The sequence below is a fragment of the Geotrypetes seraphini genome, chromosome 8 (genome assembly GCF_902459505.1).
Source record: "Geotrypetes seraphini chromosome 8, aGeoSer1.1, whole genome shotgun sequence".
In the NCBI taxonomy this organism is placed as follows: domain Eukaryota; kingdom Metazoa; phylum Chordata; class Amphibia; order Gymnophiona; family Dermophiidae; genus Geotrypetes; species Geotrypetes seraphini.
The window spans coordinates 32265585-32409763 of NC_047091.1; positions in this window are offsets into that span (position 1 = coordinate 32265585).

Sequence of the window (144179 nt, forward strand, 5' to 3'; positions counted from 1 at the left end):
ATTTGTGGTTACAGGCATTAACTGCCCTTAATTAGTATTCCACACGTTGGGCACTCATTATGCAAAGGGGGCGTCGACCTGTGAGGGGCCTGGTTGGGTTAGGGGCATGTCAGTCACTTAAAGACTATGGTTACATACATGCCTGCAATTAGGCATGAGCATTACATCAGCCGTTGAGGTGACTCGTTCGAGTTTACGTAGGGTTGCCAGATTTTCCAATCAGAAAATCCGGAATCCCTAGACCCGCCCCCAGGCCCTCCCAGTTCCACCCATCCCCGTCCTTTAGCACCCTAATTCCACCCTCCCCCCAGTCCCGCCTTCGCCCCGCCCCCGGCTGCCTGCTTTTGTCAGGCAAGGAGGAAAACCGCACATGCGTGGATTTCCTCCCTGCCCGATGCAATTTGAGGAGGCCGGGTTTTGAAAAGCCGTCTGGAGAAATCTGGACGTCTAGGCTTACACTAGTGGAGGTGTGGCCTAATGGTTAGAGCTGTTGCCTCAGCACCATGAGGTTGTGAGTTCAATCCCAGCCTGCTCCTTGTGACCTTGGGCAAGTCACTTGACTCTCCATTGTCCATTGTCTCCATTGTCCATTGACATTGTTCCTTAGGTTGAGAGCCTGCTGGGGCAGATAGGGAAAATACTTGTACCCGATTACTATTTAATGTATTGTAAACTGCTTTGGGTGAATCTCCCAATAAATAGGGTTACCAAACGTCTGGATTTACCCATACATGTCCTCTTTTTAAAGGGCATGTCTGGGCATCCGGACGGCTTTTCAAAACCCGGCACTTTGTCCATGTTTTGAAAAGCTTCTTTGGGACTGCACAGGGAGGGCATCTGTGCAAGCGTGGATGCACCGCGGTGATGTCACATGCATGTGTGCATGCATGCATGATGTCATCGTGTTGCATATGCGCATGCGTGGATGCTCTCCCGACCGATGAGAACAGGTTGAGGGGTGGAGCTGGGGGGGCGTGACGTGAGCATAATGGAGCATAACTGGGCGGGCCAGTGGGCGGGGCTATAGGTCCGGATTTTATTTAACTAGAATCTGGTAATGCTACCAATAAATCGATAATTTCCAGTATGGAATTTGCAGTTAGACTGCACCCAACTTTAGTCGAACTGTAGAGAATTGCCACCGTACGTGTACATGACGGCAGTCTCGTGGCTTACGCAGCGTGGATGTTAATGCTTTTTTATAGAATTAGCCTCCAAATACCCTCCAAATCAGCAGGGGTCTGATTCCACTTGCTATAGGGTCTCCGGAGGAGAAACCACCTTTTCCCACTACCCTCAGCCTGGTTCTGCCTATGGGCATCAACATGTGAACTCCGGTCCTGGGAGCCACCGCTACAGAGTCACTGAAACTGGTTCCAGGAGGCTGGGAAGTTCCAGGAAAGTGGCTTCTTATTCTCCATCTGTTGCTGGCTGTAGTGGTGGTGATGGTGGTGATGGGGGGGGTGTCAGGTTGGTACACAACACATCTCACTAGTTGCTTCATTATGGATTCTAACCCCCACTCCCCTCCCCAACCTAATCAAGCAAGCTCATTTTCAACAGCTAAGTTAAAGTCAATGAAGGGATCCTGGGAGAAGGCACAGAGAGCCTGCACGTTATTTTGAAATTCAATAATCCTGTTTGCCATTTTGGGGCTAAGAGGAGAGTTTGCAAATATTAAACGCAGAGGCCTGAGCAGAAGTGTGCAAAAACTGCATTCTCTCTTTTGACTGATGGTGGGTTTGTTTTAACACCTTCCCCCCATCCCTTTCCACAAAATTGCTCCGGTACAGCCCGCTAGACCTCTCCCTTCCCCCCTCTTACTATCCCGGCCTGCATTCAAGCATTCCTTGGCTCACATAGAGCAGCTGGGAGCTGGGAGATTTTCCCATGAGGGCTGCATTTGAAGGCCGCCCTTGCTCGGGCCTCAGGGGGGAGTGTTGGGGGGGAGCCATCTGTCCCCCCTCTCCCCTCCCCATCTACCCCCTGCTCTTCCTGGAAGGCTTCACAGCACCACCCTCCCCGGTGCAAACCAAGCGTGGCGAATCGTTAAGGAAAGGCGCCGATTGCTGGGAGCCCGGAACCAATTCAGATGTCAGTTCAAGAGCAGCCCGCCGAGCCTTGGGGCACCTATCAGTGCCGGATCCAGCCTCCCACCTCCCCGGCTCATATCATAGCAACCACAGGCGATTTGGGGATTTTTTTTTCTTTTTCTTTTAACTACACAAGATAAAACCATAAACATATGGCAAACATATAAGATCTCCATCGCAGTCATTATTCTCTCCAAACCGGCCTTGTCCCATCCGAAGTCTGCTCCCTCGCTCTGGCCCAGCACCCTTGTCCTCTGCACATTGAAATGCGGGCTAGCTGCGAGGACTGAACGCGAGATTTCTCAAGCAGAAAAAGCACAAGCACACCGATGAAAGAGCTCACGAGGCGGCTCATTTGCTTAAATAATGCTATTCTTCTGAATTATTTGCATCTTTGATGTATGAATAAATATATGCAACACCTCTCAGGCGTCTCTCTCAGCCTTTTCTCACTTCCTTTTGTAGACTGGGTGCACAGGTAAAAATAATAATAATAATGAAAAGCAGAATAATTGTATTTTTTCCTATGCCAGCAATCAGGGTTTGAATAGCTCTAGCTTTGCAGGTGATGGGTTCCCAAACTTTTTCTTATGGCAGAACTCCTGAAATATTTTTTCATACCCTCAGTTTATGGAGGAACCCAGTTTGGGAGTCACTGGGTGAAAGTGACCAGTCCTTTTGGGGAGGGGGGGGGGAGGTCCTGCCATTGCATGCACAGGATTGCTGTGCTTCTGGAAGGCAAAGCCCCCAGCATCGAGGAGGGGTGGGAAGAAGGAGTTTAAACCAAGGTATGCAAAAACCTGTCCTTTCCTACGTTGTGCCTTCGGGTGAGTAGTGGTTGAGCCAGAAATCAAGAGGCATTGCTTTCATTACTGCTTTGCGGCAAATGCACCAATCCAGCTGAGGTCTCTTTGGAGACTGCTCATTTGCAGAGCTGGACATCCTGGGAAGGACGCTGGGGGAAAAAAATGCCCTCTCCTTAAAACTGGCAGATCCATCTGAAAGTTCTTTGTTCTACAATTTCCAACCTCTCTCTCTATATACATAAAATAGTAGAAGCCCTGTGTCTGAATGTCTATCCACACAGGTGGGGTGCACCTGGCAGCATGCATATGTGTCTGCTCTGCTAACCCTCCCACACCTGTCAGTCACCCCAGTGCAGCCAAAGAAAAGAATCTGATTGGAGCTCTGAGGCGGACCACCCACCGCCTGCTCCTAGGGTAAACAAAAGGCAAAAGGTGTTACTGCTTTGCAGCAAATGCACCAATTCAGCTGATGTCGCTTTGCATTAATGTGCAATACCTTCTCATGATTTTAACTTGCTTTTTGGTTTGTTTGTAATGAATCATTTAATGTAATTCACCTGGATATTGTGAATCATACATGAAACTATGGTTTCCAGATTTGGTAAGTCAAAAAAGAGGATACTGACCCCACCCCCTGGCCCCACCCATACTTCACCTATTCACCACCCCGGTGCCTATGTCTCCAGCCACTATTTCAAAACTTTGGTCAGCTGGAAGCGTTAGTGAGTGATCCTACTACCGTTGGCCTGCCCCGGAAGCTTTTGCTCTGCAGCACTTCCTGGTCCCGCATAGATAGGCACTGTAGAGCGAAGGCTTCCAGGGCAGGCTGACGGCAGCAAGATTACTCGCTAAAGCTGCTGGCTGCCCAAAGTTTTGAAATAGTGGCACCGGAGGAGGTACTTGGGGACAGGGGAGATTCAAAGAGCCATCCCCAATTCCGGGGTGGCCCAGCTGGGGGGCTGGAGAGACAGAGGCTATGTCGAGGGGTGGGGTGGGGCGGTTTAGAGGTGAAATTAGAGGGAGACAGGGGTGGGGCAGGGCACTGTGGGCAGGCCGGGGGTGAGGTATGGGTGGGGCCAGGGGTGGGGTCAGGTATCCTCTTTTTTGACTTAACAAATCTGGAAACCGTAGTTTCATGTATGATTCACAATTTCCAGGTGAATTACATTAAATGATTCATGAAAAACAAACCTAAAAAGCAAGTTAAACATAGTAACATAGTAACATAGTAGATGACGGCAGATAAAGACCCGAATGGTCCATCCAGTCTGCCCAACCTGATTCAATTTAAATTTTTTTTTTTTTCTTCTTAGCTATTTCTGGGCGAGAATCCAAAGCTTTACCCGGTACTGTGCTTGGGTTCCAACTGCCGAAATCTCTGTTAAGACTTACTCCAGCCCATCTACACCCTCCCAGCCATTGAAGCCCTCCACTGCCCATCCTCCTCCAAACGGCCATACATAGACGCAGACCGTACAAGTCTGCCCAGTAACTGGCCTAGTTCAATCTTTAATATTATTTTCTGATTCTAAATCTTCTGTGTTCATCCCACGCTTCTTTGAACTCAGTCACAGTTTTACTCTCCACCACCTCTCTCGGGAGCGCATTCCAGGCATCCACCACCCTCTCCGTAAAGTAGAATTTCCTAACATTGCCCCTGAATCTACCACCCCTCAACCTCAAATTATGTCCTCTGGTTTTACCATTTTCCTTTCTCTGGAAAAGATTTTGTTCTACGTTAATACCCTTTAAGTATTTGAATGTCTGAATCATATCTCCCCTGTCTCTCCTTTCCTCTAGGGCAGGGGTGTCAAAGTCCCTCCTCGAGGGCCGGAATCCAGTCGGGTTTTCTGGATTTCCCCAATGAATATGCATTGAAAGCAGTGCATGCAAATAGATCTCATGCAGATTCATTGGGGAAATCCTGAAAACCCGACTGGATTCTGGCCCTCGAGGACCGACTTTGACACCTGTGCTCTAGGGTATAGATATTCAGGGCTTCCAGTCTCTCCTTATACGTCTTCTGGCGCAAGCCTCCTATCATTTTCGTCGCCCTCCTCTGGACCACCTCAAGTCTTCTTACGTCTTTCGCCAGATACGGTCTCCAAAACTGAACACAATACTCCAAGTGGGGCCTCACCAATGACCTGTACAGGGGCATCAACACCTTCTTCCTTCTACTGACTACGCCTCTTTTTATACAGCCCAGAATCCTTCTGGCAGCAGCCACTGCCTTGTCACACTGTTTTTTCGCCTTTAGATCTTCGGACACTATCACCCCAAGGTCCCTCTCCCCGTCCGTGCATATCAGCTTCTCTCCTCCCAGCATATACGGTTCCTTCCTATTATTAATCCCCAAATGCATTACTCTGCATTTCTTTGCATTGAATTTTAGTTGCCAGGCATTAGACCAATCCTCTAACTTTTGCAGATCCTTTTTCATATTTTCCACTCCCTCTTCGGTGTCTACTCTGTTACAAATCTTGGTATCATCTGCAAAAAGGCACACTTTTCCTTCTAACCCTTCAGCAATGTCACTTACATACATATTGAACAGGATTGGCCCCAGCACCGAACCCTGAGGGACTCCACTAGTTAAAATCATGACAAGGTGTTGTACATTAATGCAAAGCGACATCAGCTGAATCGGTGCATTTGCTGCAAAGCAGTAACACCTTTTGCCTTTTTTTTACCTTAGGAGCCTTTTTTTTACCTTAGGTGGGTGGTCCGCCTCAGAGCTCCAATCAGATTATTTTCTTTGGCTGCACTGGGGTGACTGACAGGTGTGGGAGAGTTAGCAGAGCTGACACCTATGCATGCTGCCAGGTGCACCCCACCTGTATGGACAGACATTCAGACACAGGGCTTCTACTGTTTTATGTATATAGAGAGAGAGGTTAGAAATTGTAGAACAAAGAACTTTCAGATAGATCTGCCAGTTTTAAGGAGGGGGCTTTTTTTTCCCCCAGCGTCCTTCCCAGGATGTCCAGCTCTGCAAATGAGCAGTCACCAAAGAGACCTCTCAGTCCCAGTATAGCTGCAGCTGCCAACATATTTTGGAAGTGCACTGGGAAAAAAAAAAAAGAGGGTCACATATTTCACTTTATAGCTTCGCCCCGAGTTTCTTGATTTCCTCTGCCGACAACCTTCCTCCATCAAGTCTTCTACTGTTAGGAGGCAGTCAATAGCTTCATTTTTAGCTACAGCCTTCCAAAGAGGGCAGTCAGAGGAAATGAACTAGACCAGAGCTCCACATGTTCTCGTGCACTTGACCCCTAGCCCTTTCCATGCCACAATAAATCAAAGGAGTAACATCCAAACTAAAAAAAAGAAGGTTTTGCACAGCAGAAGTTTTGGCGTTTGCCTGTATTTAGGTGGCATGCCCTTGGTACCAACCTGTGAATTCCAGGTAATGCCCACTTCTGATGCCATGTACCTTCATCCTAAATAATTCTTCTCAGAAAACTGGGATTATTCACCCTCGAGAAGAGAAGACTGAGAGGGGATCTGCTAGAGACTTTTAAAATACTAAAAGGAATTGACAAAATGGAGCAAGCTCACTCACCAGCGGGGGGAAAGGATGGTGAGCAAGTAACAACGTTATTCACATTGTCAAATGTGACTCGGACAAGAGGTCATGGACTGAAACTGAGAGGTGACACGGCCAGGACAAATTTCTGAAAGTTCTGCTTCGCACAGCGAGTGGTGAACGGAAGAGGTGGTGGAGTTAACCACCATTCTAGGATTTAAGGAAAAATTGGACGCACATCTTCTTGCAGGACACATTGAGGGATACGAGTGACTAAGATATTTGCTGGGGTACACCTGGCTGAGCCTCCGCATGTGCGGATCACCGGACTAGATGGACCCCAGGTCTGATCCGGTGCAGGCATTTCTTATGTTCTGTCCCCACCTCCACCACTGGCATATGGGTCAAAAAAAGTCTTTAATAATGGACGAGATCTGACAATTAAGTTTGCAAACTCATCCTAGAAAAAGTGCTGCATAACTCATTGCTGAATATCCCTATGATCACCTTCGAAGTATTCCTCTTGGGAAGCTATTCAATGTCACCAGCACTTAGTCCACTCTTCAAAGCAATTTTGGAACTCTTTTTCTGGAATGCCCATCAAGGCTGTCGTCGTATTACCCTCGATGTCCTGAATGTCATCAAAATGTCTTCTTTTCAACATTCCCTTTATCTTCGAGTAGAGAAAAAAGTCATTGGGGGCCAGATCAGGTGAGTAGGGAGGGTGTTCCAAGACAGTTATTTGTTTTCTGGCTATAAACTCCCTCACAGACAGAGCCGTGTGAGCTGGTGCATTTTCGTGATGCAAGAGCCATGAGTTGTTGGCAAAAAAGTTCAGGTTGTGTCATCTAACTTTTTCACGCAGCCTTTTCAGCACTTCCAAATAGTAAACTTGGTTAACTGTTTGTCCATTTGATACAAATTCATAATGAACAATCCCTCTGATATCAAAAAAGGTGAGCAACATTGTTTTGACTCTTGATTTGGACTGGCGGAATTGTTTTGGTCATGGAGAATTAGCTGACTTCCATTGTGCACTTTGACACTTTGTTTCAGGGTCGTGTTGGGTAAACCCGTGTTTCATCCCCAGTGAAAACACGGCCCAAAACATTGTCTTGCTTCTCCAAAAGGTCTTAGCAAACTTCGACTCTCTAATGCTTTTGTTCATCGGTGAGCGCCTTCGGGACCATTTTTGCATTCACTTTTCTCATGCCAAGGTTTTCAGTTAAGATTTTCTTGTTTATCGATGGTCTGCTATGCTTATCACAGTCAGCCAACGATTTTGACGCACAATTCAATGAATTTTTGTAATGTTTTCATCAGTTCTGCTCATTACTGGCAGGGCTGTGGAGTCGGTAGATAAATGTTCCGACTCCGACTCCTCAGTTTTTTGTACTTCAGACTCCGACTCTGACTCCAGGTACCCAAAATTTCCTCCGACTCCGACTCCTCGACTCCGACTCCGACTCCACAGCACTGGTTAATTTTCAGATCATTAAAATGGAATGTCAAGTTGAGAGAAATGAGCATTTTTGACACCACCTTCTTTTTGCTTTTAATCAAGGTTCTAAGGCCGCAGAAGCTGCTCGCAACATTTGTGCTGTGTATATAGTGGGTGCTATAGCTGAAAGAATCGTTCGTGATTGGAATGCCAAGTTCAAAAATGGAGTCGGTAGATAAATGTTCCGACTCCGACTCCAACTCCTCAGTTTTTTGTACTTCTGACTCCGACTCCGACTCCAGGTACCTGAAATTTCCTCCGATTCCACAGCCCTGATTACTGGCCACCTTGACCTTTCTTCGTCAGTAACACTTTCTCTCCCCTCAGAAAAACATTTAACCTTTTCCTATCGTGTGTCCCGGCTAACGGGACATTCCAAAAATGACAGACAGTGGATAAACAGTCTGTATGGACTAATAAAGAGCCAGGAACACAAAAAATTTGAATTTACAGACTTATGACTTATTTACATTATGTTTACAATAGCCATAAATGATAACGGTGAATAATACAAAACTTTGCTAAAATAATTACGATTGGAACCAGCGTAACGTAAAATTTATTACGATAGGAAAAGGTTAATCCATTTGTATACTGCTGTTTTCATCATGGCGTTATCCCCATAATCTTGGAATAACATGTCCCTGATTTCATGTCCACTCTTGCCAAATTTAACAAGAAATTGAATGTTTGTTCATTGCTCTAATTCAAGCTTCGACATTCTTGCGACATTACATTAAAAAAACAAAACGCTACACCAATAATGAATGCCACTCAGCAAGAGACCACCACACATCGACATGAACACGGCTCTGAGACACTGATACGCCAAGGTTATGAAGTCTTACCGAGTTGTTTGTATAGTACTGCCAACGTAAGCGCATGGAGGCAAGTTCGCAAACGTAATTGTCAAACCAGTTCATTTGCTGGTACAAAGGTCACCTGCTGAACATGGTCATGTTTCAACTTGCACCTGTTTCAGGGGCGCATCTCAAATGTAATTGTCAAAATTTCAAATCTTCAGCGATGAGATTTGCAATTCCAAAACTTGGTTGAGCGAGTGGGCATTCCCCCTTTTTTTAGGCTGTTGACTGTCTGTTGGTTTTATCAACTGTCTTTGACGTGTTTTTCTCATCTCTACCACTTACTTTTGGGCCTCCTAAGGAAGGAGAAGCACAGTGGCTGCTCTGATTTGAATTTTGAAGGAATAAAACACATAATTAAAGCAGAATATTGCAACTTTTACCACGATACGTGCCTTATAAAATTTTCTGAAGCCATTGCCATGCACTGGAAAGGCAATTCCATAGCCAGATATGGCCAGGCATTTATGAGCTATTCTGTATGGAAGGGCTACAGAGCGTGAGCGCAAAGGCAGTGGCATAATAAGGGGTGGGGGGGGGTTGCCCCAGGCGATGTTTTGGTGAGGGCGCAGGCATCCAGCCTTCTCTCCGCCCCCGCCATCCCACTGCTATGCGTGACTCGCGCTCAGGAAGTGACATCAGAGGAAGAGCTGATGCTGGCACGACAGCAGCTTGGAGATAGCTGCTCGTGCAAGGAACGTCACAGAGGTATGGGGAAAGGGAAGAGGTGCGCGGGCGGCAGGAAGGGGTGGGGAAGGTGCATGTGGAGGTTGGGGGGGGCAGGGTAGAGGCACCACAGTCCCGGTTGCCTCTCACCCTCGCTATGCTACTGCGCAAAGTGGTGTACAGTGTTCCCCCGGTTGTTAGCGGTCGGCGGTTTGCGGTCCTGGTCATTCGTGGTATTTTCTGACCGCGAACCACCAACAAGGAGAGGGCAGCGGGAGAGGCAGGAGAGAGAAGCCAGAGTGCCGGCGAGTGCAGGAAATCTCTCGCGTTATGCTCCGACCGCCTCTTCCTGCACTAAGTCGGGCCTTATCCAATCAGGAGCTGCTTTGACATGCAGCTCCTGATTGGATAAGGCCCGACTTAGTGCAGGAAGAGGCGGTTGGAGCATACCGCGAGTGAGCCGCGAGCCCTCGTTGCCCTCTTCAGTCTCCCCCATTGAAAAACCGTATTTGCATTTTTTCACGATTCACAGGGGTTCCTGGAACGGAACCCCCGCAAATATCGGGGGAGTACTGTACCTGTGGACAGAGCAAGGGCTGGCCATGGACGTGACACCAATTTGCATGCATAACTTTACAGAATACTGTCAGTTACAGGCACTGAAATGGCATGCTTAAGAATGCCATGTGTATTCTGGCCATAGACCTGGCATAGGTGATGCCAACTTACACTGGTATTCTATGATGGAATCTTGGAAGTGGCCATTATGGATGAGGCACACATCACATTACATCGAGCTGTGTAACTTGAGGCATCGAGCTGAAGAATTGGTCCACAGAAGCTGACGTACTTCAGGTTGGAAGGTGTGGCTCGCTGGTAGAGCTGCTGCCTCTGCACCCAGAAGTTGTGAGATCAAATCCCGGTGCTGCTTCCTGTGACCTTGGGCAAGTCACTTAATCCTCCAATGCCCACCGCTTTGAATGTCAGCTTTGAAGTGCCAAAGCCACAAAAAGGCAGTATACAAGTCCCCATTTCCCTTCATTAATCCAGTATCCCAAAGAGTAGCAACATTCCGGAGCTCATATTATGATGTCATAATGCCTCATTCCACCAGTGCCTAAAAGCCAGCTTAATTAGTGATGTCACAATGGCTTGATTGTCCTAAACTCAGCTCACATAAGCACATAAGAATTACTATACTAGGACGGTCCGGCTCACTGGTAGAGCTGCTGCCTCTGCACCCAGAAGTTGTGAGATCAAATCCTGGTGCTGCTCTCTGTGACCCTGGGCAAGTCACTTAATCTTCCAGTGCCCCAGGTACATTTGACAGATTGTGAGCCCACCAGGACAGACAGGGAAAAATGCTTGAGTACCTGAATAAATTCATGTAAACTGCTCTGAGCTTCCCTGGGAGAATGGTATAGCAAAATGAATAAATAAATAGTGTGATAAGTAATCTGAGCTGATATTGTGACGTCATAATGCCTCATTCCACCAATAAGAGCCAACCTAACCAGTGATGTCACAATGGCTTGATTGTCCTATACTTGGCTCACTTTTACTGCATTATGGTTTCTAAAGTGGTGCAGTGATTAAAGCTACAGCCTCAGTACGTTGAGGTCATGGGTTCAAACCCACAATGCTCCTTGTGACCCTGGGCTAGTCACCTAATCCTCCCATTACCCCAGGTACATTAGATAGATCGTGAGCCCACCAGGACAGGGAGGGAAAAAATGCTCGAGTACTTAAATGTTAACCACATAGACAATATTCATAAATAAATAACCCCCCTCCCTTTTGTTTACAAAACTGCAATAGTGGTTTTTAGCGCAGGCCGGCACACTGAATGTTTTGCGCTGCTTCTGACACTCATAGTCTGTGTTAAAAACCGCTATCACGGTTTTCTAAAAGGGGGGAGGGGGGTTTAAGAAAATAAATATTTGACATGTCATGCTAGTATTTTAAAAAAGAAAAGTGGGCTTCTATTTATTTGTAGACTAGGCTTCAAGTAGACATGTCCTTGGCACCTATATATAGAGATGGATGTATAGATATGTAAATAGCTACTGCATCTGGATGTAACTGAACCTGCTGCTGCTAAGACATGAGCTCAGTCCAAAACATTTTCATAAAAATGTCCTGGGGGGGGGCATTGTTTTCTTAATAATTATCCTCTGGCAATTACAGGTTCAGATGAATGACAAAATAACAACACCATTTTAGCAAAAGCAGGCCTTTATGTGGGTATAAAAATGCCGTTTCCCGTCAATTAAAAGCTGCTTTTGCCCTTACGGATTTAGCAATTTTTTGTAATAAGCCGGGAACAATGATGCCCTGTTGTGTGGAAGTGGAAAGCCGAAGCCCCTTCAATGGTCTCGCAGCTTCCAAATACAAATGCCACAGTATCTATATGCTCTGACTACCAGTTGATTAAAGTGCTTTGGTGACCCGGTGATCTTCCTTTTAATTCTCTTTTTCTTAAGCATCTCCGACACTTGCACAGAGCTGACATTTATGGGAACTGCAAGCTGGTGCTGTCACGTCCTGGCATCAAAGGGGTTAAACGGAAACTGTCTTTTTTTATTATTAATCTGTAGATGCCCATAGAGGTACATTTTCAGTAGGGGCACCTAGCCAGCTCATTTTTCACCTTCTGACACCCAGCCAGTCATAATGTATCTCCATATTAACTTAATATATATAAGAATGGCCCCTTCTAGGGGGCTGAACTTGGACTTAAAGAGCATCGGGAAAGTCTCAGCGAGCCCAAAAACTATGGATTAGACACTTATCTTTCATATCCTGTAGCCGGGCCTCACGCTGTTGTACTGTCTCTGAAACTCTAGATGTAGCAGCTCTCTCTTTCATATCCTGTAGTTGGGCCTTATGCTGCTTGACTGTTTCTGAGGCTCTAGATGTAGCTTTGATGCACTTGGCCAATTACATTACGTTTCTTTGGAGGCATTGTTACAGCAATGACAGCACAGCACAGTGTGATATCATTCCTAAGCTTCACACAATTGGTCAAAGCAATATCTGTCTTTTTCGATGATTCTTTACATGTTACCCCCTTACCACCCCCACAGTATTTTTCCCCAGATAGTACTTGATATGTATACAAAGTTTGGTTGAAATCTGTCCATGCGTTTCAAAGTTATGCTGGAACATACATACAACCTTCAACAATAGAGGAACTGGGGTAGAGTTGTTTGGGACATACATCTGATTATATATATAGATTTATTCAATTTTCTATACTATTGTCCTAGGGAAGCTCAGAACTGTTTACATGAATATATTCAAGTACTCAAGCACTTTTCCCTGTCTGTCTTGAGAGGATCTCAGTCTATCTAATGTACCTGGGGCAATGGGGGGATTAAGTGACTTGCCCAGGGTCGCAAGGAGCAGCATGGGTTTGAACCCCCAACCTCAGGGTGTTGAGGCTGTAGCTCTAACCCTGTACCCTGTCACAGCATGAAACAATGGCCTAAATTGTGATTATTAATATACAGTATTTAAAATTTACCCTAGGAGAGCAATAATGAAACCCTGCCCTGTCTGTTAGAATGGGAGATTTGATTATTGCTGCAAATGAATTTATTTTGTTTATAGTTACCATATGGCTCCAGAAAAAAAAAAAAAAAAAAGAGGACAGATTTCGCTTCCACTGAAAGCTGTGGAAGTGAGGAGGACGTTTGTCTCAAGCCATCCTACTTTTTCCGGAGCCATATGGGAATCCTAATTGTGGGGTGGACTGAATGGACCGTAAAGGCCGTCTTCTGCCGTCATCTACTATGTTACTCTCATTATTACCCCTGCATAGGGTTAACAGGTGCATACTTTAGCAAGGGTATTTTGGTGGGTATGCTTGGGACAGAACGGGGTACGCAGGTGGAACAAAGAAATACGTTTCCCTTGCATACCGTATTTTCAAAGGGATTACCACGGGAATCCGGGGTGGAGCCAGGGACATAGTAAAAGAGGAGTGGGGGGCAAGACCACCCCGGGCACCGTCTTTGGGGGGGGGGGGTGCCAGTGCTGGTGCCTCTCCTCCATTCCGCAGCATCTTCCACTTGTTTGCATTCGCCTCGGCTCCCTTCTAATGTGAGAAGGGAGCCAAGTCTGGTGCAAACAGCAGGTGAAAGATGGTGCTCACGCTGGCAAATATTTCAAGAAGTATGCAGGGGGCGGGAGGCACTCAAGCGGCAGGGAAATGTATGGGGGGTGGCACGCAGTGCAGCACAGCCAGGTGCCACCTCTCTGGGTGCCAACTCACCTCACTTCACCACTGGGTGGAGCACCTCCTGGTTTGGCTGGAGCACCCCCCCCCCCCCTCCCAGCATGTGGCTGTTGGCTCCGCCGGTCCCCTGCCCCCGAAACAGAAAGTTGACATCAGAGGGGGGTGGAGCTGACGGCCGGGTGCAGGCGAATCCGTAGACCCGCGATTTCTCCAGCACCCCCCAGGCTCCCTGCGCCTGGGGTGGACTGCCACCCCCTGCCCTTGGTACGCCACTGTGCTAAATTTCCCTATCTGCACACGTGCACTGGGCCCTAACATAATTTTTCTGAATTTTCTCCAAGAAGGCATGTTTGGGTGTAGAGAGTAAAGACACAGCTGAGAGGAATGTACGAGTTGCAGGAACTTTATTAAGAAATCAGTCAATAAAATATTTTCCAAAGGATGGCTCTCGTTTGCATTGGGACCGGGCCTTGTTTCGGAGAAACACGCCTTCCTCAGGGGTCCTGTTGAAAAATAAACAAGGTGTAACTTGCAGCTATGGAGTGTGGGCCACCTGTGAACAGTGAGCACTAAACAGCGCACAAGACATTGCCATGCCTTAATTAATTCGTCAAAACAAAAAACAATGGGGAGAAATGAACTCCTTCAATTTAATGAGGGTGATCAAACTTCGCTATGCACCGAAATACCCCTGTATCATAAATGATAAATTTTAAACAACTACACATATTTCTCTCAATATAAAGTCGAAAGAAAGTATATGCTCAGAGACCTGGAGGCAAAAGTAGGGGGGGGGGCGAACCCCCAGAGCATAGCCTCGCCACCTAATCATAGCAAATGCTCCCACGGTTGATAACTTTGCACAGCTGTATTGAACTGTCAGCTTCCAGAGTCAACTTCCATGAACCAAATGAGTGTAGTACAGTGGTACCTTGGTTTCTGAGCATAATTCGTTCCGGAAGCATGCTCGTAATCCAAAGCGCTCGCATATCAAAGTGAATTTCCCCGTAGGAAACTCGGAAGATTTGTTCCACATCCCCAAAACTTTAACAGAAAATACACTACTGTACGCACTTGTATTGCGAGATCTCACTCGCTTCGAACAGTCACTGCCACTGTGGGTGAATTGGGCTTGATGCTTTTATTACGTTCAGCCGCGCTCAGCGCAAGGCGTGCGTACGTTGTGCGTGCTTGAACTGTGGGTGCATGTACTACGTTCAGACGTGATCAGCGATGTGACGCGTGTATGTGGTGCGTATTTGGCATGATGCCCGTATATGTGCTCACCCTGCTAGACGACGCTCGTTTATCGAGATAAAATGTAAGAAAATGTTTTGCTCGTCTTGCAAAACACTCGCAAACCACGTTACTCGCTATCCAAGGTTTGACTGTACTTATCTTTTGTGAACTTATATTGATGAAGTTGACTGTTCAATAGAGCTATGACCGTCGGAGCAGCGCAGAGCTTTTGACGCACTGGCCGCCGCTGAAAACCTTTTGCGCGGTTTTGTAAAAGGGGGGAGGGGTGGGTTAGCATTTTATGCGCTCCTCAAGACGCTCATTCGTCTCCCTTGGCATCTTATCTCTATTCTCCCAGATCTGCGTTGTCTTTGCAATTCAGGGAGATTTTATTCCTGGCAAAAAAAAAAGTATGTATCCATCACCCTCTGTTTAGAAAGATGTCTTCTTGCCCAGGGTCACTTCTCGGCTGTTTAAGTGGAGCATTGCCAGCACTAGCCACTGATGAGAAACAGTTTGGATAATATTTCCTCATTACTAACCCCCCCCCAAAAAAAAAAAAAAAAAACCCAAACAATACAACAGGTGGCAGTAATAAACCAGAGGGTTGCTGATTTGTGCACGATTTGTGCACGATTGTTCATTATTGTCAAATTCTCAGATATTCAAAAGCACCAATTCGGGTGTCATCATCTATCACCCGGCTAAGTGCCACTGATCAGGGCCATCCGATGATTTTACGATTATTTGGATAATGCTACTGAAAACAATTACAGTGGCACAATCTCGATCCTAAAGCAAGCAGACCAGAGGGGAAAACAGCAACATATGTCCACTGGAGATCAACAAAGTATAGTGGGCTGCAGATGGACCAATAAGACGGAATCAAGAATCAGAGGCAACATATTTTAGTGAAGGAGCCTGTGTTTCGGTGTGGTGTCTAAGCCAGGGGTCAGATGGTAGTCTCAATGGCACAAAGCTTCCTGGGGTAATTCCCTAGCATGAACAATATGGATCGCAAAAAAATAAAAATAAAAACACAACACAAAACAATGGAGAATTTAGCTTGAAAGCTGAAGCACGGGTTGTCCTGGGTCCTTAAAAAAAAAAAAATTGTTTCTCTGATCTTTGTCTCTGCCTTGTTCCATCTGTGACACACTGAACTCTGTTGATCTCTTCTTCACTCTCCAGATCATGCCAGGGCAGAGTGGGACATTATTCCTAGTGGTGATGCCACGTCTCCCCGAAAATAAGACAGTGTCTTATATTAATTTTGGGTAAAAAAAAAACACACTAGGGCTTATTTTTGGGGATGTCTTATTATTATTATTTTTAATGTATAACGATCATCTCTCCCTTCCTCTCCTCTACCCCCAATTGTTCCTCTTTCCTTTCTCCCCCTCCCCCTATGTGCAGCATCTATAATCCTATAACCCTCCATCGGAGTTCCTTTCCTTCCCAGCTCCTGTAAACCATGCCGAGCTCTACGATAGCGGAGATGGTGCCTAAGGTTTAGTTTAGTTTAGCATCTTTCCTCCCCTCTCACCCATCTCCTTGGGCAGCATCTTTCTATCTCTCCCTCCCATTTCCCTGTGCAGCAGAATCCCCCCCGACCCTCCCACCATGAGACTGACATACCTCCGCTCCAAGGCCTCCAAACATAGCGGCGGCAGTGCTCTGAATGGGCTGCTTCACGGCCTTCCCTGCCGGGGCCTTCCCTCTGCCGCATCACTGATGACTGGTGTAGCCCCGGCGAGGAAGGCCGCGAAGCAGCCTGTGTGTCAGGGATGGAGTCGGGGAGCGTTGGGGACATTCGGGAGGGGCTTCCGGGGTCAATCTTAACTAGAGCTTATTTTTGAGGTAGGGCTTATATTAGGAGCACCTTTAAAAATCACAGTAGGGCTTATTTTGGGGGAGACATGGTATTTAGCTCCATGTCTGGATAATAGATAAGATAAAAATATCGTGACCTAAATTATCCAGATACAGTACTCCCCCTATATTCGCAGGGGTTTCGTTCCAGGAACCCCCACAAATCTTGAAAAACCGCAAATACGGTTTTTCATGGGGGAGACTGGAGAGGGCAGCGGGAGAGGCAGGAGAGCTCCTGATTGTATAAGGCCCGACTTATTGCAGGAAGAGGCGGTCGGAGCATACAGCGAGTGATTTCCTGCACTTGCCGGCGCTCCAGCTGCTCTCTCCTGCCTCTCCCACTGCCTCTCCTTGTTGGCAGTTCGCGGTCGGAAAATACTGCGAATGACCGGGACCGTGAACCACCGACTGTGAACGACCGGGGGAACATTGTAGTTCACTGAATATCATTGTCATCCAGGGCCATAGCAAGCTATGTGCGAGTGGCAGGGCTACAGTGGATGCAAGAAAGGCAAGGTTCCAAAATTGTACCCTTTTCATTACTCCTCTCATCCCCCACCCCCCACCCCTGGCTGGGAGCATTAGGGAACTTGTTGCAATGAACACAGAGGATCTAAAATCAGAAAATAATAATAAATATTGAAGAACTAAGGCCAGTACTGGGCAAACTTGCACGGTCTGTGTCTATATATGGCCGTTTGGGGGAGGATGGGCTGGAGTGAGCTTTGATGGAGACTTCAGCAGTTGGAACCTAAGCACAGAGCTTTGGATTAGAGGTCTGCATGGGAACGGGGATTGCGGGAATCCCTTGGGTCCTGCAGGAATCCCCTCTAACCCACAGGACTCCCACAGGGACCCCCTCTAGCCAACGGGACTCCCACGGGAATGGAAGGCTTTTGAAGCAGGGTTCGTCCATACAATATAATGGACACATCAGCCTTAGTAAAAGAAGGGGTTTATAAGTTAATTACCTGAACAGAAAACAAAAAGGGTTCCACCAAAGAGATTCCACAAGGAAAACAGCAGCACAAACACAAAAGAAACTGTGGAATTGATGATCCTGTCAGAAGTGATTGCTGTTTTTTATGGGGATGGAGGTAATTCCTTGCAGAGATGGGTGGGGATGGAGAGGATCTTGGCGTGGACGGGCGGGGATGGATGGGATTTCTGTCCCCGCGCAACTCTCTACTTTGGATTTTTGCCCAGAAATAGCTAAGAAGAAAAAATTAAAAAAATTTAAAATGAATCAGGTTGGGCAGACTGGATGGACCATTCGGATCTTTATCTGCCGTCATCTACTATGTTACACGATGCATTTCCAGCTGACATTCCTTTTCTTCATCAGTTTTATATGAGAGTGTGCTTTTCAGCACACACTGAACATTTTTATAGATTTTTTAGTTGTTCATTCAGTTACTGCAGAAGAGAACTGGAACAGGACGATCCGGCTGTATCACCTTTGCAAGGTCCCACACAAAAGGAGATTCTCGGCAACTAATGATGCCAGTTGTCTGCTGAGATGAGCTAGAGAGAACACATCCCCCAGTTTGCATTCTGTTTTCATGCTGGAGGAAAAAAAAAAAAAAAAAGGTGTTATGAATCAGGAAATTGGGTGGATGTGAGCTGGAAACTATGATACAGCGGCAAGGTCTCACTTTTCTATATCAAAGTTTACTTCCAGAAAGACAGAGAATGATGTTAAAAAAAAAAACCCCAATCCTGGTAACGTCTTTAGGCAAGGTCTCACTTTTCTATATCAAAGTTTACTTCCAGAAAGACAGAGAATGATGTTAAAAAAAAACCCCAATCCTGGTAACGTCTTTAGGCAAGGTCTCACTTTTCTATATCAAAGTTTACTTCCAGAAAGACAGAGAATGATGTTAAAAAAAACCCCCAATCCTGGTAACGTCTTTAATTTTCATGGTTTTTGTTTTTTTTCTCTTGAAAATTTCACTCCAAACATGGGCACTTTTTCCTTCAAGAACTGCAACATTTCTATAATGCTACGGCTACATACTGTATATCCAAAAGCCCCTGTTCCGAGGTGCTTACAGCCTAGTCAAGATAGGGGCATCCCGAGGGTGTTCAATGTCCTGGGTCAGTGTTTCTCAACTCGGTCCTGGAGTACCCCCATTGCCAGTCAGGTTTGCAAGATATCCACAATGAATACTCATGAAAGACATTTGCATATAATGGAGGCAGGGTATGCAAATTCATTGTGGATATCCTGAAAACATGACCTGGCAAGGGCCGAGGTTGCATGCCCCTTCATTTGTGAGCCCTGCCCCACCGCATCACCCTAGAAGGTGGCTCAAGGCCTTACCCCTTGTGGTCCAGCATCCCCCTTGTCCTCCAACCTCACCATAGTCTAGCATCTCCATTTCTCTTCCTTACCTCTCTCCATATAGCCACTATTTCTCCTTCCCTACCCCCTTGTGACCACCATCAGCCTTTCCCTCTTTTTCCAGCCTCCTGCCGGGTCTGCACTGTTGCCTCCAAATGGATTTAGCATCACTGCAGGATCTTTAACCACATTCACTGGAGTGCTGCTTATGTCCCACTTCCCCTTCTGTTGGGAGGAAGCAGGATATGGCTCCAGCATGGGCCTCGGCTGAATCTATTTGTCCCTTTGGCTCCGAAAAAGGGAGAGTAGCTTCTCTGCCACCCATCCCCTGCCCCAAATGCTGCTGCCCTAAGCATGTGCCTATTCTGCCTCCTGGCAGAGTCAGCCCTGAGTCAATCCAGATAAGAGGTTTTAGCTTGGAGAAGAGATGGCTGAGGGGAGATATGCTAGAGGTCTATAAAATACTGAGCGGAATGGAACAGGTAGACGTGAATCATTTGTTCACTCATTCCAAAAACACAAGGATTAGAGGGCATGAAATGAAGCTACGAAGTAGTACATTTAAAACAAATCAGAGGAAACATGTATTTCTTCATTCAACTTGCAATTAAACTCTGGAATTCATTGCCAGAGAATTTGGTAAAAGTAGTCAACTTCTTGGGGTTTAAAAATGGTTTGGTCCAAAGAAACGTCCATGAGCCGTTATTAAGACGGTCTTGGAAAACTCCAGTGCTTATTCCAGGAATAAGCGGCACGACATCTGTTTTGCGAGATTGCCAGGCGTTTGTAACTTGGACTGGCCACTGTGAAGGGACAGGATTACTAGGCTTGATAGACTAATGGTCTGGCCTAGTCTGGCAAAGCTTATGCGCTATTTGTTATGATTGTACAGTGTTTGAAACCCATCTGCCGGCATTCGTGAATCTTTCAGCTTCTTTCCAAGATCAGCACGGAATTGGGGAGGAGGGGGCGGAGGGTTTCGTTTCTCTATTCGTATTGATTATTTTTCCTAATCAGGCCGAACTAATATAACATCCCTGCACTGGATTCTCCAGCTAAACCGATATAAAGCTAACCTTGTTAAATTTATTGACAGAACATTGAGATAAATATAATAGGTCTGCAGGGACAGTTTTGCTCCATCGATTTCTTTAAAGATATAATAAAATGGATGATAAGACACAGAGCTATCCCTTTGGCATATTATTATGGGAATAAGCCAAACCGTTCCCCCCTCCCTCCCCACCTGCTTATTTTGTTCAGTCCTCAGCACAAAAACTGTCTATTTAAATTCCCACAGGCCCGTTTCCTTTTGTATAGATTCTCCGAAGCACAAAACCTCTAATTCTAAAACCTTGGGTTGCCAGATTTTACGTCAGTAAAATCCGGACCCCCTAGACCTGCCCCCCCAGGCTTGCCCTTTTATGCCCCAGATCCTTTCTCAGCTCCGCCCCCACTGCCTGTTCATTGGGCAGGAAGGCATGTGCAGCTGTGACACGATGACAGCATGCATGTGTGCGCATGACATCACTGCACTGCATCCATGCATGCATGGGATTCCCTCCTCCCGACGCGATTTCAAAAGAAGGACATGGCCGGGAAAATCCGGATGTCTTGGAACCCTACTAAAACCTGATTCTATAAACTTTGCCTAATTTGGTAGGCATCTGGCAAAGTGGCACCTACCACGTCATTCAAACTTTGGTGCCATTTGTTGAATCATGCCTAGCAGCGTCTAAATTGAGTTAGGTGATAGTAAACCTCTACAGCTTAGGCGCCGGGATATTAGGCCAGTATTTTCCTTGGAGGCAGTGCACTGAGCTAGCGAGACTGGCGCTGCAGCCTGGCCCTGGCGCCACCACGTGCTCACGCTGTGAGAGAGACTGGGCGGGTCTGAGCCGAGATATCTCGCCCTTGTACTGAGCTTGGGCCTTCGCAAACCATATTCTGTAAATCTGTGCATAACATGGCGGAATGCCCCTGACACCCCCACCCCCCCAGCCAATTGCGTGTGCAAATCCTGATTTAGACTTAGCTTTGCTGGTGGCCAGAACTGTTTGCCTGGAAACACAGCACTGCTGCTAGCTAAGCTGTTTCTGCCAGTGTTAAAATCAAATTAGCAAAGCAAAGCCAGGCTTTCTAGTCATTAACAACCATCCCACTCATTATGCAAAACAACATCTATCCAGGCATCCTTCACAGCTCCCTGTTAACCTTTCCACCTACCTGTTCTTTCAGAGGGAGATGTTATATCTTTACAATGTCTGCCAAAGAACCATTAAAAAATTCCTAAATATATAACCTATTGCCCAAAAAACACTCGCGAGGACATCGTCCTTACCTTAGATTTGCCCTGGAACCTGGGAAGGTGTGGATGGGACAAGAATTTACAATCAGCAAAGAAGTAAAAATTTCCTGCATATTTTATAGGACAGAATTTTAACAGCTATATTGGTCCTAGAGAAAAGTGGAGGCCTCAGAATCAAAAGGGTTTAACTAGGCAGGAGGAAAGCCTGCCTGGTTAAACCCCGCTGAGCCGGCCATCTAGCAATATTCAGCAACACTAAGGCCGATATCAGCGGCCGCCTTAAAAGCGGATCGCATGCCAATCACGCCTCGACATCGGTTTCGGAATCACGCCAATGCAAAAGATAGGCACCTGTCTTCACGTGAATCGCACTTACATAGGTGCTTTGGGCTGCCCAATGCCACGTCTGATTTCCGTCTGGAAAATTCTGGACCCCTAAGGTTAATTGCTCTAAGCCGCTTCAAAACTGCTGACCACCAAGAATATTGCTGAGTACATGCCTAGCACGTTTGCACATCAATGTTACATTTACACGCATGTTCCTAGTCCATAATCTTAACATGCAAATGGTACTTACCTTTCCTGCGGACCCTAAGGCCCAGATTCTATAAAAAGCACTCGCCGTTAGGCACTATATTGGTACACCTAGACCAGGGGTCAGCAACCTTTTTAATGGAAAGAGCCATTTTATCCTAAATGTTTGGCTCAAGATTTACAAAGAGCCACAATGAGTAGAGAAGGAGGTTTGAGATATTCCAGGTCTTTCACTCACTCTCTTCCCTTCCAAGGTCAAGCTTATCCCGCTGGGATTTTGGGGGGGCCTATTTTATTGGCCCATCATGAGAACAGAGGCCGATCCTGGTATTCTGAATACAAAATCTCTTAAATCATTGAAATCACGCTTGAAAGCCTATTATTTCAAACTAGCGTTTGACCCTAGTTCTTAACACTTCAGTTCAGTTCTTCCTTTCCTTTCTTCTTCTCTCCCTTTCCTTTCTTTTTCTCTCATTTTTAACCTACCCTCTTGCTCTTACCCTATTTGTTTTTACCTCTTTGATAAACCTTTCCTGTCCTTGATTGCCATTTTGTGGCTAGTACTGTTAATTATAAAGCGTACATTTCTCTGTTGTGTTTATTTTATTGATTTCAATTATTTCCCATTGATTTTTTAAAATCTACACTTCTCCCTCCGTATTCGTTGTGATAGGAGATTAACAGAACTGCGAATAACTTTTTCATATGTTATTCGCTGTTTTCTATTAAAAACCATCGTGAATATGGTGAAACCACGAATAACATGGTGGGAGACCTGGCCTGTTCCTGAAGGAGAGGCAAAACACGGTGAAGAAAGTGCCGGGAATTGGCGATTTTCTCTGTAAACATTTGGATTTCTCTATGCAGGGCTGATGCAATTGGGGGGGGGGGGGGGGGAGGAGGAACCAGCAAGCTAAAAAATGCAAATAATTGAAACTGCGATTGCTGAAACTGCGAATACGGAGGGTGAAGTGTATTGTTAACCGCTTTGATTTTACTTTTTTTTTTTTTGTTAAAAATGGCAGTATCTCAAATAAAATCCCCAGGAATCAAATCTCTGGAGAAAGGAGTGATTCCTGTGGATTGGAGGAGAGCGGATGTGGTCCCTATTCATAAAGTGGTCACAGGGATGAAGCAGGAAACTACAGGCCGGTGAGCCTCACTTCAGTTGTTGGAAAAATAATGGAAGTGTTGCTGAAAGAAAGGATAGTGTACTTCCTTGAATCTAATGGGTTACAGGATCCGAGGCAAAAGGTAAATCGTGCCAAACGAACCTGATTGAATTTTTTGATTGGGTGACCAGAGAGCTGGATCGAGGACATATGCTAGATGTAATTTACTTGGATTTCAGCAAAGCCTTTGATACAATTCCTCATAGGAGGCTGTTGAACAAACTTGAAGGGCTGAAGTTAGGACCCAAAGTGGTGAACTGGGTCAGAAACTGGCTGTCGGACAGACGCCAGAGGGTGGTGGTTAATGGAAGTCGCTCGAAGGAAGGAAAGGTGACTAGTGGAGTCCCTCAGGGTTCGGTGCTGGGGCCAATCCTGTTCAATATGTTTGTGAGTGACATTGCTGAAGGGTTAGAAGGAAAAGTGTGCCTTTTTGCAGATGATACCAAGATTTGTAACAGAGTAGACACCGAAGAGGGAGTGGAAAATATGAAAAAGGATCTGCAAAAGTTAGAGGAATGGTCTAATGCCTGGCAACTAAAATTCAATGCAAAGAAACGCAGAGTAATACATTTGGGGATTAATAATAGGAAGGAACCGTATATGCTGGGAGGAGAGAAGCTGATATGCACGGACGGGGAGAGGGACCTTGGGGTGATAGTGTCCGAAGATCTAAAGGCGAAAAAACAGTGTGACAAGGCAGTGGCTGCTGCCAGAAGGATTCTGGGCTGTATAAAGAGAGGCGTAGTCAGTAGAAGGAAGAAGGTGTTGATGCCCCTGTACAGGTCATTGGTAAGGCCCCACTTGGAGTATTGTGTTCAATTTTGGAGACCGTATCTGGCGAAGGACGTAAGAAGACTTGAGGCAGTCCAGAGGAGGGTGACGAAAATGATAGGAGGCTTGCGCCAGAAGACATTTGAGGAGAAACTGGAAGCCCTGAATATGTATACCCTAGAGGAAAGGAGAGACTGGGGAGATTCAGACGTTCAAATACTTGAAGGGTATTAACGTAGAACAAAAATCTTTTTCAGAGAAAGGAAAATGGTAAAACCAGAGGACATAATTTGAGGTTGAGGGGTGGTAGATTCAAAGGCAATGTTAGGAAATTCTACTTTACGGAGAGGGTGGTGAATGCCTGGAATGCGCTCCCAAGAGAGGTGGTGGAGAGTAAAACTGTGACTGAGTTCAAGGAAGCGTGGGATGAACACAAAGGATCTAGAATCAGAAAATAAGATTAAATATTGAACTAAGGCAGTACTGGGCAGACTTGCATGGTCTGTGTCTGTATATGGCCGTTTGGTGGAGGATGGGCTGGGGAGGGCTTCAATGGCTGGGAGGGTGTAGATGGGCTGGAGTAAATCTTAACAGAGATTTCGGCAGTTGGAACCCAAGCACAGTACAGGGTAAAGCTTTGGATTCTTGCCCAGAAATAGCTAAGAAGAAAAAATTTAAAAATTTAAATTGAATCAGGTTGGGCAGACTGGATGGATCATTCGGGTCTTTATCTGCCGTCATCTACTATGTTACTATGTAAAATAACTGTATAACTGTAGAAGTAAAGTCCTTTTGTACATATCGTCTTAAGCCTCCTTTTACGAAACTGCGATATCAGTTTCAAGCGCAAAGAGCCGCTCCGAATGGCCTGTGCTGCTCCCGCTGCTCATTGAGTTCCTATGAGTGTCGGGAGCAGTGCGGGCCATTCAGCGCGGCTCTCTGTGCTAGAATCTGCTATCGCAGTTTCGTAAAAGAGGGGGTTAGTCTTCATGGCCCTTGTGCAAAATCAAACAAAAGAAAAAACAACTTTGAGACACGCAATCTTTATTTTCCCAAATTATAATACATATCAAACCACATAGATAAGAAAAAAGTCCCTATGGTGGAGGGATCATTTATGGGACCTTGTTATCTCTGTGGTTTGATATGTATTATAATCTGAGAAAATAAAGATTGTTTGACTCATGGTTGGCGTGTTCTATCCCACTCTTTCGTTTGATTTTACGTGGGGGTTTCTGTTCCCTCTCTTTTTACCATGTGCAAAATTGCCTCGGCCTGCAGGGAGCTCTGCCCTTGCTAGAGGATTCCTGTGTGAAATGAGGCAGAAAAGATAGTTCATTGATTCATTTTTGGCACTTTTTCTAGAATTCTGATAGCAGTGCTGGAAGGAGAGGGGGTGGGGGCTGCTTCAGTCCTACACACGATCGAGATTTGAAAGAGTCTTTCATCCTCGGCAAAGCAACAGGTGTAATCAGGGAGGAAATCCCAGATACTCTGCTCCAAGTGGCTGTTTACAAGTCGCTGGAAAAGCACTTAGCCATCTGCTTTCAATATGTGAAGAGTGCTTCCTAATCGCCACGCTTCCAAAAACTGTCGCTTATAATTGAGGGTGAGTTCACACAAGTTAGCAAAATGAATATGGCAGCAGTATCTGACTGGCTTATCATTCCATATTGCACCACCTGCTCCATATAGAAGATGATGATGGCCTTCGTCTCACAGGAAGTCTTCTCCATTACATACGTTCAGTGACTCTGAGAAGGTCAATTTGTCTCTCTCCAGCTCAAGTCTAGACTGTGTGACCTTGGGTTGAAGCACTCTACCCTTTTCATGTACCAGTGTACCCAATTAGAACAGGGTATTTGCTCCAGTAATATTATTCCCTCTTCTATCTTTTCAATGCTTTAATTTAATCCAAAAGTGATAAACTTGTGATCATTGGGCTCCGACTCTCTTACCATACATAGAAACATGATGGCAGATAAAGGCCAAATGGACCATCCAGTCTGCCCATCCACTGCACCCACTATTTCTTCCTCTCCCTAAGAGATCCCACGTTTTCTTGAATTCAGACACAGTCTCTGTCTTCACCACCTCTTCCGGGAGGCTGTTCCACGCATCTACCACCTATTCTGTAAAAAAAATATTTCCTTAGATTACTCCAGAGCCTGTCACCTGTTAACTTCATCCTACACCCTCTCATTCCAGAGCTTACTTTCAGATAAGAGACTCGACTCATGCGCATTTACATTACGTAGGTATTTAAAAGTCTCTATCATATCTCCCCTCTCCCACCTTTCCTCTAAAGCAGGGGTGTCAAAGTCCCTCCTCGAGGGCCGCAATCCAGTCGGGTTTTCAGGATTTCCCCAATGAATATGCATGAGATCGATTAGCATACAATGAAAGCAGTGCATGCAAATAGATCTCATGCATATTCTTTGGGGAAATCCTGAAAACTCGACTGGATTGCGGCCCTCGAGTAGATCTTTAAATCTGTCCCCATAAGCCTTATGACGAAGACTACGTATCATTTTAGTAGCCAACGTGCGGGCATGCTCCCCCATGCCTGCTCCCTCCCCTTTACCCACTGCTTCATCCCTTCCATTCACCTTTTTCCTTTTCCACACATCAGGGGTGTCAAAGTCCCTCCTCGAGGGCCACAATCCAATCGGGTTTTCAGGATTTCCCCAATAAATATGCATGAGATCTATTTGCATGCACTGCTTTCACTGTGTGCTGATAGATCTCATGCATATTCATTGGGGAAATCCTTAAACCCCGACTGGATTGTGGCCCTTGAGGAGGGACTTTGACACCCCTGCCATACACCCAGCTCCCTCCACACACCCACTTATACAGCTCCCGCTCCACTTCCTACTCTCCCACATAAATTGACCCAATACAAACCACTCACCGTGTCACATACGACCCCACTCATCACCACCTTACCCCACATACTCATATCCCCCCCGAAAACCCACATCCCTACCCTCACTCAGTGGTGTAGTAAGGGGAGGCGGACCGCCCCAGGTGCCATGTCAGTAGGGGCGCTGATACCTCTCTGCCCTAGCCCGCCATGCCACATTCCCACACTCCCACCATCCCTTTCCCCCACCCCGTACCTCTGTAGATCTTTGCTACCACGAGCAACTTCTCCTGTCCGTTGCTCGTGTCAGCCTGGCTCCCCTCTGAATCACTTCCAGTTCATGGGGCCAGGAAGTGACATCAAAGGAAAATCCAAAGCTGGCGCGAGGAGCGTGCTGGAGAAAAGCCACTGACGCTGGCAAAGATTTAGAGGTATGGGGGGAAGGGAGAGTGAGAGTGTGGAGTGGAGTGGGAGCTGGGAAGGAACAGGGGCACAGAGAGGAGGGCATGGATGCGCAGCACCCCCCCCCCCCACCCCGGCACCTCTTACTCTTAAGAACATATGAAGTTGCTGCTGCTGGGTCAGACCAGTGGTCCATTGTGCCCAGCAGTCCACTCACGCGGCAGCCCTTAGGTCAAAGAGCAGTGCCCTAAATGAGACTAGCCCTACCTGCGTACGTTCCAGTTTAGCAGAAACTTGTCCAACTGTCTTGAATCCCTGAAGGGTGTTTTCCCCTATAACAGCCTCTGGAAGAGCGTTCCAGTTTTCCACCACTCTCTGGGTGAAGAAGAACTTCCTTACGTTTGTATGGAATCTATCCCCTTTTAACTTTAGAGAGTGCCTTCTCGTTCTCTCAACCTGTCTTTATCTACTAAGTCTATTCCCTTCAGTACCTTAAATGTTTCAATCATGTCCCCTCTCAATCTCCTCTGTTCGAGGGATAAAAGGCCCAGTTTCTCTAATCTCTCACTGTACGGCAACTCCTCCAGCCCCTTAACCATTTTAGTCGCTCTTCTCTGGACCCTTTCGAGTAGTACCGTGTCTTTCTTCATGTACGGCGACCAGTGCTGGATGCAGTATTCCACTGCCCCCACTGCCTCTACTCCTATTCCACACCCCAATATCCCTGACTCCCCACACCCTCTGTTAATAGACATAATCACTCACCAAGGAGCTTCCATAGTCCATCTCCCGCTATCTCAACAAGAGACACTTTACCATGTGTCCTTAAACCTAGTTCCCCCCCGAGACATACATGAGTTTGCAAATGGAGGAAAGGGAAAATGCACCGTTTTGTCACACTCTAAATGTGCACTTTTCAACTTCTTTATTTTCCAAGAGACCAAGGTGACATTTTTTTCTCTTCTCCATGCACAGCAGAACAATTTTGCCTTTTTTTATTTTCCCGGAGATCTACCGCTCATGCAGAACGTTTCACTGTGTTGAGTGCAGATAAGTCAAAAATCGTTGACATGCCAAACAGCATCAGCAAAATTACTTCCCAATATGCTCCCAGCCTGGCTTCTCCGAGACATGAATTCTGATAACCAGTTATCAGACCGCTCCTGAATAACAATGGAATCTGAAGATTTACATAAATGTTTCCACATTCACACACAGAGAAACTCCACTGTGACTCCTCGTGTAACTTCAGCGGCCAACAACAGATGAAGAACTTTCTTTAGGGGGTGGGTGAGAGCCTGCAAAACATCGGTCATCCTTACAGCCCTGCGCGGGCTACTAACCCCTACAAAAACTGATTTCTACTTCTGGTCAATGCCTCATTTCTTTTTTTTTTTTAAATTATTTATTTATTTGTTTTTTTTCAGCTTATAAATTGTTGTTTAAAAAAATCTTTATTGATTTTCCAAACTACCATCGTGCAAACAAATGATTCCAAAATACATAATATTACAAGAAAAGCACATTAAACTTATAGACATTAATGAACAATTATTTTTCCCCACCAAATAACCAGAAAGTAGATACCTGCAAGAATCTATCCATATGTTCCGTGAATTAAACTCCAATGCAAAATCCTCCCCCTTCCCACCCACCCTGGATGTGTATACTTAAAGGTCAATAAAATATTTTTTTTTAAATTATCATTCCTTACAAAACTTAGTCAGTGGTTCCCAAACATCCATAAATTTCTTGCACCGCCCCTGTTGTATGGCCATCGAGCGTTCCATTTTGAAAGTATAACAAAGAGATTCCCACCAGAAAGTATAATTCAACCTATCCCAGTTCTTCCAATTCTTCATAATGAGTTGTATTATTTATTTATTTGAATATTTGCATAGAGCCTCTGAATATCCCTTATAGACCCCCTCTGTATTATCTGGATAGCTACTTGGTCAACATTTGTTGCCTGGGTAAATCCGAGCTCTGATCTGACTCTGAGTCTACACCCAGACAACATTGACACTAACCACAGAAATTGCTTATGAAAATGTTATGACAAGGGTAACTTCAGAAAACTACTTAAAACAGTGTTATTTGTTAATGCATTTTTTTTAGAAATTGGTTTTCATGATTGTTCTTTTGCTGGGCATCTTATATGATTTTCTGAGGATTATTTGTTCATGTTTGTTCGATTTTATTTGTTTTATTGAACTGTGTATGTAAAGATATGTAAACCGTTTAGGTTTAAACGGTATAGAAATTTTTAAAAGAAATAAGATTAAAGTGTTGGGTGAAAAGCACAAATTCTGTATCAGGAATTACATGTCTCCTCTCACTATAGACCAGGGGAAGGGAACTCCGGTCCTTGAGAGCCGTATTCCAGTCGGGTTGTCAGGATTTCCCCAATGAATATGCATTGAAAGCAGTGCATGCAAATAGATCTCATGCATATTCATTGGGGAAATCCTGTAAACCCGACTGGAATACGGCTCTCGAGGACCGGAGTTCCCTACCCCTGCTATGGACCGATTGCCAATATACCCCTTCTAACCAAACTTTTGGAATCAATTGTTGTTTCCCAACTCTCAAATTACTTGGAGAAATTTTCTATCCTCCAACCTTCCCAGCACGGTTTCCGCTCAAATTTTAGTACGGAAACACTCCTGGTCTCCCTGCTCTCAAAGATTCAACAATTGTAATTATGTAAGAAACACGCTATTCTGCTTCAATTTGATTTATCTGCCACTTTTGACATCGTCAATCACGACTTCGTGCGTTTCTTGATCTCAGAAATTGGTCTCGATCAGACTGTCCTGGAATGGTTTTCTAAATTTCTATCGTATCGTTCCTACTCAGTTAATACGGAGGGATCTACTTCAAAATCCTAAATCCTAGAGCAGTGGTTCCCAACCCTGTCCTGGAGGACCACCAGGCCAATCGGGTTTTCATGTTAGCCCTAATGAATATGCATGGAGCAGATTTGCATGCCTGTCATTTCCATTATATGTAAATCTCTCTCATGCATATTCATTAGGGCTAACATGAAAACCCGATTGGCCTGGTGGTTCTCCAGGACAGGGTTGGGAACCACTGTCCTAGAGGGCCCCTCAGTATTCTTATCTTTTCTCCCCATCTTCCCCTATTCCCCCACATCATATGTATCCTTTTTTTCTCATAACATTGTAAGTCGCCTGTACAGGTATGCTTGACGCACAAATACCAGATTAGATTAGATCAGTGATTCCCAACCCTGTCCTGGAGGAACACCAGGCCAATTGGGTTTTCAGGCTAGCCCTAATGAAATGCATGAGAGAGATTTGCATATGATGGAAGTGATAGGCATGCAAATTTGCTTCATGCATATTCATTAGGGCTAGCCTGAAAACCCAATTGGCCTGGTGTTCCTCCAGGACAGGGTTGGGAACCACTGGATTAGATTAGATTGTGGTATGCCCCAGGGCTCTTCACTGTCTCCGATCTTATTCAACATCTATATGACTACATTCAAATACTATGACCTGAATATTCGCGAAATCCTATTGTCATATGCTGATGACATTTTTATATTACTCAAGGTCGATCCAGACCATAGTTAATTTATCATCCAATATTAACCACTATATTGCATAACTGCAGTCCTGGGCACTGATGGTCCAGATGAAATTAAACACTGCTAAGAGAAAACTTCTTTGGCTGGGCCCTAAATTAGATTCTCTTCCTTCTGCTGTGAACTTAGATTCGGGAGAATCTTTGAAAATCGAGTTCTCATCGATTCTACACTCACATTTAAGGATCAAATTAACTCTTGCAAAAAAGTGGGGTTTTTTAGTCTTCATGTTTTGAGGAAAGTTAGACCGTTCTTCTACCAACAGCATTTTTCTGTCTTGGTCAATCATTCTGGCACGTTTCGACTATTGCAATTCACTGTACTTGGGCTTATCTAAAGCTAGCCTTCAGAGACTCCAGCTAATAGAGAATACTGCTGCCAGACTCATTTTCGATAAGCGCGAGCTTGACCATGTGTCCCCTCTCCTTAGAGAATTACATTGGCTTCCAGTCCATTTGAGAATTCAATTTAAATGCATTTGTATTGCATTCAAGATCTTATTTAGCCTCTGTATCACTCTTGTCCCTTTGGACTGGAATGTGGGCAGATCTTATGTGGCTCGGAGCTCTCTGAGATTAAAACTTTCCTTTAAATAAAAGAACAAGAGGCCATTCGGAAAAGTTGAAAGGGGACAGATTCAATACAAATGCCAGGAAGTTCTTCTTTACCCAACGTGTGGTGGACATTTGGAATGCGCTTCCAGAGGACGTTATAGGGCAGAATACAGTACTGGGATTTAAGAGAGGATTGGACATTTTTCTGCTGGAAAAGGGAATAGAAGGGTATAAATAGAGGATTACTGCTCAGGTCCTGGACCTGTTGGGCCGCCGCGTGAGCGGACTGCTGGGCAAGATGGACCTCAGGTCTGACCCAGCAGAGGCATTGCTTATGTTCTTATGTTTTTATGTTCCTTCCCTTAAGGCAGGGGTGTCAAAATCCCTCCTCGAGGGCCACAATCCAGTTGGGTTTTCAGGATTTCCCCAATGAATATGCATGAGATCTATTCGCATACCATGAAAGCAGTGCATGCAAATAGATTTCATCCATATTCATTGGGGAAATCCTGAAAACCCGACTGGATTGCAGCCCTCGAGGAGGGACTTTGACACCCCTGATGTGTGAAAAAGGAAAAAGGTGAATGGAAGGGATGAAGCAGTGTGTAAAGGGGAGGGAACAGGGATGTGTGAGTATGCCCGCACGTTGGCTACTAAAATGATACGTAGTGTTCGTCATAAGGCTTATGGGGACAGACTTAAAGATCTGCTCGAGGGCAGCAATCCAGTCGGATTTTCAGGATTTCCCCAAAGAATATGCATGAGATCTATTTGCATGCACTGCTTTTATTGTATGCTAATAGATCTCGAGCATATTCATTGGGGAAATCCTGAAAACCCGACTGGATTGCGGCCCTCGAGGAGGGACTTTGACACCCCTGCCTTACGGGCAAAATCAAATCTATCAGAAAACGTAGCCATTCTTTCTCCTACACACTAACCGAGCTTTGGAATAACTTGCCACTCTTGCTGAGAAGCTTAGGCCGTTTCTTATCTTTCAGGAAGGCTCTGAAGACCGTCTTGATTGCCAAACATTTTGGAACTTAATTATTCTACTTTTTCCAAATTAGATTGCTCTTGTCCTGTTCTTTTGTATTACTCTATTCTTAATGTTAACCGAGTCGAGCTCCAAATTGGTTGACGACCCGGTGTATAAAACTAAGGTTTCGTTTAGTTTAGGTAAGCCTCACTTTAGCGCCTAACGTTAGTCAAAGGCTGGTGTAAATGTGCACCCCTGACAGTTACGCCAAAACTGACAGTATTTTGTACACTTAGGCCCTGATGCTCTAATCGGTGTTGTGCCGCTGATCGCGTGTCAATCACATGATGGTGCTGGTTAGAGAATTACTAGGGTTACCAGATTTTCGGGAATGAAAATCTGGACTTATGGCTCTGCCCCCAGGCCCGCCCAGTTCTGCCCGCCCATGCCCCATTCTGCGCCCCAGCCCCGCCCCTGCCCCCTCAACATGTTCACTTATTGGTAGGGCATCCAGTGTGACGCGATGATGTCACATACATGCGTGCATGCGCATGACTGTCACAGCGCTGCTTCTGCACATGCGCAGGTGCCCTCCCTGCGTCGCTGCTAGCGGGAAGCTTTCAAAGGATCGGGTTTTGAAGAGCAATACAACCCCCCTGAACATGTCCTCAAAAAGGAGAACGTGTCCGGGGAAACCCGGACAACCGGTAACTCTAAGAATTGCACCTCTGGCAAAAATAGGGGGCCTCTGGCAGAAATGTAGGCCAGGGTTTTCCGTGCCTACCTTTGATGCGAATCACACTTCGGTAGGCACTTTGCGGTGCCCAATGTCACTTCCAGCATTAGCCACATCTACAGTGGCGTTAGCCTTGAAAATCAGTGAAAAATGAGCTCAATTACCTATTGGTGCCGTTTAGAGAATCTGTTCCAACTGAAACTGGCTTGAATATTAGCTTAGACCAATCAATGCTCAATATGTAAATAAATGATTTCTAAGGTACTCAGTAAACGTCTTATGTCACCTTAATAAATGTTTTCAATAATTTTATAGTCTGTTTAATAGACCTCAGAACCACCACTCCTCCGTCCCACCGAAGTGTAATCATGGGGAGATGCAAGTGGTGCACTCCTCACCGGTCTATTTAATTTAAATTTTATATCATTCGTCCAATTCTTACGCTTAAATTTACTTATCTTAGTAATGGCGAACTATCAGTTCTCACGGTAGACTGGCGGTAAGACCCGACATGTTTCACAATTGTTTCTTCAGGGGTCTTACAAACAAAGATTGATTAGAGTTGGATGGCGGCGGCATTTGACAGACCCCTGAAGAAACAGTTGTGAAACATGTCGGGTCTTACCGCCAGTCTACCGTGAGAACTGATAGTTCGCCATTCCTAAGATAAGTAAATTTAAGCATAAGAATTGGACGAATGATATAAAATTTAAATTAAATAGACCGGTGAGGAGTGCACCACTTGCATCTCCCCGTTATTACACTTCGGTGGGACGGAGGTTTAGAGAATCTGGGCCTTAGCTGTCTAGTGTGGCGCTAAACTCGATTCTTTAAAAGTTAGGCGCTCTTGATAGAATCATGCTTAGAGTCACCTAAGCGGCTTTAGGCGTTGCTAGGTGTCGTAACTTTAGGCGCACCCTAGCTGCCCCAGGGGCGTTTTTTGGGCCTAAACGCGTTCACCTAAGTTACATTACATTAGTGATTTCTATTCCGCCTTTACCTTGCGGTTCAAGGCAGATTACATAAGAATTGAATGAGTTATTAAGAAGTATTTAGGGAATAGTTTGAACATTTCTGGTTTGCTGATGAGTAGTTGGTAATTGCAGGAGGAGTTCGGAACATGTTTGGTTGTGTTATATTGGTTTTATGTATTTTTTGAAGAGTAGGGTTTTTATTTCTTTTTTGATGGTTTTGTAGTCTGTGGTGGAAGTCAGCAAATTGGTGAGTTTGTCGGTCTATTTTCGCTGCTCTGGTGGCCAGTAGGTTGTCATACATTTTTCTTCGTTTGACATTTTTGGTTGGCAGGTGTGTGAATAGCGTGTGGGTTCTCCTGTGTCTGGTTGAGGTGGATTGAGTTAGTCGATTGCTCCGGTAGGTCTTCGTTGAAAACTGTTTTCAGTTGATCTGTGACTTTGCATATGGATAGTGTTGGAGTGTGGTTTCACGAGGGCCGGTTAGGCAGGCTTGAGAAGGTTTTGTTTTGGTCACTTCTTGGTCGCTTCGCAAAGGCACTCGCTAAGGCGCCTTTGATGTGTGCCTCAGACGGTGCGCCGAACGGCTGTGCGCCGTTAGGCGCTGAGCCTTTTATTGGCTCAGCGGTGGAGCGTCGGGGGAAGGGGCGGCGCGCGCTCCCACGCCTGCAGAGTTCCTTCCTCTGCTCCCGGTGAGTCGGCTGGTCCCGCAAAAGAAAAGAAACTTAAAAGTTAGGTGCCTAAGCCAAAATAGGCACCTATGTATAAAACACACCCACGATCCTCCCCCTAACCATGCTTATTTTTTGACTGGCGCCTTGGACTAGACTTCAATGGTAGGCGCCTACCAACTTAGGCGCCTACCATGCAATTAAGTGCAATTTACATCAATTGTGAGGTGCCGACTGTCAATTATTGGCACCGATTAAGCCTATTAATCAATTGAGTTGGTCGCCTATATGGCTAGACACACCGATGTAGGCATCTACCTTTAGTCACTATCTATAGAATTTCCCCATTAGTGCACACAATTGTGCGCAAGTTATACTGCCAGTATCGCACGCTAGTTGGTATTAATTTGCATGTAGCTGCACCTAGGCAGTATTCTATAAGCTTAGCGCATAATTTCTTTACTGCACAACTGCTGGGTGGGGGAGGCGTGAGGACAGCTCAGTTAGATGTGATTATTTACACAGCCTTTGAGCTAGCGTTAAGTACTTGCACCTTTTTCTGAGCCATTAAAAATGGATGCAGTGGCCAAGAGTTTCTTGCCCTCTCCGATGTCGTCACACAGAGGCCGAAGCCTCACTATCTGTCCTCTTAAGTCACGGAAGCTGAGAGCTTTGAGTTGGAAACTTCCTTCTTGGAGAATTAAATTTTCGATGCCGATGGCGCACAGTGTAATATTAATATGCAGAGGCCTTTCTTCCCCAGACCTGCGGATAAAAGGACTTTGAATACTAACTTTAAGGTGCAGGGTTTTTAAAAATTCATTTTGTGAAAAGGCAGCCAACACAATTGTCAATAGCGCTCTCCTCCACTGACAGCAACTACAAAGAGCGTCTGTCACTCAGGGAGGCCTTTAAAGGGCAGCAAGGCCTGAGAGGGACAAGAGGACTAAAATCAAAAACAACAAGCCAAACAATGGCCTGAGAAGCCTGCAGGGGGGTGAGGCAAAGTTACACATTGCAAGGGCTTTGGAAGGGACTTTCTCAGAGCAAGGCTGGGTGCAGAAAGCCATAGAAGAGCCATGCTAGTTTTCAAGGCTTGATCCTTTTCTGGATGTCCCTCTCGAGTGGCCAGTCGATTCTGCATGACATGGAAATTTCTGTCTCAATGCTCTTTTCACACCAGACATTTTGGTATTTGCAATATGAGGGGGTGCTGAAAAGTTCTCAGCCCAGCCAAGGAGAGAGTGACGTGGATATGGTTCAATCAATGATCTGAAATAATGTCAAAACAGAGAATTTCCTTTCTGCAAATTGGCACTTAACGAACTAAGATGCCACTTTTTTCAGCTACAGTGGCAAAATAATGCGCAGAATTTAGGAAGTTGGTTGGTTGGGCTGAGAACTTTTCAGCACCTCCTGGTATGTAATAAAAGGGAGCCAAGAATAGGACAATCAAGCCATTGTGACATCACTGATGAGGTTGGCTCTTATTGGTGGAATGAGGCAATATGACATCACAAGCTCAGCTCTGGTTATCAGAGATTGAAACTGAAAGTTCTCAGCCCAACCTAGAAGAGAATGATGTGGATATGGTCCAATCAATGATCGGAAACAATGTCAAAAAACCAAAGAATTTTGTTTCTGCAAATTGGCATTTGACGAAATAAGATGCCACTCTTTTCAGCTACAGGGGCACAATATCGTTCAGAATATAGGAAGTTGGTTGGTTGGGCTGAGAACCTTTCAGCACCCCCTGGTATGTAATAAAAGCGAGCAGAGTCTAGGACAATTGAGTCATTGTGACATCACCGATGAGGTTGGCTCTTATTGGTGGAATGAGGCATTATGACATCACAAGCTCAGCTCTGGTTACCAGAGACTGAAACTGAAAGTTCTCAGCCCAACCAAGAAGAGAATGACCTGGATATGGTTCAATCAATGATCGGAAACTATGTCAAAACATAGAATTTCATTTCTGCAAATTGGTACTTCATAAAATAAGATGCCAGAATATAAGAAGTTGGTTGGTTGGGCTGAGAACTTTTCAGAACCCCCCCCCCCCCCTTACATTTTTTAATTCATTTTGCAATTGTTCACATAGCATTTAAATGTGAATCTACTGAAGGGGTTTATGTTTTCTCAGTTATAATAATTTTTCCCTATTGACTGAAACTAATTTTTGCTTGCAATGTTTTCTAACGCTCTTATGTTAAGACTTTTTTCTACTTTTTCTAGGTTAGCTTTGGATCAGGGCATTGCAGTTTTGCCCTACAGAAACATACAGGTGGGTAGCACACGAGAAGTTTAAATGCGCTAAACTCTGGAAAGATTCCGTTTGTTTGTTCTATGAGAAAAAAAAATTCTGTCAATATAGAAAAGAATTCTCTTGTGATCATATATGGAACTAAAAAAAAAAAAAAATCCAGCTGGTGTGTTTTAAATTCAGATTTTTATGGATTTGTCAGATAAAAGCACAGAAGGGAGATCTTGATGGATTTGATGAATGACCTCACTTCACCTCCTGGATTTATCCATAGAATTTTTGAAGCATCCATCATTATGTTAACTTACAATAATTATTGGGTTGCAATTTTTTTTTTACCCATTTCATTTTAAAATGTGTTTCTCATCATAGAGTATCCCTGACATGTAGACCGATGCCATTTTGGAATAGAAACATATCACAAACAAACCCCAGAGCAAAATAAGTCCATTTAATGCAACATGTACTGTATATTTGCAAGACTAGATCTAAGTGGCAATAATACCTGATCTTGCAACTCTGAAGGGGCAGTATATTATATAGGAGACAGTATATTATATAAGGCTCTTCAGCTTGGAAAAGAGATGGCTGATTGAAGTCTACAAAATCCTTAGTGGTGTAGAATGGGTACAAGTGGATCAATATTTTTTTTACTGCATCAAGATTTACAAAGACTAGGGGACACTTGATGAAGTTACAGAGTTAATACTTTTAAAACCAATAGGAGGAATTTTTTTTTCCACTCAGAGAATAGTTAAGCCCTGGATTGCGTTGCCAAAGGGTGTGGTGAGAGCGGTTAATGCATCTGGTTTTAAGGAAATTTTGGACAAGTTCCTGGAAGAAAAATCCATAAGCTGCTGTTGAGACAGACATGGGAGAAGCCACTGCTTGCCCTGGATCGGTGGCATGGAATGCTGCTACTGTTTGGGTTTTTGCCAGGTACATGTGACCTGGATTGGCCTCCGTGAAGATAGGATACTGGGCTTTATGGACCATTGGTCTGATCCAGTAAGGCTATTCTTATGTTCTTATACCACTGTCTTTGTAACAATGGTTTTCAACTCTGTCCTCAAAGACTACCCAACTAATCATTTTGGTTTATCCACAATGAATATGCATGAGAAATATTTACACACTGGGGTACACCTTTCATATTCATTTTTGATACAATTTCTTGAAAATATCATTGGATGGATAGTCGTCAATAATCAGTTTGCAAACAACTGGTCCAGATTTAGGCCAGGAGCTCTAAATTCCCGTGGGAACACCCCAGCCAGGGTGGTTTCTAAGGCATTTGAAACAAATATGTGTGAAAGAGATATATACAGTATGCATGTATCAAGTCAATGAACTAGTTGATTCATGCAAACATGATGTCTGACCTATATTCATTACAGATAAAATGATTATCATACTTATTATGGTATCACTGCTCTGTAACTAAGGACCTTTGACTGAAAGGAATGTAGTTAGATCAGGACTTCCCAAACCTGTCCTGGAGGCATCGTGGTTTGGATATTCACTCGTAAATATGCATGAAGAAATTTGCAGTGCACGCTGCGAGTTATATAAATCTACATTCATTTTGGCTGTCCTAGACACTTGAGTGGCTGTGAGGTCCTAGGACAGTTTAGAAAGCGTTGACTTAGGAGAAAAACGTCAAACCCTATGCAGGCACCTAATAAGACAATTTGTGGTTAACCGTGTCCTATGTCTCTTGGTAAATTATAAAAGGTCACTGAAACCTCTTGAAAAGCTGAATAACAGCCAACCAAACACAGAGTGCAAGTACAAACACTCGCTCTCTTTTTTTTTTTTTTTGGGCTGAATACCTTGTTTGTTTCTCGAATATTCATTTCGTCTGTAATTTTAATCATGCTTTCTTTTCATATTCTGACTTAATTATAAATCATTTTAATGACATATAATCAGATCTTTCATGACATCCTGATCAACGATGTAATTGCTTAAATCAGACTTACTGCAGTGCATGCTGGGAGTTATGTAAATCTAGCCATTCACCGCTGTCCTAGTGCTAAAGGTGGTTACAGACTGAGCATAGGCTGTGAAGGGTACACAGCAGTAATTAATTTATTATGTTGGAAAAATGAATCGGTACAATTGCAATTCCCATTTAACTTAACACTAAATATTGGATAGTTGAAGCAGAGACCCACATGAACCTATGAAGGAGGCTTTGCAGATACACTGGGGGCATATTATGCCTGTTCTCTGGCTAGTCTTTGATCTTTATTAAATTTAACAAGCATACAATAAATAATATTTTTAACAAAGAGACAAAAGTCATAATCTTTTCTGGGGCCATTTTGCCTGATGGGAAAAATGGCACATTTCCATAGATGATTCTGCTGGCACAGACTCTGAAAAAGTGATCAATTTAGGGATAATTTTGGATAATTCTTTTAACCTTCAATTGGACATGAAATAGCTTAGTAAGGAGAGCTTCTGTGAAATTCAGGATGCTTAGGAAGATTTGTCATGTTCTGGATGCTCTAGCATCAAGGAAAGTTAACTTCTCAGTGATTACACAATTAGACTACTGCAATGGGGCATCTAGGATGGTTAAAAACCAGCATGGTATTAAGGGCTCCTTTTACGAAGGTACGCTACACGTTATAACGTACGCACTGGATTAGCGTGTGCTAACCGAAAATCTATTCCGCACGTTAAGGCCCTAACGCGCCTTCGTAAAAGGAAACCTATGTGTGCGCAGCTATGCCGCTGCACTTTTGTATTTTGTGAACACTGCCTTTGCTTACATTTTCACATTCTCCCAGGTGGTGTTTCTTTCTGTTATCCTTCCTGGACTGTTTGTTCTGTTATTGCCCTTATCCTAGGAAAGTTGCAGAGGGGGAGATCTAGCCCACCGTCATGAAGTTTCACTGCAGCCAGAATTAATGTAAGCACGAACTTCTAATTTTGATTTTGAAAGGCGTTCAGAGGGTTTGGATTGCCTTATGGAAAACTTGGCCAACAGGAGATTTGCGTACATCTTTCATTCTGTGGCAGTCTTTAACATTCTAAAAATACTCAAATTAGATCTTAGACCTTTTGGTCCCTGGGCTCTCAATTATTCTAATCAGTTTCCTTAGGCCTTGAGATAGAAATATATTGGCTCTTTGTTGGTTTGTTACAATTTCTGGTTGGCATTTACATATACAGATTATTTCAATGTGCAGTGGGTTTTTTTTTGGTTTTTTTCCGTTTTCTAAATGTTTTATGTACCGTAGTTTTTGATATTGTAAGTATACACTGCTTTGAGACATTTGTTTGAAAAAAAAAAAAAGATCAACACATTATTAAATTACTATTTTAATGAATATGCATTTTTGAAAACTCCACAATTATTAGAGTTAAGGAATTCAAATTGATCTCTTTGATTTGCAAGTCTGTTTTGGCCAGAAGGTGATGGTGACGCTGAAGTTACCGGCAATTTCCCTGCCATTCTCTTTCTGAGTGGAATTTCTTTGCACAATCAGTTCAGTTTCTGGGACCCTCGGCCACATATGGCTTCTAGGATAACTCAGGTATATTTATTTATTTATTTTATTGCTTCTGTAGTAGGATTTATTTGCTGCTTTTTTGGAAAAAAAAAAAATTCACCCAAGGCAGTGTACAGCAAGAATAAGCCAGACACGGTCAATAGACAATTACTGCACTAAAAATATTATCGTTTATTAAACTTGATATACACAATTCAAGGCGGCGTACAATACAAATATTTTATAACATGGAAATAGAATGCCATTAATAAGACAGGACAGCATGTCTTATTCAAATAACAGTACATGTGATGGCATAATATGCTATGTAAAGGCCCCTTTTGCAAAGCTGTGGTAGCGATGCAAATGCAAAGGAAACCCATTTAATTTCTAGGAATCACTACCACATCTTTGCAAAAGGGGCCCTAAGAGCTGGATTCTATAAACAATGTTTGTCTCATAGATGCAGACGTTGTACATCTCTCATCCTCCAAGACCAAATTCGTGGCCATTGAGACGCAGAAATCTGCTGCTTCATTTCAATGCTCCAAATGTCACGAAGACCCAGTCTTTGGTTTCTTATCCAAAAATTCTGATATTAATTTGTACCACTGAGCGGCCTGATGCCCCAGGAAATCTGTCTGGAAGCAGAGGATCAGCAAACTATACTGATTTTTAAGATTTTGTCAATCGGGGAACCCCTTCACCTAAATCCGTTTCCTGGGCAGTGACTCTTAACACAGAACCCAGCATCACATAGCTATAGTTCGGGTCCCTCTTTCCCACATGCATCACTTTTGCACTTGCTCCAGTCAGTTGGGTTTTCAAGATATCCCTAATGAATATGCATGAGCGAGATTTGCCTATAAAGTAGGCAGCAGACATGCAAATTTCTAGAGAACCCGACTGGCCGGGGGTCCCCCGGGACAGGTTTAAGAGCCACTGGTCTAATTTGCAAAGTGTAAAGCTAATATAATATATCAGAGCATTACAGTATAAAAGGAGGCAGGTGGGGGGGGGGGGGGAAGAAGGGCACAGTTCCCAAAAGTGATTTAATAGGACAATCTGACTGTATACTCATCCTTGCTGTAATCATATGGCTACAGAGAGATGGACTGAGGAACTCTGGGTAATTGGAATGCCCGCTGCATTCTTTCACAGGGCAGACTGATAAGTATCAACCAGTTCGCAGGCTGCTAAGCTGGTTACGCACCAAACCAGATGCTGATGGGATACAAGAAAAATAAAAGAGAGAGCGAGAAATACATTTTTAAAGGTAACCTGGAGGCAAATGCAATATTTATCCTTCTTCTTATCCTCGGCTCTCACTCATCAGTTCCAAAAATGTGTCTAACGAGCTGAAATTGCCAAATGGCTGAGAGTCACAATCCAAATTTTTGAACTACGTGACTGCTGGAGGCAAGGAGCCAGCCTGCGTACGAAACGCTAGGAGTTGCGGAGTTCTGAACGTGTAAAGTCTCATCTCCCTGAGGTATTTCTCTTGTGCGGCCGATACCTCATGAAAGATGAAGGCCCAGCAAAAATGCTAGCGTCCACAGCACTGTGTATTTAGGGTTCTTGAAGGCCGGAGGTCCCGTCAACATCTGGCCAGTGTGAGCCTTGCTTTGGCTCTCGATGACCCAGTTGGAGCCATAACTCTTGCGGAGTCTTCTGGTACTTTTGAATCAGAGCTGCCCCAGGAATTAAACACCAACCAAATACTCGTTTTCTTAAATGTCACAGTAGATGGATTAATCCCAGCCAGGTCCACACTGCACGTTCTGAATTTAATTCCTTTCTATTTAAGGAGGTTTCAAGGGGAACAGAGGAGAATATACGAGATGCACACTGTTTCTTTATGTTCCTGAGATTTACAAGAACACCTTACATCAAGGAGCTCTTTTCTACCTCAATTTAAAAAATAAAAATAAAAATATTTTGTTTATTGGGGTTTGACATTCCTAGCAAACTCCCTTCTCTATGGAGTGATTGAATTAGATCTATCCTATAGAAAACTATGGAGTTCTCTTATTGTATTTTATTATATAATCCACCTAAATCCGCGCTGGTTTGGTGGTATATCAAGTTTTAATAAGCTATAAATTATTTTAATGAGACCGGGGTGTTATCAAAGCAATTGAACCAAAGATGGTACTGGTTCTTAGGGCAGCTACTCAAACCGACAGTGATGTCTGGATTCATGAAGCATATGGGGACGGACTTCAAGCTCTCAGTATGTATACAGTACTCGCCGAAATTCGCGAATTTAAAAAACCGTGAATGTAGGTTTTTTTGCCTTTCAAAAGGCAGGAGGGGGCAGCTGGAGTGCCGGCGAGTGAAGAAAATCACTCACGATATGCTACGACCGCCTCTTCCTGATTCTAAAGTAAGGCTACACCAATCAGGAGCTGCTTTGACACGCAGCTCTTGATTGGTGTAGCCCGGCTTTAGTACAGGAAGAGGCGGTTGGAGCATACTGCGAATTAGTGAGTCCGCGAACCGCGAATTTGCGGGGGAACACTGTACTTTGGAACAAAAAAAAAGGCAGGAGAGGGGGAGATATGATAAAGACATTTAAATACCTCTCTGGTATAAATACGCAGGAGGTGAGTCTCAATTGAAAGGAAACTCTGGAATGACGGGGCAGGGATCAGTGTGATAGTAGGGAAAGAGGGGTGGTCTGCCCGAGGGCCGTCATGGTGGGGGCACCAGCATACATCCTCCCCTCTGCCTCACGCTCCTTCCCCATCCCCCTACTACCACGTGCGTGACCCTTACCTCTCTAATGTTCCGGGCGCGAGCAGAAGCCCCAACCTTCTGCTCGTACCAGTGCCATCTCTTCCTCTGGACACACATTTAGGAAGTGACATCACAGGAAGAGCCAACACCTGCACGAGCAGCGGGTCGGGGCTGCTGCTCACGCCGAGAAAGTTAATGAGTTACAGGGAGAAGGGAAGGAGCGCGCTCGGGGGAAGGAGCGGATGGGGGGTTGGGGGCGGAGATGAGGGCAGGGGAGGGGTGCCAGCGCCCCGGGTGCCTCTCACCCTCACTGCGCCACTGCATGGGATGAAGGTGAAAGGGGATAGACGCTAATTATTCTCATTCATGGAGCAACCCATCCGGTGTGCCCCAAGGTTCTCCACTATCGTTTACCTTATTCAACATCAACATTTCCCCTTTAAGACATTTATTACAGAGTTTAAATGTAAAATTTTATATATACACTTCCCCCTCCCCATTTGCAGTTTCGACACTCGCGATATCACATATTCATGATTTTTTTGAGGGGAGGGGGAACCCCCCCCCCATAGTATAGCACGTTCCAGCATCTCTCCAGCCTTCCCCCCCAGAATCCTGGTCTTACCTGGTGGTCTAGAGGGCTTTCAGGGCAGAAGCGATCTTCCTACGCTCCTGTCCCCTGTAGATCGCTAATAGTAAATGGCTGCTGTGAGCTCCTGTCGTAGTCTCGAGAGACTACGGGAACTCACGGCAGTCATTTTCTATTGGCGATTTGCACGGGACAGGAGCGTAGGAAGATTGCTCCTGCCCCAAAAGCCCGCTAGACCACCAGGTAAGGCCGGGAAGGCGGGAGGGAGGCGGGGTTGGGTCAGAGCCAGATGAGAACATATTCGCGATTTTTCCCTATTTGCGGTTCGGCTCTGTCCCTATCCCCCGCGAATACCGAGGGAGAAGTGTATGCAAATGACATTTCTAATTTAATCCCTCTAAATAATTTTACCACTGAAATTTTAAACCAGGTATCTTCTATTATGACTCAGATAGAACAGTGGACAATTAATCTCAAACTGAAACTCAATAAGGAAAAGACCAAACTTTTCTTGACTCGTCCCAACGACAAAATAACAAAGTCACTGCTTCATCTTAATGGTCAAAACTACCCGATTATTAAATCTATCAAAATTCTGGGAGTCACACTAGACCGACATTTAAGACTAGCAGAACACATGAACTTAGTGGTACAAAAATGCTTTTTTACATTGTGGAAATTAAGAACCATAAAAAAATATTTTGATCCTTTATCGTTCAGACTATTGGTGCAGGCATTAGTTTTATCTATTTTAGACTATTGTAACATCATCTACTTAGGAGCACCCAAAATATTCTTTGGAAATTAAGGATAATTCAGAATACAGCTGTTTGACTGATTTTTGGTTTAAAAAAGAACAACCATATTAGTCCATATTATCGTTGACTTCATTGGCTGCCTTTGGAGGCAAGAGTATTATTCAAGTTTTCCTGTATCTGCTTTAAGCTGATATCGGGATTGTCTCCAGCTTACCGTTTTCCTCATTTTGTGTTGCATAGACCATCAAGAGAAACTAGAAACTTCTACTTATTTGCTTACCCCAAAATTAATGGGTGTAGATATAAGACCTTCTTAGATAGGACCCTAGCAACAATCTTGGTTAGGTATATGTATTCAGCAAGCTATGTTATCCTATTGCAGTTTTCGGAAATTGATTAAGACCACTTTGTTCGATAAGTGAGTTTTATTATTGAAATTCTATTTTTCTACTGTATTATTGTATTTCACTGATTGTCCAGCTCTTTTTAGTGTAAACTGCTTAGAACATTTGATTATGGTGGTATAAAAGAATAAAGTTATTATTATTATTTTAATGGAAAAGTGGTGAATGCATGGTACGACCTCCCAGTGGAGGTGGTGGAGGCGAAGGCAGTATCTGAATCCAAGAAAGCTTGGGACAAGTGCATAGAGAGAGGAAGCGTTAGCAGTGGCGTACCTGGCATATGTGACACCCGGAGCCCATCATTTTTTGACACTTCTTTTACAAAACTCCCCGCTTTGTACTTTTTTTAAAAAAACCCTGTTAGTCCAGTTAGCACTTCTTAATAGCACCCCCCCCCCACCCCTCCCGCTTTGTACTTTAAAAAAAAACAACAGTTAATCCAGGCCCAGCATGTTCTCATCCTTCTCTCCTGTCTGGGGTCCGATGCCGCCAGGCTGAAAAAACTGCCGGCCTCGGCAGTGATTCAGTGACATTGCCCACGGCTCCCCTTCCTGCTCTCCGTCTGCCACGGTTCACCCAGGCGGAAACAGGAAGTTGTGTCATTGAGAAAGACCAGGCAGACATGGAAAGCAGGAAGGGTAGCAGTGGGCAGCGTCGCTGAATCACTGCCGAGGCCGGCAGTTTTTTCAGCTTGGCAGCCTCGGACCGGACAGGAGAGAAGGGTAAGAACAGGAACGAGATTATCTTTAAACATGGAGGAGTTACACACTTTTTAGCATGACCAACCAGTGATTTAAACTACCATTATTTGGAAAAAAAATAAAGATACAGACTTTTCTAAACATTAATTTGAATTTGAATAATTTGTATTTGATAATATGAAAATTTACAGATAATATCTTTAAAAACATTTCAGATTGGAATGGCAATAATGGGTATGGTGTCCGTAGCGGACAAAATAAGAATCCGGATACTGCGTGAACAAGGTAGTCTTGAATTTGTAATATTTGAAAAGTCAATAAAAAAATAGGTGCTTGGTTTTATCAAACTGTGGAAGAGTTTCTTACTGCAGGCAAGGTAAATGTTCTGATGCTCATAGAAATAGAATGAGCTTCAGAATATTTACCTCATCAACCAGAGGTTGTGGTAGGAGTGGATAGCATAGCTGGTTTTAAGAAAGGGTTGGACAAGTTTCTGGAGGAAAAGTCCGTAGTCTGCTTGCCCTGGATCGGTAGCATGGAACGTTGCTACTCTTTGGGGTTCCGGAATCTTTTGTTACTTTTTTGGCATTCCGGAATCCTGCTATTCTTTGAGATTCTATATGGAATGTTGCTACTATTTGGGGTTCTGAAATTTTGCTTACTCCTTGAGATTCTGGAATGTTGCTACTCTTTGGGATTTGGCCAGGTACTAGTGACCTGGATTGGCCACCGTGAGAACGGGCTACTGGGCTTGATGGACCATTGGTCTGACCCAGTAAGGCTATTCTTATGTTCTTAATCTGTGGTAAGAGGTGTCAGGTCAAAAGCGCGCAGACAACTGAGCACAACGCAGAGGCGCGCGCCGAAGAAAATGACTGTTTTAAAGGGCTCCGATGGGGGGTGTGGGGGAGAACCCCCCACTTTACTTTATACAGATTGCGCTGCATTGTGGGGGCGTTGTGTGGGGTTTGGGGGTTGCAACCCCCCCATTTTACTGAAAACTTCACTTTTTCCCTAAAAAACAGGGAAACAGTTAAGTTTCCAGTATAATGAGGGCGGTTACAACCTTCCAAACCCATCACAACGCCGCTGCAACCTGTATTAAGTAAAGTGGGGGGGTTCCTCAACAAAAACCCCCGTTGGAGCCCCTAAAAACACTCTTTTTCTTTGGCGCGCTTCCATCTTGCGCTCAGTTGTCAGCGCACGCCTTTGTCTTCGGCAATTTTGTCTATGAATCGTGGTAAGATGCTCTTCTGCGGTTTAGTAAAAGGAGCCCAAAGTTTGGAGAAAACCCCCCCCCCCCGCAAAGGTTTCAGAGCAAAGGTGATAGTGGCTGCATATGATCCTGAGAACTGGAAGCTCAGCCCTACGGAGAAAATATGTCAGCACAACTGCAAAATTCTGAAACCTTTCCCCCCCCCCTTTTACAAAACCGCGATGGTGTTTTTTAGCGCAGACACTTTTAGGAACTCCATGAGTGTCAGGAGCAGCACAGAGTCTTCAGCGCGCTGGCCTGTGTTAAAAACCGCCATTGCGGTTTTGTAAAAGGGGGGGGGGGTGGAATGTTAATTGTATCATCTGAATGAGATTATTTTACTGTGTCTTAGCTCGACCAGTTTTAACATGCAAAAATCGCTAGGTAGTAACACCGAAATGTCAGTAACATCAACAAAGCTTAAGATAATTAAATGTTGTAATATGTGAGTTTGATGATTAAATAAGTGCGTAAAATTTCTCATCGAAATTCAAAGCGGTTGTTGACAAAGCTGCAAAAAAAAAGGATGGGCAGACCATATAGGCCTAACAAGTGGAAAACGCCATTTAAAAATGATTAATATCATTTTAAAAAAATGTAGGTGCCTACGTTATGGCTACAGAGATACCGTACGATGCCTAATGCCACTGCAGACCTGGCTAATGCCAGAAGTGATGCAAGGCATCGTAACGCGCCTGCGTAGCCGTGATTTACGTGAAAACCCTGGCCTACATTTCATCTTTTATGAAGTTGCGATTTTAAAAATGGCACCTTGGCATGATTGAGATACGATTGGTGGCCTTTTTTTAAGCGGCCGCTACTGACAACTCTGTTTATAGAATCCGGGCATTAGTCTTTATCTGCCTTCATTCTTCTCTATTCCTAGGTCTTAGGTTGTCCTTCTTTCTACTTAAATTGTAAAAAAAAAAAATTAAGCTATTCACTATGAATTCATGTGACATGAATGAAAAGCATATCAAATTTTACTTGTACAGAAATAACCTTTAAGATTGTGCTGAACACCACAGGTGTAACATACCATCTCACAAGTATGAGTTTCCTGTATTGGAGTCACAGAAGGATTAATATCACATGGGGGACTCCTTTACAGTCTGGACTCCCGTCCCTTTCCTTCTCCTTTTTTTGGTGTTTCCCTTGATAGGGGGGGGATTTTGTTGTTGCTAATTGGGAATGGGTAACCTGGCTGGTTCTTTGGGGGGGAGGGAGGGATGGGATAGGGAGGGGGAGGGAGTTGGGGGGGAACTGTCTTGGGGGGAGGGGTGTTTCATTCCATATACACTGTATTTCTGCTTTTCTGGTTATGCCATGTTATGTAAACTTGGGCACAGTGTTCAAATAAAGAATTACAAAAAAAAAAAAAGATTGTGCTGAACATATGAAAGAAGGGACATGTGGTTATTACAGTCATGTGAAACATTGCCTTTGGGTCATTCATATATCTGTCCAACAAGGTGCTGAAATGAGCAAGAAGCCAATTGGCTACAAGACTAATATGACTATTAGAACTAAAGAAAGACACGATGACAAATTTGTCCCCGTCCCCGCAGGAACTCAATTTCTCCATTCCATTCCCGTGAGTTTTGTCGCTGTCCCTGTCCCATTCCTGTAAGCTCTGCCTTAACCGCGCATGCCTCGAACACTTATGATTGTGCAAATGAGGGCGGAGCTTAGGCATTGGTGGAATGAGGCATTATGACATCACAATCTGAGCTCTAAAATGTTGCCACTTATGATGTTAAAGTGTTTGAGGCTTGTGTGGATGAGGACGGAGCTTAGGCATTGGTGGAATGAGGCATTATGACATCACAATCTGAGTGCTAGAATGTTGCTACTTAGGATTTTAAAGTGTTTGAGGCTTGTGTGGATGAGGACGGAGCTTGCGGGGATGGGACGGAAAAATGAGCTCTCGCAGGGATGAGGAAAAATTTGTCCCCATATCATTCTCTAATTAGAACCCTGCAAAAAAGAATCTATGAAGTCTGCAGTGAATCTCGAAGCAGCAACCCCCCTCCCCCCCAAATACGACGTCTACAGCTCTGCAACGTGACGACGTTCACGTATGGCGGCAGCCCAATTTATGTTTCTCACTAACAGAGGGCATCTGATTCGTCTACACACTTTTTATGTATCCACTTTGGCTCTCATTCAACCGATCGAGTTAACATGTATTACCTCTGTTAAATGCATTATCTTCCGTTATATGTATTATCTTCTGTAACAAGTATTATCTTCTGTGAAATTGTAGTATCATAACTCATTAATGTTCCTGTAACTTACTCTTATCCTGAAATGTAACTCTACTGGAATGTCCCAGATATTTTCTATATTGTAATCCGCCTAGAACCGCAAGGCACAGGCGGAATAGAAATCCCTAATGTAATGTAATGTAATTCTTTGAATAAAAAACTCGGGACCCCTGAGGAAGATGTTTCAATTGAAACGCGGACCGTGTCGGGTCCCCAATTCTCTAAAGGAAATGCGGAATTGAACTGTCCAAAACATATGCGGATTTGAACTGTCTAAAACCTATGTGAATGTGAACTGATTGCTACTATATGATATTTTATTTGATTGAATAAAGCACTCACATCAAGTACATCGGCTCTGCAGTTCCCTTCTGCTTTGTTTTTTTGCTGCTATTAGAAACCTGCCCCACTAATTTCAACAATAAAGATTTGAGCATGCATTAATAGAAATAAATTTCAATAAATAACTTACAACCTTTTATTGTACTCTCAATGAGTCCTCGATCTTATCCTCGAGGAGTATCTAAACACTGGTTTCTACTATAACTGCAATGAATATTCATGTGATTATAGTTGCATACAGTGGAAACCCTGCATGCAAATCTATTTCATGAATATTCATTGTAGATGTCCTGTAAAAGGTGTTTCTTTAGGCCATTCAATACTTATATGCATCAAACCCAATAATAAGATCTGGAGGGGCATTTTCAATACAATGTCTGAATCCAAATGTAGAAGCTTTTGGGAAAATGTCCAAATGTCCAGCAGAGAAAATGGGCATTTGCAAACCAGAAAAATATCTTTCCTTTTTTCTTTTTCTGACAATGGCCATTTTTTTTTTTTTTTAGATATGTTTTTGCTCAGTGTAACTAACCTTTAGAACCATTATTGAAAAAAAAAAAGAACCCCAAACCATCCAAATTGGAAAATGTGTGAGTAAAACAGCCATTGGGACATAGGAGGGACCAGCATTCTAGCAGACTGTCCGCAAAGACAGCGCTAGATGTGGTGTATTTATATTTTAGCAAAGCTTTTGACAGTGTTCCACACAGACATCGAATAAATAAACTGAGCGCCCTCAGGATGGGTCCCAAAGGGACGGGCTGGGTCAAGAACTGGTTGAGTGGAAGGCGACAGAGGGTACTGATCAATGGAGATCGCACTGAGGAAAGGGATGTTACCAGTGGTGTGCCTCAAGGTTCTGCTCAGGGCCTGTTCTTTTTAACATTTTTATAAGCGATATTGCTGAATGGCTGTCAGGTAAGATTTGCCTCTGCAGATGATACCAAAATAGAGTAGACACCCCTGATGGTGTGAACAACTTGAGGAAGGACTAACAAAGCTTGAAGAATGGTCTGAAATCTGGCAACTAAAATTTAATGCTAAGACATGCAAGGTCATGCATTTGGGCTGCAAAAACCCGAGGGAACGGTACAGTTTAGGGGGTGAAGAACTTAAGTGCATGACAGAAGAGTGGGACTTGGGCGGGATTGTATGTGATGATTTTAAGGTGGCAAAACAGGTTGAAAAGGTGATGACGAAAGCTAGAAGGATGTTAGGTTGCATAGGGAGAGGCTTGGACAGTAGGAAAAAGGAGGTATTAAAGCCCCTGTATAAGACTCTGGTGAGACCTCATTTAGAATATTGTGTACAATTCTGGAGGCCGCACCTTCAAAAAGATATAAACAGGATAGAGTTGGTCCAGAGGAAGGCTACTAAAATGGTGCTTGGACTTCATCATAAGGCATATGGGGACAGACTTAAAGATCAATATGTCTACTTTGGAGGAAAGGCAGGAGGGGGAGATATGATAGAGACATTTAAATACCTGCATGGGGCGGTGAAAAGCATTGTCCCCGTACCCGCAGCAACCAGTCAACTTTTCCCCCGTTCCTGCAGGTTATTCGCGGGAAACAACCACCATATAGGCTGGTATGTACTGTTTCATTCACATCGGTGGAGTGTGGAAGGGGGTCAGTGATCACGGGGGGAGTAAGAGGGGGCAATGCCTTCATGCCTCCAGTGCCCATTTGGTCAGTTTGGCCACCTTTCTGGCACTTATTCATTATTGAAACAGGTCTAATCTAATCTATTTGTGTGTCACTTATACCTATGCAGACTCAAGGCAACTTAAAGAAAGAAGAGAGGGGAGGGAAAAGGGGGGAGTGAGGAAGGAGAAGAGAAAGTGGAAATTAGGAGAGACGGAGAGGATACAGGAGATTTGCTCTGGACGTGTTCTGTAATGTTCCATTAGGGCAGAAAAACGTCCAGATCATAAATCCACCCTAATCTCACCCAAAACATGCCTCCAACACACCCCCTTGAGATGTAGATGCCCTGCAGAGAAACAACATAGAAATCTAAAAATTTTTGAAAATGGCAATTTGGATGTTTTAGCAAACAAAACATCCAAATGTCACTTTATGTCATTTTTATGGGTTTTTGCCTTTTGAAAATGAGCTCCCTGATCAACAACTTTTTTGTTGACCCTTATTTCTCAGATTAACAGAAATAACCGCAATCAAGGTTAGGCATTCAGGCCCTGATTCTGTAAGTGACGCCTGCCACGGAAGGCGTCTACAAAATGGGGACCTGCCGTAGGTCAATCACCCATAGGCATCACTTCCAGAATCGTGGTGCCCAAAGACCCTAGGCGCTGGAAATGTAGTCCAGGGATTTAAAGGCCTACATTTCTAGTGCCCCAGGTCCTTCCTGATTCATGATCAGCGATGTATAGTTACGCCCAAGTCTGGCGCCACCTCTAACCACTTCCACTTTCGAGCTTTGGCATCACTAGGGGCGCCGGTCCCGGAGCCTGTACAATGGTGGATTTTTTTTAAAATGAGGGTTTAATTGGATTTTAATGGTGTGACCAATTATTGCACCACTTAAACACAATTAAACCAATGAATTTAGTGGTTGGGTGTCTCCCACCGCCTTAATTTCAGCGACTTTTAAAGAGTCTGGTCCTCATTGTTTTATGTCATTGGAAAAGAAAATGATTATAAAAAAACATTTAAATTTGTGTGTGTGTGGGGGACATTGTTTACCATCAATAGCATGTTTTTTTTTTTTTAAAGAATACACATTCTTGATGACGTAGCTCCCATGATGAAAAAATGCCCCGAAAACGCTAAGCAAAATGAACATTCTCATAAACTACATTACCAGATTTTTGGGAACGAAAATCCAGACCCATGGCCCCGCCCCCAGGCCTGTCCCGTTCTGCCCCCCAGCCCCGCCCCTTCAACCTGTTTCCTCATGGGGACGGCATCTGCGCAGACGTCGCTCGTTGCTGGAAGCTTTTCAAAACCGGGACAAAGTGATGGGTTTTGAAAAGCCGTACGGTTGCCCAGCCATGTCCTCGAAAAGGAAGACATGTCCTGGTAACCCTATACATGGGAAGTGACACCCACTGAAAATGGTCTGGTTGTGCACCCCTAAGCACAATACCTTACCCAAACATGCAATAGGAGTTAATAGCTTATATTTCGCAGTGACAAGGGTGTCCGATCTCAAGCACTGAGAGAGAGAGAGATGAGTGTAGCCGGGCTGTGAAATGGCTGCCTATGTTACTCTGCTCGGTCTAGTGTACTTCAGAGGCAGCAGTCTCCCTGCTAAGTGCGTGCTGGCGCCTATGCTTGGAGAGCTGACCTTTTCAAGTCACAGCGGGCGGCAGCTCTGACACAGGTTGCATCCTTTCCAGGCAAGGGCTGTGAGAGGCATTTGACCCTACTTAGCCGTTAAGTGAATATACATCTGCTACGACACAGAGCAGGTGGGTAGATATGAAAAATGAGGTACTGCTGCTTTAGAAATCTTTCGCCCTATGCTTATCAAGCCATAAATCATCTGTGCTCGTATATATACTATACTGTATATATATCTAATCTAATCTAATCTAATCCTTAGGTTTGTATACCGCATCATCTCCACATTCGTAAAGCTCGACGCGGTTTACAGTAGGAGAAATAGGAAGGAACTACAACAGAGGGTTAGAGGTAGAAGTGTGAAGAAAATTTAAAGGACTTGGGATGCCAATTTATATATATCTACTATAATAAAACCCTAAGCACGCATGCGCACTCTTACCGGCGTGTTCCGTGATCCCTGATCTGTAGGTCCGTGGCCGGCAAGAGTGTGCATGCGCTCTAGAAGACACCAGGACTCCTCTTCCCGAGCACCAGTCACGCTGACCGGCTTCGGCCCTGCGGGCCTCTCATGGAGCCCACCTTCCCGCCCAGCATGGATGGATGCTGCGAGCGGGCTAGTACCAGGACGCACGCGGCAGCTGTCGGAACGTGCAGGCCGTGGCGTCTTGAGGTGGCTGTCGACGCGTGCAGGCAGTTGAGCTGTGGTGAAGTCGGATGCTGAACAGGGGGAGCAGGTAAGAGGTGCTGCTGGATGTGGGGTGGTAAAACGAAGGGAGAAGGGCTGCTGCTGGACAGGGGGAGCAAGCAAGGGGTGGTAATGGACAGCCGAGGAAAGAGAGACAGAAAGAAAGACAGACAGACATATATTCTAGCACCCGTTAATGTAACGGGCTATAAGACTAGTATATATATATATATATATATTTACACAAACACACACACATACAGGGTGTCCCCAAAATCACTACACACTTTTAATAAATTCTTAAGAATTACACAAGAAACTGAGTTTATTCATATTCTTAGCATCAACTAAAGAGTCATCGCAATTTTACTTGCTAGGCTTGCCATCACGTTCCAACGCCTCCACATGAGTACCTCCATTTTTGATAACTTTCAATCACCTTTGGAGTTTGGACGCAAGCCTCTCCAACCTTGCTGCAGGCTGGGCGTATTTTTTCCTCAAGCTGTGACAGGTTACGGAGCTTATTAAGAACATAAGAACATAAGAAGTTGCCTCCGCTGGGTCAGACCATAGGTCCATCGTGCCCAGTAGTCCACTCCCGCGGCGGCCCATCAGGTCCATGACCTGTAAGGTGATCCTTTGCCTAAAACCCTTCAATCCCCTTTATCCCTCTATCTATACCCTTACTTAATCCTATCTATACCTCTATCTGTATCCCTCAATCCCCGCATCCATCAGGAATTTATCCAATCCTTCTCTGAAACCCCGTAATGTACTCTGTCCTATCACAGCCTCAAGTCTCTCGAATGATACCTGGAACGAAATAGAAAAAAAAAGTGTGTAGTGACTTTTGGGACATCTAGATATATATCTAGGGAGATAGAGAGAGAGAGAAAGAGAAAGTAACATAGTAAATGACGGTAGATGAAGACCTGAATGGTCCATCCAATCTGCCCAATGGTTACATGCATTATAAATTCATGATTAAATTGTCTTATATTTCTGGGCCATAGATTGTAGAAGTCTGCCTGGTACAGTTCTTAGGTTCTAACTACTGGAGTTGCCATTGAAGAAGCTCACACCAGCTAAACCATCCCAAATTACTAGAGTTCCCAAAGCCCTTCCCAGCCCATCCTAAACCGATTAGCCACAAGACACAGACCATGTAGCTCTACCCATTTCTGGCCCTGGCTCTTCAAGTTTTCCCATCACTTTCTGATTAGAGATCCTCGGTGTTCGTCCCATGTTTTTTTGAATTCCGCCGCTGTTGTGCTCTTCACCTCCTCTCTAGGGCGGGCATTCCAGGCGTCCACCATCCTTTCTGTGAAAAAGAATTTCCTAACATTACTCTTGAGCCTACCACTCGCAACCTCAATTTATGTCCTCTAGTTTTATCTTTTTCCCTTCTCTTGAAAAGCTTTGGCTCTGTATTAATACCTTTTAAATTTTTAAACGTCTGTATCATGTGTCCCATGTTCCTCCTGTCCTCTAGAGTATACATATTCAGATCTTCCAGTCTCTTGTACGCCTTTTGGTGCAAACCCCTTACTATTTTTGTCGTATGCAGTCTCCAAAATTGAACACAGACAGTACTCCAAGTGGGGCCTTACCAATGACCTATACAGGGGCGTCAACACCTCCTGCCACTGGATGCCCTCCCACACCCTCTGAACTTCCCCCATACCTGTTGACACAGTAGATAACAGAAGGGATGCCCAGTCCCTCCTGCTCACAAGCCTGCCACTCCCAAAAGGCGGGCCTTCCTCTTCCTGGTGCGTCCTGTGAAGCACGGGAGGGGCCTAAGGCCCATAGAAAAAAAATGAAAAAACATGCAGACCTGTTGGCTTTTGCTGCCTCTGAAGTACACTAGGCCAAGCAGAATAACAAAGGCGGCCATTTCACAGCCCGGCTACACTCATCTCTCTCAGTGCTTGAGATCTGCCACCCTTGTCACTGCAAAATATAAGCTACTAACTCCTATTGCATGTTTGGGCGCTGGAAATGTCCTACCAACCTGATTCTGGCATGAAAGTTTAGGGCATCGATGGGATGCCTGGTGTTAGTATTAATGACCTCAAAGAAAAAGTGTAAGAAGGAGTTATGACGATATCCACATTGAATTTGCATAAACTTAATTTGCATACACTGTCTCCATTCTATGCAAATTTCTGTCATGCATATTCATTGTGGATATCTTGAAAACCTGACTGGCCAGGGGGTGCTCCATGACCGAATTGAGAAACACTGTTCTAAATATTCTTTTCTTTGCAATCCATCGGTCAAGGGAGTTAGGTGAAGAGGTCTGTTTTTATTGCTTTCCTAAAGTTGAGGAGTCCTTCAAGGGATCTGATTTGCGGGGGCAGTCGATTCTGGTGGCTCGGAAGGAAGTGGGAGCAGGAACGTTGTTTGGCGGTTTGCAGTTGAAGGACACGGCCAGGGGGCGTTTTGAGGCGTATTTCATCCTGGAAGCAGAGAGACCGTTTCGGGACATACTGAGGAAGCTTAGCCATCGCATAGCCCGGCGCCTTGTCGTGCAAGGATTTGAACGCCAGCATCAAGCCCTTGAAGACGCAGCGTTTGTCTACGGGAGACAGGGTCACGGGCACAGAGGTTTTCAAGGATTGCCGCGTTTTGAACGTGCCTATACAGAATTTGGCCCCAAATGCTATGATCATTAGTGATAAAATCAATCAACAGTGTCTAGCAAGTGAATGCAGGATGGGAGTTGCCAGTTCCCCTTAGGTTTATCCAGTCCTGGTTTTACTTCCATCCCCCACTGCATGTATGGAGTTGTAGTTCCTGCTTTTCTTAAGTATTACATTCGTGTTTTCTATCCCGCCAATACCTTACAGTTCTAGGCGGTTTACAAAAAGGAATTGCTCTGGGCATTCCCAGGGAGCTTACAGAGTTGATAGAATGAGCTTACAAGGATTGATGACTAGCATGAGCGATGGGATCTAGGGAAGGGTTTATAAGGTTTTAGTTAGATCATTTGACAAATTTTTTGAAAAGTATAGTTTTCAGTTCTTTCCTGAATGTTTCCTGAAACATCAGAATAGCAAGTTTATGGAGGCAACACGATAAAACCCCAACTAAATGAACCTGTCCTGAGCTAATGGAGCAGCTCACAGCCTTAATTTGCTAAAGGTCACATGACAGATAGTCAAGGTCTTCCTAGATAACTGTTTGGTTTTAATAGTGCTTAACATCAAGGATATGACAAAAATATGAACAGTTATTTCTATCTATCTATTAGGGTTTATTTGCTGTCTTTTGAAGGCGGTTTACAGCAAAGTCAGACACAGCAATGGCCCCCGTACAAGAGCACGCAGAAAGACTACCGCAATGGCCCCGCCCCTCCCATCATTAATTGCTAAAGTGGACTTGACAGCGTCTTCATAAAAATCTGTATGGAGGTAACCAAGACGTTTAAAAAAAAAAAAGAGGAGAGCCTCATTCCTATGCATGTCTAGTCTGGCTTGAAATCAATGGTAAAGCAAAAACTGCCTGACGTTGCATGTTGAATGGAGCGTTGAGGGGGAGGGGGTCGCATCAATGCTTTGCAGCCTGCACGAGCAACTTTCAAGGCACAAGGGTTTCTCTTTCCTGCTCGGACATGATATGCTCCGGGCAAATAATAATATACAATAAATAATTAACTGTACATTTAAATATTCATATGCAGGCTGGGGGGAGGGGGGGGGGAAGGCCTTCCATAAGGCATTGAGGACACCGTAGTGAAAAATGATGTATCTTATCGAGCTTGATTTTAGTCGAGAAATGCTACCCTGGTGGAAGGAATACAGTAACAAATGAGTAGCTAACAGACACATGGCTAATATATAACTCTAATATTCCTACTTGATAAATTACAATTTCATAAAAGGTTGATGCATATGAACCAGCCTAAGACAATATTGGAAACATTAATTTAATTTGACTAATAGTAATCTATATTTTATATCTCTTTTTAAAGGGTTTCTTTTTGTTTCTATTCATGGAGGGATAATATATATACATATTTTTTCTCATGGCATTAAAAATAAAATGAAGTGGGTTAAAATTTACAACCAGAAGGTTTGCACTCAGTAGAGGCATGCGATATTCCTACTGGACTGGGAAAGTTTGTCTCCTTCGGGGCACACGTGAGGCTGAGGTGTGCTCTTCCTTCAAGCTCCTTGAGGACAAAGATTTGCACCTGGTTCTGGGCAGAAAGCCAAAATCTAGAGCAGGGGTTGGGCAAGTCCGGTCCTCGAGAGCCACAGGCAGGTCAGGTTTTCAGGATATCCGCAATACATGCGCATGAGATAGACTCGCATCTCAAGGCGACAGTGCATGCAAATCAATCTCATGCATATTCATTGTGGATATCCTGAAAACCTGACCTGCCTGTAGCTCTCGAGGACCGGAATTGCCTACCCCTATTCCAGAGTGTTGAAGAATCAGCACCATGGACAGGTCAGGTTTTCAGGATATCTACAATGAATATGTACGAGAAGGATTTGCATGCACTGCCTCCTTGAGATGCAGATCTATCTCATGCATATTTATTGTGGATATCCTGAAAACCTGACCTGCCTGTGGCTCTCGAGGACCGGAATTGCCTACCCCTGTTCCAGAGTGTTGAAGAATCAGCACCATGGACAGGTCAGGTTTTCAGGATATCTACAATGAATCTGTATGTGATGGATTTGAATGCACTGCCTCCTTGACATGTTGCGTTATGTTTTTATGTCTTTATGTTTTTATGTTTAGTGACCCCTGATGCAGGCGTTCCTCAGATGCCGAAACACCGTGCTGTGTCGGGTCCACAGCTTCTGCTTGTGTCCTTTTAAGAAATAAACAAGTTGGTTTTACATCAGTGATCTTCAGTGGAGTGTTCATTGTCCGTTCCCACTTCCTTTTGTACCGGATACAATCATAAAACATTTATGATCAGACTGGAGCCGTTAGATCAGGGGTGTCAAAGTTCCTCCTCGAGGGCCGCAATCCAGTCGGATTTTCAGGATTTCCCCAATGAATATGCATGAGATCTATCAGCACACAATGAAAGCAGTGCATGCAAATAGATCTCATGCATATTCATTGGGGAAATCGTGAAAACCCGACTGGATTGCGGCCCTCGAGGAGGGACTTTGACACCCCTGCATTAGATTAATGAGACCGTGGTAGGTATTCGAGGCAATACAGTTTACTGAGGACATTCGCGGTGTACTGGAGTCCTTGGATTAGGTTACATTTGCAATATGCTCGAGACATTGGATTGAGGGTAACAGTGGTACATCCTTAGCTAAACTGGAGACTAAGACTAAATACAGATCTTTTAATCATAAAAAGTTATGCACTATTGTGGAAATTAAGGACTATTAAGAAATATTTTGACATGGAATCCTTTCGATTACTAGTTCAGAGTACAGTATTGTCCATTTTAGATTATTGCAATTTTGTTTATCTAGGACCACTGAAAAAAGCTTGTATCAAGACTTCGATTAGTTCAAAATACAGCCGTTCGTTTAATTTTTGCTCTTAAAAAATATGATCACGTAAGTCCTTTTTATGCCAAACTACACTGGCTGCCTTTTGGGGCCAGAGTATTTTTTTAAATTCGGGTGTGTTTGTTTTTGGCCTACTACCCTCATTTGGTATCATATTGGAAATTGTTTAATTCAGAAAAGCATACCAGGAATTCGGGCGTTTATTTTCCCCACCCCTAGGGGTTAACGCTATAAAACATTCTTTGATAGGACTTTAGAATATCAGGCGGGGAAAATGGATTCCTGGATAAGCCCGCCGTTTGCTCAGGCGTATTCTTATCCTATATTTAGGAAATTATTAAAAACTCATCTGTTTGATAATCAAGAATGTTGATCTTCAAGCTTTTGAATGATTTTATCATGCCGTGTTTGTAAATTTTTCTTTACAATTAGGTTGTATTTTAATCGAGATGTTTAAGTTGTATTTTAACCATGATGTATAATTCTGCCCATAGAAATGTGTATACGATTGTTGTGAACTGCCTAGAACTAATGGCAGGGTGGTATACAAGAAATAAAATTATTATTATTATTATTATTATTATTAATGGGACCATGGTAGGTGTTGGGAAGGTAACCGTAAATTATGTGCGGAGAGTTGAGTCAGTTCAGCGAATGGCCACCAGGATGGTCTCAGGACTCAAGGATCTCCCATATGAGGAACGACTGGGTAAGTTGCAGCTGTACTCACTCGAGGAACGCAAAGAGAGGGGAGACATGATCGAGACGTTCAAATATGTCACGGGCCGTATCAAGGTGGAAGAGGATCTCTTTTTTCTTAAAGGACCCACGGCAACAAGAGGGCATCTGTTGAAAATCAGGGGTGGGAAATTTCATGGCGACACCAGAAAATATTTCTTCACCGAAAGGGTGGTTGATCGCTGGAATAATCTTCCACAACAGGTAATTGAGGCCAGCAGCCTGCCAGATTTTAAGAAAAGATGGGATTGGCATGTGGGATCTCTTCATGGAGGTAGTTAGGGGTTGGGCCATTAGTGTGGGCAGACTAGATGGGCCGTGGCCCTTTTCTGCCGTTATGTTCTATGTTTCTATGTTTCTATGGACAGTACGCCGTATTAGGCAGTGAGTCTTTTGGTATCATTCTCAAGGCAGGTATGCGGTGGTCGGAGAACGGTATGGTTCTTACTGCTTTCCTGAAAGGCAGCAGGCTATCTCTCGCTCGAATGTCCGGGGCAAGCTGGTTCCGCAGTTTTGTCGCACTAGGGGAGAAGGATCGTTTCTGCGCGGTACATGTGTCGACAAGATTGATACCCATGGAGATATACGAAATGGAAGATGAGGCTGTATGCAACGTCTTATTGTTGTCAATTGTCTTAAGAATGTTTAGAACGCTGAATGTTTTTCTGAAATCCGTGGAAAGTCAATTTTAAAACGAATTAATAAATAAAGTAGACCTTTCAACTTGCACCAGTCATTGACCTTGCCCTAGTGCCCGGAAGCCATTATTCAAGATGCCCATTTGTATGCCCCACTGAGGCACCCACATCTTTGTGCCAAATTATAGAGTCGATCCAGTAGTTTGCTAATGAAAGGGTCCTTTCACTAAGGCGTGCTAACGATTAGCGCGCGCTAAATGCTAAGGCGTCCATTATATTCTGTGGGCATTTTAGCATTTAGCGCACGCTGGTAAAAGGACCCCAAAGTAAGCGTGGATAAACGTATCAGACCGCTTGCTCAGTCCTGGCATGAAAAAGAATAATGAGAATTGTAAAAATGCTGTGGAATAAGATACAGAGGTTTATTTATTTTTTAAAAATGTATAAACCGCTTAAAATCAAAGCGATGTCCAAAATAACATATACGGTATATTATAAAGACAAACCAAATGTCGATCGAACAAAATTAACATTCACATTATCACCACATTAACCCATAGGGAACATGCAACGCAAGATGTACTTAGGGCTCCTTTCACAAAGGCGCTAGTGGTTTTAGCGCATGCGCTGGCCGAAAAACTACCGCCTGCTCAAGAGGAGGCGGTAGCGGCTAGGTTAAGGCCCTAACACACCTGTGTAAAAGGAGCCCTTAGTGTTCAGTCTATACCAGGGATCTCAAAGTCCCTCATTGAGGGCCGTAATCCAGTCGGATTTTCAGGATTTCTCCAATGAATATGTATGAAATCTATTAGCATACAATGAAAGCAGTGCATGCAAATAGATCTCATGCATATTCATTGGGGAAATCCTGAAAACCCAACTGGATTGCGGTCCTCAAGGAGGGACTTTGAGACCCCTGGTCTATACATATTACATAAATGCATCGACGAGCAGTGGAGGTTCCAAATGTTTCCTGAAACATGCCCGATCTTTACACAGTCTCCTATCTTTGGGAAGTGAGTTCCAGAGCTGGACTTCAGAAGAGAATTCTAAAACACAATCTGTAGATCTCAAGTCTCGCTGATGACCTTCCGGAAAACGCTGAAGAACCATCTCTTCACTTGAACAGTGCTAACAATCAGCCTACCCCAGGGGCGTCAAAAGTCCCTCCTCGAGGGCCGCAATCCAGTCGGATTTTCAGGATTTCCCCCATGAATAGGCATGAGATCTATTTGCATGCGCTGCTTTCATTGTATGCAAATAGATCTCATGTATATTCATTGGGGAAATCCTGAAAACCCGACTGGATTGCGGCCCTCGAGGAGGGGCTTTGACACCCCTGGCCTACCCCCTGCTCTCCTCCTCTCTCCCTCCTCCTGCCTCTTCCCTCTCCTCCTCTTTCTCCTTTTCTCACTCTCCTGTCTCTTCTAGGAATGCCTTTGTCCTGTAATTATTTTTTTTTTGTGAATGTCAATTGTAACCCGTTCTGAGCAGGTAGGGCTAGTCTCAGTTAGGGTGCTGGTCTTTGACCAAAGGGCCGCCACTTGAGCGGACTGCTGGGCATGATGGACCACTGGTCTGACCCAGCAAAGGCAATTCTTATGTTCTTAAATAAATATAGTGTTTTGTATTGTTTGCATTGTTGATTTTGTATGTAATCTTGTTACCCGCCCTGGACAAGGGCGGGATATAAATAAAGAAACCAAACCAAACCTCATCCAATTAGACAATGATGATACGGACCCAACAAGTTCTGTGTTTCGGCTAGAGTCGCCTTCCTCAGGGGTCCTATAAAGTGTGAGATGTATATGTTTGTTAAAAAATATGAAATGTGCATTCCAAAATGTGACTCATGCGTGAGAAGTGAATGAAGCATAAAACAGTAATATGTATTTGTGTGATGAGTGTGTGTGTGGGGGGGGGGGGGGGGGGAAGGAAGAAGAAATATTAAGAAAATGTGAAATGTAAGGATGAGTCCAAAAACAAAAACTGTGGATACAGATGTTCTGGAGATAATTTATTAAACACTGACTTATAAAACCATGACAATTCAATGAAAAAAGTACAATGATAAAAAATCCAGTGATAAAAATCCAACCGGACCCTACACGGTCCGTGTTTCGGCGGACACGCCTTCCTCAGGGGTTCAATGGTTTGCATACTCACATATAAAGAATTTGATTGAAAACAGTCTATTGTCTTTAAACGTGTGAGCAAAGAACACCGCAGACAAGCTGAAGTGGCAAAAAAAATGCCCATCTTCAGTAACCATTATCTCTCTCCTTATTGGCTAAGGCTCTTAACATTTGCATCTCCTCTTCCTATAGGCCAAGGCTCTTTACACCTGCATTGTGAGGTCATAGGGCTTTATGGCTCATCTAGTCTGCCCAACAAAGAAAAATGGGGAGACCCGATGATCCACAGTGAAAACAATCCACCAATGAAAAAAAATCCTAAAAACTGTGGATACAGATGTTCTGGAGATAATTTATTAAACACTGGCATATAAAACCATGAAAATTCAATTAAAAAAGTACAATGATAAAAAATCCAGTGATAAAAATCCACCCGGACCCTACACGGTCCGTGTTTCGGCGAACACGCCTTCCTCAGGGGTCCAATGGTTTGCAAACTCCCATATAAAGAATTGGACTGAAAACAGTCTATTGTCTTTAAACCTGTGAGCAAAGAACACCGCAGACAAGCTGAAGTAGCAAAAAAATGCTAAGAAGGAGCAAACCAAGGATGAGTGCCAGTGCTCAAAGGATTTCATGTTAAATGATAAAAAGTAGATCTGATTGAACAAGAAATACAGTGGCTGCTGAAGGGATTTCATATTAAATGAAGGGGAGTGGATTTAATAATGGTGTTGGCAGCTTATGGAAATGTGCAAATGAGATCTAATTTGAAAAATCAAACGTGCGAGATGTACTAGGAATCAAATAGATAAGTGCTTGAAACAGGAAAATACATACCCAAACTGTGGGCGCACAATGATAAAACGCCAATGTGGATGAGAAAGGCGCAACGCTAAAAGGCAGTCTTCAAATAAAGTTGGGAAACACAAGAGAAAGTGTGTGAATAACAATGGAAACCAATTTAAAAGGCAATAGGTAAATATAAGTATATTAACAACAATTAAAATTGAGTTATAGATATAATACATTAACCATGCTAGAGTGAAACCACAATATATAATGAAAATGTCATTAAAATTAAAAAAAACTTAGGTGCCCTAACCGATTTAGTGCATGCTAACTGATTTTAGCGTGTGCTAAAGATTAGCGCAAGCTAAATGCTAAGGCGCCCATTATATTCTCTTTTACTAAGGGGCGCTAACCGATTAGCGTGTGCTAATCAAATTAGGGCACGATAAACACTAACATGTGCATGCTGGTCTATGGACGAATTAGCGTTTAGCGTGCTTGCTAATTCGATTAGCGCACGCTAATCGGTTAGCGCACCTTAGTAAACGAGGGGGGTTAGTGTTTAGCGCACGCTAAATCGGTTAGCGCCCTTTCGTAAAAGGACCCCAAAGTCAAAGAGTGGATCCAAAGCCAGTGTAAAAAAATAAATAAATAAAAATTCACCCCAAAACATGGGTGCTAATTAAGGGTCCTTTCATTAAGGGCTCCTTTTATCGAGGCGCGCTACGGGGGTTAGCGCGTCGGACATTTCATCACGCGCTAAGCCCCGCGGCAGCCTAAAATCCTAACGTCTCATCAATGGAGGCGTTAGGTACTAGCGCGGCAGGCGGTTTAACGTGCGGTATTCCGTGCGTTAAACCGCTACCGCGCCTTTGTAAAAGGACCCCTAAGGCATACTAACTGATTTAGCGCACGCTAATTGCTCATTATATTCTATGGGCGCCTTACCATTTGGCGTGCACTGAATCGGTTGGCGTGCCTTAACGAAAGGTCCCCCTACGAACACAAAAGCTTTAAGGTCTTACCCGTGTACGAAACCATAATGCACTGCTTAAAGATGATAAATTTAAGACAGAGAGAGAATAATAGAAGATTTTATTGGGGGGAGGGGGAAGGTAAAAGTATGTGGTAGAAATGGCTGAAGGTTTTGGGTGAAGCTCAGATGTAGCTGTTCTCTCCCTGACTCTTTCTGTCTTTATTAACTGTCCCAAAACAGGATAGATGTTTGTGATTAGTACAGAAGAGAACTATCAAACCCACAAGTCTGAAATGATGATTTTACACAACAACATCATTACAAAATTATCCCCTCACTGTCCGTGTTGTTCTTCCATCTGCCTCGTTGCATGCTCTGTTTTCTGCTCGAACCTGGAATGATTTGGTTTTATGAAAATAAAACCACCAGAACTACCATGCCCTGGTGGAAGATCAGTGTGTGTGTGTGTGCTTTGATCCACTTACGACTCCCCTTTTGCGAGGAAAACCGTTTCGGTTTATAAAGAACCGAAATTTCAAAGGAACGACATCTTTCTAATAAAGTTTAGAGCAGAGTCAAAGGTAATACACCAGCTAGCAACCCTGATTAATCAAACCTGCCATCTTTAATTGATATTGCAAAGCTGGCTTAACACAATTGTGCTCTGCTGCTGTGACCCCTGACATCTGATGACCGGGAGCCCACGACCAAGGTCTGCAGACCAGGGCTGATCAGACTTAATGAGTCTGTGGATCTTTTTTATGCCCAGCGGGGAATTTATCTCCTTAAGGGAAGACCTTCTTATTTTAATAAGGCAAACGGCTCAGTGGCCATCTCGAAGACTTCCACTTGACCTTGTCACCCTTCTCCAGAAGCTCATATATAACCCCACCCAAAACTCACTTTATTATTTTTATGGAAGCCAAAGCAAGGAATAAAGTCAATTGATTTGAGCAGCCAATATAAATGTCAGTAACAGATAGTGAGCAGATGTTCTAGGAATCTAGGTCTATGCAGCTGACAGAGCATATCTGGCCTCACCATCCCCCGCAGTAGAGGGCGCTGTTTTCCACTAACTGCATAAAAATTCTTCCTAAACACTTCATGCACCAGTGCTGGGAAAATTATTTAGAACTTTTCAGATTAATAGAGGGCAATTCTATGAAGATTTTGGCAGGGCTTTCTGGGGTCAAGGGCAATTCTGCAGAGACTCTATTTGTATCCATCAGAAAGGAGCCTATCCATGACAGAACTGGAGACAGGATGTGTCTCTCTACTGTGGATTCCTCATCAGATTAAACACAAGCATTTTTATACAGCCCTAAGGATGAACGATTGATAGTTTCATCCCAGGACTACGGACAAGATGGTTTACGGTAAGCATTGAAAAAAAACTGGCTCAATAGACATCGTAGATTCTGTAAGAAAGAGCCAGAAACAGTTGCTCATTTTGTGGCTGGCTGAAACCTGGTGGAAAACCTTTATACAGGTGGCATGTCTCATTCATTGGAAATTCTTTAAGCATTACAACATCAGTGAGCTAGAAAAGCACCGGGGATCCTAAAGAACTGTCGAAAACAAAGAGGCAATGATCATCTGGGACATCCCCATCCTGACATAAAAAGAAGATGCCAGAAAAACAGATATAGCCACAAAAAAGGGAAATACCAGAATGGCATTGATTTTAGAGGTTAATTACCACAGTCTAATGAAAATATACAATACACACACTCTCACCAAAAAGGTGCATTGAATGCAGTGAGAAAAACTCCACAAGAGCCTAAAACCTGTTCAGGGAAAGAAATACACAAGTTAATTCAAATGTGAAAAGGAGGGAAAAAGCCTCAGAAAATGCAGCAGCTGGTATTGTGACATCATAGTGCCTCATTCCACCAATAAGAGCCAACCTCATCAGTGATGTCACAATGGCTTGATTGCCCTATACTTGGCTCACTTTTTCTACATTTTGATTTCTAGAGTGGTGCAGTGGTTAAAGCTACAGCCTCAACACCCTGAGGTTGTGGGTTCAAACCCATGCTGCTCCTTGTGACCCTTGGCAAGTCACTTAATCACTCCACTGCCCCAAGTACATTAGATATATTGTGAGAGGGAAAAATGTTTGAGTACCGGAATAAATCCATGTAAACCATTCTGAGCTCCCCTGGGAGAACATTATAAAAATAGAATAAACAAATAACAAAAAAAAACTTCCTTTTTATCACATTAAAAATGACTCTGTGCAATGCAGTGGAAAGAAGAGAAACGTTCCAGATAATAGTTAAAAAAAAAATCAAAAAACTTATCTCAAACTGAAGGATCGGCACACCAATGATGGCCAGCGTTTCACAAATCCATGCTGCCTCAGGGTGGTTACTACTAATAGGCGATCCTACTCGGGGAGCACGAAACAAGTGCTTCTCCCTGTACCGCACAACCATAAAGAAGTGAATAAGTTTTAGGCTCTTGTGGAGTTTTTCTCACTGTTTTCAGCGCACCGTATTAATTTTAGAGGTGTCAGTCACAAGTGAATTGTGTGTAGAGAGAGAGAGAGAGAAGATCCTTGGGTTCCAAGAAGTGCAGTCCAAAACATAGAAAATGTGGCAGAAAGATACAAAAATATTTCCAGTCGTCTTGAGTGCCACAGACTCGATCAAAAAGTCCTTCCAAGTGCACTAGGATAGGTTGCCCGTACATGTTACTCTTTTGTTTCCAGCGCATAGTTGTTTTACCCTTTGGCGGTTACATTTGGCTTTCTTAAGGCTAGTCCAGCCTTTGATGTCATGGCACATTTGTAAAGTTCACGTTATCAACATCTTGGATCCGTGAGGAAGGTGTTTTTTTGCCGAAACAAGGCCCGGGTTGGGTCCTTCTATCTCAAATGTGGATTTTGTATTTTAAAAGAATTTATTGAATAAAATCAGCATCAAGAACATTGAATGTCCACAGTCTTGTTTGTTTGGTTATATCTTATGAACGCCAGAAAGAAGCTCTCTTTGGCACAACGCATGTTAGCAGTAAATCTGAGAGGCTGAGAGGCTTAGGAGTGACATTCATTTGTGTCATGGTTTGTGCAAACCTTTGGAGAAATTACCCCCAAGCAAACTCTCTGTTCAAATCCAGATACCCTGCTTCGGCTTGAGGCAGGCTTGGGCCCTTCTGTGGCATGAGGACCCAGGGCAAGTGCTGTGCTTGCTGCCCCCTAATGCCAGCCTTGAATATGATCAGCTGCTCAGTAGAAGGCCACACATCCAGCTGAAGGCATGTAAGTCTTGAAAGCTATAATGTGGGTGGATTTGCTAATAGCTCACCGGTTAATCTTTATATATCTCAGTGAAGTAACAGGCTGGCTGTTAAGAGCGAAGAACACCAAAGAAAGGCTGCAACTTTACAAGAAAGCTTGAATGCTAAGGCCTCGTGTTCATTTGTTGAGGGAGATCTTGTAGTTCATGAACTTTTCTACACTATAATGTCCATTAACAAGAAAGCGTAGAAATTCATCTAAGGTGGCATAGCATATAACCACATTGGAATTGAATGAGGCCTATCGACCAACACCACGTTTAACACAAGTTAGTGTTAACCTGAATACATTGCTTTAAATGTATCAACATATTCTTAGATATTGATTACAATCTGTTACATAGTAAATGCACATGTACAGTGCTGTGTACGCCTTTCAGCACTTTAGAAATGATAAATAGTGGTAGTATTTATTTCTTCAGTTTTCTATACTGTTCTCCCAGGGGAGCTCAGAAAGGTTCACATGAATTTATTCAGGTACTCAAGCATTTTTCCCTCTCACAATCTATCTAATCTACCTGGGGCAATGGGGGGGATTCAGTGAGTTGCCCAGGGTCACAAGGAGCAGCGTGGGTTTGAACTCGCAACCTCTGGGTGCTGAAGCTTTAGCTTTAACCACTCTAGAAATCGAAATGTAGCATAAGTGAGTCTAGTATATCAATCCAGCCATTGTGACATCACTGATGAGGCTGGCTCTTATTGGTGGAATGAGGCACTATGATGTCACAATACTAGCTCTGGTTATCAGAGGCTGAAAATTTTCACACTATTTATTCAATTTTCTATACTGTTCTCCCAGGGGAGCTCAGAACGGTTTACATGAGTTTATTCAGGTACTCAAGCATTTTTCCCTGTCTATCCCGGTGGGCTCACAATCTATCTAATGCACCTGGGGGCAATGGTGGTATTAAGTGACTTGCCCAGGGTCACAAGGAGCAGCACGGCATTTGAACCCACAACCCCAGGGTGCTGAGGCTGTAGCTTTAACTACTGCACCACTTTAGAAATCAAAATGTAGTAAAAGTGAGTCAAGTATAGGACAATCAAGCCATTGTGACATCACTGATGAGGTTGGCTCTTATTGATGGAATGAGGCACTATGATGTCACAATACCAGCTCTGGTTATCAGAGGCTGAAACATTTCACACTATTTTATTCAATTTTCTATACTATCTTCCCAGGAGAACTCATAACGGTTTGCATGACTTTATTCAGGTACTCAAGCATTTTTCCCCATCTGTCTGTGTGGGCTCCCAAACTGTCTAATGTATCTGGGGGAATGGAGGGGATTAAGTGACTTGCCCAGGGTAACAAGGAGCAGCATAGTTTTGAACCCACAACCACAAGGTGTCCAGGCTGTAGTTATAACTCCTGCACTCCACTCTCAGACATAGCATGGTCTGTTCTCCCAGGTACTCAAGCATTTTTCCCCATCTGTCTGTGTGGGCTCCCAAACTCTCTAATGTATCTGGGGGAATGGGGGGGATTAAGTGACTTGCCCAGGGTAACAAGGAGCAGCATAGTTTTGAACCCACAACCACAAGGTGTCCAGGCTGTAGTTATAACCCCTGCACTCCACTCTCAGACATAGCATGGTAGAAAAAAAAAAAAGCAAGGAACCGTGGTCTGACAAATATTGCCAACATAGGTAGCAAAGTATGGTAGGGTGAGATTTAGCATGGTGAGTGCAGAAGGGCAGAACATAGCATGGTGGACATAGTATTTCAAGTTGAGAAAGTGAGGCATGACTTGGCAAAATTGGTAAGGCAGTGTGCATAGAATGGAAGATGTGATACAGTAAACACTGAGTGGTGAACACGGTATGAGGAATTATAGCATGGCAGATATAGTATGGCAGATATGGGGTATAGTAAAGTGTTAATAATGTAAGAAAATGTATTACTGACAGACCAAAGACATCAAGGTCCTTGCCTCAGTGAGCTTATCTGGAACAGGGGAAGGTGAAAGAGATTTGCTCAAGGTCACAAGGTGAGCAGGAAGATGCAACAAATAACACATGTACTGAACACATCTATATATCTGAAACAGCTGCACTATAACACAGACCTGCTTGAACTCTTTGGCACAACTGGCTGGCGCATGTCAAAAACCTGAATGTCACTCTTTCAAGTTCTTGCCGTGCGTCTGGCAGCGCAACTTTCAACTAAGTAAGTCCCGACTGTAATTACTGGATAGCTCACTATTGCCTGAGTATAAATCTAATAGACTTTTGGCCTTGTCAGATTAAAACTTCCCTTTCAGCCAGCCGCAGTCCTGTAGATCTCCCTAAATCTGTAACATGCAGAGGATTTATGGCCAAGGAATGGCATTTTGCAAAATGATTAAAGTTAGAAAACATCCATAAAAAAGTTGGAGAAGCGGATATCATATTTTTAAGGTATGCTTAATTTATAAGGGGCGGAAGGTTTACTGTCATTTCAAGCCTACCCCGCTGCAGCAATCCCGCACGGCACCCTAGCCGCCGACAATCAGCTTCCCTATCTGGAACTGCTGCACAGCTTGGAAGTGACACGCTCACTTGTAGGGAGGAAATGATAATACAAGTCCAAGACTGCCATTTTCGGAAAAAGAAAAATGATGCATATTGGAACCATCTTGCAATAAATAATAATAATAAAAAAAACCCCAACTATTTATTTTTCCATGGGAAATAAAACCCTCCAAGCTTTGCTCAGCTGAGAAAATCAGCAGGATGAGAACAAACAGTTTTCTCACTCGGTGGTTCCTGAAGCAATGAACAAGAGATGTATCTCCAGGACTGTGAGTCTTCTTTTCTGGTTAATTTTGTTTGGGGCAGAGGCACTTCGGTGAGTTAGTGAAATATCACAAAAAAGACAGACTACTCCACCAAGTTTAGGGTTGCCGTACAGCTCCAGAGTGTGTGGTACAGTGGTTAGAGCCACAGCCTCAGCACCCTGAGGTTTGGGTTCAAACCCCACGCTGCTCTTTGTGACCCTGGGCAAGTCACTTAATCCTCCCATTACCCGGGTACATTAGATAAATTGTGAGCCCACCAGGACAGACAGGGAAAAATGCTTTGAGTACCTGAAAACATTCATGTAAATCATTCTGAGCTCCACTGGGAGAACGGTATAGAAAACTGAGTAAGTAAATAGTGTGAACAGTGGCATACCTAGCATATGTAACACCCCCCCTCCCCATCTGTACGAAAAACATGATTTTTAGTAACAAGCCACATGTCACACATGAGTACCTAGGAAAAGGCAGCATCTTACATACTGCAGTGAGTAGTACAACATCAATACACCCACTGTAAAACTAAACAAGCCAGACTAGTACAGATCAATCCTACACCGTCAATCCTAACAGAAAACCATGTCTTTCGAACACACAGAACGCAGAAAACACCTTCGCCTAGTATGGAATATGTCAATCACAAAACTAAACCCCTCCCCCTTTTACAAAACTGTAGTGTGGATTTAGCCACGGTGGTAACAGCTCTGACGCTCATAGAATTCTGAGCATCAGAGCTGCTACCACCACGGCTGGCGCTAAAAAAACGCTCCACAGTTTTGTAAAAGGGGGGGATAAAATAGAAATACATAGACAAAGGTTAAATTGAACCAGCAAGAAGCTGGACTCTGCATACAATGCAACACTACAGAAACAGTGACACATGTCTCCTAAAGCAATAAATAAATAGAAAATTTTTTTCTACCTTTGTCTTCTGTGGTTTCTGCTTTCCTCATCTTCTTGTAACTCTCTTCCTTCCATCCACTGTCTGCCGTCTCTCTTCCCCTATATGGCATCTTCTCTCCTATGCCTCTTCCAAAAACTGTATGCCTCCCCCTTCCATCTCTCCTTTCACCCCCATTTAGTCTGGCATCTCTCTCCTTCCCTTCTTTTTTTTTTTTTTTTTTTTTTTTTTTTTTTTTTTTTTTTTTTTTTTTTTTTTTTTTTTTTTTTTTTTTTTTTTTTTTTTTTTTTTTTTTTTTTTTTTTTTTTTTTTTTTTTTTTTTTTTTTTTTTTTTTTTTTTTTTTTTTTTTTTTTTTTTTTTTTTTTTTTTTTTTTTTTTTTTTTTTTTTTTTTTTTTTTTTTTTTTTTTTTTTTTTTTTTTTTTTTTTTTTTTTTTTTTTTTTTTTTTTTTTTTTTTTTTTTTTTTTTTTTTTTTTTTTTTTTTTTTTTTTTTTTTTTTTTTTTTTTTTTTTTTTTTTTTTTTTTTTTTTTTTTTTTTTTTTTTTTTTTTTTTTTTTTTTTTTTTTTTTTTTTTTTTTTTTTTTTTTTTTTTTTTTTTTTTTTTTTTTTTTTTTTTTTTTTTTTTTTTTTTTTTTTTTTTTTTTTTTTTTTTTTTTTTTTTTTTTTTTTTTTTTTTTTTTTTTTTTTTTTTTTTTTTTTTTTTTTTTTTTTTTTTTTTTTTTTTTTTTTTTTTTTTTTTTTTTTTTTTTTTTTTTTTTTTTTTTTTTTTTTTTTTTTTTTTTTTTTTTTTTTTTTTTTTTTTTTTTTTTTTTTTTTTTTTTTTTTTTTTTTTTTTTTTTTTTTTTTTTTTTTTTTTTTTTTTTTTTTTTTTTTTTTTTTTTTTTTTTTTTTTTTTTTTTTTTTTTTTTTTTTTTTTTTTTTTTTTTTTTTTTTTTTTTTTTTTTTTTTTTTTTTTTTTTTTTTTTTTTTTTTTTTTTTTTTTTTTTTTTTTTTTTTTTTTTTTTTTTTTTTTTTTTTTTTTTTTTTTTTTTTTTTTTTTTTTTTTTTTTTTTTTTTTTTTTTTTTTTTTTTTTTTTTTTTTTTTTTTTTTTTTTTTTTTTTTTTTTTTTTTTTTTTTTTTTTTTTTTTTTTTTTTTTTTTTTTTTTTTTTTTTTTTTTTTTTTTTTTTTTTTTTTTTTTTTTTTTTTTTTTTTTTTTTTTTTTTTTCCCACACCTCTCTTCTGCAATCCCTTTCCTTTTTTTTCCCTCATTTCCCTTTTCAATTTATTCTCTGCATCTGTCTAGATTACGTTCTTACTTACTAGCCTCTCATCAATGTCCTTTTTTACTGTCTATTCTAAAGCTTGCCACCTCTTTCCCTCACCCCCCAGTGTTTCTTCTCTAACTCAATCCTTTCTCCCCCATTATGTACCCTCCTTTTATTTATCCCCTCCTTCCATCATGTACCCTCTTTCTCCAACCCTTCCATCTAGTACCTTCTCCTCTCTCTGTCCACTTCCATCCAGCGTCTGCTCCCCTCTTTCTCTCCTCCCATTTCCTTCCTGCATTTGCTCCTTATCTCTCCCATCTGCACTTCCATCCAGTATAGGCTCCCCACTACCATCCAATGTCTGCCCTTTCTCTTGCCATCCACCCCTCTTCAATCAGCATCTGCCCCCTTTCTTTCCCTCCAATATCCTTCCCCCTTATGTCTCTCCCCTTTCTCTGAACATCAATTCCATCAGCACCACCCTGCCCCCCTTTCTTTCCCTCCACCACTCTTCCATTCCAGCAGTCCTGCTCCTTTCTCTCCCTTCATGCAGCAAGGTCCCACGATGACTGTAGCTGCCGGCTGTCAGCCCACCCCACTCCGACGTACTTGCTCTGGAGCAGACTCAGCAGCCCCATACTGGAAGGTCCCGCAATGACTCGTCTGCTGGCTCTGCTCCGGAAGAAGTAAGTTACGTCAGAGGGGGTGGACCCGGCAGACACAGGGAGTTGTGGCAAAGTCCTGCAATGACTGCATCTGCCGGGTCCACCCCCTCCGACATAACTTACTTCTTCCGGAGCAGAGCCGGCAGATGAGTCATCGCGGGACCTTCCTGCACCTCAGCACAGCTGCCGACTCTGCTGTAGAGAAAGTAAGTCAGAGGTAATGTGACCATTTATTTTTTTCATCAAAAGGGGACATCTATTAATTGACTGTGTATCCTTTCATTTCTTTCTTTCTGCACTCTGGCCCAACAATTGTCCCTTTCTATTCCCTCCCTCCTTCCTTCCCATGTCCTTAGTGCCCCCAGTGCCTCCTTTCCATGTCCTTAGTGCCCCCAGTGCCTCCGTTCTATGTGCTTAGTGCCCCCAGTGCCTCCATCCTATGTTCATAGAGCCCCCAGTGCCTCCGTCCTATGTCCACAGTGCCCCCAGTGCCTCCTTCCCGTGTCCATAGTGCTCCCAGTGCCCCTGTCCTGTGTCCATAGTGCCCCCAGTGCCTCCTTCTCATGTCCATAGTGCTCCCAGTGCCTCCTTCCCGTGTCCTTAGTGCCCCCAGTGCCTCCTTCCTGTGTCCATAGTGCCCCCAGTGCCTCCGTCCTGTGTCCATGGTGCCCCCAGTGCCTCCTTCCTGTGTCCATAGTGCCCCCAGTGCCTCCTTCCTGTGTCCATAGTGCCTCCAGTGCCTCCTTCCCATGTCCTTAGTGCCCCCAGTGCCTCCTTCTTGTGTCCATAGTGCCTCCAGTGCCTTCATCCTATGTCCATAGTGCCCCCAGTGCCTCCATCCTGTGTCCATGGTGTCCACAGTACCTCCTTCCTGTGTCCATGGTGTCCCCAGTGCCTCCGTCCTGCGTCCATGGTGCCCCCAGTGCCTCCTTCCTGTGTCCATAGTACCCCCAATGCCTCCTTCCCATGTCCTTAGTGCCCCCAGTGCCCGTCCCTGCAGTTAACCATGGGAAACCATTCCCTTATCATTCTTTAAAAGAGAGAGGGAAGAATCAGAGTGTGAATGTGCAAAGCCACTGACCCTTAAGCTTTGCATTGAAGAATGATGATGTAGAAGGACTGAGGTTGAGATAGACACTGAAGAATAACAGTGTCTGGTATCTAGAGCAGATATTGTGATGTCATAATGCCTCATTCCGCCAATGCCTAAGAGCCAACTTCATCAGTGATCACACAATGGCTTGATTGTCCTATACTTGGCTTACATAAGAACATAAGAATTGCCATAGAGAATGACATGGAGACAGATGTCCCCGCGGGAAACCATCCCCATGTCATTCATTAAGGAGAGAGGGAAGAATCAGAGTCTGAATGGGCCCAGACACTGACCCTCAAGCCTTGCATTGAAGAATGATGGTATAGAAGGACTGAGGTTGAGATAGACACTAAAGAATGACAGTCTCTTGTATCTAGAGCTGATACTATGATGTCATAATGCCTCATTCTACCAATGCCTAAGAGCCAAACTCATCAGTGATGTCACAATGGCTTGATTGTCCTATACTTGGCTCACCTAAGAGTCAAAGTATGAATGGGCCCAGCCACTACCCTCAAGCCTTGCTTTGAAGAATGCTGGTGTGATGGACTGAGGTTGAGATAGACACTAAAGAATGGCATGGGATGGTTTCCCACGGTTATCCGTGAGGACAAGAATGGTGATGAATTCTGTCACCGTGTCATTCTCTAGTTAGGCGCACTTTATGGAATCACATTTACTGGCACCCAAAGTGAGCTTAGGCGTCAATTGTCATCGTAACCTTAGGTGCACCCTATTTATGTCAGAGTTTTCTTGGCCTAAATGAGCGCACCTAAGTCTAAAACAGACACCTACATGAAAAACATGCCTACTTTCTGGTAGGCACCTTGGACACGGCGTCTACCTCAACATGGTAGACACCTACCGTCCAATTAAGTGTAATTTACATAAGCTACCAGGTGGTAATTGTTAATTATTAGCACTGATTAAACTGGATTGGGTAGGCACACTAGGCATTATATTATATTATATTATATTATATTACACTAATCCCACTATCCTTTAACTCCTCGAGTCCTGACTCCACCAGACCCGCCCAAAGATATATAAACTATCCTTCTCCTCTCTACGCGGTATTCTCTATGCAGGTGAACTGGGAAAATTTCTTCTCTTCAAAATCACAGGTCTCTGGAACGACCTTACTATCCCGTTGCGGAACCTGGGCTCCCTCCAACTATTCCACAAGCAACTGAAAACTTGGCTCTTCTCTAACATGTAATTCTATTTTCCCCCTTACTCTTCCATTCTATATAGAAGCTCATGTAAACCTTTTCCTTTCTCTTCTTATATTTTAAGTTCTTGTAAACCGTGCCGAGCTCCACTTCCGTGGAGAGGATGCGGTATATAAACTTAAGGTTTAGTTTAGTTTAGTTTAGGCATGCTGATCTAAGCGCCTACCTCTAGGCGTCATTTATAGAATCAGGGCCTTACTGCTGATACAACCTGCTACTGAATAAATGCCTTTGACTATCAGCTGGCTAGTAAAAATGTGATTCAGTAGCCAGCATCAGCCAGTTAGGCTATGTTTCACCGTATCTCAGTCCTACAAATTCATTTGCAATCATTATCGCTTTAACTAATTGTTCATGTTCGCCTTCTTTAATTCTACTTTCTTATTCCCCAGACACAACAATATCTTTTTTTTTTTTCCAGAGTAATTGAAAACATTCTGACTTTCTATGAAATCCAGCATCTTTTCCCTGGAGCCCTGTAGGTATTCTCTTTTCTCCTGCTTAATTGAATTCAATATTGTGTTTATGATGTATTTTTAAGAACCTCTTAAATACAAACTCAATTTTGCTCTGTTCATTAATTTTGAATTTCATCTTAGTTGTACAGCGTTTTATCTGGGTTGGTTTTTTTTTTGGTGTGTAGGGAAGAGTAATTACAATAAAATCCAATCACTTCTTAATAACTGTGGAGAAGTCGTAAGAAGCCATGTGAACAAAAACCGACAACTCAACCGTGGTAATCGGTGACTGATTGAAACAATAAAACCATTAACTGGTGTTTCGAGCTTCTCGTTGTTGTGCTAGGCTACCCCTACGCATTCTTGGCACCAAGGAATAGAAAAGGCTTCCAAAGTTCGAGCAAGGAAATTTAGAAACCAGTTTAGAATGTTTAGGGCTGCCAGCTGGCTCCATTCTATCACCTAATACCACAAAACTATAGGTTGCCCTTTGAATTGTACGTTACTTACCATTAAAGTTGCTCTATTTTGCAGTCAAGGGAGAAAAAGGACTTAAAGTGCTCAGATTCCATTATCTGATGATTTTTACTTTCCAGAATTTAACCTTTCGGGCTCGAGAACCGACCGGTAACCAAGATATTGGACCGTTCGTTCCTGAGGAAGCTTTGTTACGTGAAACGGGGAAGCTCCGTTGAGCGGCAAAAGCGTTTATGAACTGCCTTATCCAAGTAGGGATGTAGTGAAGACATTCAATAAAGTCTGCATGAAGCCAAGCTGAAGGCGTACAGCAACCTGCCCAAAGCTAAGTTCAATATTTATTATAAAAATATTTATTGCTGGACATAAAATAATATAGTCGGATACAGAGGCCCAGATTCTGTATAGAACGCACTGTCTCAGAAGGCACCTAAGTGGCTTTTGAGAATCGCATATGAGCGTCCTTTACAGAATTGCACCTAAGCCCACCTACAAAAGAACCCGATACTCTAACCGATGTCCATGTTACAGACACTGGTTAGAGAATCGGGTTGCTATTGAGCTTATCATGGCAAGGGATCTCCCTGCTGTGATAAGTTTAGTGGAAACCCGTCCCCAGCCTCCACGAAGACTACCGGCAGGAGGGATGCCCAATCTCTCCTGACGGACCCCCTCTCCATAGATCACCAGAAGGAGGGATGCCCAGTCCCTCCTGCCGGACACCACCTGCTGTATCCGCCCAGTCCACCATGGATCCCCTTTCCACCCCCACCTAGACCCCCCCACCCCTACTAGGAACCTCCCCGATCCCCCTTTAACCTTTTTTTGATGGCTGGCCTGGTCCTCCCTCCATCCATCCGTCCGGTAGGCCCGCCTTCAACTGAATGGCGGTCCTACCCCTTCCTGTTGCATTATGGGATATACCAGGGAGGGGCCTAAGGCCTGATTGGCCCAGGCGCCTAAGGCCCCACCCATAGGAGAAGCCTTAGTCACCTGGGCCAACCGGAATCTTAGGTTGGCCCAGGTGCCTAAGGCTCTGCCTACAGGTGGCTGCTGAGACTGGCATCCTATAAGGAATCTTCCCCTTAGGGCATATCTTCATTATATAATAGTAATAGATGCTGGTCTATTCTGGTACCCATTTTTGAGGGCCATTTAGAGAATTCTCCCCATAGTGCACAACTGTAAGGGGGGCATTAATGAGAGACGTGGCATGGGTGTGTCTTATGTGGTTCCTAGCAATGCTTGTAACTTCCAGAATACTAACCGTTGTTTGCATTAAAAGGAGTGCAATAGCATGTGTTACACCTACCATTCGGTGCAGCAAAGCGGGTTTAACCTAAGCAAATCCTCTTTGTGGCATCCAACCTTAGGCACCACTTTTACAGAATTACCACCTTAGTGTGTGCTAAAACCCTTAAATTAAAAAAAAGAAACCAAGAAGCAAATTGTAAATGAATGAAAAACATAAGGTTTTTCCAAGCACATCCTAGTAGGTAACACATCTCTGAATTCCAACCATTTCTGGTTCTACTTTTGGAATATCGTGACTTTATGAAAGGAGACAGATTCAGCGAATTTGACATGCAGGCGGAGAGAGTGAATATCTTAGCGAGACACTGGATTTGGGGCTTCCGGTTTGCTGACAAGGATCGGAGCCAAAGCAGTGAAGTCAGTCTTGACTGTTTGCTTTTATTTTTTCACTTTCTTTTTTAGTTTATGATATTTTATTTTTAAATCTCATTCATTGTTTTGCCACTTGGTTTTTGTTTCCTACTTTATTATTTAAATTTCATTTAAATTTCCCAAGAATTCTATAGTTTCAACGGTTCTCCCTTCTGCTTCTATTTCCTATCTCCCCTCTTTTATCAACCTTTCAAAGTCCTTTAGACCATTGTAGTCTTATTAGAATGTTTATTTTCTTATTTTTTTCTCATCTATCTCTATTTTATTTTTTCATTACTCTACTAATTGTCATTTTTCTAGGTACTTTAGTTAGATTGTGAGCCTTCGGGACAGTAAGGGAATTACCTAGTTTACTTATAATTTTAATGCACCCTATTGTCTATTTTTTCTGTAAACCGCTTAGAATCCTAACGGAGTTTAGTAGTATATAAGAAATAAATTACATAAATTACATTACATTACATTACTACATAAGAACAGGCATACTGGGTCAGACCAATAGTCCATCTAGCCCACTATCGTGTCTTTAACAGTGGCCAACTCCTTTCATATGAGGAAAGACTAAAACGGTCAGGGCTCGTCCGCTTGGAATAGAGGCGGCTGAGGGGAGATATGACTGAAGTCTACAAAATCCTGAGTGGAGTGGAACGGGTACAAGTGAATCGATTTTTCACTCTGTCAAAAATGACAAAGACTAGGGGACACTCGATGAAGTTACAGGGAAATACTTTTAAAGCCAAAAGGAGGAAATATTTTTTCACTCAGAGAATAGTTAAGCTCTGGAATGCGTTGCCAGAGGATGTGGTAAGAGCGGATAGCGTAGCTGGTTTTAAGAAAAGGTTTGGACAAGTTCCTGGAGGAAAAGTCCATAGTCTGTTATTGAGAAAGGCATGGGGGAAGCTATTGCTTGCCCTGGATCGGTAGCATAGACTGTTGCTACTCCTTGGGTTTTGGCCAGGTACTAGGGACCTGGATTGGCCACTGTGAGAATGGGCTACTGGGCTTGATGGACTTAAGACTAGCCTTATGTTCTTAAGTTCCTGGCAGAAACCCAAAGAGAAGCAACATTCCAGAGCTGGTATTGTGACATCATAATGCCTCATTCCACCAATGCCTAAGAGCCAACCCCATCAGTGATGTCACAATGGCTTGACTGTCCTATAATTTGCTCACATAACAATAGCCATACCGGGCCAGATCAATGGTCCATCTAGCTCAGTATCCTGCTTCCAGCAATGGCCAATCCAAGACACAAATACCTCGCAGAAACCCAAATAGTAGCAACATTCCATGCTACTGATCCCAGTGCAAGCAGTGACTTCTCCCAAATCTGTCTCAATAGCAGACTCTGGACTTTTCCTCCAGGAACTTGTCCAAACCTTTTTTAAACCCACATACACTAACAGCTGTTACCACATACTCTGACAATGAGTTCCAGAACTTAACTATTCTTTATGTGAAAAACAATTTCATACTATTATTTTTGTAGGTATTTCTATACTTTGATATCCAGGATGGGTTAACATTCATAATAAAACCAATAACCAAAAATGTAAATGAAACATTCCCACCCCCCAGTATCTCTCATTCTAGCTCCCAGCCGGCAATATATCATTTCTACTTTTTCACTCGTAAAATAAATTTTTGTTTTGAAGGTATTTTTTTATCAAGTCTCCCTGATTTCAAGCAAACAGCAGCATCCCGAGAAACTGTCCTTCTCCCTCCCCAGGAAAATCTTAAAATAAAAATGTACTTTTTTTTTTTTTTTTTCAGCATCAACATTTATTATTCAGAAATGCATAAAGAAAACTCATATCTGACATGTTTCCGTCTGGGATCCTTCATGAACTTTCCGTGTATTTTGAGGATTAAAATTATTTAATTATAATATTGTAATCACATCATATGTCTTATTGTATTAATAATTGGGAGGAGGGTGGGAGAAAATGATTGTCTTATGTATTACTTGTGTAATTTATAGTGCGTTTTATGCAGTGTTTTACGTTCAATTAATTGTATTGCACTGTCAAAGTTTGAAAATCAATAAAGATTAAAAAAAAAAAAAATATATATATATATATACTTAAGTCAGTGCCAGGAATGGGGACATGGTATCACTCAAGTGCATTCTTGGGAAGTATCCATACTTGGACTGACAGCCTCTCAGCGTAAACTCCCTAGAGCTGAGGCTATGTCATGCAAATGTCCATCATAAAAATCAATCCTTCTTTTGCTAAGTGGTCAATATTTATTTGGCTTTAGCATTGTTTAATTCAATGCATCAATTAAAGCCAGTGTAATGTCTAATTTGGTTCCCGGCTTCTCTCTCTGTTTGTCGTTACCTCATCTGTTTGACATCAGTCATATCTTTAAATCTCCGCTCTTTCGTCCCCTTGCATAACTCAAGGACAGGCGTAATTGACGTGAAAGTTTTTAGAAATTAATTTCACCGCCTATGTCGCTGGCGGAGACTGCAGGCCCTCGGAATCATTTATAACTTCACAGTGATTGGCCCTGACAAAACAATACCTTAAAAACTCAGGAAAGTAAATTATGGTCCAGGCAAATGGCTGAGCGGTGGCTGGGCCCAGCACTTGGAACGCAGCCAAGAACAAACAAAGTAATGTGCTTTTGATATTAATAAGAGAAGATGATATTGATTGGTTAGCCAGTGTCACTTCTACACTCCGGCAAGGAGATTGCTTGAGGCACTGAGCCCACTGAAAGCCACTTTCCATCTAGGCCATTTAATTTTGTGAACCTATAATTATATGAAATGGAGCCCAGTTAAAGGGCCAGACTCCCATCATGCTCAGCTTAGATGTGGCCTGTGATTTAGGAAGCTGTCAAAAATGTGTATAACTCAATTCTTAGATTTCAAAATGCGGTTGTCTTCTTAAATGTTGATTTCATCTCCGTGATTCCTGGCCCAGAGCCCGTTGCACATCTGTTAGTACATGGAGTCATATTACAAGATCGTATTTTTTTAAATGTCTTGAAGCTTAATGTTCCTATTTTTTATATGTAATAAAGGCAATGGCTTGGAAGGGAAGGATAACTTTTGCTCATGCTAAGAGGTATAAGAAGGCAGGTTAGAAAAACAACTTGTCATGGAAAATACTGTTATTTTTTATTCCCTCCTTCCTTCCTTCAAGGAGGCTGTCAAAGGTGATTGTCTCAACTCTAGCAAGTAAATAGATTAATCGGCCTTATATATATTCATAAGTGGAAGAAGACACCAATTTCTTCCTCAGGGCAGTTCCTGGAAGGACATTTCAATATTTCCTTGACACATCTGAATGTTGGCGTAGGACACCGAGGTGGACTGATCCAGAATTTGAGACTGACGACTCACGAACGGACTCAGCATTCTGGATGGCTCGGGTCACCTATTCAGACAATACAGGCCCCTCAGTAGTCTTGAAAGACTGCACCTTGAAACATTTCTGAGCTGTTACCGCCGTGGTTGTCACAATTACCTTTGATAGCTTAAAGAACTTGAAATCAGTAAGCCCCTCTCTCAGTCCAAACAAGAGCTGCAACAGACAAAGTTCTGGCAAGATACAAGCCCACTTTATAGGCATATGTAGCCCATGGCAATGGAAAAGGCGCATATGGAACGTGCTCTCGTCATGTGCGCATGTAACGTCTGTAAGTAACCCGTTTTTGAGGGCGTGCACCACAATTGAACTTGTCATTCGCACATCAGCTTGCGCGCATGTGCGCTCATGTCCGGCTTTCAGGGTCATGTGCATGCACCACAACCACAGTTACCCATATCTGCATTGCATGCACGCGATACACTGGTTGGACCCGCATGCATTTGACCAAAATGCATTTGTCCTGTGCGCATTTGACCCACGCGCATTTGTCCTGTGCGCATTTGACCGACGCACATATGTCCTGTGCACATTTGACCCATGCGCATATGTCCTGTGCGCATTTGACCCATGGACATATGTCCTGTGCGCATTTGACCCACACACATTTGTCCTGTGCGCATTTGACCAACACGCATTTGTCCTGTGTGCATTTGACCCACGTGCATTTGTCTTGTGCGCATTTGACCAACACGCATTTGTCCCGTGCACATTTGACCCACGCACATTTGTCTTGTGTGCATTTGACCAACACGCATTTGTCCTGTGCGCATTTGACCCACGCGCATTTGTCCTGTGCGCATTTGACCCACGCACATTTGTCTTGTGTGCATTTGACCAACACGCATTTGTCCTGTGCGCATTTGACCCACGCGCATTTGTCCTGTGCACATTTGATCCACGCACATTTGTCCTATGCGCATTTGACCCACGCACATTTGTCTTGTGTGCATTTGACCAACACGCATTTGTCCTGTGCGCATTTGACCCACGTGCATTTGTCCTGTGCACATTTGACCCACGCACATTTGTCCTGTGCGCATTTGACCCACGCGCATTTGTCCTGTGCACATTTGACCCACGTACACATGTCCTTTGTGCATTTGACTCGTGCGCATATGTCCTGTGCACATTTGACCCACGCACATTTGTCCTATGCGCATTTGACCCACGCACATTTGTCTTGTGTGCATTTGACCAACACGCATTTGTCCTGTGCGCATTTGACCCACGTGCATTTGTCCTGTGCACATTTGACCCACGCACATTTGTCCTGTGCGCATTTGACCCACGCGCATTTGTCCTGTGCACATTTGACCCACGTACACATGTCCTTTGCGCATTTGACTCGTGCGCATATGTCCTGTGCGCATTTGACCCACGCACATATGTCCTGTGCGCATTTGACCTGTGCGCATTTGTCCTGTGCACATTTGACCCACGCACATTTGTCCTGTGTGCATTTGACCCACGGACATATATCCTGTGCGCATTTGACCCACGTACATTTGTCTTGTGCGCATTTGACCAACACGCATTTGTCCTGTGCGTATTTGACCCACGTGCATTTGTCTTGTGCGCATTTGACCAACACGCATTTGTCCCGTGCACATTTGACCCACGCACATTTGTCCTGTGCGCATTTGACCCACGCATATTTGTCTTGTGCGCATTTGACCAACACGCATTTGTCCTGTGCGCATTTGACCCACGAGCATTTGTCTTGTGCACATTTGACCAACACGCATTTGTCCTGTGCACATTTGACCCACGCACATTTGTCCTGTGCGCATTTGACCCACGCACATTTGTCTTGTGCGCATTTGACCCACACGCATTTGTCCTGGGCTCATTTGACCCACGTGCATTTGTCTTGTGTGCATTTGACCCACGTGCATATGTCTTGTGTGCATTTGACCCACACGCATATGTCCTGTGTGCATTTGATCCATGCGCATTTGTCCTGGGTGCATTTGACCCACGTGCATATGTCCTGTGCGCATTTGACTCACGCGCATATGTCTTGTGTGCATTTGACCACGTGCATTTGTCCTGTGTGCATTTGACCCATGCGCATTTGTCCTGTGCGCATTTGACCCACACACATTTGTCCTGTGTGCATTTGACCCACACGCATATGTCCTGTGTGCATTTGACCCACGCGCATTTGTCCTGTGCGCATTTGACCCACGCGCATATGTCCTGTGTGCATTTGATCCATGCGCATTTGTCCTGGGTGCATTTGACCCACGTGCATTTGTCCTGTGCGCATTTGACCCACGCGCATATGTCCTGTGCGCATTTGACCCACACGCATATGTCTTGTGTGCATTTGATCCACGCGCATTTGTCCTGTGCGCATTTGACCCACGTGCATATGTCCTGTGCGCATTTGACTCACGTGCATATGCCTTGTGTGCATTTGACCCATGCGCATTTGTCCTGTGCACATTTAACCCACCCACATGCATATGTCCTGTGCGCATTTGACCCACACGCATTTGTCCTGTGCGCATTTGACCCACACGCATTTGACCCACGCGCATATGTCCGGTGTGCATTTGACCCACGTGCATATGTCCTGTGCGCATTTGACCTATGTGCATATGTCCCGTGCGCATGTATTGGTGCACATTTGTCTGCGTGCATTTGTCACTGTGGCAGATATGGGCATAAATTACACCTATTGCATACAGGGAACCTACGTGCATAACTGTTATTCTGAGAATACTGAGTCGGAATACTCCCAAATGTGGAGAACAGCTCTTACAAATTGGTGAATTTGCAACGTGGCATGTCTAACCGACCTTAGTTGTGCAGAATCCATAGCACACAACTGCAAGGGGGCGTGGACCTAGAAAGGGGTCAGGAGCATGCCTGGCACTTATGCACACAGGTTAACTGACAATAGTTAGGGAAAGAATTTACACCAGCCATTGAATTAGCACAAAGTTTGGCAGGTAACTGCGGACTAGCATTCTATAACCGCAATTCCAGACTTTATTCCTTTCATCTAGCTGCCCCCCCTATGCCGGGAATAAATGACCCAAGTTTGTCCGTCAGGCCCCTTCCCTTGTTTAAAAGCAGACTGAAAACACATCTTTTTGATGTTGCCTTCAATCCATAACCCTACTCCCTATTGCCCACCAACCCAATCAGCTGATTAACCGTTCCCCTTAACTGTATCCATGACATCCTGTTTGTCTGTTTAGATTGTAAGCTCTTTCGAGCAGGGACTGCCTTCTTTGCGACTCTGTACAGCGCTGCGTGCATCTGGTAGCACTATACAAATAATTAATAGTAGTAATAATAGTATTGTGAAGAGTTTCAATCTATGGGAAGCAGAGCTGAGATTGTGATGTCATAATGCCTCATTCCACCAATAAGAGCCAACCTCATCAGTGATGTCACAATGGCTTGATTGTCCTGTACTCACCTCTGCTCTCCAACCCTGCCCACTAATTAACCGTTCCCCTTAACTGTATCCATGACATCCTGTTTGTCTATCTTGCCTGTAAGCTCTTTGGAGCAGGGACTGTCTTCTTTGTGACTACACTTCTCCCTCCAGATTCGCAGGGGATAGGGGCAGAGCCGGACCACGAATGGCGAAAAACCGCGAATATCCAGCTCTGACCCACCCCCCACCTCCCTCCCGCCTTCCTGGCCTTCCCTGGTGGTCTAGCGGGCTTTCGGGGCAGGAGCAATCTTCCTACGCTCCTGCCCCATGCAGATTGCCATTAGGAAATGGCTGCTGTGAGTTCCCGTGGTCTCTCGAGACTACGACGAGAACTCCCCACAGCTATTTCCTAATGGCGATCTGCATGGGGCAGGAGCGTAGGAAGATCACTCCTGCCCCGAAATCCCGCTAGACCACCAGGTAAGGTCGGGATGCCGGGGGGAAGACTTAACGATGTTTTTTTTTTTTTTTCTTTTTTCCCCTCCCCAAAAAATCGCGAATATGTGAAACCGCGATTACCGAAACTGCGAATGGGGAGTGGGAAGTGTATGTGCAGCGCTGCCTACATCTGGTAGCACTCTAGAAATAATTCATAGTAATAATATTTGGACTTTCAGCATTGCTTGCAATCTGATAGTATCGCTGAAATATCAGGAATGTTTTTAAATGCCACAGCCTGCATTTAAAAAAGCCGCCAACCCCAGTGTTTCCATATAGGGCAGGTGGATTTGTTATTCCAAGTGCTGTGTATCTGGTTCTTTAGTCCCATCCACTATCATTTCTGTCCCAGTGGAACCTGAAATTATTTATCTTTTAGGTCTCAAATGAAAAAAAAAATGATCTCACTTGGGCTGTTTGCACAAGAATCATAATTCGTCAACTGAAAGTGGAAAACGTGTGAAGATTTTCTTGAGACAAGCGGAATGCCATCTCCTTTCTGCCTCACTGTTCAGGAATAAATGTAGTTTTGCATACTTGCATTGCAGAAGAGGACATAGCTGGCAGGCAGTTATTCCGAATGCCAGCAAACAATTTTTCACATGAATTATTTGTGTGTGGGGGGGTGGGGGGGTTAAACCAGTGCATTTTCCTTTGATAAATGCCGGGGAGGAGGTTTCATGCTGGCAGTGGTGCCATGCAGAAGAAAGCTTGTGATCCCAGGATGGGGTTCCTGATCTCAGCTTTGCCACTGACCCTGTAGCTGCAGCAAGAGATTGAGACTGGCACATGTATGCTGGAAGATACTTGTACATGTGCAGAGCAGCATTAAAGAGCTCTGAAGGAGATAGAGGGACCTTACCATAACACTCCACGCACTCCAAAAGCACAATCAAAGCACTCTGCTAATTTAAGAACAGAAAACCCCTTGTCACAGCAGAGTGTGGTGGGAGTACCACATTTTATGTACAAAGATTTTTCTCCCCAGAGCGTGGAAAGAGGTAGACCATTCTGGCAGTCCGGCTTCACGCGTACAAATCTTGGCACTCCCTCCAAGCCAACAGAAGTTGGCAAGAATTTTGCAAAAGAGGTTGCGAATGCTGTTTGTCTCTCCCTCTGTCTGGGTACAACTTCCTCTCTGAAAATTTGACAGAATGGGAAGAAACTTAGCATGTGAGGAAAACGGTGGCAAGTCAAATGCATGCAAGACAACTGCGTGCGGACAACTGCGTGAAGACAAATGAGCGCAAGACAATTCAGCGCAACGACAATTCAGCGCAAGACAATTCAGTGCAAGGCGCTCAGTTGTCTTGCGCTCAGATGTCTTTACGTTCACTTGTCTTTGTGCAATTGTCCGTGTGCATTTCTATTATGCGCATTTGACTATGAACCGAGGAAAACTAGTATAAAGACACAGGTTCAAAATTGGACCAGGGGTTTCAGAGAAATAAGCCGTCTCCACAAAATGGCCGAACGTATTTCCATGGGACAGAGCATTGAAACCCTACAAGGATCAATCAAAAAGAAAAGGCAACATTTAATGGCTTTAATAGAAGTAACTGTGAGCAATTGAACACAACACTTTTCCACAAAGTCAACCGTGCGACTACACATTTGTTGTATCGTTCAACTAGCTTCTGCATTTCTGCAGAGAAGACATTTGTCGGCTGCTCCCAAAAGCCATGACTTCATCATGCTTTGTCTTTTGCTCTCTAGATCAGTGTTTTTCAACCTTTTGACACCTGTGGACCGGCGGAAATAAAATAATTATTTTGTGGACCGGCACCAGTCCGCGGACCGGCGGTTGAAGAACACTGGGCTAAGTCGTGCCCATCTCCGCCCCAGACCCCGCCCTCATAATAGTACTAATTGTAACACCATTTTTTCCATTCATTTTTCATATATACACACAATATAATGGTATTAACAACACATAATGGTTAGCCACAAAATTAAAATACACAAAGCACACTGTATGCCAGGGGTCTCAAAGTCCCTCCTTGAGGGCCGCAATCCAGTCGGGTTTTCAGGATTTCCCCAATGAATATGCATGAGATCTATATGCATGCACTGCTTTCAATGCATATTCATTGGGGAAATCCTGAAAACCCGACTAAATTGCGGCCCTCAAGAAGGGACTTTGAGATCCCTGCTGTAAGCTTTTCAACAGATAACCCCATGCAAATGCAGGACCAAAAATTAAAAGCACTAATATTTACAAAGAAACCCTAAGATGCAAGACTCTGCAAGCAGTACAAGCCCAGAGAAAAAGAAACCAATGCATTTCTTCCTGAACAGACAGCAGATGTAAATCAATCATGAAATTAAAAAAAAAACCAAAAGCATCCCCCCTACCGTTGTTGTCTCTCTCCCTCCATGTGTCTTGCCTTCTGGCCTGCCCCCTGGTGTTATCTTCGGGCCAGTCCATGGTGCGATCAACACGGCGTCTTTGGGTCAGTTCCCTGAGTGCTGTATTGCACAAAGCTGTGGTCAGCGGCTCCTCGCGCACGTCCTGTGCCTCATCTGGAAGCCTTCCCTCTGACGTTGCGACGTCAAAGAGAAGGCATCCGGTTCAGGCGCAGGACACGCGTAGGAGCCTATTCCCACGGCTTTGTGCACTGCAGCACTCGGGAAGCCGGCCTGAAGACACTGTGAACCGGCAACTGAGGAACACTGTCTTGGGCTCGATGGATGTGCCGACCCTGTGGAAATTCGGTTCACGGATCGGCGGTTGAAGTACACTGCTCTAGATCGCAGTGATGCACCCGTGTCTCGTCGCCGATGACAATTCTCTCCAAAATACTTGAATCTTCTTCATACCGTCTCAGGAACTGGGTCGCAACCTCCGTATGCTGTTGCTTGTGCCGATCAGTAAGCTGTTTGGGAATTCTTCATGCGCAGACTTTCCTGTACCCCAAGTCATCATGCAATATGACAACTGCAGATCCAAATTTGCAGCCAATCAAGACATCGTTATCCATCAGTCTCCCTTTAACCTCTCAATTATGATAGTTATATCATCAGCATAAGTACATAGTTGAATTCTTAGATTTGCCAATCTTGTCCCCAAAGATGGTAGACGTCTATTGAACAACAAAGGCGAAAGAGGGGATCCTTGTGGAATACCACAGGAGTTGTCCCATGTACCTGAATGAGTGTTTTCAAAATAGACTTGGTAGGTTGGGGATTTTAAGAAGTCTTGAAACCATTTCATTACCTTGCCAGAAATACCCGTGCAGTCAAGACAATCCAAGAATATAGAATGTTCGACCAAAGCGCTACTTAGATCAAACTGAATTACAAGAGCACTAGAGTAAATCATTTAATATAGATGATAAAACTGTCTCGGTACTATGCAGAGGTCAAAAACCAGATTGAGAAACGGTCCAAGTAATCCATTAGTTAGAGAATGACACGGTGACAAAATTCATCACTGTTTCCATCCCTGTGGATAACCGCGGAAAATAATCCCATGTCATTTTCTAGTGTCTATTTCAACCTCAGTCCTTCTACACCAGCATTCTTCAAAGCAAAGCTTGCGGGTCAGTGGTTGTGGCCATTCATACTCTGATTCTTATGTGAGCCAAGGATAATGAAGCCATTGTGACATCACTGATGTGATTGGCTCTTAGGCATTGGTGGAATGAGGCATTATGACATCACAATATCTGCTCTGGATACCAGAGACTGTCATTCTGTAGTGTCTGTTTCAGCCTCAGTCCTTCTACACCAGCATTCTTCAAAGCAAAGCTTGAGGGTCAGTGGTTGTGGCCATTCATACTCTGATTCTTCCCTCTCTCCTTAAAAAATGACCTGAAGATGGGTTCCCACGGGGATGGGAACGGTGATGAATTTTGTCACCGTGTCATTCTCTATTACAAATTTACCAGACTTTTAATAAAGAATGGAATTGAAGCAATTTGTCTGTAATTTGATGTTAGGGTAACAGATTTTTTACTCTTTTAAATTATTGGAGTGATTATTATATGCCCTTTATCTGTAGGAAATTCTCCATTATAAAGATGTGACTCATCCATTCGAACAAATGTGTTTGATAAGATAGTGGTGGTGTTTTTAGAACACGTATCCAAGGAACAGTAAGAATCAACATTTTTTAAAATATATATATATAGCTTCATGAAGTCAGTCCATTCTGGGTTTTTGAAAGAGCTCCAACTTAAATCGACTAAACAATTTTCATTGGATTCTGATATTGGTAAAGTCTGAAAATTTGATGTTTTTTCGACAAGACTGATGGAGTTTAATTATTTTAGAATTAAAGTAAAAAAGCGAATTTGTTGGCTGTCAGAGGAGTGTCTTGAATCGTTTGCTGAAAGGAAGAAGTATCAAAGATTGAACAGCCCTGACAATGGAAATAAACGTTCATTTCTATCATTAAACTTGGGCAAGTATTTTGATGAGCAGAAGGAATAAGTGAGAATCTACTTGTATACATAGGAAAGGAAGCACCGGAATGAACATGAAGTGAGTCTCTTGCAAATTATGGATGAAGGTGAAGTAATCTCAATAAATACTTTTTCATGGAATGGTCTTATGATGGAGGTTGTAGAGATGAAAAATGTATCTGAAGTCAAGACTACTTGGGACAAGTATATTAGATCTCTAAGGGAGAGGAGGGGATAGTAGATGGCATGGATAGGTAGACTAGATGGGCCATATGGTCTTTATCTGCCGTCTTCATGGGATCTCATTTTCAAGTTCTGTCCCAGCGAGTTCTTTTCCTGTCCCTGCCCCATTCCTGCAAGCTCCGTCCTCATCTGCACAAGACTCAAACCCTTTAAAATCCTAAGTAACAACATTCTAGAGCTCAGATTATGATGTCATAATGCCTCATTCCACCAATGCCTAAGCTCCGTCCTCATCTGCACAAGCCTCAAACACTTGAAAATCCTAAGTAACAACATTTTAGAGCTCAGATTGTGATGTCATAATGCCTCATTCCGCCAATGCCTAAGCTCCGTCCTCATCTTCACAAGCCTCAAACACTTTCGAATCCTAAGTAGCAACATTCTAGAGCTGAGATTGTGATGTCATAATGCCTCATCCCACCAATGCCTAAGCTCCGTCCTCATCCGCACAAGCCTCAAACACTTGAAAATCCTAAGTAGCAACATTCTGGAGCTCAGATTGTGATGTCATAATGCCTCATTCCACCAATGCCTAAGCTCCACCCTCATTTGCACAAGCCTCAAACATGTTAAAATCATAAGTATTCGAGGTTTGTGCAGTTAAGGCAGATCTTACAGGAATGGGGCAGGTGCAAGGACAGCGACAAAACTCGCAGGGACAGGGACGGGAAAATTGAGTTCCTGTGGGGACGGGGAAAAATTTGTCCCTATGTCATTCTCTACCTGGATTCTTTGCAGGTCATGATGCAGGAATCAAGATTAAGAATGATCCAAGGATGCTTTTTATTAGGGATAGGGATAGAAACATTTCTTATTTTGTTTTATTTTTCAACTAAACTAAACCTTAAGTTTATTTAGAGTATGTTAAAAAGACAAAATAAAGTGAAACAAAATGTCGTTGGTTGTTGTCTTTTTTTTTCAGTTCAAAAAGTTTATATTGAAAGTTTTTCTACAAAAAACAAAAATGAAATATTCAGTACAAATTTGTTGCACAGTGATACAACTTTACTTTGGAAGTAAAGCAAAGCGATACAATGTTGCTTTTCATGCCATTCTATATAGCCACATAATCTAGGCATTATCCCTGAGTTCTCTAGACCCCATTTGAGTTTTGAGTTTATTAAAAAATTTATTATATCGCCTAATCAGGCTTCTAGGCAGTGTGCATCAATCATTAAAAACAATCAACTTAATAAAATAGACATAAGTGGGGGAATAATTAACCAAATGGACAAACTTGAACAAAAGGAAAAGAGGGATAGAACTAGAAAATTGTAGAGGAAAGAGACACTGAAGAAAAGAACAAGAGGTGGGGGGAAAAGTCCAAGAGAAAGGATAATAATAATATTAATAATTTTATTTCTTAACTACCACCCAACCAGGAGAGTTGAGTCGGCTCAGCGAAAGGCCACCAGGATGGTCTCAGGACTCAAGGATCTCCCGTATGAGGAATGACTGGGTAAGTTGCAGCTATACTCACTCGAGGAACGCAGAGAGAGGGGAGACATGATCGAGACGTTCAAATATGTCACGGGCCATATCGAGGTGGAAGAAGATCTCTTTTTTCTTAAAGGACCCACGGCAACAAGAGGGCATCCGTGGAAAATCAAGGGTGGGAAATTTCATGGCGATACCAAAAAATATTTCTTTACCAAAAGGGTGGTTGATCGCTGGAATAATCTTCCACAATAGGTAATTGAGGCCAGCAGCGTGCCAGATTTTAAGAAAAGATGGGATTGGCATGTGGGATCTCTTCATGGAGGTAGTTAGGGAGTGGGCCATTAGTGTGGGCAGACTAGATGGGCCGAGGCCCTTTTCTGCCGTCATTTTCTATGTTTCAAGAGAACTGAAGCATATCAGTGAAGATGCAAGATACAGTAGAAATCAGTAGAATACAATGCAATAAAACACATGATACAATGTCGAGTGATACAAAGCAAAGTCATCGCATAAATTTACCAAACAGATAGGTTTTCAGTGATTTTCTAAACTCATAGTAAGATTGGGAGTGGGCGATCAGAGAACACAATGTCCTTAGGAGGACAGTTGCTATTCACAAGTGTCTTTTTATTCCAAAAGGATTTTTTTCCCCTCCTCTTCTGTGCCAAATGAAGCTCACAGATGCATCTCAGTAAAGTTTATTTTATCGTAAACTGGCCCATGCATTCAACCTTCAGAAACTTGCCTCAGCTTTTCAATAGAATTTCCTAGTTGTTGGGTTTTTTGTTCTTGTTTATCAATGACAATTCATAAGAACATAATAATAAGGATCTTTTCCAGATAAGCCCCGCCAAAAAAGTTAATCCCCGCCACCCAAAAAAATTATAAAAAAGAGGCGCGATCTGTAGAAAGTAAAGTGGGGGGGGGGTTCCCCCACACAAACCCCCGTCGGAGCCCTTAAAAAAATGGTCGACAGTTTATCCTATTTTTTTATAATGTTAAGTTTCATATCCTCTTTTTTATAATCTTTTTTGGGTGCTCCGACGGGGGGGCGTGGGGGGAACCCCCCCACTTTACTTTATACACATCGCGCCGCGTTGTGGGGCCATTGTGCTGAGAACTTCACTGGTTAAGGTGCGTGCGCTGGCAAAAGGTGGCGGGACTTAACTTTCGGTGCGTCCACTTTTTCCATTAGTGGCGGGGCTTATCTGGAAAAGATCCAATAATAATAACAGTTAATATACCGCAGGACCGTGAAGTTCTTTGCGGTTTACAATGATTAAAATGCTACAAATTGAGTAGAACTAACAAAGTTAGAAATTAGTGACTAACAGTTCTAGAGATCAGTTGTTGTTACAAAGATTACTGGGTCAGACCAACTGGGTCATCAAGCCCAGTAGCCTGTTCTCAAGGTGGCCAATCCTGGCAAAACCCTAAATAGTAGCAACATTCCAGAAACTCAAAGAATAGCAAGATTCTAGAATCCCAATGAGAGCAAGATTCCAGAGCTGAAATTGTGATGTCATAATGCCTCATTCCACAGTGCCTCATCAGTGATGTTACAATGGCTTAATTGTCCTATACTTAGCTTAAGTAAGAACATAAGGGTTGCCTTACTGGGTCAGACCAATGGTCCATCAAGCCCAATAGCCCATCCTCACGGTGGCCAATCCAGGTCACTAGTACCTGGCCAAAACCCAAGGAGTAGCAACATTCCATACAGAATCTCTAAGAATAGCAAAATTCCAGAATCCCAGAGAGTAACAAGATTCTAGAATCCCAAAGAGTAGCAACATTCCAGAATCTTAAAGAATAGCAAGATTCCGGAATCCCAGAGAGTAACAAGATTCTAGAATCCCAAAGAGTAGCAACATTCCATACAGAATCTCAAAGAATAGCAAAATTCCAAAATCCGAGAGAGTAACAAGATTCTAGAATCCCAAAAAGTAGCAACATTCCATACAGAATCTCAAAGAATAGCAAGATTCTGGAATCCCAGAGAGTAACAAGATTCTAGAATCCCAAAGAGTAGCAACATTCCAGAATCTTAAAGAATAGCAAGATTCCGGAATCCCAGAGAGTAACAAGATTCTAGAATCCCAAAGAGTAGCAACATTCCATACAGAATCTCAAAGAATAGCAAGATTCCGGAATCCCAGAGAGTAGCAACATTCCATGCTACTGATACAGGGCAGGCAGTGGCTTCCCCCATGTCTTTCTCAATAACAGATATGGGAGCTACCCATGTCTGAATCCTAAAAACCATAGGTCATAAAAGAACAGAAATCGTTTCTGATAGATGGGAAATTTCTTTCCAAAGAAAGGGTTATCTTTCTTTACTTATATTAAATATTTACATAGACAAGTCCAGGAAGGTGTGTGCAGATTATGAATAATATACAACCGTGTTGGTTTCAGTTAGAGCTGAGAGACCCAAACTGTATTATCATAATACATTATTCACATATAATGCTTCTATTTTCCTCCATTAGTGTTACTATAAAAAGCCCCTGAGTGCCAAACTTGAATTTGGAACAACATAATGAGTGGGAGATAAGTAAACAGTGGGAGATGTGGGCTGTAGTTAAACAAGCGTAAAGCAGAGCTCAGCTTAATCCTTTCTCGCTAGGTTCATTCATAGCCTGCTTGACGCCTATCGCAAGATCTCTTCGAAGCATCATGAAGGGGCTTATGTTAGATTCCCAGCTTAGGTCTTCTGTTCCCAGGGTCAGCTGAGGATGAAGGTGCAGGGACAGGGGAAGAGGGAAAATCTCAGCCATTGTGCAATTTTGACCCCCCCTAGCAAGGGTTCATGATCAGGGCTGGATTAACTAATAGGCCCAGTAGGCACATGCCTAGGGCCCGAAATAGTCAGGGGGGCCGCTGAAAGACGACTTACCATGCCATTTTTTTTCAGAAGACAACGGGCCCCACTTCTTTCCTCCCTGCACTGCAATGGGCAATGGGCCCCCACACGACAACATTTATCTGTTTCATAAATGGTCACCCAGATGTTCCTCCAGAGCTTGGCGTTTCCCTCTTTCTTCCAGGAGACCTGACCACAGTTTGCAGCGTGGAATTGACCAATCCGAGCTGGAGAGGGACCTGACGTTGATCAGGGCTTAATGAAGCCCCTTCTGTGCTAAGCTCCTCCGCTTGCTGCAGGATCGCTTTTGTAATTGGCTGTGTCGCCTGCTCTCCGTGCTGAGTCAATCCTTGGAAGGTTGTCTGGACTAGCCGCCAAAGAGTCACGGCTGTTGGAGGTACAGCCCGAGACAATCCTTTCTGCTTCCCCATTATAAGAACAGGTAGGTAAATGGCAGCGTTCTCCAGACGTAACTTAGGAAGAGAGCTCTTCGCGTGCAGCCATCTCCGACACCATCTTGGTTGCTAGTCCGTAGCCAATGTTAATTTACAATTTCCTTTCTTTTTTGGGCAGCCCTTTCTCACCATGTTCTGGGCACCCAGTCAAGTGTAGGTGAGGCATGGGTAGGGCAGGCCCAGGGGGGGCCCAGTGTATTTGTGTGCTTAGGGGCTCTTGAAGAATTCTGGAAGGTGCACTGATGCATGGTTCTTGGCCCGTGGCTGTGGCTGCAATGGCTTGAGATTGGGAGGAGAGAAAATTTAAAGCCAGGGCAAAATCCCTCACGTTGTTGAGAATCGAGGCACATCCCAGTCTTAGTTTAGGCCAAGCTGGGAGCCCAAAAGGCAAGGAGAAAGTTGCTGACTCATCTTACAGGTCTTGACTCAGATTCTTCCAGCAATCTAATCCCAGATTTTTTTTTAAGGGCAAACCTGTATCTGACAGTGACCAATTATTACACTCCATTGCTTTAGTATTTTTACACAAACATCAGAACACACTATGAAGTGAACGTGAAATATTATAAGTCACGACAATTGAAAACAAACAAAAATAAACCAGCACACAAGAAATCTCCTTAAAGTAGGCATAACACTTTGGGAGCAGTTCTATAACTGGGCTCATGGTAGGAGTCTATTCCGTAAGGGAACATAGATGCTTGCTTTCTTTGATAGAATACTGCCATCATATAGTTACATCAGTAACGTAATAAATGCCGGCAGATAAAGACCTGAATCGTCCATCCAGTCTGCCCAACAAACATTTCTCTGTGGACAACTAGGGATAAGACACACACACATAGGTGACATCGTCGCATGTTGCTGCCAGTTTGGGCTCAGAGAAGTCCAGAATAGAGAATGACACGGTGACAAAATTCATCACTGTTCCCGTCCCCCGCAGATAACCACGAGAAACCATCTCCATGTCATTTTTTAAGGAGAGAGGGAAGAATCAAAGTATGAATGAGCACAGCCACTGACCATCGAGCCTTGTATTGAAGAATGCTGGTATACAATGAGTGAGGTTGAGATAGACACTATAGAATGACATGGGATTGTTTCCTGCGGGTACAGGAACGGTGATGAATTTAGTCACCGTGTCATTCTCTGGTCTAGAAGACCTTTCCGAGCATATGCCAACCTATAGCCGCCTACTATAGATGCAACTGCCAATTCTATCATTCTTTACAATCCACTATCCTAAACGATCCTACAGCCATTTCCTACCTCCGCTATGGAACTGACTACCCACACAGATCAGGTTGCTAGACTCACTAATGGCCTTCCGCAGAGCAGTAAAGACCTTCCTCTTCCGCCAATCGGGCCATTAAAGATGGCTTCATCAATAGACTTCTCCTAGTACTCTTCGCTATGACCAGTCTGGTCTCTAGAATAAGCTCCGTGATTATCTACTGTAACCTATTTGTTGTCATGACTAGTCTGTCTTCAAACGATTGTGAATGTCTACTTGTAACCCGTTCTGAGCTTCTGGGAGAACGGGATAGAAATCAAAATAAATAAATAAATATCTGCTAGATGGATTTTTTGCTCCTTTTCTACATTTTCCGTCGTGATGGGAGATGATAAACTGTTGCGTAACCGGGATTTAAAAAATGCCCACGATACTTAAAAAAAGTATGGCACTTTCAGACACCCACCCACATGTGGCTCAGTTGTCCATGCCCTGAGTACAATGGAGTAGATTCAAATTTAGGTGCCAAAAGAACTGAGCGTTAATCACTATTCTATAAATGGCATTCTGAGTTAGGCGCTGTTTATAGAATAGCAACAGATTTTGTATAAGGTTAGGCATTGCTTAGCGTCTAGAAAAATGGTAGCACCCATTAAGTTCCACGCCAAATTTAATTTTTTAATGAGCTTAATTGGCATGATTATTGGATCATGCCAATAAAAGCTATCTAAAGAAAATTATAATTAAAATTCATTTGAGTTCTGCATGGAACTCAACAGGACACCTACCCATGCCTACATGTAGGCGCATAGCAGTAGACATGGTTAGGGGTGGGGTGTAGGCATGGAAAGGCTTAGATACCTCTAGAGACCTACATTAGGTTGACCATTGGAGCACAAGAACACATGCTACCGTGGAGCACAAAGCACACTCGAGTCGTACTTAAGTTGGGCATGTTTAACTTGGGGACTGCCTGTATAAAGTTCTGGTCCAGCTTGTATTATTTTAATCATGAGAAACAAAAATTTTAGTCTTCTCCCATTGGCTCCATCTTTTGCTGCCCTCTCTTTTATATTTTATGCTGTTAACGGGCACGCATTAGACATGCCTTCAACACACGTGCTCAAAATGCGCATAAAACACATGTATACATCCCTGCTATTGTAAAAACTGAATTTATGATATTGATGTTATAAATAAGAACATAAGAATAGCTTTACTGGGTCAGACCAATGGTCCATCAAGCCCAGAAGCCCGTTCTCACGGTGGCCAATCCAGGTCACTAGTACCTGGCCAAAACCCAAGAAGTAGCAATATTCCATACAGAATCTCAAAGAATAGCAAGATTCCAGAATCCCAGAGAGAAACAAAATTCTAGAACCCCAAAGAATAGAAACATTCCATACAGAATCTCAAAGAATAGCAAGATTCCGGAATCCCAGAGAGTAACAAGGTTCTAGAATCTCAGAGTGGCAACATTCCATGCTACCGATCCTCAGGGACCTCTGTTAATCTGACATTCGCCTCCTCTCAGGGTCATGCAGCACTTCACCAGCGACATGTAGCCACAGTTTAGGGGCTTTAACAGCTCTCATACCCTCTGCAACTCATGACCTGAAGAGGAACCAGAGGGGGCTGAACTATTGGTATGACACATAAGTGACTGGTCTTGATCAGTCACTTTTTTCTGATCGCTAAAAGCAATCGCTTTTTCTTGTGCACCGTGAAACTAGTATATTAGAGCATCAATCACTCGGCTAGTTTACATAGCATTTCAACATTAATGACCTTATTTGCATGGCTGGATCGGAGAATGAGCGATCATGCAAAAAACAATGCGGTGAGCCATTTTGCACATCAGGTCGGCAAATCTGATCGTCGCCAAACCAGTCAAAACCGGTTTAACGATGATTGTTAAGACGATCGCTGGCTTTAGAAACATAGAAACACAGAAAAGTGACGGCAGAAAAGGGCCAAAGCCCATCAAGTCTGCCCACTCTATTGACCCTCCCCCCTAGTTACCCTTTGAGAGATCACACTCTGATGACCCATCCCCTTAACTCTACCCTCTTAGAGACCTGACATAAGCATCCCATCTATGCTTAAAATCTGGCACGCTGCTGGCCTCGATCACCTGCACTGGAAGCCCATTCCAATTGTCAACCACTCTTTCGGTGAAGAAGTACTTCCTGGTATCGCCATGAAACTTCCCGCCCTTGATTTTTAGCGGATGCCTTCTTGTGGCCGAGGGTCCTCTAAGAAAGAAAATATCATCTGGGCCTTGAGTCGTGGCTGAGAACTGCTGACTCAGCCCTCTTTTGTGGTCTCTGCGTACCTGGATAACATTTCAGTAAGCAATACGACTTCATGTTCTTTCTTGCTAGAATAGTTTGTTTGTTTTTTTCATTTTGCATAATCTCTGAAGACAAATAAATAAGAAATGCTTTATGTGACTGAATAATTCAGGCTTCTGAAGGGGGATTACTTGAAATATACTGAAAATGCTTTGTTTTTCCTACGAGCTACTTACAGGGATGAACCAACACAAATTTATATGTTGTTCTGTCAGTTCGCCAGCAAGATATCAATATTTAATAAACAGCTACTGTAGCCATCTCTCATGCGCTAACGTATCAGCTGTAGAAACAGTGAGGTTGATATCCGGCGGTACTTGGATAAGAGCCCATCACCGGAATCAGCCACTGATTTTCAGCAGCTCTTCCAGATACTAGCACTGAAAATCTTTACTGATTACCCAGCCACTGTTCAGATAGTGTCAAGGCGGCCTGGAGGCAGATCCAAGACAGGTCCGGCAGTTATCTGAGTGCCGCCGATATTCAGGGCTGGGGTCCAGAGAACTATAACAGCATGATGGGAAAACTTATGATCACCTTACACCTTATATATATATCCAGCCCTGGTCTTTGGATAACTATTTGTATAATGTTGTTTTTCATTTGTTGTTTTAAAGTTTAATTTTAATTTAATGACTATTTTATTGTATTATAATATTGTATATTTACTGATTTCTTCAATAAAAATATTATAAATTAAATAAATAAAATAAAATGAGAGGGTAAAAAAAAAAAAAAAAAGTTTAATCCCCTCCCCAAATTTTATTTGGAGGGAAGGATAGAGAGGAAGGGGATGGAATCAAGGGGGGTGTAGAAAGGAATGGATTAGTTCATATGGAAATTTAATTTGGAGGAATGATATAAATATGTATGGAAATATTATTATTGTGAATCTAATTGTAATGAATTTCCTTTTTGTATTATCTTATTGTATTTTTACTTGATTCCTTCAATAAAATTGTTATAAACTAAAAGTTTAACCCTTTAATTGGCAGATGGTGAAACGGCTGCTTTTCGACCCTTGATTTTGAATGAGAGCAACTGTGCCAAGTAACAGGCGTTCGGAGACGCAGATCTCCCATAAGAGTCGTAGAAGACACATCTTGGCTTTTGACCAACAATACCAAATAAAGGGTTAAACCAGAGGTAGGCAATTCCGGTCCTCGAGAGCCAGAGCCAGGTCAGGTTTTCAGGATCTCCACCATGAATATGTATGAGATGGATTTGCATGCACTGCCTCCTTGAGATGCAAATCTTTCTCATGCATATTTATTGTGGATATTCTGAAAACCTGACCTGGCTCCGGCTCTCGAGGACCGGAATTACCTACCCCTGATCTAGTGGACGCTGAACACTTTACTGTGAATTAGAAACTATTTTTTTTTTTTTTTTTTAGTTCAAAAATGTTTTAGAAACTATTTTTAAAAGCAGAACAAAAACCCCAGCAAATACAAATGTAAACATTTTAATATGTATGACTAGTATTTTTACAATGATACAAACACAGCAACACAACAGAGATAAGACATCATTGGCCTTTCCATTGCACCCAGTAACTCACTGGCCTACTGCATCACCACTATCTTCTTCCCTTGCCCTTCCAATTTCCCTCCATATTTACCCCTGGAATGCTTGAACTCTATCATGCTTCAACTTGATATCTCCTTTGCTGGCAGATTGAAGGTCCATCAAGCCCAGTATCCAGCTTCCAACAGTGGCCAACCCCAGGTCCCAAGTACCAGGCAGAAACCCAAAGAGTAGCAACATTCCAGAGCTGAGATTGTGATGTCATAATGCCTCATTCCACCAATGCCTAAGAGCCAACCTCAGCAGTGATGTCATAATGGCTTGATTATCCTATACTTGGCTCATAAGAGCATAAGAGTTGCCATTACTGGGGCAGACCGAAGGTCCATCAAGTATAATATCCTGTTTCCAACAGTGGCCAACCCAGGTCACAAGAACCTGGCAGAAACCCAAAGAGTAGTAACATTCCAGAGCTGAGATTGTTATGTCATAATGCCTCATTCCACCAATGCCTAAGAGCCAACCTCAGCAGTGACGCCACAATGGCTTGATTGTCCTTTACATGGCTCACATAAGAATGTAAGAATTGCCATACTTGGATAGACTGAAGGTCCATCAAGCCCAGTATCCAGCTTCCAACCGTGGTCAACCCAGGTCCTAATTATCTAGCTAGATCTCAGAAGCAGATTTCCCCAAGCAATCTGAACAATGGCCTATGGACTTCTCTTTCATGAAATTATCCAAACATTTTTAAAACCCCGCTAAGCTAACTGATTTCACCACATTCTCTGGCAACAAATTCCAGAGTTTAATTACATGTTGTGTGAAGAAATATTTTCTTGGGTTTGTTTTAAAACTACTACTTAGTAGCTTCATCGCATGCCCCCTAGTCCTAGTATTTTTGGAAAGTGTGAACAAGCAATTGGAAAGAGTATTTTTGCAAAGACTGAACAAGCCTAGGAGAGTGTGGTGTAGTGGTTAAAGCTACAGCCTTAGCACCCTGACAATGTGAGTTCAAACCCCGTGCTGTTCTCTGTGACCCTGGGCAAGTCACTTAATCCTCCACTGCCCCAGGTACATTAGATAGACTGTGAGTCCACCAGGACAGATAGACAAACTGCTTTGAGTGTGTTTGTAAAGCTACAAAAAAAAAAAAAACCTCCAACAGGTGGTATACAAGTCCTCAGTCCCAATTCACATCTACCCTTTCCACTCCACTCGGTATTTTATAGACCTCTATCATATCACCCCTACACCGTCTCATCTTCAAGCTGGTGAGCCCTAGTCGCTTTAGCCTTTCCTCGTAGGGACGTCGCCCCATCCCTTTTATCGTTTTCATCACCCTTCTCTGTATCTTTTCTAATTCCGCTATATCTTTTTGGAGATACGGTAACCAGAATTGCATGAGAGCAATGCAAAGGCATTCTAATATTTTCCTCCTTTGTACTTAAACTTTACATTCTTGGAAAATGCCACGTTCTTTTGCTTTCCTGAAACCTTCCAGATGGTTGAATTGGGAAGGAAGGGAAAGTCAAAAGGGAGAAAGTTACAGGCCACCCTAATGCCACAAATCTCCCATCAAAAAATGAATTATTGATCTGATGTAGACAAATTATATTCTTATATTGTTCTTGTACTATTAATAAACAGTTGTCAGCTAACATATACAGTATGTCACAATGTGTGCAAAGGTGACCCTATTCGGATCAGTAATTGTGTCCTTCACAGAGGGACATCCTGGTAAGAAAAGAGCAATGTCATGCCTTCCGCTGTTATTGCAGTCATTACTGAGGTAACTGTTGCGGTTACCTTTACCCTCAGATTTTGCATTATGTCTGGATGGGACTGGGTGGGCCTAGGGTGGGTCAAGGGGGGGTCCGGATTTTCCGAACAGAAAACTGGGAAGGGGTAAAATGCGGACCTCACGGATCTAAAACCGCACGTCCTTAAAAATCTGAGGTCCGTGCTACTTGTAGTCAGTCTCTGGCTCTGACAGACCTCGGTGACAATTTAGCGCTGATGGATCCGTCTCAGCATAGGGAGGGGAAAGTATTAGGATCCGTCAGCGCTAAAATGTCACCGAGGTCTGTCAGAGCCAGAGACTAAAATCATTCCCCTTAATGAAGTTTTGCAGAAAATCTCTCCTGCAAAAGATACCAGTGGTGGGGACCCGGCCCAACCGTCCGGGCTCTATAAACATTCAATTATTGCCAGTAAAGTAGCCGCGCCACTTTTAGTCTCTGGCTCTGACAGACCTCAGTGACATTTTAGCGCTGACGGATCCTAATACTTTCCCTCCCTATGCTGAGACGGATCCGTCAGCGCTAAATTATCATCGAGGTCTGTCAGAGCCAGAAACTAACTACAAGTGGCACGGACCTCAGATTTTTAAGGACGTGCGGTTTTAGATCCTCCAGGTCCGTGAGGTCCACGTTTTACCCCTTCCCCAGAAAATCTGGTAACCCTAACCACCTCCCACAGGAGGGCATTCCAGTCTTCTCTTCCCTCTCCATGAAAAAGTACTTCCTGACGTAATTCCTGAGTGGGCCCCTCCTGCAGTCTAAATTCATTTTCTCACACTTATTCATTCATTGGAAACTTTTTTTTTTTAATACTGTTTACAAAAAAACGAAATGGTTTACATCAATTAAAACATACATAAGATTAAAAAAACCCCAAATCATATAAAATCTAAATAATAAAACAATTTCTGCTCTTCAATTGTTAAACAATAAATTACAAGTGCACAATAGGAAACGGGGTTAAACAGATTATTTTCTTCAAACGCCGACTAGTAAATCACAAAAACGCAGTAAGAAACAGACGAGGCCCTCTTTCACAAAGGCGCGCTAAGCGTTTTAGCGCGTGTTGAGCGCACGCAAAATCAACTTGTGCGCTAACCGCTAACATGCACGTGATAATGTTTATCGAGCGCTATAAAGCATAGCGCCCCTTTGTAAAAGAGAGGGGGAGAGGGGGTGCGTTTTTAACTGTTTCTTAAATTGAAATCGCACACCCGCAATAGGCCCACCGGGGCATTCCACATTTTGACACCAGCAATACAGAAAGTCATCGCTCTAGGTTCTAATCTAATCTACAGTAATCTTTGATTTTTTTTAATGCCGATTCATCCCAACGGGAGGGCTCGACTCAGTTAACAAAACATTAATAAAATTATACAGGTAGAGCAGAAACTATCCTCCTCTTTTACAAAGGTGCACTATGCTTTTTTAGTGCCCGATATCGCATGCTAAACATATGCTAAATGCTAATGCGTGTATGTTATCCTATGGACGTGTTAACGGTTAGCGCACGTGTTGATTTAGCGCATGCTACACACGCGCTAAAACGCTTAGAGGGGCATAATCGAAAGGGACATCTAAGTCCGTTTACGTCCATTTCGCAAGTCATCCAAAGTCAAAAAGAGCCTAAGTCCCATTTTCGAAAGAGACGTCCAACGTCTTTTGACTTTCGAAAATCATCCAATTATACGTCCTGAAGATCTGATCGTCCAAGCCGCTAAAACGTCGATCTTTAAAGCACATTTTTGTCCAACTGTCCATCCAAGTTCAAAATGTCTAGAACAAGCCCTGTTGGACGTGGGAGGGGTCTGCAAAGTAATGGACAGAACACCCAGACAGGGCACCTAAATAGTGGGATACCTTACAGGGCACTGCTGTGAACTTCACAAACAGGGTGTCATGTCTTCTCCTCACTACAGCTCCCTTATAGGTGACGATGAGCCCCCCAAACCACCTCCAGAATCCCCTAGACCCACTTATCTACCACCCCAATAGCCCTTAAGGCTGCAGGAGCCACTTATATGCCAGTAAAAAAGGGTTTGGGGGGTGTATAGGGGAGTGCACATGTTTAAGTATCAATGCAGTGATTACAGGGGCTTATGGGCATGGATCCTGTTCTCTATGGGTCCCTAACCCACCCCCAAGATGACTTAAGCTGCCTCTGGGCTGGACGACTAGGCTTTCCTATGCCAGGCGGCCAGGTGATGATGGTCTGGAGGCTGAAATTTAAAGTTGTGATTAAAATTTTTATGGGGGGGTCAGTGACCACTGAGGTAGTGTGTGGGGGTCTGTTTTATGTGTTTTCAGTGCATATCTGGTGAGTTTAGGTGGGTTTTTGTGACTTAGACCATGTTTCAAATGGTCTAAGTCACAACGTCCAAGTTCCGTCGATCGTGGGCTATATCACTTTTGGTTATACATGCTGTACGACTAAGTCTAAGCCGGCCCATATCCCGCCCAACTCCCGCCCTCGACACGCTTCCCAAAACGCCCCGTTTAGCTTTGGACGTTGAGCGGCACTATGAGGGCCTAAGTCGTTTAGATATACGTCCAAAATCCGGTTTGATTATCGGCGCTTGGACGTTTTTGAGAAATGTTCGTCCAAGTGCCGACTTAGGCCAATTTTTGGACGTTTTTCTCTTTTGATTATGAGCCCCTTAGCATGCCTATGTAAAAGAGGACCTATATCTTTTAGGCCAGAATTTTATCTTTTATGACTGATTATTTGAAAAAGAAGGATCTTTAGTAAATTTCTGAAATAAACATGTCTTTGGTACTTTATGAAAAGTGGGTAGATGAGAGAGAACTCTAATTATAGAAGGAAGGTCATTCCAAACTTTTACGAATAAAAAAAGAGAATGGCCGACAAAAATTGGCCATAGTTTTTATTCCTTTAATAGTGGGAAAGCCAAGTTTATATTTCTGACAGCTCCTAGAATTAGAGATTTCGTGTGAATTAAATGAGACAGGAGCCAAAGGAGAAAAATAAATACCATATAGGATTTTGAAAATTACAGTTGCACATTTAAATTGGATCCTCCAGTAAACAGGAAGCCAGTGAAGGGATCCCTGCACTATTGGAATTAATAGCTTTTGATTATGTGCTTATGTGAATACGTACTACATTTTCCCTGGATATATGCATACAAGTCTGTCAATGCAGGTGCATATTTTTAGAAATGCTTTCACAATGTTTTCTGTGATGGGATTCTTCTTTTGTATTTTTCACACTAGAAAAATCCATACAAGATGTTTTAAATAGATAAAATACCCCTGCTTCATCTAAGTTTTATTAGAGAATTATATAATACAGCCTGATCCATGATTTCTTTTAACCTTTTTCCCTCGTAATTACTTTCTATTACCAATTTGTCTTTTGACAGCTGCAGGCATCGTGAGAGTAACACCCTCGCCAGTCCTCACCCAGAAGAGCCTGCGCCTCTCCTTCCTGGTTGCTTCTCCAACCAAATAGCTCCGATACGGACATCAACACATTTCTACCTTTTAGGCAGTGGGAAATCTGGCTGCCGTCTCGGGAGCAGACGGCAACTACGATCATGACTGTGCTTGCTCCAGGAAAACTGGTTCAACGAGCCCAAACCTTGATGAATGGCCAGCAGGCATAACCAGCTTGGCTCAGCATGAAGGGCTGACAGCTCTCCTCCTCATGGAAATAAACTAAAAATATCCTCTCATGGGAACCAGGGCTCTCAATAAGACACCAGGGGGCCCTTTTTCCAACCTGCGGTAAAAAGCGGCCTTGATTCATCCTTACGTGGGTCATTGCCATGTGCCAAAGCAATTTTTACCACCAGAGTAAAATGGCTGATTTTTCTACTTTCCCTTTTAATGGCCTCACACTAATTTCCCCATTAGCACATGGCAATTAGCATGAGTCCCTTCAACTAACTAATTAGCACAAAACACGCCCACACTCCACCCCTAGACTCATCTCAAGTACTAAAAAAATTAATTTTATTTTTTAAGCTCATGGGTGATGTGAACACAGACACAAATTACCACGGGACTAGGGTAACCATATTTTTCTCCGGGAAACTCTGGACATACAGCCCCTCCCAGTTTTGCCTCCAGCCCCGCCCCCCACAAAGCCTCCTTTCTTCTTCCGGACTAGTTCCAGCCGTGCCCAGAGGGCCTGGAGCATGCGCAGATGTGCACGATGTCATTCGCGCATGCTCAGAGAGGCCTTCCAGATGCAGCCGGAGCTCATCAGGGCTTTCCTAAGCCCGGACAAATGCTGGGTTTTGGAAAGTCCATCCAGGAGCCTGGACAGTCCTCTAAAAAGAGGACTTGCCCAGGTTTTCCCAGATGTCTGGTAACCCTACACAAAACACTTCAGCGCACTCCACGGGAAATCCTATTTTACTGCAATAAGTACACCTTAGTGCTTTAATGGAGAAGGTGTGCCGAGCCCTTAGGAAGACCATGCCCGGGGTGGACTCCCCCCCCCAACCCCTCTTACTATGCCACTGCTTGCAAGGTATAAGGTGGAAAGGGGTGAGGCCGGAACACAAAGTGACTGGGGAGTGGGGCAGGGTGGGGCCATATGTCCTATTTTTGTAATGATGAAATCTGGTAACCCTAGCTATGCCCCCTTTGGAGTTGTACGCTGTGAAAATTAGGTGCGCCTGTTACGGAACAGGGTGTAAGGCAGATCTACAAGTAACTTCTAATGATTCCAGTTAAGTGTTTATGTTTTAATTTATAAAATTTTTTATTGAAGAAATCAGTAAATATACAATAATATAATACAATAAAATAGTCATTAAATTAAAATTCATCATATTAATTTCCATCAAATATCTTTCATTTCTTCAAAATATATTTCCAAAATACCCATTACATCTCTCAGTACCCTCCCCCTAATTCCTACCCCCTTCCCTTTTCCCTATTTACCTCTCCCCCCCATCCTCCCCCTAAATTTAGTTTATAACATTTTATTAAAAGAATCATACTACGGTAAACCCCCCAAACCAAATGGAAGTTGACAAAAATAAAAAAAATAATAAAAATAAAGAACTGGAATTTTAAATAAATAAAAATAGCTTCAATGTAAATCATTAAGAATTAAACTTCTTGCCTTAGTTGAAAGATTCTGAATATACGGATCCCAAATTTCCATAAACATACGAATTTTCCTAGCCGAACGCCTAACTTCCCAAGTCTCAAATAACAATAGACGATGAAACTGATTCCTCCAATGCCAAAAACTAGGTGCTTCTTTTGATAACCAAAATTGCATAAGTAAACCATTTACTGACTTAAATGGTTTACAATGTATCAAACTAAAATGAAATTAGGTACGTGAGAAAAACGACCCTTACAATCTAGCTAAAGTACCTGATTCAAATAAAAATATGTAATACATTTCCAAGATCAAAAATCAAAGGCGTGGAGAATAGAAAGAATGAAAGAAGATAAAAAATTAAAAATAAAATAAAACAACTTTAAGAGACTGAAAAGTCTCTGAGATGGCTTGATAGTAAGTTCAGTCTGCAGAACCAGGTCAACTGGCCGCCACCAAAGAAGCAGGATCAGGAACCACACCAATGAAGACCACCATGACACCAGTCACCGGACAGGCAAGGCCAGGCGCCACCGACAACAGACCACCTGAAGTGAAGTCCAGTTTCCCTTCGATGGGTCCAACAACACAGCTGCAGGAGCACAAGTCTGCCGAGGAGAGGGGGGAGAGAGGGCAGGCCACAGGAGATCCTCCAACGCCGGCATCAATCCACCGGTGGTGACCACGTCGGGGATGTGCTGCGTCGCACCGATGGCTTCCCCCTTCCGCTGCTGGTCAAGAGCCCGGACAGGGAAAGCTGCATTGAAGCAGCTGATTGAATCCCCAGGAAGAGCAGCAGTTGGACCCTCCACAAAAGAACTCCGAGCCTGCCCATTGGCGTTGAGGACGTAGGTAGGAAAGGCCTCGGCTAAAGATGAACAGTTCAAGGCCTTTAGGTTCTATAGTGGTCAAACTCCGATATGCAAAGATGTTAGTGGTTTTCTGACTCGCCCAGGGTAAAAATTAAAAGTAAATGAACAGAACAACATAAAACTGTAAATAAAGTAGATGAAAGAAATGAAAAAAACAAAAGAGGGAGACACTGAAGCCCAGGTCTTACTCGGAGAACATTCTAGAATCAGAATAAGTGCTGGTTAATGCCCATTGTTGACTGTCATCAATGATTAAGTGAATTACGTCCCGCAGGGATCTTCAATCTTTGTGCAAAACTGAGCACCTAACCAGTGGCGTAGTAAGGGTGGGGGGCGGGGATGTGGTCTGCCCCGGGCGCCGTCTTGGTGAGGGCACAGGCATCTGTCCTCTTCTCCGCCCTACCCCGTACTTTTATAACATTCCTGGCTTGAGCAGCTACCCCCAACCTGCTGTCGCCCCACCATCGGCTCTTCCTCTGATGTCACTTCCTGAACCCGTGCCCAGGAAGTGACATCGGAGAAAGAGACGACGCTTGCGGGACAGCTGCTCATGCCAGGAACGTTATATAGGTATGGGGGGAAGGAAAGCAGCGCACACGCGGCAGGTGGGGGAGGAGTGTGTGGAGGGAGGGGGCGGAGCAGAGGATGGGGGAAGGGTGCCACAGCCCCGGGCGCCTCTCACCTTTGCTACGCCACTGACAGGCAAGGCATGTTACAGCGGTTAAATAGGACTCATGTACATTATAATCATAAAGACCTTCCAAACTTTGGGGTATTTTACTAAAGCGCGCTAGCAAATTTAGCGCATGCTAAATGCTGACGCGCCCATTATATTTTATGGACGCGTTAGTATTTAGCGCGTGTTAAATCGGCAAGCGCACCTTAGTAAAAGACCCCCTTTATGAATTCAGCGGTGGAAAAGCATTCAATTATTTAAATCAGTTCAAAGCAAATGTCACATGTCATCAAAAATGGCATTCACATGTCAGAGAAACCCCCCCCCCCCCCACGTATATGAAACATCTCACTGTAGCTGTAGCTTCTATATAATGTGATGCTTTTGCATTGGAAAACCCCCAACCCCTGATGCGGTGATTAAGAAAACTTGGTATGGAGCCCAGGGACCGTCAGGGTATTTACGAGTGTCCCTGCAAAAGAGCTGCTCCAGACAACAACACATGCCTGGAATCCCTGAGCTGCTAGAGGCCAAAGGTATGAAGCAATCAACTCCTTCCAGGAGCTTTTAACATACGCCCAAATGTGATAAATTGAAAGCCCCGTCTTGCACGGAATGTTGAGGTTGGAATTGGAGCATTCAGCTCCGGACATTCGCAGGCTTTGTTGCATATGTGGCTTTTTGTAAAATACACATAGGGACGCCAGAAATTGATGTGTATCTGCCAACACTACAGCAGAGAGGCATCGCTTGAATCTTTACGGTTTCAAGTTCCAGTAATCACATGTTTGACACCAATCTTGCAACATGCGTGTTTGGCAGCATTTGCATATATACGTGGTCAGATTACACAGAGCAGACAACTAAGGTGCTGGGGATGCCCTGAAGAGTTGCCACAGAGGTTTTGTAACTGACGCACGTCACATTTTGCCTTTAATACATGTTGGGTGAAATCTTAGCTTCCTCTAATATACAGAGCAAGTTGGAATCCTTTCGCTTTGCTGCAATAAGCATTACCTCAGCTTGAATGGATTTACCGTGGGATGCGCTGAGGCGATCCGCGGTAATTTTGCAATCTGCACATGCAGACTTGGCGCTAAAAAAATATATATATATATATATTTTTTTTTTTTGCAGAGGGGGCGTGTTTGAGGGACAGAATGGGCATTTCCACAGTAATCAATTAGTGCTTCTTCATTACCACGCGCTAAACTAATTAATGCACAATAAGCACGAAAGCCTAAAAAAATAACTGTTGGTAAGGGCTCATGCTCAAATTTAAGTTAATGGTGACATTAGTGGGGTTACCATTTTTCAGGCCGCAGAAATCTGGACACCGCCCTGTTTTGCCTCCGGTCCCGCCACATCCCCACGCAGTTCTGCCTTTTGCTCCGCCCTATTCCACCCCAGCCCCTCCCAGTTCAGCCTCCAGCCCCGCCCCCACAGACCTCCTCTCTTCTTTCCCGACAAGCTCTGGCCAGGTCTGGAGAGCCTGGAGCATGCGCAGATTCGTGTGACAATATCTACGAATGCTCAGATGCCCTTCAGATGCCGCCGGAGCTCGTCGGGGCTTTCCAAAAAAAGTCCATCCGGGACCCCGGACAGTTGTCTCAAAAGAGGACATGTCCGGGTTTCCACGGATGTCTGGTAATCCTAGATATTAGCAGATGGCCCTTAACTCAGCAAATGGAATATCAGCCATTTTTTGACTGTGGTAAAAATGTCCTTAGCTTATGGGAACTGCCCATGTTAGGGCTCAGAACATAGGAACATAAGCACATAAGCATTGCCTCTGCCGAGTCAGACCATAGGTCCATCATGCCCAGCAGTCCGCTCCCGCGGCGGCCCCCCAGGTCAATGACCTGTAGTGATCTATTACTCAAGAGCATTTTGTCTTGTATAGTAACCCTCTAATTGTACCCCTGGATTCCTTTACCCTTCAGGAATTCGTCCAATCCCTTTTTGAAACCCAAAACCGTATTCTGCTCAACTACCCCCTCTGGAAGCGCATTCCAGGTGTCCACCACCCTCTGGGTGAAGAAGAACTTCCTAGCATTTGTTCTGAACCTATCTCCCTTCAATTTTTTTGAGTGCCCTCTAGTTTTTGTTGCCCCCGCCAGTCTGAAGAATCTGTCTCTCTCTACCTTCACTATACCCTTCATGATCTTATAAGTTTCTATCATATCCCCTCTAAGTCTCCGCTTTTCCAGGGAAAAGAGCACCAGCTTCTCCAGCCTCTCAGCATATGAGAGGTTTTCCATGCCCTCTATCATTTTTGTTGCTCTTCTCTGGTAGTAAAAGACAGCAGATGAACACCTGAACGGTCCATCCAGTCTGCCCCGCAGTACAATTTCATGTCTCTTTTCTTTTGCTCTTTCTGGACCATAGACCTCAGAAGTCTACCCGGTACTGTCCTTAGGTTCCAACTACTGAAGCTGCCGTTGACGCTCACTCCAGCCTATCCAAACCATCTTCTTTGCTGGATTCGGACTGTGAACGTTTGCTCATTTATATTCTAAACAGCGATCCTCTGTGTTCATCCCACGCTTTTTTTTTAATTCCATCACGGTTTTCCTCCCCACCACTTCCCTCGGGAGGGCATTCCAGGCATCCACCACCCTGTCTGTGAAACCACCACCCTAAAGCCACTTTGAACCGCAGCTTTTGTAAAAGGATCCCTTTAATTACATTACATTACAGTAGTGATTTCTATTCCGCCATTACCTTGCAGTTCAAGGCAGATTACATCCAAACTAAAACAAGAATTACATTCAAAATTTGAAGGAATAGAATAAGCGATGACATAAAATTTTTAAGGTAATAAAAAAAAAAAAAAACCACGTTGGGTAAAGAGTTACCAACGGGAAGTAGAAGTCTTTAGGAGATAAGAATAGGGTGAATTATGGGGTTTTAGATAAGTTTGGTAAATAAAAGAATATTAGAGAGTACTAAGGGTATAGAAAGTGTTGGATGTTGGGTTGGGATTAATAAGTATACCGGACCATGGATTACTTATGGGAGTGCGAGCAAACAACTCCCAGTGGAAATCAATTAGCTGAGGTGATACAATGGCCCATAATGATATCTTTATATCAGTGGTCTCAAACTCAAACCCTTTGCAGGGCCACATGTTGGATTTGTAGGTCCTTGGAGGGCCGCAGAAAAAAAATAGTTAATGTCTTATTAAAGAAATGAGGTAAAACTCTTTATAGTTTATAAATCTTTCCTTTTGGCTAAGTCTTAATAATAATATTGTCATTTATAGCTAAAGAGACATATGATCAAGAAACTATTTTATTTTACTTTTGTGATTATGATAAACATACGAGGGCCTCAAAATAGTACCTGGTGGGCTTTATTTATTTATTTTTTTTAAAGCAGTTAGCTGGAATTTATTTTCAGGGAAATATTTGGTTTCCAAAAGACAATGTTATACTAAAAAATACTTTCAATGTTGTTAAAATTTCTCGAACCCGTGAGAGTGTAAGACATAAACATGCCAGTGAGGTTCCAGTCCCTACCTTGTGCAGAAGTGTCTGACAGCAGAGAATCTAACCTTGGAATAGAATACACCAGGGTGCCCTGCTGTCAATTATTCATAAGGCTGTTTCTAGGGAGGTACGTTCAGCTAGCCTCTAACATTACACAGAATATATTAATTCTCAAGTAGCTACTGTGCCGTTGAAAGAGATGTTTGGATTATTTAGTCCTTCCTTGGCCTTAAAGATTAAATCTCCAATTTTTCCCCCCCAAAAAAGGTAACTGTTACAACTGGCTTACAAATCAAATACAAATATTTGGCTTCTTCTGTTGTAAGGACAGAATTGTGATGACCTCCAGATTGAAGAAATGAATGTCATCGTTTCGCCTGACCCTCAAATCCACACTCGCACATTCTAGCTTAATGTTCACAGCGCTTTGTCGCCACTCAGTCAGAAATAGTTGCTTTGCATACATATTTAGAGATCATATTAGGAAGGTACGCTAGCAGATTTAGCGGGCGCTAAGGGGAATGATTCTATAGAGGCACCTAAAGCGGCCGGCGCCTTAAAAAAAAAAAGGCACTGGTCATGGGGCGTTTACAGAATCGCGCCACGCGGCGCCCGTGTAAAAACTGAAGCACTTGAAACGTAAGCCAGGGTTTTTCAGGCGCCTAAGTTTTCAGAGAATCGCACTTAGCGGCGCCTAACTCGCACTCCACCCACAGAAACGCCTGCTTAGGTGTTAGGCGCCTCTAAGTGCATGACGATAGAACGTAGCTTTTATAGAATCGGATATGCGCCTATTGCCCTATCAAAATTTTTTAAACCAATTTTTCAGGCTGTAAAGGGTATTTTGCCAATTAGTTCCCCCCCATTACAAAACTGTAGCATGGTTTTTAGTGCCAGCTGTGGCGATAACAGATGGCGCTAAAAACCACGCTACGGTTTTGTAAAAGGGGGGTTGATAAGTTAGGCAACTTTATGGAATCAGTCCCTAAATGCAAAGAAAGTCCTATAAATAACCCCCCCTCTCTGTTTTACTAAGCCCGATAGTGTGGGCCAACGCATTAAATACTCCAATGCCCATAGGGATTGAATGGATGTTGGAGAATGTATTTATCTATATACCACTTCTATCCTAAGAGGTTTAAATTCAGGTACTTTATCATATTTCCCTATCTGTCCCGGCGGGCTTAAGCTTTATCTACTGACTGGAGCAATGAAGGGATTCAGTGAGTTGCCCAAGGTCACAAGGAGCAGCGAGGGATTTGAACCCACAACCTCAGGGTGCTGAGGCTGTAGCTTTAACCACTGCACCACTCTAGAAGTCAAAATGTAGCAAAAGTGAGCCAAGTATAGGACAATCAAGCCATTGTGACATCACTGATGAGGTTGGCTCTTATTGCTGGAATGAGACATTATGACATCACAATACCAGCTCTGGTTATCAGAGGCTGAAACTCTTCACACTATTTGTTTATTCAATTTTTATACTGTTCTCTCAGGGGAGCTCAGAATGGTTTACATGAATTTATTCAGGTACTCAAGCATTTTTACCTGTCTGTTCTGATGGGCTCACAATCTATCTAATGTACCTGGGGCAATGGGGGGATTAACTGACTTGTCCAGGGTCACAAGGAACAGCATGGGATTTGATCCCACAACCTCAGGGTGCTGAGGCTGTAGCTTTAACCACTGCACCACTCTAGAAATCATAATATAGAAAAAGTGAGCCAAGTATAGGACAGTCCAGCCATTGTGACATCACTGATGAGGTTGGCTCTTATTGGTGGAATGAGGCATTATGACGTCACAATACCAGCTCTGGTTATCCAGAGGCTGAAACTTTTCACACTATTTGTTTATTCAATTTTCTATACTGTTTTCTCAGGGGAGCTCAGAATGGTTTACATGAATTTATTCAGCTACAAAAGCATTTTTCCCTGTCTGGGTGGGCAATGGGGGGATGAAGTGACTTGCCCAGGGTCACAAGGAGCAGCGAGGGATTTGATCCCACAACTTCAGGGTGCTGAGGCTGTAGCTCTAACCACTGTACCACACACTCCCGGGCAGCACTTGCTCCTGTGGCTTAGTAGGAAACCATAAAAGACTGTAAGGCACTGAATGCCCACTAATTTGTTAAAATTTCCTAAATCCATTAATGCATCTTAGAAAAAGAATCCTGTGTATATTCTTCTTAAGACTTTACAAAAGGTGCTGGTTTGGAAATAGAAGAAGTTTTTTTTTTTGTAAAGTTTGGGGTTAGTTTATTGCATCTTGGGGTATGTTGGATCTCTCTTGCCAGAGGCACAGTAAGAAGGGGCGGTCTGCCCTGGGTGCCATTTTGGTGGGGGCAGCAGCACCCGACCCCCCTCCCACTGCCAAATGTGCACTCCCTTTCTTTTCCCCGTACCCCTTCAATGTTCCTGGCGCGACCAGCAACTCCAACCTGCTGTCGTGTCAGCTTTGGCTCTTCCTCTGATGTCACTTCCTGCCCAGGAAATGATGCCCGAGGGAGAACCGACAGCCGGCGCAGGCAGCAAGTTGGGGGATGATGCTCACGCCGGGAACGTTACAGAAGAACGGGGGGAAGGGAAGGGGCACGTTCGAGTGGCAGGAGGGGGCGGGGAAAGAGCGGGTGGGGGAGAGGCACCACCAACCCGGGAGCCTCTCATTCTCGCTACACCACTGCCTCTTGCTGCTTAGAAAACTTCTTTTTCTTTCTATCTGTGATTTAGAAACCAGAAGAGTTAGTAAGGAACCCAATGGTCATTATCTCAAATAATGAGAGTTTTAAATGCAAAATCAATGTTTCTGGTAATGAAAATAGATTTCTGAGCTCCTAGAGGGCTGGATGTGCAAATCTTTCCTGGCATTGCAAAAAATATTTTTTTAAAATACGGCTTCTTATTTTTACTGTGATGACAACTTTTTTTCCATACTAAGGGGAGATTAAATATAACATCTTATTTGAGACTTGGGAAGTTAGGCGTTCGGCTAGGAAAATTCGTATGTTTATGGAAATTTGGGATCCGTATATTCAGAATCTTTCAACTAAGGCAAGAAGTTTAATTCTTAATGATTTACATTGAAGCTATGATTATTTATCTAAAATTCCAGTTCTTTACTTTTATTATTCTTTATTTTTGTCAACTTTCATTGGGTTTGGGGGGGTTTAGTATGATTCTTTCAATAAAAAAGTTATAAACTAAATTTTGGGGGAGGATAGGGGGGGGAGAGGTCAATAGAAAAGGGAAAGGGGATAGGAATTAGGGGGAGGGTATTGAGAGAGGTAATGGGTATTTTGGAAATATATTTTGAAGAAATGAAAGATATTTGATGGAAATTAATATGATGAATTTTAATTTAATGACTATTTTATTGTATTATAATATTGTATATTTACTGATTTCTTCAATAAAAATGTTATAAATTAAATATTATTATCTAAACTTGCATTTGTTTTGCGTTGTTTTGGGGGGGTTTTGGGGGGGAAATGATAGCCTGATCAGCTTATAAAATCCATATTCAAGCAAAATCTTAGAAATTCTTTTTTTTTTTTCTCTCTGAGGGGGAAGAGCAAGAGGCACCAATAGAGTTTCAAAGTGCTGCTCTTTGCTCAGTCGTGTCACCTGAAGCGTTTTACTGAGAAATGCTTAATACACTTTAACCATCATTTACGAAGGGCCCCCTTTTACGAAGCCGCAATTGCGGCTTTAGCGCGTTTGACTTTTCTTCATGCGCTAACACCCGCGCTCACCCAAAAACTACCGCCTGCTCACAAGGAGGCAGTAGCAGCTAGCGCGGCCTGCAGTTTAGCGTGCGCTATTAAGCATGTTACACCGCTACCGTGCCTGCGTGAAAGGAGCCCTTTTACTAAGGTGCGCTAGCCGTTTTAGCGGGCGCTACACGCTAACGTGTCCATAGACTATAATGGATGCGTTAGCATTTAATGCGTCTTAGCAAAAGGACCCCTAAATCTGCATTTAGCGTTTGTGCTTAACGCATCTTTGCTGCCAAAGTTAACTTACAATAAGAACATAAGCAATGCCTCTGCTGGGTCAGACCTGAGGTCCATCGTGCCCAGCAGTCCGCTCACGCGGCGGCCCATCGGGTCCAGGACCTGTGCAGTAATCCTCTATCTATACCCCTCTATCCCCTTTTCCAACAGGAAATTGTCCAATCCTTTCTTGAACCCCAGTACCGTACTCTACCCTATTACGCCCTCTGGAAGCGCATTCCAGGTGTTCACCACCCGTTGGGTGAAGAAGAACTTCCTAGCACTGGTTCTGAATCTGTCCCCTCTTAATTTTTCCGAATAGCCTATCGTTCTTATAGTTTTCAAAAGTTTGAAGAATCTGTCCCTCTCCACTTTCTCAATGCCCTTCATGATCTTGTAAGTCTCTATCATATCCCCTCTAAGTCTCCTCTTCTCCAGGGAAAAGAGACCCAGTTTCTCCAATCTCTCAGTGTATGAAAGGTTTTCCAACCCTTTTATCAAACGTGTCGCTGTCCTCTGAACCTTCTCGAGTATCACCATATCCTTCTTAAGGTATGGCGACCAATATTGGACGCAGTACTCCAGATGCAAACGCACCATCACCCGATACAACGGCAGGATAACTTCTTTTGTTCTGGTTGTAATACCCTTCTTGATTATACCTAGCATTCTATTTGCTCTCATAGCGGCCGCTGCACACTGTGCCGTCGGCTTCATTGTCATGTCCGCCATTACCCCCAAGTCCCTTTCTTGGGTTCTCTCATTTAATAACATCCCTCCCATCGTATAGTTGTACCTCGGGTTTCTGTTTCCCACATGTAATACTTTACATTTCTCAACGTTGAAATGTAAAGTATTACATGTGGGAGTACTGCAAAAGGTCCATGCTCATTAAAGAGATGCGTTTCAAGCTTGATATACCGCTTTAATTGCCACAGAGGTGTACATTGTACAAAATTTATATTAAAAAATATTTTAAAATATAAGTAACATAGGGAAAAGACAAGATCAAATACAAGAAATAACTGATACCATATTCTACAAAAGGAAAATGAGTGGGATACGTACATTTCATAAAAATAATAGGAGGGGGGAATTATCTGAACCGTGCCCATTGTCTGAGTCTTGTATGCGGTTAGTCCTAGCTATAAATCTCATAAACCTCTTTAAAAAGAAAAGTTTTGAGACTGGATTTGAACTCGCTAGGGTTATTCTCCTGTCTCAGGCCCAAAGGAAGGGCATTTCACAAAGTAGGCGCAACCGCTGAATAGTCTTGGGTGTGGTATTATAAAATAATTTGTTAACAAATTATACAAGGACGCACAACATATAATATGTTAATATAATGAGTCAAAATGTGTGATCGTGGCACCGAGGCACCCCCCCCTCTTCAAACCCAGCATGCACCCAAAAAGAGGGAGAAAAAGCCCAGACCAATGTAGCCAGACCAATGTATAGAACCAAAAGGTACAAATCAAAACTGCTTTAGATACTTTCACTGGCAAAAAATACTCCCTCACAGAACAGCTCAGGTTTAGAAAAGGGCAAAGTCACCTGGAGGCACGTTCAAGGACCTAGCTGACAAAAGACGACTTGAGCTCCAACGCTGTCATGTCTCCTCCAATCTTCCCAACCAGTGACCTCGTTTCACCAATGTCACCACTGGTCATTTGTTCAGTTTGGGCAGCTCTGGGGCACTTAGATGCAACTGAAATAGGTCTAACTGCTGGCGTCTAAGTTCCCTCTAGGAAAGCTTTAATTATCGCTGCAGTATGTCCAGGTTTAAGCCCGCCTGATTCCCGCCCATAGCACTTCTCCCAACACACCCCTATGAGCTATGGACACACAGAAGCTTAGAAATGCTCCAGCATGTCCAGAAAGTTGGTTTTGATTATCGGCACTTGGAAGACCTTGCTGTTAGGACGTCCAAGTGCCGACCTGGGCTGGTTTTAGGACGTTTCAAAGTTTTGATTATGAGCCTCATAGGCCCCTATTCATTAATGCTTAATGTATGTGTGAGCATTGGTGTTTATTACGAGGGGCCGCTGAAAAGTTCTCAGCCCAACCAAGAAGAGAATGATGAGGAACCATGAAACGTACAACTTATTCCACACTTTTCATTTCAGTGAGGCAAATGCATCTAGTGAACAGGCACAAGTATAGGGAAACCAAGCCATTGTGACATCATTGATGAGGATGGCTCTTAGGCATTGGTGGAATGAGGCATTATGATATCACAATACGAGGGGCCAATGAAAAGTTCTCAGCCCAACCAAGAAGAGAATGATGTGGAGCCATGACTCTCACAGGTTATTCCACACTTTTCTTGACATTATTCATTTCAATGAGGCAAATGCATCTGGTAAATGGGCACAAGTATAGGGAAACCAAGCCATTGTGACATCACCGATGAGGATGGCTCTTAGGCATTGGTGGAATGAGGTATTATGACATCACAATACAAGGGGCCAATGAAAAGTTCTCAGCCCAACCAAGAAGAGAATGATGCAGAGCCATGAAACTTACAAGTTATTCCACACTTTTCATTTCAGTGAGGCAAATGCATCTAACAAATGGGCACAAGTATAGGGAAACCAAGCCATTGTGACATCACTGATGAGGATGGCTCTTAGGCATTGGTGGAATGAGGTATTATGACATCACAATACGAGGGGCCAATGAAAAGTTCTCAGCCCAACCAAGAAGAGAATGATGTGGAACCATGACTCTTACGAGTTACGCCATACTTTTTGTTTCATTTCATATCATTGATACAAAGTGTGGCGTAACTCGTAAGAGTCATGGTTCCACATCATTCTCTTCTTGATTGGGCTGAGAACTTTTCAGCGGCCCCTCATACATATGCACATAATAATATTTCATATTTAAAAATAAGATGGGAGAAGTGGTGCTGGGGAGATCATCACTATGGAATGCAATTATCAGTATTAAAAGGCATGGGATAGGACCCTGAATGTGAATTCAATGGATATGTGGATATGTGAACTTCAAATCCTTTGCACTGGCCCTGTTTGGATGAAATATGTTTCTACTATGATATGGCATCTTTATTTGTGTAATTAAATACCAGTGCATATTCTGCTAACAGACTGCATGAAGTTATCCACCGTGGCTGCTTTTTTTTCTGCCAATTCATCTCTCTGAGCCTCTTGGGAGCTCCCCCAGCGCAACTCATTGGCTTTCATATGTTTTCAATTTTCCCTAGCCTTTGGGAGCTGATCTCACTCTTCCAGGGCTATGCAGAGACCATATTTTCTGCCTTGTGGACATCAGCTGGGTCTTGAGCCACTCTTATCTGGAGGTGGCTGGAAGAACAGTGCATAAGACCACAGAACGTGGCTGCATGCGCCACAGGAGGCAGGCAGCCAGACACGGCATCTGTATTGTCATATTTTTATGCATGTCTTTTTTTTAATGTGACCCGTGTTTTAAATAAATACATTTCAGCTCATCTATTTCAATGGATGGATTGGATTAATTTGGGCCTTTCAACGGCCTTTCCCAGTAATCTTTCGTTTGAAAATTGTGAATAATTTGGAGTCTTGACATGCCAGGCTGTGATCACTGATCCCTGGTTCCAGCTGTAAGTAAATGGTCCAGGTCCAGTGGGATCTGACTCAGCAGAACGAGCACGTCCCAGTGTGTCTCTCCTGCTCTGCCCTGGCAGTAAACAGTTACCTGCCACATTCCCTTAATAACCAAACCTGCCGGTTTTATTAATACAAATGCACATAGTGCATTGAAGATGTGACGGTTCCTACTTAATTTAATTTAACTTAGGCATTTCTTATCTGCTTTGACATATCAGTTCAAGGTGGAGTGCAAACTAATGCTTCAGATTTAAAGATACAGCAAACGTATACGTCCAATACAAGGATCTCACAGTTATAACGTATTTGTTTTAGTGATAATATATCTACGTATAATGCAGCAATTCCAGCTACCAAATTTAACTGCTATAAAAGGCATAATTGATTTCAAATGTAAGTGAAAAGATCCATGTTTTAAAAAAAAAAAAATCCTTTTAAATTCTTTGTAAGAATTTCACATGGATTGCAACCTTTCTTCTCCCTCTTCGCAGCTTAATAACGTGGAATTAAAATTAAAGATGTGATGGCTGCTACTTAACTTCCAGGGCCAGACTTAAATTGCTCAAAATGTCTGGGAGGTACTATGGGACTCATTAGCTGGCAGATGTGAAACGGCTGCCGACAGCGCCGTGCTCTCAAGGTTGCAGATATCCCCCCGACGCGCAAAAGCGTCTGGAAGCAAGTGCTGGTGCCTTTTCACAGGCCACGTCAAAGCTTGCTGCAGGACATCCCCTTATCAATCTGCTGACGAATTCTGCAGTTATGCATGCGATTACATGTGGCTCTCGTGGCCACAACCTAAGGTGGCAATTCTACAAGGCACACCTTCTATACGTGGCCACCTGAGCTAGGTACTTAGCCAATCTAGTCGCCTAACTTTCACTAAGGCGCGCTAATCTTTTTAGTGCATGCTAAATGCTGAGGTGCTCATAATATTCTATGGTAAAAGGGTCCCTTAATTATTCAATAGGCTTTAATTGGTGCCGGTAACAAGCTTATCCCCTCCCCACTTTTCACTAAGACACAGTAAAGGTTTCTACCGCGGGCTGGAGCGCTAAACGCTCCGACGCTCATAGAATTCCTGTGAGCATCAAAGCAGCGTCGGAGCATTTAGCGCCCTGGGCTTTGGTAGAAACCTCGGCTTAGTAAAAGAGGGCCTTAATTGGCCTGATAATTGACTTACATTAAAATGAATTGGGTGGTAGGCACCAAACTTGGTAGCATTCCTCAGCACCAAATGGACTAAGTGGACTCACCCTTTTAGGTGCCTCCAATGCTTTGTGGGAAATATTGATTCTATAGTGGCATCTGGGCAGAGATTCCGTTATTGAAAAGTAGCGCTAACGGGTTTAACGTGCGCAACTTTTCATCACATGCTATCCCCCTCGCCTGCTCAAGAGGAGGCGGTGGTGGCTAATGCGTCTGACGGTTCGGCGCGCTATTACGTGCGTTAAACCGCTGATGCGCCTTCGTAAAAGGAGCCCTAAAACTCTTCACCCTACGAAGGGGGTGCCGAAAAGTTCTCAGCCCGATCAAGAAGAGAATGGCATGGATATGGTTCTTTGGATTTTTGAGACGTGGTTGGCGTCCGAACTAAAGTGCGATCGGATATGTTAGACCCTGAGGCAGCTTAACAGTGAAACGCTGGCCACCGTTGGTGTACCGATCTCAGAACAAGATAAGTTGATTTTTTCATCTGTCTCACACAATAATAAGTTTTTCAAAGCAATTATTAATAAGAGCACATTGCTTGGACCATCTGTTACAGGAGGTTTTCAGCCAGTGAAGTGATCGCTCTAACACCAATTTTCCACCTTTGTGGAGGTGGGCGGGCCCCTGTCTGAGGCTTTTTCCTCCGTTTAGATTGGTCTCTTGCTGTGCTTTGTGCTTCAAGATTATTGGCATACCACCATTGTTTTCCATCATTGTGAAAGTGTTTTGTTTACCATTTGTAGTTTTCACAATATCCGAGTGTTTTTGCTATGGATATGGTTCAATCCATGATCTGAAACAATGTCAAAACCTAGAATTTCATTTCTGCAATTGGGCACCTAACAAAATAAGATACCACTCTTTTCAGCTAAGGTGGCAAAATAACGCTCAGAATTTAGGAAGTTGGTTGGTTGGGCTGAGAACTTCTCAGCACCCCCTTGTATGTAATAAAAATGAGCCAAGTATAGGACAGTCAAGTCATTGTGACATCACTGATGAGGTTCAAGTTCAAGTTTCAAGTTTATTTGTTCTTAATGAATCGCCTATTTTAAATTACTAGGCGATGTACAATACCATAAAAAATACAAATAAAACATATAAAGTAACTTTTGTTATGCGATAAAAATTATCATACAAAAATACATATATATAAGAAAATATTAGTTATGGGTGAAAACATACAAGAATGGTTGGCTCTTATTGGTGGAATGAGGCATTATGATGTCAGAATAGCAGCTCTAGTTACTCTTCACACTACAGGGGGTGCTGAAAAGTTCTCAGCCCAACCAAGAAGAGAATGACGTGGGTTTGGTTCAATCAATATGAAACAATGTCAAAACATAGAATTTTGTTTCTGCAAATTGGTATTTATCAAAGTAAGATAACACTCTTCAGCTAGAGTGGCAAAATAACACTCAGAATTTAGGACGTTGGTTGGGCTGAGACATTTTTAGCACCTGGCACATACAGCACAGACAGGTGCAGAATAACATAACATTACATCTGGCACACCCAGCACAGCCATGGCATTTAGGAATCATATGAACCCCCCCCCCCAAAACAGTATCACAGTGTGATACAACTGTAATATAAGAAGTATATATATATGTTGTTGTTTTTTAATTGTTATTAATTGTTATTGTCTGCTGTAACCTATTTGTTGTCACGACTAGTTTGTTTTCAAACGATTGTGAATGTCTGCTTGTAAACCCGTTCAGAGCTTCTGGGAGAACGGGATAGAAATTGAAATAAATAAATAAAAAATAAAAGTGCGGAGTTGGGAGGATACTTAAAAACCAGGGGAAACCCTCCACAACCTGGCCAGCTGCAAATGAACTCATACGATGCCATAATAACCCATCACAAATCAGTTGACTGAGCTGCAAATAAATATCAGGCCAAGCCCCATAAATAAATTTAAAATTTGTAAAGAAAATAATGCCTATCTAAAACCAATTATGAAGCCCTAAGGAAGAAACCAAGAAAGAGCTGATTTTCCTTAACGTTACAAGTATTGTGAGAAAGATTCCCCCCTCCCCCACTGACTTCCGGATGACAGAAGCAAACTGAAAACGTTTTTGCAGTCTCCAAATCTAGGTAAGATGCTCTTGCGTTCCGCTAACCTAAAGGGACAATCAACATCCCTGCGCCGGGTCCCCCTCTCTGCCCGGGCTGCTTCTGACACCGATTAGAATCACTTTGAATTAGACCTGCAATCACGAGGCTTCATGCAGAAAATTGTAGCCCATTTCGACAACCACCCCGCTGGGTTAAATCTTAGTCCAACTTCGCCAAGACACAATGAAGGTAATTTGATGCTTAAAAGGGTAAAACAACTGAGCAAATTGCAAGGAAAATCTTGACATCCCCCCCTCCTCATTCTGAAGGGTACGTTTTATTTCCCCTTTAAGGTTTTGTTAAGAAAAGATTCGTAATAAACAATATATAACTTATCAAACTGATCTTGATGCGTTAAATGCTTTAAGGTGCTTTAGTACGAGTAAAGGTGCATTATTTAATGCAAAACCTCATTAGTCTCAAAGAGGCCTCTTTACTAAGTTGGGCATGCAAATCAGTGCACAACTTAACAAGACCACGTGGTACCGACGATTGACAATTAACAACTAGACAATGCAGATTAGCACTAATTAAAAGCAGTGGCGTAGCGAGGGTCAGTGGCGCCCCTCTCCCAACCTCATCTCCATCCCCCCTCGCTCCTTCCCCGATCTCGCCTGCCGCGCGTGCCCTCCATCCCCCCTTCCCTTGTGCCTCTAGTTGAAGCCGTTGTTTGCGGCGGTCACCCAGAAGTTGTTGTTTGCGTGGCACCCAGAAGTGACGTCAGCGGGAGAGCCGACGGGGTCGTCGCAAAGAGCACATTGTTGACCGCCGTGGGGGGAAGGGAAGGGGGGCACACCCCTGGAGGGGAGGAATGGGAAGAGGCGGGGAGGGCAGAGAGCGGGACGGGTATCGGTGCCCTGAACAACATGGCACCTGGGGCGAAATGCTCCCTCCCCCTTACTACGCCACTGATTAAAAATTACGTGCTCAACTGGGTAGGCGTATTCTATAAAGCGGTGTGTGTCAGTCCTAGTGCGCAAATCTCAAAAGGGAGCATGGCTGGGGGAGGGGCATGGGCAGATCGTGGACCTTCCGAAGAGTTAAGCGCAGTGTTATAGAATGTGCTTGGTCCGAGCACAACTTAAGCGTGGGTGTTTAAGCCTGGGCTTTCTTGGCCTAAATGGATGCACTTAAATGTTAGCGACGCATTATGTCCGCTAAGCGTGATTCTATATATGGCGTGCGCTTATAATAGAATCACACTAAGGCTCATAATTCTATAAACGGCATCTTAAGTCATGCGCCTTAGTTGAAACACCATCTGAAAAACATTTAAAGCCAATTTAAAACAAAAATATATCGGCGCCTGCCAGTGCCTTAAAAGAGTGACGCCTGCATCATGCCTCCATAGGTGCGTAATGATGCCTAATGCCACTGTAGATGCAACTAATGCCGGAAGCGGTATTAGGCTTTGAAAAGCACCTCCTTAAGTGCGATTCACACAACAGGCAGGTGCCGGAAATGTAGACCTTGAAAAAGCCTGGCCCACATGACTGGCGCCTACCTATTTAACAAATTCATAGCCTACACAGATGACCCTCTCTCACTATGATATTTCCCCTTTTCAAACCTGATGTAATTTCTCATGAAACTCCTAATTCCTATGTAACAATTCTCCTCTTGCTTTCTGTAATTCGCTGATTGTCCAGCCTTCTTTCGATGTGAACCGCCTAGAAGTCATTTGATTATGGTGGTATAGAAAAATAAAGTTTTTATTATTATTTTCAGAAGCCGTGTGATTGGCCGTTTTTAAGGCACCCACCAACAACGGTGCCATTTAGCGAATCCAGCACTAAGTTGGTGCCAGGGGTATTGTGAAGAGGACGAGGGGGGGGGGGCGGTCCACCCTGGGTGCCATCTTTCTCGGGACGCTGGTACCCCTCCTGCTCTCCGCCCCTCCTTCCCACTCCCACCCTGCCACTCGCATGCCTCTTCCCTTCCCCCGTACCTTGTCAACTTTGGCACGAGCAGCCACCAACTTGCTGCCCACCTCAGCTTCGGCGCTCTCTGTGATGTCACTTCCGGGACTTGCACCCAGGAAGTGACATCAGAGCGAGTGCCGAAGCCAACATGGGCAGCATGTTGATGGCTGCTTTTGCCAAAGTTAAAAAGGTAGGGGGAAGGTGCACATTCATGGCAAGGGGAGGGGAAGAGGGCAGGGGTGGGGTGCCCCCGCCCGAGTGCCACTCACCCTCGATATGCCACTGGTTGGCACTATACGTGGGACACACCTAGCCAGCCGGTTTTTCAGAATCCTCCAAATGAATATGCATGAGAGATATTTACATACAATGCGTGCAAATCGCTCTCATGCATATGCATCGTTCCTGTTCTGAACCCTTGACTTGCTGTAGTGAAATCTGGATCCGCAAAACCATTGTGCGGTAACCTGGGATGAAATGATGAGCTTGAATTAAAGAGAAAGGAAAGTGGACATAAAAAAGTCCATAAAAAAAACTGGCCACATCAGGAAACCTAGAGGTGCTAGCGGTCAGGCTCATTGCCCAGCTGATTCATGCCCATTTCACGTTGTCCATGTTTAACAAAACGGTGTTCCAGGGTCACGCAGCCATGGCTTCCATATAAAATCCGGAAATGGGATTTTCAAACAAGCTGTCTTCCCCTCCTCACCGTGAGAATATTAAAATGCAAATGATGGTGGGAGAGAGGGGGGTTGGCTGTGTCCCTCGTAAACAACGGTGTTCATTTAACCTGTGACCCCTGCCGCTTAACCAGCCAGCCGGGCAATTTGTGCTCTGGTAAGCCGCATCCTGTCACTTCAGAGTGGCAACCTGCAGGAAAGAGCACGAAATTAAAAGGGGGTGACCGCCCGTGACACTTGCTTAATCGAGTCAAGGAGATTTTATGGACATCATACTGTGTTGTTGTCAGACAACACACCTTGACACATCCATTACCCTCACTAGAAAATCTCTAATGAAGGTGTTTCGGCTGTACTGTAATTATCAGGCAAAACCTGCTGGTTACAGTAACATTGTAGATGATGGCAGATAAAGACAAGTGTGACATTACAATTTACATGGAGCTGTTCCTGGGACAGTGGAGCATAATGTAGGCAGAGCCACGACAGAGCGATGATGTATGTACATAGGTTTACAAGATTTCCGGATTTTCCCAGACAAGTCCTCCTTTTGAGGATATGTCTGGGGGACCGGACGGCATTCCAAAATCCGGCACTTTGTCCAGGTTTTGAAAAGCCTCCTCTCAATCCCGTCGGGCAGGAGGCAATCCACGCATGCGTGGGTGCCACATGATGTCATCGCATGGCACCCGCGCATGCGTGGATTTCCTCCTGTCTGACCAAAGCAGGCAGCAGGGGGGTGGAGCTAGGCGGGACTGGGGTGGAGAGGGGCGGGCCTGGGGGCAGGTCTAGGGTGTCCGGATTTTACAATTGTAAAATCTGGCAACCCTATATGTATATACATTACAAACATGCAAATACATTCATAAAGTTCATGCATAAACTTTTATACTATCTAGGGAGCCAGGAGTTGTGTCACTGGGTCTAACCATAGGTAACTATTTTATAAACTTAAATGGGAGAAATTCTATAAATCGGTACCTCAGTCTAGGCAGCTTAATTCCATGTGATTAGCAGCGATTCTTGGAGTCAAGGTTCTGTTATAGAACACTAGGGCCCTATATACAGACCACAGGAAGCAGGACAGCTGACTCCCATGGTAGGTGCTGACTGCGAATGTTCAAAGCCGGGCCATTTCTGGTGACCGGCACTGAATATCCAGATTTTCTTGACCGCTAAAAATTTAAGAACATAAAATTGCCACTGCTGGGTCAGACCATCGTGCCCAGCAGTCCGCTCACGCGGCGGCCCTCTGGTCAAAGACCAGTGCCCCAACTGAGACTAGCCCTACCTGCTTACGTTCTGGTTCAGCAGGAACTTGTCTAACTTCGTCTTGAATCCCTGGAGGGTGTTTTCCCCTATGACAGACTCCGGGAGAGCGTTCCAGTTTTCTACCACTCTCTGGGTGAAGATGAGCTTCCTTACTTTTGTACGGAATCTATCCCCTTTCAACTTTAGAGAGTGCCCTTTCGTTCTCTCTACCTTGGAGAGAACCTGTCCTTATCTACTAAGTCTATCCCTTTCAGTACCTTGAATGTTTCGATCATGTCCCCTCACAATCTCCTCTGTTCGAGGGAGAAGAGGCTCAGTTTCTCTAATCTTTCGCTGTACGGCAACTCCTCCAGTCCCTTAACTATCTTAGTCGCTCTTCTCTGGACCCTTTCAAGTAGTACCGTGTCCTTCTTCTGCTGTCTCCTTCTCTTTCAACAGTATTTCCTTCTGTTGCTGCTTTCGCTGTTCCTTCTCCTTCTCGTTGCGTCTGCCCTCCTCTTCAAAGCAGCCTGCTGAGGCCCAATTATAGTTGGTTAACTTTTAGCTACTGACCACAAATATTCAGTGACTTTAACCGGTTATCATAAGCTGAATATATGCATTTAACCAGTTAAGCTCTATTTAACCAGCCTGCACTGTTTTTGACCAGTTCAAAAGCACTGGATTCTGGCCGGCTAGTGATAGGTTGGCATTAATGTGCTCCTATAGGAGAGGCCTTACGTGCCTCAGCCAATCAGATCCTTAGGCCACTCTCCAATGCATCCCAGGATGCACCAGGAAGGGGAAAGCCTGTCTTTTGGAAGCACGCCTGCTGGCTTGAGGGAGTAGGCATCCCTCTTACTGACCTTCATCGTAAAAGTATGGGAGTGGGAGAGCAGGGGCACAGGGGACTCTGGCGGTGGGAGGGGGTGGGTATCTCTCCTGCTATCCTTCAATTTAAAGATGCGGGGGTGTCGTGGAGTTGTCTGGGGGGGGGCAGGGAATGCCAGCATCGTTGGGGGCATCAAATGACCCTGGGGGGAATTGGTGGGAGGGAGGAATCGGGGATCTTTTTTTTATATGGGGGGGGTGGATGTCTGAGCTGTCAAGCTTTACTTTCCTGTCAGTGCTTTAGCCAATCAGCTCTCAGACCCTGCCAGAAAATTGTGCCCGCAAATGTGGCACAATGAGGTTAGGATGATAAGAGTATCATCCGGAGTCCGCTTTAAATAATAATGAGCCCATTTAACTACCATTTTAATATGAATAATTCATTGTTGTACATTTGCAAGGCAGAGTCAGTGACTGCTAGGAAGCTCGGAAATGATCACGGTGAGCCGTTCTGGTAATCAGCCGGTGAAACACTGGTACGCGAAATTGACTGAAACCGGCTTAGCAACCCTCGCTAAGGACACGGTAAGTTTTGAGAATCCGGCCCCGAGTCTGCGGACACCGAAGATATATTTGGCAAGTTTTGTTGACTAAGGTGTGGGATAAACCCAGAGGGTCCTTGTGGAATAAAAGGATGGGATTAAATGAAAAACAAACAAACCCTGACACAGAGGGGCAACACTCATGTTCCCTTACAGGTAGGAATTTCTGTGCGGGTCATACGAAACATGAATCGGAATTTCTGAAAAGTTTTCAGATCCAATTGGTATTTTGATGGCAATTGATTCTCTACCCGGGTAGAGATAATGGGGCGGGAATCACTTTAATCACTGAATCGTGCAAAGCACCAGAGGTGGTCCTTGAACCATCAGTGGGGGAGGGTTTATCCAGAGTGGGCAGTGGCAAGTTACAATGGTTGACTGGATTCTGCATCGTGTGTTGGTTCTGGCCTCTCCTTCTCTAGTTCGGACAGTTAAAGCTGAGCCTCCAGCAGCTGAGACCTTTGACACACCAGTCATTTTGTGGGTTGGTTCTAGGATGGCGTCACCTCCAAAGCTTGCCCACCTGCTTCACCGCCTCTGTCCACGGATCTGTGTATAACCCAGTAGGGTGGGGGGGGGGAGGGAAAGAGGCGGTACATCCCAGGCACCTCTCTGCCCTGCCACATCATGCCATGCTCAAGCCATCCCTCCTCCCCATCCCGTACCTCTGTAGACCTTCGCTAGCACGAGCAACTTCTCCTGCTGGTTGCTTGCAGCAGCCTAGCTCCCCTCCGAATCACTTCCGGGTCACAGAGCCAAGAAGTGACATCAGAGGGGAACCCAACGCAGGCGCAAAGAGCAAGCTGGAGAAAGGCCACTCACACTGGTAAAGATTTAGAGGCACGGGGAGGAAGGGAGAGTGCAAGTGTGGCGTGGGGGTGGGAAGGAGTGGGGAGCGAAGAAAGAGAGGGGGCGTGGGGTGTTGTCACCGCCTCAGGCATTTCCTACCCTTACTGTGCCACTGGTATAACTATGTGATATCACCAGAAAAGATACTAACAGTGCAGATACATGTAAGTAACCCAAAGTTACAAGAAAATACTTTAAAAATCAACAGGAGAAAATATTTTTTCACTCAAAGAATAGTTAAGCTCTGGAACGCTCTGAATCGGTAGCAAGGAATGTTGCTACTCTGAGATTCTGGAATCTTGTTATTCTTTGAGATTTTGCGTGGAATTTTGATGCTTTCTGGGATTCCGGAATGTTGCTACTCTGAGATTCCAGAATCTTGCTATTCTTTGAGATTTTGCGTGGAATTTTGATACTCTCTGGGATTCCGGAATGTTGCTACTCTTTGGGTTTTTGCCAGGTACTAGGGACCTGGATTGGCCACCATGAGGACAGGCCACAGGGCTAAATGGACCACTGGTTTTACCCAGTAAGGCTATTCTTATGTTCTTAATATTTTCACAGTTACATTTCCCTAGCGTTTGTCAAAAAAGAAAACTTTCAGTAAATCAAAATGACTTCAAGAAAAATAAAGTCCCTTTAAAAACAGACTTTTTTTTTTTCTTCTTACTTTTAAGTACATTTCTGTTGAAAAAAAATAAATCAGGAATTGGTCTCAGCATATAATTTGCTATTTTAGTTTGAATTAAGCTACTGTGTGAAAGCTACGGCACAAAGCTTTTCCATTTCAGATGCATTTTAATGTATATTTCAATACACGGTTTGGCCCACGTTTAAAGTCTTTTTCAGGGCCACTTATGCTGAATGTATTATGTGGCTGTCATATGCCCTGTGCCCTGCTACATTATTGAGCAAAGTTTATTTGGAAATGCTAAAAGGCAGCATTAACCACTGAACATCTAACTGTCTAAAGCTTAGCTCTCCCCTCCTCAATTTGGGGTATGGTGTGAGAGACACGATACTGAGGCTGTCTGGGGAACTTACTGGGACTCAGAAGGGGGACGGGACGTGATATACCGCCTTTCTGTGGATACAATCAAAGTGGTTTATATACGAGGCCATTTCGTAAATAATGCACAGTCATTTTTTTTTTCAAGTATTTCTTTACAATCCTTCAATATATGGCCTCTTTTACAAAGCCGCGTAGCAACAGCCCCGAAGCCCTTTAAATCTCTATGGGCTTCTGGGCCGTTAGCGCAGCACAGCGGCTTTGTAAAAGAGACCGATACTCTCCCTGCTGTGCAATGACCGAGTCCCAACGTCCGGGAAGCTTCATTATTCCATCCAAGGCACCGTTTTTGTTCAGTTGCCGAATGGCTCGGGTACCGGCAGAAGAACGCTCTTCCAGAGATGCAAAACGATGTCCACGCATAGGTTGTTTCGATGTTGGAAAAAGGTCAAAGTCTGGTGGCCTCATGTCTGGACTGTAGGGAGCAAGACGTAACACCTCCCAGCCGTATTCGCGTAGTTTTTCAATGACGACGTTCCTTAAGTGCGGGCGAGCGTTGTCATGGAGAATGAGTGGCCCAGCCAAGAGCAGCTGAGGTCGGGTTTTGTGCATTTTTCTGTGCATTTTTTGCAAAAAAATCACGATAACACACTGCTGTGACACTTCTTCCACATGGAACTTTGTCTGTAATGATGATGCCTTCATGGTCATAAGCAAAAATCATCATTTGTTTGACTTTTGATTGAGCGCGTTGAAATTTTTTTGGTCGTGGCGAAGATGGAGCATTTACCACCCTGGCCCACAGTAGAAACCCCTTCCATGGCTTAGTGAAAGGGAGAGGCGGGGGTAAGTTAGGTATCTAGATTGACTAAGTGTGCCAATCTAGGTAGGGTTGCCAGATTTTCCAATCAGAAAATCCAGACCGCTAGACCCGACCCCCCCCAGGCCCGCCCAGTTTCACTCATCCTCACCCTGTAATGCCCTAATCCCACCTCCAGTCCTGCCCTTCCCCCCACTGCCTGCTCTTGGTCGGGTAGGGAGAAAGCCCGCACATGCGTAGACTTCCTCTCTGCCTGACGTGATTTGAAGGTTTTGGAAAAGCCGTCCGGGGAAATCCGGACGTCTGGTAACCCTAAATCTGGGCAACTAACTTCAGGCATCGTCTATAGAACCTGGGTCTCGGTATCTCCTAAATAGGAAGGGGTTAGGCCTCTCATATTAATTTCTTTGCAGGTACCGTGCTCTAATGGGAACAGTACGACAAAAGGAAAGGCCCTAGAAAAAGCCATGATTGATCTGGGCTTAGCACACAGGAAAAGTCCCCCATTAACTCACGTTAAGCTTGGGTTTTACTGGAGCTTAGTCAAAGGATCCCAGTACCCCTTTAAAATGAGAAATGCAAGCACCCCCCTTAATAATGGTTCATAGTCAGATGCGCGCAAGCCATATGCGCGCGGACAAATGGGCAAAGACAAGCGAGCGCAAGATATCTGAGCGCAAAAGACAAATGAGCGCCGAGAATTGTCATTGCGCTGAATTGTCTTGGCGGTCAACTGCCCACACGCTTTTGTCTTGCACGCATTTGACTTGCCACCCTTAATAACACTGGAGAATGCAATTACACCAATCAGCGTAACCCAAAAGCGTTACCTCAGGACCAAGAAGTTTGGGGCACTCCGAGGAGGAGAAAGTGAAAAAAATAAAATAAAATAAAAGATGAGTTGAAAGCACAGGCATTAACGCTGTGATTGGTCTAATCCTAAGTCTTTGTCGTTGCTAATTATTACAGACAAGCCTCTTTATTGACCCGTATCTTCTTATCGACATTAGAATGCACCGGCCGAGGCCGTTGTTTTAAATGCACTCATTAGCCCCACAAATCAGCCCCTGTTGACAGAGCACTTTTGAATTAAGCATCACGCTCCAGCCATTGGGCAAGAAGCAAATTAGAATGCCATTAGCAACGCTCGCGAAGGTTACAGGCATCAAAAATTGTTCAGCTGTAATTATTCTTAATGGATACAAGGAATAAACTGACGCAGGACAGATTTTTCATTAGCTTTCAATCACGGCTGATGGCATAGAGAAATGTACAGTGTGCTGGGCTTGGAAGGGCGAAATAATGCTGTTCTAACACCTTTTATAGAAAAATGCTCTCAGTACACAACTTCAGCTTTAATGACCTTAATTTGATCTAATTAAAAAGTTTTTTTTTTTAAATCTGAATTTGTTTTTCAAGCCCTTATGGCATGTTTTTCTCTCTCCCTGCCCCCTAGATATAATTTAACCCTTAGCTGGGCCTGAAGTGCTTCTTAGCACATTTTTTCCCAACCTTTTCAAGTCCAAGGCAAGCCTCTGTTCTTTTAAAAAAAAACTTTGAGGCACGCCAACCTCTGCAGAGCGGGAAATGTGGTGCTCACATGCCTGAAAGAAGAGCTAGGGAAGCCCCTAAAACCCTACTAGAGGCTGGAAGACCTCAAAGAGAGGACAGGGAAGAGAAGGAGATGCTGTGTGCAATGTGTGATTGGTAAGCCTAGGGTTATCAGACTTCCGGATTTCCCCAGATTTTTCCCCGATTTCCTTTGCGAGGACATGCCCGGGGGTCCGGACGGCTTTTCAAAACCAGGCACTTTGTCCGGGTTTTGAAAAGCATCCTCTCAATCGCATCGGGCAGGTGGGCAACCGCGCATGAACGGATGCCATGCAATGATAGTCACGTCGCATCTGCGTATGCATGGATGCCCAAGAGCAGGTGGGGGAAGGGCGGGGCTATTGTGAGATTGAGGGTGGGACTGGGGTGTAACAGGGCAGGGACGGGTAGAACTGGGCGGGCCTGGGGGCAGGTCTAGGTGTCCAGATTTAACTAAAGTAAAATCTGGTAACCCTAGGTAAATCACTCTTCTTTGTACCTTTCTCCTCCACTGCCAACTCCACATTTTGTTTTGCTGCATCGCACACCCGGACTTCCTGAGTGAGTACATCAAATAGCAGAATTAGAAAAGATACAGAGGTGGGCGACAAATATGATAAAAGGTTTTGGACGACTTCCCTATGAGGAGAGGCTACAGCGGCTACGGCTCTTCAGCTTGGAGAAGAGATGGCTCAGGGGGGATATGATAGAGGCCTATATAATACTGAGTGGAGTGGAAAGGGTAGATGTGAATCGCTCGTTCACTCTCTCCAAAAATACTAGGACTAGGGGACATGCGATGAAGCTACTAAGTAGTAGATTTAAAACAAGCCGGAGAAAATATTTCTTCACACGATGTGTAATTAAACTCTGGAATTTGTTGCTGGAAAATGGGGTGAAATCAGTTGACTTAGTGGGGTTTAAAAAGAGTTTGGGATAATTTCCTGCTTTTTCCTAGGATAAGCAGCATAAAATCTGTTTCGAACCTAGCTAGGTATTTGGGACCTGGGTTGGCCACTGTTGGAGAGAGGATATTGGGCTTGACCAACCTTTGGTCTGTCCCAGTATGGCACCTCTTATGTTTTTATGTGAACCAAGTCTAGGACAATCAAGCCATTGTGACATCACTGATGAGGTTGGCTCTTAGGCATTGGTAGAATGAAGCATGATGACATCACAATCTCAGCTCTGAAATGTTTCTACTGTTGGGACCTGGGTTGGCCACTGCTGGAAACAGGATTCTGGGCTGGATGGACCTTCGGTCTGTCTCAGTATGGTAATTCTTATGCTCCATCTCTGACCCTATTCAAATTCAGGCTTAAGGTCCATAGGATAACAGGCACGCATTAGCGTTAGCGAGTGATTAGTGCATGCTAAAAAGTATAGCGTGCCTTATTAAAAGAGGGGGTAAGTCTGCTTTAGGCGCCACTAAGCGTGGTTATGTAACGTGCTCCCAACTTTTCTTGAATTGCACTTAAGTGTTGCAGTACTTAGGTGTTACCTCTAACTTTTAGGCGTCGTTTATAGAATCGGGATCAGTCAGTGCTCCCACTATAATTTTATTCAAGGATGATGCGATAATGGCAACGTTAGCATATGGCCATTAAATTCAACAAATGGAAAATTGGCCATTTCACTGCTGCAGTAAAAATGGCCTTAGAGCGCTTGAAAGACCCACATAAGAGCGCACTAAGGCTACCATTTTTTTTTTTTTTTTACTACAGCTTAGTACAAAAAATTCTGAGTGTTAAGGACTAAGAGTGGGTTTCAGAGCTATCCCAAGAGCATCTCTGGATAACCTTTGTGTTGGTCCAAAAAAGGTATTACAACCTACACACGACCCAGTCCTCGCCATGGTTGTTGAGATCAATAATGATGGACAGAATGAACTGCCGGCTGAAAAGAGACATCCGGAGATGATACTGCGAGATCTCAAAAGCTCAATTACATCATTTGTATTTGGATAGACCAGACCGTACGCAGGTAAGGCTAGACTCAGTTAGGGCTCAGGTCCTTGACTTAGGGGCCGCTGCGGGAGGGACTGCTGGGCATGATGGACCACTGGTCTGACCCAGCAGTGGCAATTCTTATGTTCTTATCGTATTTTATTTATAAGAGGTAATTCTATAAATTGGTGCCACTTACATGCTACGCCATGGATGTCAAGAATTTGTAGTTACCTGTGAATGTGTATTAATCACTACTTTATAAGGCATACACATGGATGGAGCAAGGGCAGGCCACGGGCATGTCTTCAAGTAACATACATAACTTCCGCGGGCGTGTCTTCTACTGACATGCATAGCATATATTATGAGGAGGAGAGGAGTCATCTGTACCTGATCAGAGTGCTATGGTGGAAGGAAGCAGAGCACCCGAGGAGAGAATTGTTCCTGGCATCTGATGTCATCTGCAGACGCCAAGGTATGGCAATTTCAACAGCACATACCCATGGTACACAACCCATGGTTATGTGCCCTTGGGCGTGTGCCTGAAGGGTGTGACCAAAGGGGAATTCCCCTTTGGATCCTCTTCAGAGCCAGCTAAGGAGCCGCTGAGGAGTTATAGAAGATTTGATCTACCTCATTGTTGGACTGTTACTATTTTCAGGTACTCTGTGCTTTTCCCCCTATATTCCTTTAATCTGATATGGGGAAAAGGAAAGGAACAAAGAACCAAAAAAAGGAAATTCTAGGTCCTATGGACTCCTTTGCTGCAATTAAAGATGCTTCTACTACTACTACCATGAAGCCTAATTTTCCATCTATGACTGAAAGTAGTTCTGAAGCTCCTTCTTTGAGTTCTGACATGCGCTCACCACCTAATCCACCTAACGTGGAAGCCAGCTCTGCTCTAGTAACTTCTCGTTCTTTATTAGGTGTGGATGGACTGGAGATTTGGGTCATCAGTCAGAACTTGTTGGAACTTCTCAACCAGTTGCTGCAGCGATGTCCGAGATAGTGATGTCTGAGATACATTCTAATGATCATGACAACTACATTGGGAGGCTGTTTGAAACAAGATTTTGGAGCGACATCAGTTCCAAAGGAAGCCTCCAATGTTGAAATTTGGAATTTAATAACTAAGATGGAGGGGACTTCAGCTAATTGCTCATCTCAGTTGTGCTTCTTTTCAGGGGGAGCAGCAGCCAAAGTAGCTTCATTAGAGACTGATTTGGTTTTGCATAGTGGGAAACTAAATGTATATTCAGGGAAAATTGAATCATTAGAAGCCACTAATGGTTCTGTAGTAAAAAGAAATATGATACTTGAGAATAGATTAGAGAGAGTTGAGAGCCGATAATCATCGGGGTTTTTAAAATTTTCCTTTTAACAACTCAATTTCCCCTACAGAGATGTTGAAATAGTATATGTTGGAGGTTCTATCCTTGGCTCTTCACCTCTTCTGTAAAGAATATTTCAGGAGAAGGGGGTGGAGGAAGTCTTAGAGGTGGATTTAACTGCTATGCTTGAAACATCTGTTCTAGAGACTATGGGGTCATAAGAACATAAGAATTGCAACTGCTGGGTCAGACCTGTGGTCCATCGTGCCCAGAAGTCCGCTCCCGCGGTGGCCCCTAGGTCAAAGACCAGTGCCCTAACTGAGACCAGCCCTACCTGCGTACGTTCTGGTTCAGCAGGAACTTATCTAACTTTGTCTTGAATCCCTGGAGGGTGTTTCGCCTATAACAGCCTCCAGAAGAGCGTTCCAGTTTTCCACCACTCTCTGGGTGAAGAAGAACTTCCTTATGTTTGTACGGAATCTATCCCCTTTCAACTTTAGAGAGTGGCCTCTCGTTCTCCCTACCTTGGAGAGGGTGAACAACCTGTCTTTATCTACTAAGTCTGTTTCCTTCAGTATCTTGAATGTTTCTATCATGTCCCCTCTGTCTCCTTTTTTCAAGGGAGAAGAGGCCCAGTTTCTCTAATCTCTCACTGTACGGCAACTCCTCCAGCCCCTTAACCAATTTGAGTCGCTCTTCTCTGGGGGACAAATTGATTTAGCACGCGCTAAATGCTAAGGCACCCATATAATATAATGGGCACCTTTAGTATTTAGCGCACGCTACTCAGCGCATGCTAAATCGATTAGCGTGCCTTAGTAAAAGGACCCCTATATTAAGAGGTACCTTGAAGGTAGTGAAGAGAGAGAGATTAAAGTTTTGGGATCAATTTCTTCAGGAAAAGGCTGGCGCATGGCACTCATACGTTTTTCCTGATGTCTCTCAGAGAACCCAGGTGATCCATAGAGAGTTTCTTAAATTGAGACCTAGGGCTTGATCCTTGGGTAGGACCTCCCCACCCCTCCCCCCTCAAATTTCCCAGACAGTGTTTGGTGAAGCTTAAGGGAAAAGATGATATTGGGCCGAAACACGATCGCGTTGAGTCTTGAAATTCAATAAAAGGCATTGAACACCAGTGTCTCCATCGCTGTTTGTTCTCCGCTTGCCAAGGTTTGGGAAGTTGGCATCTCCTGTTTTCTTGGGGAAACATGGACAAAGCCAGGGCTATCCTGGAGCTAATATCCGGATTGGGGCAATGCTCCGTTTGCTACTCGGATAACTCGGGACACTCTCTGGATAAGATCCTGCAGCAGCCAAATCATTTTTGCTGGCTTCTGCTGATATTAAAAGACAAACAAAACACTGACCATGCCGGCTGAATATTGACCGGTGGGGGCTTTTTTTTTTTCCAGCCGGATTTAAAAGATGGAGAAACCTGTGCTGAAGTAAAACCACCTCAACAACATAAGTTAGAAAAAGGGAAATAAAATCCCAGAGCTCAAAGTCAATGGATCACAGCTCTACTGACCCTGGGTGTTAATCATTTTGAAAATTAGTTTTCTATGGAAAAATCTATAGGCTAATTAACTCAATGGCATTTATAATGGGTTTAATATAGGGCCTCTCTGAAAATACTGAATTGTTGCTACTTAAAATTCCATCTCATTAAAAAGTAGAGGGATGGCTGTATTTTGCCAAGTGCTTCGCAGAGCAGCTTAAAGGTGTAGCTACCACCGGGGCCACCCAAGAGAAAAGAGCAGGAGAACGTCCACCAAAATATCATCGAAACGGATACTTCTAGAGCTCCAGTGTAGTATGGAAATCGCCAGAGGCTTGTTTCCACAGACCGGACCTTAAATTTAGCTATATTAAGGGGAGTTCTATACCCTAGATGGAAAGATTTACACATACATGTTATGCGTGTAAATATTTAGAATCATGCTAGCATTTCCACACGTATGTCAGCACTTACACATGTAAATGTTAGTATGATACCAATCCACTGTTCTGTTAATAGCCACCTAATTTACATAGGGACCCTTTCACTAAAGAGTGTTAAGTGCAAACACACACTCAGCGTGCCAGAATATGCTTATTACAAAACACTTAGGGCAGGGTTGTCCAACCTTTTGGTTTCCCTGGGCTGCATTGGCTGAAAAAAATGTTTCTGGGGTTGCACAAACAAGCAAACACTGCAGTAAGACAGAGGAGGGAGCCGGCAAGACGGTAAACATCAGGGGGCAGCAGAGGAAAACACTGCATCGCTCTCGACCGGGGCCACACAAAATACTTCACGGGACCACATGCGGCCCTTGGGCCGCAGGTTGGACACCCCTGACGCAGGGCATCATGTGATACTTTTGCATTTTCCACACTTTTTTTTCCAAAAGGAGGCGTTTGCGTTTGTTGTGGGCAGGGAACGCGCATGTCTGTGTTATGTAACTAGCGCGTTTTAATTAGCACACACTAGCTGGTCAACCCAGAGTTCAAGCGGCCGCACACAGAGCGCCCTAAACGGGAAAGTTTAGCGCGAGACCTGCAAAAAGTTTAAAAAAAAATGGAGTTCACCTGGGGGAAGGTTCCGGGTCAAAATGCAGGAAGCCACTTTTTTTAACGCATTTTAATAAAAGAACCCTGCGGTGCATAGTTTCAAGGGGAACACATATGGGGTCAAGCACAGATAGGTCGTAGTTGGGCTCCCACTTAACACACGCAGTTTACGGGATACAGCAAGTTCTGCGCATCTCTGACGCACTTAGGGCTCCTTTTATCAAGGCGCGCTACGGGGGTTAGCGCGTCAGACATTTCATCACCCGCTAACCCCCGCGGCAAGCCTAAAAACTAACGCCTTGTCAATGGAGGTGTTAGCGACTAGTGCGGCAGGCGGTTGAACGCGCAGTATTCCGCGTGTTAACCGCCTACCGCACCTTGATAAAAGGAGCCCTTAATCTCCTGCAGGAACATCAGTTCTATTGCTGTCATAAGTATAAATGCCTAAATTTTAGGCACATTGATAGCCAGTTCTATATTCTATTAGGGAACTTAGGTGCCCAGATTCCTTTAGGATAGGCCTCTACCACGTGGCCTCCAGGTCCTTAACTGGAAACTCCCAGAATGTCTAAAATCCCTCCAAATTTGAAAGGAGAAAATGATCTATTTACTTTATTAGGCTGGGGAAGGATTTGTGGAATCTGGACCCTGAACCTAATGGGCCTGATATTCAGCCTGTGTGAGGCTGCCTGGCCATGGCAATCCCGGACAGACATTCAACGCTGGGGCAAAGGTCGGTGGCTCACACCTAGCTGGCCAGGCTGATTTTCATTGGCTGGCTGGCTAAGGCAAAAGTGCCAAAGATAGACCTGCCGTTTAGACGGGTGTCTCTGACCACATGCCTTAGCAGGCCAGCCAATGAAAATGGGTGATGATCAGCTATGTCATGTGACCTAGTTGGTCACCAGGTTGGCCCAATATTCAGAAGGAGATATCCTGCTATCTCCCACTGTATATTGGCGGATATAGGATTACCAGACATCCTGGAAAACCCGGATTTCTCCTCTTTTTAGAGAACTCTCCTGGTTCCCGGAAAAACTTTCCAAAACCCAGCAGTTTTACTGAATATTGACACTTAAACAGTTAAGGTAAGTGCTGGCTGTTCACACATTACTGGATAGTCAATGCCGATGCCAAGACATAGCCCAGCATCGACTATTCGGGCACAAAATGGGCAGCAGTGAAAAAAAAAATCATTTCCAGCTGCTGGCGAAATATTTACACGCCCACCCCCCCTTTTATTAGTGAAAGTAAAATGTTGGCTGGAACTCAGTGCTTCTGCAATTACCTGGGAAACACATTGTTTCCTGAAACCCATTATCGTGTCAGATCATGGCAGGGCTTGATATGCAGACGTGCCTGGGAGAACTGCAATTTGGTTTAAGGATCACCTCGCCGGGCCTGTAAATCATCCCGGCAAAGGCCCAATTTCCAGATTTCACCAAATCTAGAGAATAAATTCTCATGGCGGCCCTTCCACTGTGTGTTCTTCACAAATTAAAAAAAAGCTGTGTTTAACATCTTTAACGAGTCATTAAAACTCAGCCGTGATCTGAAGGCGAGGAAAATTTGAAGCATAAAGTTCCATTAATGTGGGACGGCATATGTTGCAAACATGGTTAATCCCCCTGCCTTGGAGGCCGGGAAGGGGCCATGATACAAGACAATGTTCGAGAGGGATGCTCTTTGAACGGACATGGAAAAGAGGAAAAGATTCTCCTTGCTGCTCCTGATTGAAGGACGATCCACACTGCTTTCCAGTGTGTTCTGCAAAAGTGTCTTACCCCTGCCAAAAGACACCATGCAGAAATAATACTTTGGCCCTTCAAGCCCTCTTTATATGGTAGACTGACTGGAGTGCTGCTACTATTTGGTTTTTTGCCAGGTACTTGTGGCTTGGATTGGCCTCCGTGCAGTGGTGTACCTAGCATATGTAACACCCGGGGCCCATCATTTTTTGACACCCCCCCCTCCCGCCATCTATATGAAAAATATGATTTTTAGTAACAATCCACATATCACACAACAAGAGTGTACCTACGAAAAGGCAGCATCTTAAACACTGCAGTGAGCAGTAGAACACGAACACATACATTGTAAAACTAAACAAGCCAGATCCTGCACAGTCAATTGATCCTGTACAGTCGATGCTATCAGAAAGCCATGTCCCTTTCATACACACAGACAGATACACACTCGCCCAATATGGAATAATCACAAACTAAAAATAGAAATATGTAGACAAAAGTTAAACTGAACTGCCAAGAAACCAGACTCTGCATACAATGCAACACCACAACACCACAAAAACAGTAATACATGTCCTCTAATACTGTGCAAAATATAAAGACAGTAGATGTAAATTGGAAAAAACTGATACATAACAATCACCACTTTACAAATTAACAAATAAAAATAAAACAAATAATGAGAAATAAGAAAATACCATTTTATTGGACTAATCCCCGTAAGCTCGGTCCCCATCCCTGCAAACCACCTGATTCCATCCACATAAGCCTTGAATTGTTTTATATTGAATTTATTATATTAAAGTATAAAAAGAAACAATATTCTGTACAATTGTCAATTTATAAATCAGCGTCTTCTCCCCACTCTCTCTTCCCCATTTCCCTTCAGCGTCCTCAGCCCACTCTCTCTCCACTTTCCTTCAGCGCATGCACATAAAAACAAGCAAGTAATTTTATATCATTTTCATTCTATTCATTCATAGAAATTAAAGTCTAAATAATGCCAGTCACATAACAAAACATGATTTTACAAAAATAATTCCCTGCACAGTCAAGCCTGCAAGGATTACTAGATGTCTTTCAGCAGCTCCCCTCCCTCCTTCCCTCTTACCTTCGTGGCCAAGTCAAAATGATCTACCAACAATAAAATTTTAAAAACACAAAGCACACTGTATGCAGAGAAAATGTTAATTATCATTTATATTCCGCGGGTTTTCAAAGAGGTCAAGGCAGATGACTTTATGCAATGTCACCTCAGAAACAACTATACAAAAATAGACAAATATACCCCCTCCATTTTTACTAAACCGCTATTATGGTTTAGTAAAAGAGGGCCATAGTGCAAAATATAGACAGCATATATAAATTCTCAAAACGGACACATTTTGATCACTAAATTGAAAATAAAATCATTTTTACCTTTGTTTGGTAATTTCATCAGTCTCTGGTTGCACTTTATTCTTCTGACTGTGCATCTAATATTTCTTCCCTTCTTTCAGCCTCCTGTATGCTTCCTCTCCTCCAGACCTCATTCCCTCCCCCAACTTTTTCTTTCTTTCATTCTGCCCCTTTCTTTCTTTCTCTCTCTATGTCCACTTTCTTTCTGTATGTCTGCCTTTCTCTCTCTCTCTTTGTGCCCCATTTCTTTCTTTCTTTTACCCTGGCCCCTTCTTTCTTTCTCTCTCTATGCCCTCTTTCTTTCTCTCTGTCTGTCTTTCTCTCTCTCTCTCTCTCTCTCCGTGCCCCATTTTTTCTTTTTCTTTGTTTCACTCTGCCCCCTTTCTTTCTGGCTCCCTGTCCTCCCCCATTTCTTTCTTTCTCCCTCCCCTCCCCTATGCCACCGCCATTAGGAAAATGCTGCCACCGCCACTGGGGAATAGGCTGCCACTGCCGCCATCAGGAACAGGCCGGCTCCGAGTTTGCCCTGCTTCTCTTCCCCGCGGGGCCGACCAACTCTTTGCTGCCCGACGTCAATTCTAAAGTCGGAGAGGACGTTTCGGGCCAGCCAGGCAGCGATTGTCTGGCTCAGAACGTCCTCTCCGACGTCAGAATTGACATCGGGCGGCGAGAGTTGGTCGGCCCTGCAGGGAAGAAAAGAAGGGAGAACTCGGCTGGCTTGTTCCCGATAACAGCAGTGGAAGCCTTTCCCCGGCAGCAGCCTATTCCCCGGTGGGTGGCCAGCTGTGCACCCCCTTGGGGCGTGCACCCAGGGCGGACTGCCCCCCCTTAGTACGCCACTGCCTCCATGAAGACAGAATACTGGGCTAGAGGGACCATTGGTCTGACCCAGTAAGGCTATTCTTATGTTCTTATCAAATTGCATTCTCTGATGGCGTGCTCTATCAACTCATCTTGCATATGTAAAGATAAATGATCTTTACTAGATAATACTGCAAATAACAGGAAGGGAGAGGCTTGAGCCTCTAAAGCTATCGGTGGAGATTCTTCCTTCTTAACTGATGAAAGATTTAAAACAAATCAAACAAATGAGAAAGTGTTTTTCACTGAAGGCCCAATTAAGTTGTGAACATTATTGTCTGAGGATGTGGTCAATGGAAAGGGGATAGAATTTGATATACGAGTACTGCTTCTCTGTGAGGACAATCAAAGCAGTTTACAGATTATAAGCAGGCCGAAGAGAGGAGCAGCGTCGGGCCGAACACAGCAGGGGAAGCGGCGAGACAGAAACCAGAAGGCTCGGGGAAGCGGCGAGAGTTCGCTCCGTCCACCCCCACCGCGTCAGAGACTGCGCCGGACTCCCCCTTGAAAGGGGAGGAGCCAACGGCGCCCAGCCGTTCGGCGCGCGGCAAAGGCGCTCGCCTTAGCGAGAGCGCCTTTGCGAAGGGCCTCAAGAAGGGCCAAGTTACTACACCAAGAACATCAAGAAAGGACTGAAAGGTAAGGAAGAAGCGGGCGCAGAAGGAACAAACACAAACAAGCAACAGTAAGAAAGCTAGAGCAAAGGCAGCACACAAGACAAAGGTAGAACACAGGTAGCACACACAAGAAGAAGGTAGAGTAAAGGCAGAACACACAGGAAGAAGGCAGCACACACAAGAAGAAGGTATTACAACGGCAGCACACATAAGAAGAATAGGCAGCACACACAAGAAGAAGACAGGAAGCAGGTACTGAGGGAAGCAGGCACAGGAGGAACAAACACATAAGCATAAGTAAGGTAAGGTATAGCAAAGGCTGCATACACAGGAAGAAGGCAGGAAGCAGGCATAGAAGAAACACGTAATCTTAACTGTTATCTTTAAGCAGGAACGACAATGGAAGCAGAGGGGAACCAGAAGATGAGCTTTCCAGTGTTCTGCACGGACTGTCATATGTATGACTACCTCCCCTTGGGGAGACAGTCATATGTATGCGGTCAGTGCCAGGAGCTGAAAAGCTTGAAGAAGGAAGTCAAGCGACTAAAGGACAAGATACAGGAGCTAGAAGAACTCTACACCATGGAGGACCCAGTCAAGACAGCTGAAGACTTCATGAGTGAGAGACACATCGAAGAGGAAGTCAGAGAACTCGAGAATTTCATTGAGGAGGCATACAGGAGGAGGGTGGAAGAGGATAAACTTCAGATGAAAGATGAAGATATACCAACACCAACACGGAAGGGAAAACAAGAAGACCCCAAAGAAGACACCCACAGAGGAACACCACAAGAGGGAGAGAAATTGGCTAATCGATACCCAGAAGAAGAAAGAGCGAAGCACACCGGGGACATTGACCTGAGACCGAAGCGAAAATTGAAGAAGGGAAAGTCAGCAATCCTAGTGGGAGATTCAATCCTAAGGCATGTGGACAGCCACATAGCAGGAGGGAGAGAGGATCGACTGGTGACCTGCCTCCCAGGAGCAAGAACCAAGGACATCGTGGACAAAATTGGGAAGATCCTGGAAGGAGCGGAGACGGAAGAGACCGCAGTGATGATCCACATCGGGACGAATGATGTCAGCAGGAGAGACTACAGAAGAAGCATGCTGATAGAACAGTTCAAGATCCTGGGAATGAAGCTGAAGATGAAGACCCAGAAGATAGCGTTCTCAGAGATCCTACCGGTACCGAGGGCAGATGTGAAAAGGCAGGAGGAACTACAATCAATAAATGCGTGGATGAGGAAATGGTGTGAGGAAGAAGGATTCCACTTCGTGAGGAACTGGACAACGTTCTGGGGCAAGAGCAAGCTCTACAGGAGAGATGGACTGCACCTGAGCACGGCGG